General features: G+C 41.0%; 3 protein-coding genes and 1 long non-coding RNA gene across 11 annotated transcripts; 2 read left to right on the forward strand and 2 right to left on the reverse strand.

The window, feature by feature from the left end:
• Positions 1 to 5,730: 5,730 nt before the first annotated feature.
• Positions 5,731 to 41,197, reverse strand: PPM1A (protein phosphatase, Mg2+/Mn2+ dependent 1A). 5 transcript variants are annotated; one of them, XM_042048189.1, is made up of 7 exons: positions 40,955 to 41,197; positions 39,775 to 39,814; positions 25,518 to 26,369; positions 23,671 to 23,788; positions 18,584 to 18,692; positions 15,970 to 16,027; positions 13,573 to 13,711 (listed from the first exon to the last, which is right to left on the reverse strand). In XM_042048189.1, the coding sequence occupies exons 3-7, from the start codon at positions 26,349 to 26,351 to the stop codon at positions 13,664 to 13,666; spliced, it is 1,167 nt and encodes a 388-aa protein (XP_041904123.1). In that variant the 5' UTR covers positions 26,352 to 26,369; positions 39,775 to 39,814; positions 40,955 to 41,197; the 3' UTR covers positions 13,573 to 13,663. The 5 variants fall into 5 exon arrangements, with proteins under 5 accessions (XP_041904125.1, XP_041904123.1, XP_041904124.1 ...); XM_042048190.1 differs by having other exon boundaries at positions 39,775 to 39,817; XM_042048191.1 differs by lacking the exon at positions 39,775 to 39,814 and having other exon boundaries at positions 5,731 to 13,639.
• An 18,730-nt stretch (positions 41,198 to 59,927) lies between these two features.
• On the forward strand, positions 59,928 to 78,932 carry DHRS7 (dehydrogenase/reductase 7). The gene is made up of 7 exons (XM_042048201.1): positions 59,928 to 60,085; positions 64,786 to 64,938; positions 70,968 to 71,074; positions 71,412 to 71,651; positions 76,567 to 76,689; positions 78,124 to 78,339; positions 78,735 to 78,932. The coding sequence occupies exons 1-7, from the start codon at positions 59,950 to 59,952 to the stop codon at positions 78,768 to 78,770; spliced, it is 1,011 nt and encodes a 336-aa protein (XP_041904135.1). The 5' UTR covers positions 59,928 to 59,949; the 3' UTR covers positions 78,771 to 78,932.
• A 1,085-nt stretch (positions 78,933 to 80,017) lies between these two features.
• On the reverse strand, positions 80,018 to 95,885 carry PCNX4 (pecanex 4). 2 transcript variants are annotated; one of them, XM_042048198.1, is made up of 12 exons: positions 95,344 to 95,885; positions 92,779 to 92,833; positions 91,414 to 92,140; positions 89,607 to 89,786; positions 89,004 to 89,518; positions 88,038 to 88,138; positions 87,767 to 87,889; positions 87,182 to 87,545; positions 84,535 to 84,638; positions 83,074 to 84,107; positions 82,395 to 82,581; positions 80,018 to 82,046 (listed from the first exon to the last, which is right to left on the reverse strand). In XM_042048198.1, the coding sequence occupies exons 3-12, from the start codon at positions 92,100 to 92,102 to the stop codon at positions 81,795 to 81,797; spliced, it is 3,549 nt and encodes a 1,182-aa protein (XP_041904132.1). In that variant the 5' UTR covers positions 92,103 to 92,140; positions 92,779 to 92,833; positions 95,344 to 95,885; the 3' UTR covers positions 80,018 to 81,794. The 2 variants fall into 2 exon arrangements, with proteins under 2 accessions (XP_041904132.1, XP_041904133.1); XM_042048199.1 differs by lacking the exon at positions 92,779 to 92,833.
• Positions 95,886 to 100,180: 4,295 nt separating this feature from the next.
• LOC121674005 lies at positions 100,181 to 121,050 on the forward strand. Of its 3 annotated transcripts, XR_006019401.1 has the most exons (7): positions 100,181 to 100,363; positions 104,968 to 105,131; positions 106,915 to 107,022; positions 110,572 to 110,783; positions 115,205 to 115,315; positions 115,516 to 116,434; positions 118,012 to 121,050. It is a non-coding gene; the product is annotated as an uncharacterized LOC121674005 (long non-coding RNA). The 3 variants fall into 3 exon arrangements; XR_006019400.1 differs by having other exon boundaries at positions 115,516 to 121,050; XR_006019402.1 differs by lacking the exon at positions 110,572 to 110,783 and having other exon boundaries at positions 100,182 to 100,363; positions 115,516 to 121,050.
• The last annotated feature ends 23,129 nt before the right edge of the window (positions 121,051 to 144,179 follow it).

Below are 144,179 nucleotides of genomic sequence, written 5' to 3' on the forward strand. Positions count from 1 at the left end.
CAAGGATCTAGGCAAAGTGAAGCTGTATCTCTGTATCTTGCAATGAACTAAGGAGCATGACTCAAAATTTGTATTTTTTTTACATCTTAGAAACCCATGGCTTGTGGCTTCATAAATATTCTTTGTGAATGTGCTCCAGAACAGGTCCAAACATCAAGCAAAAGGCCCCACCAGGGCTGCACTTCAGGGCAATGACACCAAAGGTTGGGTGGTGGAAAGCCAAAAGCTGATGCTGCATGTACATTTCTAGGCATTAATTAAAAAATCAAATTAAATCACTGCCACCCCACCCCCTCCAGACGCGTGCTAGGGACAACAAAGCATGGCAGATCTACCTCAGGATGCTGGGAGAGAGGGGAAAAAGAATCAGGTCAAAGCACACAATATACAAATCCTTGGGATGCCGTAGGGCACAGTATGCAACGACCTCAGACTGTTTTGAAAATTGATTACAGAAGGCCTTCAGCTGAATGGAGTCAATGACCCTCTCCCTGCACAGCAACAGAAAACAGCCACATCTTCTCTGAGCTCATAGGGATGAGGGTTCCCAGCCTAAGATCCTCATGGTGGCAAGGAAAAGGGGACAAGGATGGGAACAACCCCTCGCAGCTACTCCTCCTCAGACCAGGAGAGGAAAACATGGCCTTTCTTTTCAAAAAGATTTGATTTCCACGAGATTAAAACAGAGGAATCCCAGTTTTTCTCCTTCCCTTTGGAAAAACATCACCAGCTGTGCTGGGGGTCAGGATGTAATAGACAAAGAACGTGTGTAATTCAGGAACTACAACTGCCTAATGAAATATATGTCAAAAGAGACAGCTGGCCTGGAGGCTTGGGCTGCCCTGTGCCTTTGTCTTAAGGTTTTCTCTGGTTAGAAGTACAGGGGAATTGGGACTGGTGAAATGGGGTGAGTTTTAGCTGGTATGTCCGGTTGCCAGCGTCTCCTTTTTTGCACTTACAGGATTTGTAACTCCTGCCCAGTTACAGCTGCTCTGCTCAGACAGTGAAAGCTGTGACCAACACACAGAGTGATGAGATTTGGTGCCAGAGAGCAGAACAGACACGGGAGAGAACAATTGAGTGGTTCTCTGGGGAGAATAGAATGAGAAGGAACTCTAAGACTCTTGATGCTCCCACCAGTCATAGAAAAATGAGTTTGATTTTGTTACTGGTGGGCAGATACTCTGCTTCTGATAATTGTTTCCATCACCCTCATTAGAGCAGGAGAACTGGTGAAGCTTTTGTTTCAGTGACATGCATTGAATCTGCTCTCTCCATCAGTGCTGCACCTCGAATCCTGGGGTCAATTTTGGGCCCCTCATGAAAAGGAGGACATTGAGGGGCTGGAGTTTGTCCAGGGAAGGGCAACAGAGCTGGGAAAGGGTCCAGAAGACAAATCTGATGAGAAGCAGCTGAGGGAGCTGGGGGGGCTCAGCCTGGAGAAAAGGAGGCTCAGGTGGGACCTTCTCACTCTCTACAATTCCCTGACAGAAGCGTGCAGCCAGGTGGGGGTCAGGCTCTGCTCCCAGGGAACAAGGGACAGGACAAGAGGAAATAGCCTCAAGTTGTGCCAGGTGACATTTAGATTGGGTTTTAGGGAAAAATTTCATTGAAAGGGTTGTCAAGCACTGGAACAGGCTGCCCAGGGAAGGGGTGGAGTCACCAACACCAGAGGTGTTTAAAAGATGTGTGAATGTGGCACCTGGGGACATTGGGTTAGTGGTGGGCTTGGCAGTGTTGGGTTAACAGCTGGACTGGATGATCTTAGAGATCTTTTCCAATGTAAATGATTCTATGATCCAATGAACTGGAAATCATGTTGGACACCATTACTTCCACAGGATTTGTAAATTGGAGTACAGGGATTACATCACCTAAAAACACACACTCTTCAAACACGGAGAACACGATACAGCAGCACCAGTTCACCAGACTAAGCACATTTTCCAGGAAATGGTTTAAAAAACTTTTGAAGTCAAGCAATACTGAAATAAAAAAAACCCAAAAAGGGTCAGAAGTAGCTCCATTAATTTTTTTTGTGTCAGCTAACACAGACTGTGCAACTGTGTCTTCTGTTGTTTCTCTTTCTTCTCTCAGAAAAAACCCCATAGCAGCGGCAGCAGCAGAGGAAATGAATTGTGAGCTCTGTGCCACACAAACATCTGAAGGGGCTTACTCCTGAGCACGCAAGGAGCTGCCTGGCTTCAGCTGGGACTGGATGTTCAGCACATGGTGCCGCGCTCTGCCAGCACGGGATCCACCCAGTGGAAATGGACACTGGAAATGGCATCTACACACAGCCAGATGGGCTGAGACAAGGTGCTCACACCACGGCGTGGGTTACCTGCCTGGAGGAAGAGTTTGGCTTTTTAGCAGTGCCCCAAGCCCTGGGAGAGGGTTCAGCCTGGAGAAAAGTAGGCTCAGGGGGGAACCTTATCACTCTCCACAGCTACCTGAGGGAGGGTGCAGCCATGTAGAATGATACTATTCCTAGTATGAGGAAACTTAGAAAATGCAGAGAAGAGGGAACACAATTCCCAACACTGAGGGGATTTTCAGACTTTTACTGAATAGTCTGGCAGCTTCAGGCCAAAAAGAGATGGACAAGGGAGAAAAGTCAAAGGGATCAGGTGCACGGGAGAGGTGGCAGAAGGAATGTGCTTCACTGCACGCACAGCAAGAGGCACCCGCAGGACAAGACCCAACTGATCCCTCGGTAAAGGGAATATAAAAATCAGGCTAAAGGCTACAGTCTATCAAGAAACCAGGTGGTAAGGTGAGTACAGCCCCTTATCAAGTGTTCATATGAAAGCTCTGTATTAGCTATTAGACAACAAAAGTTGGGCTGTGGCCTGGGGCAGGGTTATTCTGGAACTGAACTCATGCCCATGCTGAGGTTTTTGGGTGCAGGCAAACTGAGACCCTCAGCTTAACATCTGAAACAGGGCAAGGTTCAGCCCATCAGGCTGGCACCTATCAATGTTTCCTTACGGAACAATAAAGTTTTCATACTGAAATTCCTGTGACTGTAGAAGCATTAAGTTAATACATTTCTGCAATTAAATATTTACATTATTTTAATTCATGCCGCACATTTAATTGATATTATAATCACTAAAAGCCTTCCAAATCAGCCTTCTGCTTTGGTATTTTTTTCTCCCTGAAACTGATTCTTGACATCTCACAAGTCTCCAGTTCTTTACTGGGAGTTAACAACAACCAGCTGGGGGTGACTTCACTTGCCTTCCTATTCCAGTTGTATACATTCTGCTAAGACAGCTGTAGGTGAGCATTAAAATCCCCCAAATAAAACAAACTTAGTAACAACAGCAAATACAAAGATCCAAAACCACTCTGAAGTGCACACTTCCAGATACTTACAACATGGAGTAAAACATTCTCAGGATTAAGACTGATTTAAGTTGATGGTCTCACTTCACATTCTTCAGGTAACAGACTCCTACTGTACCCCTGACAGGGGTGATCATCAGAAGAATAAATTACTCTTCTAAAAGAATACTTCAAAAGGCTTCTGGCATTTTGGAAAAGGTAATTTGGATAAGCAGGAAATGCAGGGGAAAAAAAAAAAAAAACCAGCTCAAAAGACTTGGAGGACAGGCTTGTCCAAATATCCTATTCCTCTTGGCCCAGAGACTTCACAGGTTATTTTAAAACCAGATCAGAAAATTTTGTTTCCTTGAAAGCCTTTTTAAAAAATGTTTTATTACTTGTAATACACCCTGAACTATTTTGTTACCTTCTTATAGTGCATGGGAGAGGATTCAAATTTCAGAGAAAGGTGAGTGTTCTCACCAAGTTACACTTGGTGCTCATGAGCCAGCACAAACTCTGATGTTCTGTTCAGAGTAAGAGGGAAGAGCCATGATGCAGCTTCAGCAAGATGACAATTCCTAAAGAGAATCAGCAGGACACTGGGCAGTGTCACAAACACTTCTACTGCTAAGGAGCAGAGGTAAAGACAAGAAAACACAGAACTAAATGTATTAACTTCATATCTGCTCTACTGTACAAATAAACTCCCTGTTCCAAATGTCTGTTCAGCAAACCCTTAATTCTAGGCAAGTCTAAGTTGTAGGTCACAAAGTTTTCAGTCCTGTTTAATAGGATTAAAAACTTCTAGCAAGCATTTTCTTCAAGTAGAGCATGTACCCCAGAAAAGGCTGCTAATTGGGAAAAGAGAATAAATCGCTCCCACGGCTGTGGCTAAGTAGGACCTTTGAAAGCTGCAGATAATTTTAAGCTCTCCCACTTTCAGTAAAAACACTGGGAAGTTTGCACTAAAATTGGTATGTACAAATTAACTTAATCAATATAGGAATTCTCATTATATTGGTGAACTTCCAGCCCTGCAAGCTCACAAATGAGAGCCAAGCACCACGTCCACCCAAGTCCCAGAGCCTCTCCTGTGTATGTGTACTTGCAGGGATAATTGTCTTAGTTATTTCTATCACAGAATCATGAAGGTTGGAAAAGACCTCTGAGATCGAGTCAAACTTTCAGTAAAAGTAAAATCTTCTATTTTTTGCCAGATTTACCTCTGCTCCTTCAGAACTTACTAGAATAATCTCCTATATTCTTAAAAACTGCCAAAAACTAAAACTGAAATGAGTTAATTGATTTAACCAGGCTTCAGGGTTCTGCCTCTCTTAAATTAGCTCACATAAATGCAGCCTCATGAAATTCAGCCACAACCAACATCTGCAGCTGGCTTAATATTTCTATCTAAACAGCTCTGATGGCATTCAAATTCATTATTACATGTCAGGATTAAAAAAAACCCCATTTAAATAAACCAACAGTGCTATTCAGAGGTATATTATTCTTTTGCTTTGAGGAAAAATACACTGAAATGCATATTTCCAGTAGGATGGGATAAAACAGTCTGAGCTGGAGGACAAAGGGATATACTTTGTCTCCCATGTCTGCTCCATTAATGTGAACCAAGGCTAATAGTCAATCTTATAATAGCAATTCCATTTTTCAAATCCACAGATAATATTCTTTTATTTTGCTAGACAATTCAGTGGTTCTGAGTTCTAATCCTTAAAGGGATGGAGCTGAATCTTTTAAGTTCTTTTAAAAGACAAGTTTGCTCCAGGTCTCAGGTGACAGCAGAATCCCCTCCTGCCCCTTCCCCAGGTTTAATTTATTTAGTCCATGTCAGAATCCTTCCAGCTCTGTCTAGAAAGATTTCCACGGATGACAAATGCGAGCTGGTTACATACAGGCTTGTTTTTGCTTCAAATCATAAAGGCTAAAACCATATTTATTTTAGCCATTAGCATCCCTTAATTCTTAGATATTACATTACAAAGGCCTAGCTTTTATTTTACAGTACTGCATCTGAATCAGGGCAAAAGATACAAATGTATTTTGCTCCTGTGTGATGTGGTATTCCAGAAGTTGGGCATCCTAATCCATCCCTAGTTCTCTTGAAAGCCCCAGACCAGGCAGCCTCTGGGGAATGCTGGGGCTGGAGCCAAGCACATGCAGCTTTATCTTGGAATTTCAACATGAAAGGGAAAAACAGCAAAAAGGGGGGAGTTTTATAATTGTAACTAAAAGTAATCACGATAAGCCATCAGTATTTCATTTTAATCTAACTCCTTTGAGCCAGAAAATGGAAGGGGGCCTGGAAAGTTTGTAAAATCAGGGACAATAAAAGAGATGTGAGGATGGTTTGTGTAGAATCGCACTCAAATACACACACACGATGTAATTGCCTGTTTTATTTAGTGGAATCACTTTTGTAGATTAGAAATATTTCCAATTCCCGTTTACTCCAATGCAAGCCTCCACCATCGACAGGCGTAACGCAGTTTGTTCAACTGATTCCAAACAAACAAACAAAAAAAAAAACAAAAAGAAGAAAAAAAAAGAAAAAGGAAAAAAAAAAGTACAATCTCAAAAGTTAAGTTAGAAAGTTAATTTCACACATTTTCTTTGGGACCAGGAATCTGTACATAGTACAAAATATACATTTATTGAACTTTCTGTAAACACACAGTTTGAATTGTGTAAAACTGTAAATAGTGGGTGAACTACGTGGAGAATAATTTATTATATATTGTTATACATTCTACTTAAGGAAAATAGTTATGCTCTTGTATATTACTCTGTTAAATTTATAAATTCCATAATGAAGCTGTGTAATCTGCAAACATGCTTTTCAAGCTTAAATCTCTCCATTCGTAACACACATTTTATACAGGTCATCAATGAAAAAAGTTATACTTTCCACAAAATAGATATAAAGAGGTCATGAATTTTCTAAAAAGACAGGCACAGCATGTCACTACAAACGAGACTCTTATGGTACGGTGTGGAGTCAATTCTGTGAGAAGACAGGTGTAAACTCTCTAATTCAGCATGTTTGTACGTGGTCTTAGTAACAAGACAGATGCTAGAACCCAAAATCTCTGCTTATAAAGATTTATAAAATAGCCAGTCCTGGAAGTCAAACCTCCCACTTTTCAGATATCCAGCATTCCCTGGCTGGGAGAACCTCGGCTTTTGTCTCCTATCAACTCTTGGTCACGAGTAATTGAGTTTTCCAAGCAGTGAAATACCCAGCACCATTTGCCAAGAACATTTGCATAATTCAGCACTTACACCAAAGACTGGATTCCTGGCACCAAAGAGTTAGATCCCGTTAATAAATACAATTTAACTCTCGGTGCCCAAGGTCATCAGCAAGAACAGGCTGGGAAAACCCCAACCTCAATGCCCATGGGCTGCAGGGTGTTAACCTGTGGAATGTGGGGTAACAGCACCCCAGCACTGGGGACTCTGGTGTGCAGTGCCCAGTTTCCAATTTAAGAGGCAGATTTCCAAATTGCAGCAGACTTCTCAGTCTGGCATCAGTCAGCAAGAATAAAAAGTTCCCCTATAAATACTGTCAAAGATCCTTTCATAGGATGGTCCATAGAATGATCTGGGTTGGAAGAACCTTTAAGATCACCCAGTTCCAACCTTTCAGGAGTCCATTGCTGGACATGGATATAATTCTGTGTAAATTCAGGACATTTATTCCTACATTTTCAGGGTCTCATTGTTTTTCCATCCTGAGTATGTCATCTTGGATTTAAGTAATTTACAGCTAAAAGCACTGCATCAAAGATCAAACCTCTTAAACTGCTCTTCTGAGGTTTTAAAAGCAAAAAAATTCTCAGACACTTTTAAGAATTAAAAAATTATCTCAGATTAATCAAACATTTTGCTTTAACATTACAACCATCTTCCCTTTGGCTTTGAAAAGCTTTTTCAAAACCTAAACTGACTAAAGATTACATTTGTTTTTCATTCCAAGAGAAGTGGGACAGTTAAGGCTCCAGCAACATGTGCAAAATTTGTATGTTGTGAGCAAAAGCTCCATCACTGTCGGCAGGATGTAAAGTTAAGTTTGTGCCTGATTTTCTCAAGCCTATCTGACTCTAATTTTCCCCTGTAGTGTGAACAAAAATACTGTGATCCAACCTGAAATCCCAACAGTGAAAATATAATTGGCTACCCAGTATTGGCACTGCTCAGACTGGCTGGAATTCAGTAACACAGCAGAAATGAAACTCTGGACCTTGGTCTACAGGCATCAGTAGAATAAAAGTATTGAATGTTTTAGGACTTGCCAGTGTGTTTTCTCATTTTTCTTAAAGATATTTCTCAAAATAAATAACAATGGCAGCTCCTTCAACTCCAGAGGCCTCCTCACAATACACATGGGGAGTCCTGTCCACCTGTAAAAACCCCACACTCCCACCAAGCTCTTCAGAGCCAACACTTCAAGGAAGCAAAAAGGAATTTCAGCTTTGCCTCAATGTTATTGAGCAAGCTGAGCAGTGCAGATGTTGTGCTCCTAAAAGAAAATGGTACTGCCTGACACAGCACCCACCCTTCAGATAAACAGCTGCTAACACAGTAGTAAGGACCATTGGTTTTATTCTTCCCATTTTGGGGATAAAAAGAAAAAAGAAGAAGGCAGGTGCCTAGTGATATTTTAAAAACCATCTGGGCAGGAATCAGTTGAAGTTATGTTTAATAATCTGTCTATGCATAAACTACTCTAGAAATCTGACCTGTCATCCCACTTCTACTCAAGCTTTGACACTTTAAGATTTTCTTAATTCTATAAAAGGCATTTTTAAAGTTAAGCCCACTTTCCCAACTTTTGGGGAGCAAAAGTTAGGGGGTTTTGTGGCCGTTGCATTTAAAACAAGCCTCTCCCAAAACACTTTCCTAAGACATTGTTATCATTCCTGTTCCCTTAGCCTGGAAGCAAAGACTTTAGAAGAATGTGTACAAGAGATGGGCAAAAAAAGGATCTGTTTTACTGCTACTCAAAAGGAACATCAAACAAAAACACAGAGAAAATGAGGAATATGCACAAAGCCTAAGTAACTACAGGTCAGCAACTCTGACACAATCAGGAGATTAAAGCTCCAGATATTATTTTCACATATTAAGTAAATGGTAGAAATACTTGTCATTTTTCTGGAAACAAATTGTCAGTGGGAGACAATGTAAACTCAACTTTCAACATGTCTATTTTTTTTCTGCTTGAATGCATTTAGTGGTCCATGATACTAAAGAGAAGCTTCAAGTTTTCCTACAGCTTCCTGACCTCCTGTGAACATGTGCCACAGCCCAGGTGGCTGCTACCTCATTTACAAAGCAATGTTATTAGGCAAAATAAGGCCACAGAGTGCTTCAGATGTGCACACCTGAGTCTGCAGAGAACTGCAGACTGTGCAAGCACTCCACAGAAAAAGCTCACAGAAGACTGGATTCTCTGATCAGTATTTCAGACAGGTTAGTCAAAATTATTTAGTCACAGAGTGGTACTTTTAAATTCTGTTCCTTTTTTACAGCTTATAGCAGGAATCACATTCATTTTATGTGCTACAGCATGCTGGAAATTCTTATCTGGAGCCTCTTTTCACCACTTAAAGGGTTAAAAAACCTCTCCAGTTTGCACCCTGAACTGGTCTTTAAAGGCTCAGGTATGATCACCTCGGACACAGGTAGTAACAAGGAGCCACACTCATTACCTAGGAGACACTATTTTCACATCTGGTGAAGCCTGGCACCAAGTAACAATTCATGTTCTACACAAGAACATCAGGTACAGCTGTGTAGTTCTAGTTTTCCTGTTTCTGAACCTGTGCAAGGTACATCAGGTTTGTATCGAACACTGTATTTGCCAAAGGATGAGGAAAAGAGCACTGCTTTCCTAAAGGTTAGCCCCTTTCAGACACAGCCAAGTTTAAATATCAAGGAATTGAAACACACCAAGTCATTTGTGCACAAAAGCAGTTCAAGAAGGTGCAGGCAGAGGTGAAGGTGAACATCTTGGCATGATGAAATCCTGATGTACATTGAACTAAGGTAAACTGTAACAACCGTATCATTAACCTAATTGTGGCAGCTGTGCTGCCTCTCCCACAGGACAGAGCTACAAACCTCTAGAGAATGCAAACACAGAGGAAGGTTGTCAGCATGGAACTCACACACAAGATATTGAGACCAAAGTTTGATGATTCCAGTTTAAAGAAAAAGAATGTTTATCAAAGCAAAATATTTGTCTTAAGTACAGTGGGGAAAGATCTGCAGAGGCTTCGAAGCTCCCTACACAGGCCATCATTTATCTGGGTGTGGTTTCCCAAACTGCAGCAGGAGGGGTGGGGCAACCATTCCTTTGCTCTCAGTCCTGTCTCCCCACTCTCCATCTTTCCCTAGCACCAGCACCCCACAGCTGGATTATCAATTTACCCAGTTGAAGAGGACAGGTTTTTTCTTTCTCCTAACTGCACACTCACATAAGGACAAGCACTGGCACAAAAAAAGGCAGTAGGGGCAAACTTGGAGCAATGGTTTTGTCTTGGCATAAGTTGATCATGAAACCATATACTTTGTTCATGAACTACTAAAAATGGAATGCAATAGGAAGTCTATCCTATCCCAGTGTATAAAATTAAAGTGGGATTCTTACCAGGGAACCAACTGAAGTGAAAACTGATCCCTAATTTTGTTAAATCACCTTAAGCTTCCAACTCTTGAACTGAGCAAAATGGCTCAGACATTAACCTACATAGTGACAGCACCAGCTTTGCAATAAATAATGTAATGGACATTGAAGTCAGTTTGTTACAAGTAAATGTTGAAAAGATTAGCTTTGGCACCTGCAGGAACTCTCAAGGTAAGCACTACCATGACTCATCTGCTGCTCAGTATTCACCAAGGCACCTTGCTGACACAACCTACGGCTGCCGCAGTTCAGAGCAGTTTAATGACAAGCAGATGAAATTCCTCCCTCCAATTCTGACTCCAGCTCAAAGTTTCACTGAATGATGGCCGTGCCTCAACGTTGTGGTAGTGCTGCTCCTGGGCCAGCTGAGGGCAAGCCCAGCTGAAAGGCTCTGGCTCTGTTTCTGCCCCAGCGCGAGTACCGGGGACTCTATAGATACAATGGATTTACGAAGCCTTGCAAACCTAGGATCCTACTTGATGTCACTGCATTGAGTTCATCCAACACTGGTTTAAAGCACATTTTAGAAGCCTCTGTCTTGAACATATTTCAATGCTGAATTAGCGAGGATTATTTGGAACAGTTGTCTATAAAGCAGTTACAGGTATTCTCCCAGAACGATCAGCGAAACATTTAATCTGACTATAACAAAACTCACAGAAACTGTAGCCAGCGAAGCTGTTAAATGTAGAAGGAAAACAAAGTTGCATGGCATACAAAGCAAAGTAGCTTTACAAATGTCATTTCCTTTTAAAAACAAGCAAATCAGGACCATCCTATTTGAACATGTATTTAAAAATACATCTGTTAACATCACACAATTTTCATTTTTGTCACACAGGAATCTTTTTCCAAGAGGGAAATAAATAGCACACAATACTTCAAAATAAAAATTGCTGCCTTGCCCCTGAGGTGCTAATGTTTTTAGCATTTAAAAAAAAAAAGTTTCTGGTGCAAGAAGGAGATGCACAAAGGTGCAAAAGTGCCTTTTTCTTTTCAGAGCAGTGAAAAAAGTACAGCTTGCCTCTTTTCTAGGATGCTTTATATACTTAACTCATTTATTCTGTAATCAAAATCTGTATCTAAAATGGCAGTGTTTATGCATACATCATAATTCAGTGCTCTGAGCTCATCAAAACGCTGAACGTAGGCGGGAGAGAGAAAGGCCTGAAACGGGCTTTCTGCCACTACCCTCAAACCTACTCACATCGCCTGTAGCAACAGCAGAATTATTTTCTTTCTAACCTTCAGGAGACCTCGTCAGAAGAGGCTTCAAAAATCTCCTTTGTCACTGAGACAGTTTAAGTGATTATGGTTTGAAGTATGGCTTTTCACACCACAGTTTTGCTTCCGATTTTTAAAGTTTAAAACTCAAAGGTTCCACAGTCCAGTTCAAAGTTTTGCAGTTTCCAAAACTAAACTTTAGTATCTATGAAAAAAAGGACAGAACTTTATCTGCCTAGTCCTAAATTAAGTTTAGCTTTTCGCACTAATATGCCATGTATTATTAAATATGCTCGTTAATTAGGTGCCTGTGAAGCTATAACTTAACAGCATTATAGTTTTGCACTCTACAACAAAATTAGACATTTTAAGCATTTATTCATAGGTAGGTAAGGAACTGGTTCTTTAAGCAAAAATTGCTATAAATTTATAAATACAAATAGTGCTTATGTTTTCTTCATTCATGCTTGAACAGATTACAAACTGAATACAATGAAGTTACGTTTAAGCACCCCACATAGACAAGAGGGATAAAAGAAAAGTTTGCTGGTATATACTATACTTAGTTCCAAGACACTATAAGTTACTTTTTCACTGTTCAGTGTTCCCTAACTCTGCATTAGTTTTAAGGCTATATATACAAATATGTATATGTCAAAGTTAGGGAAAGACAAATATAGCAAAATGCATTGTACTACATTTTCCTATCAAAAAGTAATTATACACCAAGTTCTGATTCTGTTTAACTGCAGTAAATGTTACAATCTACTTGTTTTACTGATTTTCCTTTTGGGGAATCTGCCTACTAAATGAGTAAACTACATATTAAATACAATATTCTCAACCAAAAAGACAATACAAGGTGCACAAAACAGCAGTTTTGCAAACACGACTGACTTGAAAACTTAATTTTCGTATGCTCAATGGGAGAAAGCTAAGCTTAAATCAAATTAGTTTATTACCTTATAAAATTTTAAATTAGAATTTTAAACAACGAACAGTTAAATATTGTCAACATGCTATACCTCAAATCACAAGTACTGTTTAACCACTAGTCTTTCGTTCTAAGTAAGTGGGTCAATTAAAAACACACACCATAAAATGTTAAAGATTGTCAGGCTTTGACAAATGTATTTTTATCAAACAGTAGGCAAATTCAAACCAATGCACATCTTCAGTAGGGAAGGGGAAAAAAAAAACAAACAACACCAAAAAGCCTGAAAAAACCCACACTTGTAAAAAATAGGGTAACGGATTAATCCCACATCATCCTCTAGCATATGGCTATATCTTGGGCAATAATCAAAATCCTTCCCATTTTAAAAATGGGCTACCAATTAATAAAAATATTCTTCCACAAGTAAAATATCATTTACAATGGCACTGACATTTTAAAAGGCAGGAAAAAAGGAATTACACATGTATGGGTAAATGTCTTGTTTGTTAAATCAAGCTTTATTGATAAAATGGAATTCAGAGTATTTTTCTTGGAACAGCAGCAGACCCAGCCAATCAGGATTGTAAAAATGCTGCAGACTCCTACTTTATGTAGAAAGTTGCCTTCGTGCTCAGTGATTAGTAGTTTCAGGTAAGGGTTAATGAAAAAAGAGGTGCAAAGAACCAAGGCATTCTAATCCCAAGATTGGTACATGTATGAACAGGATACTACTAATAGGGCATGATTTAACTCCCACTGAACTCAAAATCACAAATCCCTTCAACTCAATGTGAGAGTAGGAGTGCATCCAAGAAAATGATATACGTTTGTTGAAGAATGTGCACTACTCCTAAGTTATTTTTCCATTGCCAAGCAAAATTCACACACTGTAATTTCTGGTAGGTTGCCCACGAGTTCAGCTTTCATATAAACCAAAAAGTTGTCTTTAACAGTTTTGTGCACCTCTTGAGCACCTAGCTGGCTAGGCTGCTGCTCCTTGCAATCCAAAACCACAACATGATTTTAAAAGGGATATATATTGTTGCATCACACAAGCCAAAACATTTCTTCTAACTTTTATAGTGATTTAAAGCAGTTTCATAATTAAATATGAGCATTTTGTACAAAGACAATTGCACTTTACAAAAACAAAATCATACAACATAAATTGCTGGAGTCTGATTTACAACATGAATTTATGGTTTGAAATCACGTTTACAGAAGTCTGTTTTACAAAAAAGATCAGTTCCTGGGCTAGATGTCGTACTGCTGTAGTCATTCTCACCAACACATCATATTCCCTTCTTTAATTAAGGTTGAGGATGGATGTTAAGAAGGGTCACTGAGGTTGGGCTGCACTTTCATTTGCAGGATGAAACGTGAACTCCACAGCTAGATGAGCAGTTTTACCACATATCATCAGTTGAGGCAGAATCCTTAAAGAAAAAAGAAGGAACCCTTTAAAGTCTGGAGTGCCCATCCTTGCAGCAGTTTCTGGATAATCCAGACTGAAAAGGGTAAAGACTTAAATCATTTCAGGAGTCTGTTTTCTCTCCCCTTTCAGACACAGCTTTTAAGAAGTATCTAAACCCCACATACTCTTAATTAATGAAACATTAGAACCAAGAAATTTCAAAATACGACCAAGAGTTTTATCAATCCTGAAAAATAATATCCTAGAAATGTTACTGAAAAGCATTTCCAGAGCCTTTCTAGCTATTTCCTTGAGTAGTTAGAAGCAATACAAAATGGATATACTCAGCTCACAGGTGCAAGAAAAGAGCAGGATGTGCTCATGCCATGTGTTATCACCATTATAATTTTTTGTGTTCTCAGCCCTCCCTCGCTGCATGGGAAGATACAGACATCAACTGACACCCTGTTATAACTCAGAGCTATTTTAACACTTTAAATTTAAGGTTACAGAAGCGTAGTTTAGGGAACTGAAGTAAGTCGTAATTTTGGATGGTGATAAAACCACAAGGGGGAAAAAAAATGTATATTACAAATATTGAAAGTAGAGACATGCTGTGCTCCAAATCCTAATTGTATGGCCACACTACTCTGCATTACAACCTATCCAATATCTGAGTGTCCCTAAAATTCATCCCATTTAGGCCCACAGGCAACAGCAGATTTTGTATAACTACCACAAGCCTGAAAAATATTTAACCAATTCCTGGTTTAACCTGTATTTAATTTTACCAAGTGGTTTTTTAATCCATTTGCCTTCATGTCAGGCCTGTTTCCTTTTCCTTTGCTTAGGCTGCTCTATACTCAGCTTTCTCTACTAGCCTCATCAGGCAGGCTCACAGGTTAACCACAAGCAAGTGAGGCCATGGCTCTGCAGCTGAAGCAACAGCTAAATCAGCAGCACAGGAATCAGAGCAAACTGCTCCTGTGCACCACCTTTAGTGGTTTCAGCATTACCTGCTCCCTTTCTCTAAGCAATTAAGGGCCAGGATGGGCTTTTACAACAGCACATCCTGGTGGTTCCACAGCTGCATCTCCCCATCATTACTGAGACTGCAGGAGGTAGAAATATTATTTCTCTTCAAAAGCACTGCCTTAGTGACTCTCTTGAGAGGAAAGAGGCTAATTAAGTCTCTAGCAATGCCATACATGATAATTTCTTAGCACTGAAGTTCTGCACCCTTCATTCAAACTTGCCCACAGAATCCGTAACAAACCAGAGAGGAACAGTTGGCACGGAGGTGTAGTAAAAAACCACAAACTGAAACTGCCCTTTGCAAAAGTACCACCTCCAGCTTTTCCTTCAAGACCAGAAGTAGCAAAGGAGAGCAATTATATGAAAGAGCAAAATGGTTGTTTCAAGAATGAAGAGTAAAAGCAGCATGAGTAAAAATGCGGGAGCTGCTTGCCAACTATTCCATATGCAAATTTCTGTATTCCAGTCGCCAACATGATTGCAAAGTTTGTGTACTGTACATTTGTAGAACAGCAACATACTACAGAATGTATTTTGGAGGTAAAGCATCCTCTTCCAGCCCCTATTTAGGAATTGTTACGCTAAAAATAGAATGAGGGCTGCCAAATAAACTAGTGCACAGTTGTAAAGCCAATGCACAATCTTTATGTCTGGCTGCATTTCAGCCATGTCACATCCAGGCAGGTAAGTAATTTCTGCTGATAGTTAAAGGATCAGTTTAACTGCTCTATGACATGCTGCACTTTCAGTGACAGAATGCTGTTTCTGGTGATCAAACTGCCACTGGAATCATGTTCACTGTTTGGTTGTTCTTCCCCCCATACTGACAGTGGATTTATTTGTCCTCTCTCATCACTGACATATCAGAACCCAAACTGTTCACTTGCTGTAAGATGCTTTATGTTTAAGAATAAAAGTGTTTACACTGTCCATTTGGTAAACTAATATATTCTTAACCCATCTCTTTAACCTTTAGATATCACATTTTTCCTCTTGATGTTTAGGAAAAAATGTCTCCTATAAAGGAGAAAACAACCCTGTGACACTTTCCACCATTTGGCAGCACTTGAAAACCCAAGCAGGATTGAAATAATGAAATTCCAGAGGACAAATTAATCAACCCTACTGGAGTTTTGAGATTATGATCAGCAGAAGGCAGCAGAAAACAATTACAAAACACAATCCAAAGAGCACAACAGTGTTATTCCTTTCTTGGGGGAAGGGGTTTTTTAACAAGAACTAGCAGTACCTTTCTTTAAAAACCAGATAAAATAATTGGGGTGGGAGGAAAGATAATGTAAGAGAAAGGATACTTACAGCATCATCATTCCTGTAGGGGTTCAGTCTGTTATACACGGCTTCAATCACACTCCGTCTAGAGCAAAAAAAGAAAAAAAAAACCACAAGACTTTAAGGCTGTGTTCTTCTTTTTTTTCCAAGTCAAATTCCTAATTTTAATTTAAAATGCAAACCTTAGAAGATTCCAAATTTACAGAACCATATTTACCAGAAGTTAGCACTAAGTGTTCTTAAACATTCCATATCCTTTAAAACCTTTAGGCCCAAGACAAACAAGGCTCAGTATCCCTCAGAGTTCAGCAAGAGAAGGGCACAACCTGACAGTCAGGTCTTCACTTGGAAAAAGGGCAGCAGAAAGCTCAGTGAACACTGAATGTCCTGGTCATTTGTGTGCCCAAAAAACACTGCAGTAGTGCCTTATGTATTATGGCACTTCCATAGGGGAACAGCGTTGTGTTATTCTCTGGACACACAAAAATTACATTCTGAAGTACATTTTTGTTAGTGTTACATCTTAAAATGGACTTTTCATGCACAAACATGAAAAAATTAGTTCTAGAACAGTACTCTTCTACAATGACATGTCCAATACTATCCTGCAATTTTTCTCAAAATAAAAATATTAAAATGCAAATTGCAGTTTTGTGTATTGTATCTTCAGACTGAGATAAATTTTGTCTGGTAAAAAAAAATCAAAATATTAATTCAAGCATTTTGACAGTTACCTCCTTTTAAAAAACCCCATGCTTAGCATATTTAAGACAGCTTGAAATTAACTTTCATCTCTGGGACTCTTGAATTTCCTAATACTGATAGAAAATTTATAAGAAATAGATTGATAAAATATTAATACAAAATTTGCAATCAACATGCAAATGACCAACATGATTTTTATTTAATTATTCTAACACAGAGTGAAAAAACTGAGAGTCAAAAAAACTTGAAAACTGATAATAAAAAAACCAAAAACCACAGCCCAATGTGAGGCTGAAGGAAGAAGCTGCCATTGCCTTTCCCAGTATACAAGGAAAAAACTTTGGAGGGAGAACAGGAAGGAAAGAGGGGAGTAAAAAAAACAGGAATTACAGACTGGACTTTAAATGCAACTTTCTTTCAGATCCCCTTCTGCAGAATCAAGTATGACAAAGTAGCAGACTGTGATACAAAACAAACTTCAAAGAACAACCTTTAAACCGCTGATGAATGCATGCAGAGCAATCACAAAGGAGTGCAAGAGAAGAAAAAAAGCAGATGACAAGCTTTGTAATCATCCTGCAACACTGAAAAGTCAGGAACTACCACATACAAAACATCATAGTGACTCTAGTGAATGATTATAGGGCATGAAAGAAGAGGATGGATTTAAAGCAATAAAATCAAGCAATTATACATAAAGTACATTGCATACATGGATTGGAAAGTTTCCCATATCTTTCAAGAAATAGGTTTCTTTGATTCTAAATACAGGCAAGTTTCTTGGAAAGCATTATTTTCCTTCCAAATTGGCAATAGTACTTTAAGTTATACTAACATCCAATTAAATCAGTATTACTCTAAGTCCCTATTCAAACTAGCATCACTAAGACACAAAATCCCACTGAAATCAGTCACTTCAGCATTTCTTCACAACCGTGATGATACTGCTAGCCAAAGGTGATTAAGAAAAATCAGTTTGTATGCTGCATTTCATGAGTAACTGACTCACTCATACTTCAACACTACAGCAACCCATCCTAAATAGATGCTATTGTACATTAAATTGCCATCTCTTCTTTTCCTAGTCAAACAGTTCCTATAGGAACAATACTGTCTTGTAGAAGCCATCTTTACAGTTATCACTTTATAATTTATTCAATTACATGCTTAAAGTCCAGATGTTTTGGTGTAAAATATAAAAATCATACTCTGAAAGGTTAAAAATACTCTGTATCATATGTGGCCAATCCATTTTAACATGGCATAGGCTCATGAAGAATCTTTTGAACCACAAAGGACTCAGTTTGGGGTGCAAAAAAGCTAAGCATGTTGCTTCCTCAAAGACTGAACATTTGAGAAACCACAGAGCATCACCACTGAACTGTTCAAGAACAAAGCCAGCTATATAAAGCTACAAAAACTTCCCACTTTTCTTTTTTGATAGACTTCTATCTCGCTTTCAGATTTGTCACAAGCAGAGAGAAACAAAAGCAAATTTTTAAGCAATTACAACATGGCTACAGACAAGAAAAGAAAGCTGCCAAGCAAAACATTTTCTGCGTATCACTTCTTGTGGAAGTGTATAACATATCCAAGTAATAAAGTCAGGGCATTATTTTCACATATTCAAATGTGAACATCCCCCCCGAAACCCCCAGTTAATTACAAAAAACAGACACTCAGGCCACCCTTAAAAACCCCTCATTCCTTCCCAAAACTACGGTTTGACATTTAATTTTCGCAGTGATTCATTGTCAACTCCATTCTTAGGCTTGTCCTTTTCATCCAAAACAACTGAGTAATAAAAATTGGAGAACAGATCATCACCTTTTGTCTTGTGCCCTTCCTCCCTCCCTGCCCCCCCACTTTTAAGAGTGGCCTTGCAGTTAAGATGCAGTTTAAATCAAACCCCACATGTACACTGATGTGAACTCACTTGCTTGCCAACTCCCCTCCCGGCGGGAGGTTTGGGATGCTCTCAGTTGCTAACGTACGCATCACGTGGACTAAGTCTGGCACTCCTTCACCCTGCTTCTTTATGATCTCTGGGAATCAGAAGTACTTTTTTTGTAAGTGCAGTCCAAATTTAAATCAAAAAGATTGAAACACTCAGTTTTATAAAAAAGGCAGCTTAACATTAAAAAAAAATTAAAATTAAAAGCAACAGACCGTACTCAACATGGTAATTGATAACTTTGGTTCCATAAGGAAAAACCTGTAACAGATTTGACACAGATTTACTGCTGTTAACACGCTGACTTGGTTTTAGAAATACACAGCTACCTAATAACAGTGGGAAAAGAAATCTTTAATAGCTTTCCTGCTATACATTAGATAGAAGATGTAATATCTTCCCAGTATATGCCCAAGGCACGGGACAGATACTAACATCAGCTTTATTGCTGCAACACATGATTAAATATTATTGTCATCACAGAAAACAAAATATTTTCAAGAAATAAAAGGTTCGACATGTCAAAAGTAATTCCCATGGCTGCATGTGTATTAACCAATACTTGTACCTCACTGCATTACAGCAACATGCAAATTTTAAGAACTATTACACATAAATTAAAAGCCAGGGACATCATCTAATTGACAGTTTCATCCTCAACTCAGGAGATATTTAAATACAGGGCAGAAACTTAAAGCTGATCCACTCCAGCTGCTGGGTGAAGAGAATCTGTGCTGTAGCCATAGCCACGTTTGTCAAGACATTAATTCTTTAACTTTATTCTTAGGCCGGGGTGGTTTGGGGTTTTTTTGTGTTTGCTTTTTTCACTTTTCTCCTCAAGTCAAAAGCACACAATTTTATTGGAATTCAAGACATTTCAGACCATACCGCCCCTGAAGAGTCACTCTTTAAATAGGGATTTTACCAAGTCTAAAGAACAAGAACATTTAAAAAACTGCATCTCATTGATTTCTCTGTAAACATGAGCTCTCAGAAATTACAAAACACATGAATTATTAAGACCTGGTGCAGTTCATCTTCAAATGAATACTGCAACATGCATACAATAATGTGTACATATGTGCACATCTATACAAGCATGTATGTACATGCACACTATTCTTCATGTAATAAAGCCTTTACACAGTTTGAAAGTAGTTGGAATTCATCAGTACCACTTTTGAAAAACACTCAAGTATTCAGATTTTGTCCTAAATTCCAGAAGAACATACCAAGTGTCCATTTTATAATTTGTGAGATAAGGCACATTGAAAGCTTTTTAAACCAACATGTATCCAGTCCTTTTTAGTTAAAAAAAAAACCCTAAAACCCCCTAAAAACCAACAATTGTGAATTATTTTTGTGTATGTAATGGTTTTTCAGGGCTGCGTGTGTTTACAAAAACCATCAGCTCTGTTTTGTAGTCAGGCTGTGTAAATTATTTGCAAGGTATAGTGGAAACACTGCCTAGTCCTCAATCAGCATCAAATTCTGCAGCACAAAGCTTTAAGCTGTTTACTTCAAAACCTAAATTTTAAATACACGACACCGCACACCAGAGACACCTCAAAAACTTGCCATTTCCTCAAAATCTACAGCCAAAGTTCATTTTACCATCTAACATTTAGCAAAGAAATAATCTATGAATCTTAAATCTGAATAAGAAGCCAAGATCTCAGATTTGGTTTGCCAAGTTCCTTTATTGTGCAATTTTGAACATCTAGAGTATGCTACATTATGCTAGTGCTAAAGTTCTGCTGTACAAAAATAAGGAATTTATAGTTGACCTATACTACACAGTTTCACAACCTGTAACTGCAGTACATTTAACATACAGTCTCCACTAAATGAATACATTTATATTTTGATAAAACTATAGATACAGACTGAATGAACACTGAAGACACAACAAATGGAGTCGGTCTGCTAGCTGTGTTTAATTTATTGGAATTATCTTGTTTCAATACACCTTCAACCCTCCCCCCAATCTTTAATTTACTTTTAAACCTTCTACACATTTTCATGGCATTAAGTATTGGAAAAATGTACTTACAACCCTAAAATAAAGGATTCAAAAATGGGAATTCCATACAAAGTTTAAGAAAAAGCCAGAACTTTGTTTTTGTGAAAATTAGGGAAGGAACATATAACAGCTAACTCAAAGTTATTTATCTCTACATCAGTATAAATATTGCAGGGATTAACTATTACGGAATGGTTCTATGTAAAAAAAAATGAGAACAGAAAAAAAAAGCTTAGACAAGTTTCTTTTTAGAGTCAACACATCAATAACACATATTAGTGCAAATAATAGCAACACATTTTGGAATGACTGATTACTTCTACCATGAAGTTCACATGATACTTTAGGAGTAACACTGATTTATTGCAAGTAATGGCACAAGGATGGTTCTCCACACTTGCTGCTTCTTCCATTATTTGTTGCAGCTATGAATCTGGACCACAAACACATCAGGGGAGTCTTAAGTGACATGATAAGTAGAAAAGTTTCTACATTTTTAAAATCCGAATCATCTCTCCTTTTTCAAGATGACCATCATTATTAAATCCTATTCAGTCTTATAATTTGCACTACCTTTTAACAGTATAAAGGTATATTCTGGGCCGAGGGGATAAAAATACAACCAGAAAAAAAAATGCACATTAGAAAGTATCGACTCTCATTACTTGTTGGACTTCACCAAGTACTGAAGTGCATAAAAATACATATGCATTTTGCCCAAGTTTCCATTTTAATGAGTTTTAAATTTAAATTGATATTACAGATTAGTAAGATCATTCTAAAAGTACTCTTTATATTTTTTTAGTTCCTTCAGCCAAAAATCAGGCTTTTAAAGTTAAGCACTGCCACTCTTATAGTATCCTAAGATAAGAGCAAGATTATTCACTGTAGTGTATGCTGATGCTGCAGCAGTCCTACTCTACTAGTCAATAAGGCATTAACCATTTACTTCAGAAACAATGCACTGGCACAGGAATTAAGTTAAATGTAACAAAGTTATCAATTCCTGTTCTTGAAATTCTGCTTTAGTTCAGGCCTTTCAACTTCCCTCATGTGTAAGTCCTAAAAGGCCAAATGCTGCAAACAGCTGATACAAATCACTGCTGGGTTGAGTAGTGTTTACTACATATTCATTAATTTAAATAATATTTTTGTGCAACAATAGACAAAAGATTGAGGATAACTCTAAAAATTAAGCAAAGACCCTTGAGGGAAAGTACAATATATTTCCTCAAGTTGTTCAGACATCATCCCATTAAATTAGTATTAAAGTGCTTTATAACTACATATGGAATCCTTCTGCCTCTATGCAATTATCACACTTTGCATTTATACAAATAGGAAATTGCAGGAATGAGCAAAGTACCAGCAGCCAAATTCCTTGTATGTACCATAATCACAAGCAGGTCCAGTGTTTAGGCTCTTCCTTTATAAAATTAAGCAGCTGTACAAAAATGCCAGCTTTCCTCCCTGTAATATTCCTGGGGTACAATGAGGCCAGCTGAACACACAGCCTTGGCTTCATCGTATTTTCATATTCTAGGTCACAGGTTTGTCTGAACTCAGACAAAATATCTAAGATAAGAAGGCAGTACTTGCCCAGATAAGGAGAGTTACCACGCTGTGAATCAATGTGTGAATGTACAGCACACTTGTTCTTCACCAAATCTGGGGGTGGGCACTCACACACCTGGTGCAAACCTGCTCCCCGCTCTGCACGGAGGGAGCCATCTGACACTTCCCTCCTGCAGTGCGACTGCACTAGGATATTCCTGCCACGCTGTCAGGGAGATTCACACCAGCACTGACTGTGCACCAACCTCTCCTCTCAGGCAAGTGTTGAGATTAAAACACAGAAATGTCTGCCTGGGCATTTGTTCAGGGGCAGAACAGATGCAGTTTGTCAAGACCTGGCGAACGAGGCCCTGGAAAAACGTGGTACTTTCTGAAAGAGCACCTATACAGGTTGTAAGTGCTTTAAAAACTGCACATGAATTTGTCTGAGCCCACAATTCCCCTGTAGGCAAGTTCTCTGTGAAATTTCTGGAGCTGCACTGTGTTACCTTCATGCAAGTTAAGGAAGAAAAAAGTGCATAATGTACTCCTCTGACTTACTAATCACTGCTACCATATTTGTGGAGAACTCTGCCTATCGTGCCCTGTGTGCTATTAAGGATTCTTGGAAGTATACACACACATAACTAGACTTGTAACATATAGGAGTCCACTTCAAAAATAGACTTAACCTATGCAAATAATGCATACAGCAGGTCTTAGATTTCAGAAACAAACTCCAAGCTGTAGTTGGTTTTAAATATCAAAAGGCACTATAAATTCAGTTTTAATCAGAAATTATTTGAATCAAATTGATTTGAAATATCCTTTTTATGTGATCCAAAAAGCCCCAGACTTCCAGTTTCAATTTAAAGTTTAAGAACTCCTGAAATACAAATTTAAAGAAAAATTTTTAAGTTACTATCAGAGTAAGAGATGAGTTCCCAGCTTTCGTTTGTCATGAATGCTTAAAGATTAGCTTTGACAAATTTCTGACATACTTTCAAATAAGTAAATATGTAAGCAGGTGCTTAAAGATTACAGTAATCAAGTTGTAATCCTACTATTACTGGATAATAAAATATTACAGCTAACTGATTTGTACTTAACTATAAGGAAAAATGGCACTCAAATTACCATCTTCACAGACACTTTGCAAGATATTCTGATTATTTCATTTAACTCCATGTGACAGGAACCAGGATTCACTGGTCTGAAGTTAGTGCTGTCAACAGACTCAGGAAGAACACTGAGCACAAATGAATCCTCTGCCATCCTGAATAATTTTCAAGGCTACAGGCTGCTGCACTTTCATAGCAGAACTTTTTCAGGACATATATGAGTGCCTTTTTCAGAGGTACACAGGATGGCCAATGGCACTTGAAGATCTATTAAAAAGCCTGTATGTGTTAAGGGTTTAGTTGTTGGAAGGGGAAAGGGGCCAGGGGTCTGTTTAGAAACAAAGTTACTTATTTTTTTTTAAATGATCCACCTTCTACTCTGCTTTCCAGGTACTTGTCCAACTCTGCCTCTCTTTTCACCGCCTCTGGTGATACCTTTGGTGCATTCGGAAAACAGATCAATATCACACTCATGTTGTCTCGACTTCCCTGGTGGAAAAGAAAAAATTATTTGAGAAATGTATATATACCAGGCTAAACACACATCAAAGCATTTTAAACACAGAAATTCACAAATCATATGGCATCAGAATCCAACTTTCACTATTATGGATTGATATTATCATTAGAACTAATCTCCCTGTACCCCTTACAGAATTCCAGGCCCATTCATTCAGTACAATTCTTAAGTCTCTGTTTTTTTCTCTTTTATGGTGTGAAGACTACATGGAGCCAGTCACAGACAGTCCATTGTCTTCTAAAAACTGACATTAGTAAAGAGTGATGTATAATTACAAAGTTATGTTCCATCTTGTTTTAAGCACCATCCAATCATTTTGGGAAAACAGCTGAATGGGTGAACAAAACCATCACTGCTTAAAAGCACTAAGCAGGAAGGTGCTGAATTCAGACAGTGCTTCCACCTAAAATCACAGCTATTAGTTTTTTTCTTCCCCTTTTCATTTAAAACAAGAAAAGTTACAAGTGAGAGAATTTGTTAGAAGACCAGTTGTAAAGTACCCAAGTCTATGCAAAAAATGTTAACATTTAAAACTCCAACTAAAGAGAACCCCAACACCTGAATATGTTAAAATACAAACACATTCTGCTTATGCAGAGTAACTGTTTGGTCTACTTTCAATACTCCTGTGCTTTGGCCTACAAACATGCATCCATAGGCTTAAATTTTAACACTAATTAAATCCACTGATGTCAGCGAGATCAAGAACAAACCAGTGGGCAAAACAAGAGTATATGTGTGTATGGGGAGGCGCTGACAGTTGGCTCCTGCAAAGCTTAAAGCATCCACAAGCCACTGTTCCTTTCCACGTATTTGTTTTTAGGATTATCCAACAAAGATAGTAAACAAAAATATAACCATTATCAATCTGCCAAGGTGATGGAAAGCAATTACAATTTTGCAGACGGGAAACAATGATCCTGTTAGCCATGTGGGAAGAGCAAGGATGTTGTCTTGTTTCTTTAGAAAAAAGTTGGCTTTTTTACACTATGACTTCCACTTTGCCTTTTCAAAATAAGTATCAAGCTATGAAACTCAGTAACTGCATCACATTGCAACTTATTATTACAAAGTAGAAGTTAATGCAGACAAAGTTACATAGTTTCGTTAAACCAAATAGCCTCATCTTCTTCTACTTAAGCTGGTTTCAGAGCTGTATCACACAATAGTGAATAAGAAATACAGTAATTAAACCAAAATAAAAACGTAGGAAGCCAGGTCTTCAAAATATGAAGTCAAGGTTCATTGATTCTACATTTATCTTGGTGTAAATGTGACAGTAATGTTACCACTATGTGCCCAAGAAAGCAGGGGAAGATTAGGAAGAGGAAATACTCTCTAGCCTGATTAAGTCTTAGGAGTTAAGGTTTTCTAAAGTATGTTATGAAACAGAAAAGGGTAGTTATTGTCTTTAGCTCGCCCAAAAATTCCCATCAGTTCTAGTTTTCCACTGATCACAATGTATCTGTACATGATTATAAACTCTTAATTAAGCAAACCACACAGATAAACATTGTTTCTGTTGTGTGTTTGTTCCCCCTCTATCACCACTTTTGTGGGAAACACGGTCATCACTGTCAAAGTCATGTTACCATAAACCATGGGATACTTAGAGACTGGAATCAAACTTATTATTAACGTGTTCATAAACTTCAAATAATGAAAACACAGTAAACTCCTTCTCTCAAGTCTGGCTACCTTGTACAAGCAGGTGTCAACTATCTCATTGCAAACTTTCTCAAGGTCATCAGTGACTTCAAGTCTGGATCTTACAAAGTCACACAGCTCTTCATTTCCCATAACATCCCAGATACCATCGCAAGCCAGGATGATGAACTGATCATCTTCTTCTGATCTCTCAATTTCATAAACTTCAGGCTCGGGTGAGACCAGCTGTTCTGTGGGACCTTTCCCATGGACACATTTGTAATCAAAGTCCCCAAGTGCCCTTGAAACAGCAAGGGAGCCATTCACACGCTGAATCATTACGGAGCCACCTGCATTCTGTATACGCTCCTTCTCCAGTGGATTACTTGGTTTGTGATCCTGTGTGAAGAAGTGAACCTTCCTGTTTCGACAGAGCAAACCTCTCGAGTCTCCACAGTTGATGAAGTACGTGTGTTGGGGAGAAATCATGACACCCACAGCTGTTGACCCACTTCTATCTGCGCCATGCTTCTTCTCGGAGATGACTCTCATGTGTTCATCAATTTGCAGAAAACCTGTTCTGATGCCGCTCTTTACACTTTCCACAGATGGTGGCCCATCTGGCCCTTTAAAATCCTGGTTGCTTGTGATGTGATCTAATAAATGCTCACAGCAGTACTTGGCAACCTGTGATCCAGCGTGCCCATCATAGACAGCAAAAAACGACCACCCATCAAGTCCATTTGGCAAACCAATCACAGCCGTGTGTGCATCCTCCATTTCCACGCGCCAGCCTTGCATACTGCTCAGACCGTAACGCAGCCCATTCCCCTGCCCCTGGGCATTATGCTTCTCCATCTTTGGCTTGTCTAAAAATGCTCCCATGATGATTTTCCTTCAGTTCTACAAAGGAAAAAAACAAAAGGGTTATTACGATATTTCTTAAACATCTCATTTAAAAATCCTGTATAATGGCACAAGTAATGTTAAGATGACCAAAATACACAGCTATAAAGCTGGTTTTTCTGTGTCTCCAGTCAAATTTGCATTGCTTTCATCTAATTTAAACAAGGACACTACTACTAGCTGAACTGCACTTTTCATATTTTTGTATTTTCAGCTGTTTTACTTGAAAAATTTATATTCATTGTCATTCATGGTTCTGACAAAAGCCTCTAATGGAACTATGTAGAAACCACTTTCAAAGAGGACTTGTTAACTGGCACACATCTGAATGGATCTTCCCTGCAACTACTGAGCCATGAAAGAGTTCAATGTTTCCAGGACAGTGGCATTCCCTAGATCCCTACCTGCTGGACACAATTTCTTGCTAACACTGCTTTTCTGGTAGTCAAGGGGAAATGAAAGCAAACTGATTAGGTTTTCTTTCAGGAAGGGAGTTTCAGGGTTTTTTGGGTTTGGTTGTTATTTGTTGTTTTTTTAAACAGATAAATTATCTGAATGACCAAGAGGATGCCAGAGTCTGCATAAAGGAAAAAACAACGCTGGATTAACTAGGAGCAGGACTGGAAAGGAACAGAGCAGCTGTCCCTTTAGGCAGCAGTAAGCCATTAGTTTGGCTCAGCCATCTTGTAAAAGCTCATCCTTAAATTTTCGGTTAAATTACACAGCAGCTTCTCAGATGTCTGTGCTGCAGATTTACTTAAAACCCTCATGTATTCATGCCTCACTAAAAGATAACTGCCCCTGACAAGTCTGAGGAAATCTGTTTGGAAATAAAATCACAGCATTGTAAATTCCTGTGTGAATTGAGATTAAAGCCAGACCCATACACTGCACACCTTCTCCTCCTTCATCTCCTCCTTGGGATGTGATGCAGCAAATATTCATGCTTAAGAGAATAAGAGTTATATTTGCAGGCAGTGTAAACTGACTGGTTTATCTTCATGGTTTTCACACCCTAACCATCCAACCCACCCTTCTAATCCACATCAGTTTATTTGTGCATTCATTATTAAAAAATCATACAAAATAGGTCACACATTTTACATACTTGCAAATTATGCCTTGAGAAGCATCAAAGAGTCTGCAAATCACTGTTATACAATACAAGGTAATGGAACAAAACTATGAGCTTTTCTATTTGAAGACTGTGGACAAAAACTAGCTGTGAAAAGCACCTCAGAAACGGACTTTACCTGAGGCCCCAACTAACAGCTGCACTAGCAGAAAAACAGTACATCAGGGGTTCTAGAAATGTTTAACGTGACCATGGAATGTATTTAACCAGTTTTCTAAGTGACAACATCACATTTTTACAACATGCTTTTATTGCAATACAGCATCAGCTGTTAGTGACAGCATATATCCAACAAGCTCGTCACACTGTCTCTTCCAGCCACTATCAACCTTTCTAAAACATCTGTGTTAGAATAAACAGTCAAGAAATGTTTATATTTGATCTCATCACAACAGCGATTCAAATGTGAGGCACGGGGACTGGTTATGCACTCCTTGGCTCATATGCTTTGTTAACAGAAACAAAACACATACTTCAGCTGTATGGGGATGGCAGCAGCAATTCACCTCTGCTTCCCCTCACCCCAAACCCAGCTCTGGAGCTCTGTCTCTTCTCAAGTGAACACAAAATATTGATGCCCAAGCAAGCTGTAACTAACCAACGAAACAGAGTGTGCACAGTGTGTGTCTTGTGTCCCAAACACATGTAGGAGGTTCACATTACTGAAGTTGCTAGGAAAAAAATATGACTTAAGACTTTTTTATTTTCACATGCCACTCTGATGAAGTCAGAGTGATCAAAATAATTACAGAATGCTGCTATAAATCATATGGGGAATTATTTTCCTGAATAATACTTTTTATTCATTCTATGATAGCAGCAGAGTTGAACACTGAATGTTCTTTTTGTTGAGGAGATTATTAAACAGAAGGCAGATATTCAACTTTTTCACCTTAATTTAGAGCTCAAAAAGCAGAAACTTCCCCAGCAAATATATTTTTGTGAGGTATTTGACATTATTGCTGTGTTTAAAACAAAACAGAAAAATATTAAGAACAGGATACAGTTACAGTGACCACAAACACTGTTGAAACATGAACTAAAAAGGGCCATTTTTCTTCTAATCTCTCACCTTACTATGTACACAACATTCAGAGTTGTGCTTTGTAAACTGTTCGTCCTGCTCAGTAGTTTATCATGTAAATTAGAAATACATACAGTTTGTGTGAAGTTCTAACAACTACAGAACTGCTAGCACACCTTCAAAGTTAATAAATCACTCTCCATTTAAATACCAAACTGCCTTATCCCTCTCCAGAAGGCAACCTGAAAGCTGGTGGTCTTTTAAGCTAAGATTTGTATGTGACATGTTGACTCAGGATTCTTCAGGGGTAAGAGTTGCCCACCGTGGATGTGAATACAGCTGGGCAGAAGGAAAACCACAATGTGGTCATGGAACAACTCCCTCAGAAATTGCCCACAGCCCACAGCATGAAGTGATCACCCTCTGAAAACTGCAATAACAGACTGCAGTTGTCCTCCTGCCACACTCCAGCTAACCAGACTTCCACCAAAACAGCAGTATAAACCTGTAGGAGAATAGGACCGGTTACAAAATCCTCACTTTATCTGCAAAAAAAGCATCGTTTACTTGTAGATAGGATGAATGTGCCAGACATTTAGGTTTTTCCAGAATTTCAATTCTCATTCAGAAAAACTTCAGTTAAAACTGACCAATCTCTGAATTCTGATGAATTGGAGACTACCTGCTACTTCTCCCCCCATACCCTTTGTCTTATATTACAATGTAAGATGTAACCGTAAGTATGTGTTCTATCACCAGCTGCTAAAACCAGGTGGGGCAGTGTTCTTTATCTCTTCCCTGACACATCCCTGATAACTCCCTCCGGAAGGGTATCTTCTGTTAATGGACCATCAAGCCTTACTGCATGACTCATAAAATTACATCATCCCATTGTGAGATGCTCTGCCCAGGGGGAGGAAACAAGCATTCTACCTGGATATAATCTGAGGTTTGGAACACCACAGTAAGCCCTTACCTACTGGATTCCCAGAGGACAAGAGCTACATAACCACCACTGGACCTTCAGAGGAACACCAGACCCTTCTACAGGGTCAGCTCTTTGACAGAACCATTTCTATCACTTCAAAGAGGGTGCAGCCACCCCTTAATGGGACTGTGACTGCCACCACCCTGCCCGGCAGGGTGTCAGGTCCTATCCTGACTCTGTCAGGTTAAGCCAGTGTTTCTGTATTATTGCCTTGTTATATATACTAGTAAAGAACTGCTATTCCTATTTCTTATATCTTTGTCTGAAAGCCCCTTAATTTCAAAATTATAATAATTTGGAGAGAAGGGGGTTACATTTTCCATTCCAAGGGAGGCTCCTGCCTTCCTTAGCGGACACTTGTCTTTCAAACCAAGACACCCTTATGTGTAGTTAAAACCTGAAGAATTTAAAGTCTTAGCTATTAATAAAAATATCTTGATTTTACAAGAAGGGATGGACACAAACAGAGAAATGCTGACATAAGAAAGCCAAGCCTCCTTCCTACTAAAAATACCTTTTAGACCTGTTTTTGAGTCCGTATCTACGGAATCATCTTCCACAGACCAGTGTCTACCTAAATTATGAGCACATTTGTCATTCTTTGATGAGGTGCTTTGTGCACTACAGTGATTGAGTTGGAATGACACCTTCGGTTAGCATATAACTCTGTATGCAAATCTGATTAACCTATAGCAGTGCAACTGCCCAAATTACAGCATGACTTCATTATGTAAAAACACAGACCCAGAACAGACTGCATGCAATGTGTGCAATACATAAAACAGATCCTGAACATGGCTTAACTCAGCCTCTCTTTATGTCTTTAGTAATCTTTCTTAACAGGAGACCTCATTTTATGACCTTTATTCTCCACATAATTTTACTATCTTAACCCAGTCACACATTTCTACAATCATCTCAGAAAACTGCAGTCTCAAGGCAGGAGACAGAACCAGTCCTCTGCTTTGAAAGCCTCAACTTTTGGGATGCTTCAGTGATGCACATATGTACTGAAGGAGACAGACATTCTCTCTCTTCCTATTAAAGGCAAAGTAAGAGAAAAGGCACTTCAATCATTAAATTTAGTGGCAAACATACACCATCCACTGTTTTTTTCTCTTAGAGAAGTACCATTCTGAACAGTACTGTAAGGGTGGTGCCTTGTAAAAAGATCAGAGGTACAACATTTTCTTCAGAAATGGTGACTCTCACACATCATCTGATGCTACAACTGCACAGCAATCAGCCAAGGAAACTTCAATTTTAATCTAAGATGATTCTTGGATCACCACTTCCGTATCAGTGACTTCCATTAGTTTTAGGTCCTAAAAGAGAAGAGCTTTCTGCAGCCAAAGTTCCTGGATTTTGGCTCTTAGAGAGGCATCTGAAGAAAACTAGATGTGAAAATGGACCCCTGTGAACAGAAATGAACATGCAGGGGATGCATCTCTGCATCTACAAGTGCATTTTAACCATGATTTCTGAAGCACTGATTTTGTGGAGGTCAAACTGAAGGACAGCCTCTCCAGCAAGTGCACAGAAAACTCAAGTTGTGGTTTGCAGATGGAAAAGTAAGAATACTGTACAGGGCCTAGAAAAATCAACACAAATAACAAGATCTTGGATAAAACACAAGAGTGCCAAAATTCAAAGGACTGCAGCATTAGAAACAAAACTGAAATAATGAATGGAGCATGCCAAAGAGTCAGTAGCTAAAGTCCTTGAAAGTAGATGCAACTGCAGAACAGAGTGGCAAAGAAAAGGAGGGTAATTAGTATACCAGGCCATGGACAACCATGGACAACCACAGATACATCACTGGAATGCATGAAATCTCTTTGCCCCTTCATTTGTTTCTCAAATTGTGCTATCCAGGCAGCACAACTGTAATGCTTTCTGCTATACAGGAAAATAAATTTTACTGTTTTGCTATTTGCTTGTTCATTTGCCACAAGGTTCAAGCGAAGATAAGCCCTAAATTGTTCACAAAGGACAGTTAATGCAATTCCACATAACCCTACAGAAATACAAATTCATTTTTCCAAGGAATTTGGACAAAGATCTGATCGTTTTGTCCAAGAAAACTAACCACCCCCATCTGAAACTTTCAGTTGAACAATATGTAAATTAATAATCCTTTTTAAACAATGTTCAAGTTGTATTCCTTCCACTAGGATAAGCTGCTTATATGAACAACACTGAAGTCACAGGCACTTGTTCTAACTAAGCTGAGAAATATTGCCACACTCCAATTTCCTAGAACAATTCTCTCAGTGACATTACACCCTGTGTGCTGTAATGAGGACCATACAGAAAGATTACAACCTTTACTTGAACTACAGGACACAAAGCAAGTCACCAAATTATACAGACTGCTACTGACTAGAAAAAGGGCATTTATTCACTTCAACTCCAGCCCGATCCGCAGTACTTTTCCCTCTGCCTTAAGCAGGCTGGATGAAGTAGCCAGACAGCATGTAATTGTGCAAACGTGGAAACATTTTCAGAAGTTACAGCCTGCTGAATGAAAAACTGACAGTACATACTGGATGTCCCAAATCAATTAATTTCAACAAACAACATGTCAGAGAACATCCCAGGGATCGGAAGAATGACTAAAATAAAACAGAACACGCAGATGAGGAGACACAATTACACCACAGTCATGGGCTGAATGAAGTCATGAAAAAGCCTCCTGCCAGTGAAACGATTTAAAAACTATTGGAGGCTATATGATTGAGTTCTGGCACTCACGGTTTGAAACATCAATAAAACACTAAAAAATTACAGTTGATGTTTCTGGATATGTACTTTCAGACACAGGAATACATGGCCTGTATTTATGAAAAAGAACTATTTATGAAAAAGAAGTAAAAGAAATAAAATACAGAAGTGGGACTATTTCAATAAACAGACTAACACACCATTTCCCCACCAGAACATTTGCTTCTTGAGGATGCAGCTGTAGTCTGTGTTACATTTCAGTAGACAACTGCAAAAGGAAGATCATAAGAAACTACCCATAGGGGTAAGAAAATTTCTAATAACATTAAGAACTTTTGGTTTAGGAGAGATGTAGCAGGTATGGCTTGTGGCAGACAAAAAAACCTCAGAAAACAAAAAACCCAGAGGAAGCAAGTTAATAACTCTGTGTGTATGAGGGAAAGTATGAACTGTTCCAAACTTCCTCAACTTACCCTCCCTCTCTCCCACTAATTAATATGCAACAGTGATGGCTATTACAACTTCACAGCACAGGAGAAAATACTAAATCACTGCACCTCTGATACAAACACCTATGAGCTCTGACCTCTTAGTAGCTGGTCCACAGGCACTGCCATTTCACTGATCTAAGTTGTTTGGAGAGTTGTTTTTTTTTTTTAAACATAACTTCTACTTAAAATCCCTTCTCCCTGCTAGGAGCTGACAGCCTTTCCAAATGCCTCCCTGCACTAAGCAGCAAAATATTTTATCCCACGCGATGTGTATAGCAGGCAGGTAGGATTTAGGAGAGGATTATTAAAGCCTTCTGGAATACAGAAGGTAACCATTTCTAAGTTAACACCCTCCCTCCAACAACATGTTTCAGCTTCTTCTTAAAACATTATTTTCTGCTCCTACCTACCTTTCCTGCAGACAACTAAACCTGTTCCAAGGTTAAATGAGAAGCTTCTCAGTATGAGTGTATTTTGGCTGAGGTTCAAGCTCTCTCCAGCAGAGACATGTGTAATCTGATTTTTGCAAAAGGAAGCCCTGGACACTGAAAAAGATAATTCACCTGGAACAAACTGTTCCTTCAGAAGTTTGAAAGATGGTGATGTAGCTTCAAGAATTCTTTATGGGGTTAATTTTGCAATATGGTCTGTTATGGAAGAAACTAAGTTCTTTCCAGAATCACCAAGACTGCTGCTGGGAATGAAAAATCACTACACTGATTCTGAGAGGAGATACAACTTGCATCCACAAGTGACAGTCACTCATCAGGATCCTAACATGACTGGCACCCTCAGAACATGATTAAGCGAGTTTTTATTGGCCAAGACAGAATTCTTGCTTCTTTCTAAATATCTGTACTACAAATTAGAAGTGGGAAAGCGTAAGAGAAAAAAACACAGCAGCATCAAAATATGAGCAGCCCAATCGCTATGAAAAACTATGTAGACAACCAAAATGGCACTAACAAGAACTATGAAAATCAATGAGATAGCTCTGCATAAATTCATGTGCTGCTGTCTGAACAGTGTGAGAATGAAAACACCAAGGTCCTTGCTTGAAAGCATTAATAAGCAGAAAACATGCCCATGCTGGTGCTAAGTTCAGAATAACTTTCTGATTATACTTCATTTTCCAAAACTTTCTTACTTAGAAGTGTTGGAATATAAACAAAAGACACCCATTTTAGACACAAAGCTTAGACAACTGCTTTGTTAACAGCGCAGAAATTCCTGCGGGCTCCAGCCAAAATTCAGAGCCCCCTTGAAGCAACTGTAAAAAAGAACCGGAAGATCCAAGGAAGCTGCAGTCTGTGTAGACAGAATTTTGGAGAAAGAAAGGCCTTGCTTCAGTTTATATATCAATGACATGCAGTAAGATTCAATTTTTTTAAAAGAGCAAGGCAAGCAAGTGAATTTAAGGATTCCAAGCAAGCTGCTCATGACAGGAGTACACCCTGCTACACAGCCATTCCAACAGAACTACATACAGCAATACGTTCACCACAAAGAAAACAAGGGTGGAAAGGAAACAGAAAGAGACAACCCAGAAGAATGGAATTATAGTAAGTCATAAAAGTTGAATTACAATTTTTTCCAGTATTTGTAATACCATGAGTGCTCTGCCACTGCCATTTCTCATCATAATAGATCACTACCCCACTTCTAAACATTGTGGACCTAACTGAAAACTCCTACTTGAGTACGAGCCACTTACAGTGCAAGAATTGAACAAATCTGAACAGATTAAATATTTCAAATAATAGCTAAAACCTCCCTTTTCTCTAAATTTCTTCTTTTTTTTCTCTCTCATCTACAGCTTGAAGCCTCAATATCTTCGTACACTGTCAGTTTTACCAGCCAAACAATACCTAGCACAAAAAAAGATTCACAGAAGAATGTTTTCTTTAAAGGAAGGCTCACATCATTCCACTGCCATTTCTGCGTCAAAGGAAAAAACCAAACAAAAAGCATTTACTTTATCTATCAAGTTCAACTAAACATATTCAGAAAAATCAAGACAGAATTGGAGTCCTGGGCCATCCTGCCCCCATCCAAAAGAGTGAAGATATGGGGTAAAGAGCCTCTAGACTAGAATGGCTTTTGTCCAGGATTGTTCTGCTTGTTCAAATGCAACTGGAGCGAAGTCAAGCTACTGCTGCAATTTGTCAGTGTTTTAGCTAAGTGTTAAAATAAACCAAGAAAAAGATGCTCCATGGAAAAAGGTCCTGATGGGATTATTCACTGAGATTTCAAAAACAAAGGGAGGCTCGAATAAGAATAATTTAAAAAACAACAAAGCAGCAAATGCATTAACTGAACTACTCCTGAAATATGGGGAAAAAATTACATTCACACAGTTCAGGAAACTGCCACTTTTTTTACAGTTGATATTGTTTGTTGCCTGTGGTAATGTGTACAAATTCTTACAGAACCCCACCATCCCTCTGTTGTATTGTTTCACTGATAACTTCACCGCAAACATCTTAAAAATTTAGTTAATATGGTCCTATACAATTCAAGAAAACTGAACACATGGAATCATCCCTCTATCTGATCTTCAATTTTTCCTCTTTGTACTTCTAGTTGCTCACCAACCTATTATTTAAAGCTTTCAAACTTCAGATCTTCCTAACTTCTACAAGAAGCATCAGCCAACTGTTTATGGTTTGTCTTATGAGCAATTTATTTTATCAATATGGCAGAATGACACCCAAGTGAAAATAAAGTTTATACAGATAGAGCTTGGGAGTAAAATAAAAATAAACTATTTAGAGAAAACACAACCGGTATGTGTGTGCCCAGTAATTAGAAGATGATGTTTGCATGAAGGCCCCAAAACTTCCTGTTTAGTCAAGCACTCAATATTATGAAATAATACACAAGTAATTTCCCAGACCCTTCACTTTACATGAAAACATTTGTGGGGTTCTAATCTCAGCAACATTAACGCTATTCTGGTGAGGATATAGGAAAAGTAGCATACAGGATAGACTTGAAACCTGATGACTACACCTGGGAATAAAATGGCAATAAAATAGGAAATGTTCTGAAGTTACAGCTATAACCTGGCTTTGCTTGCAAGGAAATGACATCAAAACTATGTCAGAAGCACATTAAGACCTGGAAGTCAAATCCTCAATGCTTAGGAAAAGCTGGAGTTTGTTCATTTGTATACACACAGAGATTTTATTTACAAAACTATTTTGCCCTCACGTCCCCAGCATTCCTATCTCATTAGAAGATCAAGGACAGAGGATGACTGCTGCAATAAAGCAGATTTTTTGCCCAAGACTACATAAAAATACAAAAAAGAAACCAATGGAAAAAACAACCCTATTGTTTTTAGCCTTTTATGCAGACAGAAACTTTCAGGACAGAAGGCTTTCCTCTGAGGGGCACACTGATTGCCAAGTTCGCTTCTATCACTACCAGCAGAGAGGTGATTTGCCCATGATAAACAAGGCAGTAAAGGTGCTCCCCTCAGTCCAAACCAGAGTTCATGACAGCTCTAAACATTCTGGTCACTCAATGAGGACATTGTTGAATTCACCTATTCTTCAAAAATCAAAGCAGTGCTAATGCCAGCATTTCCTAAGCTTATGGGGCCTTGATCTGCAGCCTCAGAATGGCTCATTACAGTGTGGCAGCAGTTGATTTTTAACAAGGGTCTGTCCAAATACTTACTGTAATTGACTGAGGGAACCAGAAAATTATTTACTGACAGCAACTGATTTTTCTTCATTAAATTTTCCTACAATTTAATGCTAGCTGCTTAACCGCCCATATTTTTCCACATTCTGTAGTCCTTTCCAAAGACTGGGTTTTACTTAACAGCTGGAGAATTCCTTAAACTCATCTCCAAACACAAAGAGCTCAGGCACAGTTTACACAGTTCTCGTGGCTACTGCATTTTAGTTATTTCTATGTAAAAATACCACAGAACTTAATGGACGAATAGCTATGATATACCGTCAAGAAGCATACAGGCTACCATTTGAATTTCAGATCACAAGGACAGTTGGCAGTAAAAATGAACTGCACACACAGATACATAAAATCCTTCAAGTTACAGCTGAGACCCAAACATGAGAGCACATTTCATCCTCTAGGTCACAATCCAGCAAGGCACTTAAGCATGAGAGCAACATCACACATCTGAGTAGTCCCACATAATTCAGCACACGGTGTATCACCATAAGCACATTGAAGTGCTTTGCTTTACTTAAACTGCAGCTATCAAAATACAAGCCATGTTACACTTGTGTTTGTTTGGTTTGCAAATTATTATCTTGGAAGACTTTAGAGACCTTTTTATCTACTAAAATATTCTTACTTTAAATGAGAACTAATCTGTTAGCAACGAGGAGGCAAATGTACTTTTCCCTCTCTGTGTAAACTGCTTTTCTCTACATTTCAATATTGAAACATGGTTAGCCAGTTTTGCTTTTTCCTTTGTAGCACTCTTAGATGCTCTTTTGGTATACATAGATATATACTGCTATAAAGTTTACACTCTAAACAGTAGAAGTGTACTTCATTGGAACTGTCAGTGAAAGAAGTTTTTGTTCTGTTGTTTTAGTCACATATAAACACCTTTTGAGAAGAGCTGTTAAAAAAATCTGAGCGACTGTTTCATATAGTTATAAATACACTTTGTTCTGTAGAGTCCAATAGGCAGCTGAAATAGCCATTAGTGAATTGTACTGGTATTTGTGTTTAAACACAAACCAAATAAATAAGAAAACAGATAACAACTTGACAGAAATCTGTAACTTAGTTTGTGGTTTAACACAGAGCAGAGTTAGCAGACAACTACAGAAAAGCAGACCTTGCAGCAGTGGTTTAACACCAGTAACACACAGTGGTTACCGCCTCTACCCAGGAACAAAAATCAGCCTATTCGCTCCCATGGAATCACACTTGCTTACTCCTCCTGCCCTGATTACAATTCCCTTGGTCTAAACATTCCTCCCAGTCTTAAGAGTCAAGTGATTTACTCTAGAAATACTAAATCTTAATAAATGCTAAATTGTTCCTTCACAGACAGAGAGCAACATAAAGAAGCTACGAGTAGAAAGCATTATCTCCACCACGATCTGCACCACATCATGGCTCAAATACATGAATCCTCCTTAAAAAACATTTTTTAGCTCTGGTGAATGGAATGTACATAAAATGCCATAAAATGTACATCTATGCACATTCCCTGGATCTTCTAAATATCCTAACAACACTGTCATTTTTTCAGGATTTACATACTGTATACACAGACTTGATACTTTGCATTTGTCATTCATTCAACGAAGAGGATTGTAGCTAAGCATGTGTAAATGTTACAGAAGTTTATTCCTTATCCTAGTATTCTAAACTGAAATTTGGATCATGTGATTAAAACTACAGAGACCAGTAAGAGTTCGGCAACCAAGTATTATCCAAAAAGAGATAAATTTCTAAAAGAACAAATGAGATTACAAGTTGTGTCATTTGGAAAGAAACAGATGATACAATTTTTCTAAAAAAAGTAAAAAGTATGATTTATGAGAAAAGAGGAGCAAAAATTACAAAGGTCCACATGCAATAATAAGAACAAATGCATTTTGGCTCAGGTTTAGCTATGATAAACCACTAATGTCTTAACTTCAAACATTACTCAAGTCTTTAAAATGTCTCCGGTTAGCACAGGCAAAATGAAAACAGTTATTTTACAGTACTTTCCATTCTAAAACTTGTTTATTTATTAGCATAGCCTGCATCATTCCATCACTTAATTGCAATGCTGTTCTGCCTAGCCAATTACATAAGTATTTTGTACATCAGAATAGACCTGGAACATGTGAAAATTAAGCCTATAGAAATGCCAATATTTTAGCAAGAAATATGCTATTCTTAAATTACTTATATTTAGGTCATTTTGTGAAAGCAGCTGCTTTATATTCCCTAGTTCCACTAAAAAGGAAAAGTGCAATAAGATCTCTTATTGACAGCTGCATTCAAAAACATACCAGTTACATAAGTTTGCAAATTATACTGTGCCAGAGTTAAATATCTAAGCATTTTAACGACAGTTCTCAAAATGCAATCTCAGCAAGAATGACTCAACTCCACCGCATAAGTTGCACTCCAGATAAGAAGCAACCAGCTCGATTTTATAGGAAAAAAAAAAAAACTTTTTAGTATTCTGTTTTAATTCAAATTGCTCTGAGTTCTGCTTGTTTGGACCTGCAAGCTTCACCAGTCATTTGGCACTTCCATCTCCCTTCGCTTTCAACAAAAGTATCCCAAGCATACCTATAGACAGTTAAGGAAATACTTGGAAAACAAGTATAGTTTTGTACTGTACTTCGACAGGAGAGATTGACCTGACAATCATCAAGCAGAGGACTAAACTGTAAACCAGAGCTAGGCCTTGCCTGTATATGACAAAAACACGGCTATGCTGGAAGAGAGTGAGAGGACAGACAAACTCTCCCCACGGTTATCTGAGGAGTTTATCAGAGAGCTCTGTGAGGAAAACATTAATAACTGGCATGATGCATCAGCAACTCTTCTAGCCCAGTCTCATATACAAAAGGGAGACCCAGCAAGGCCTGGGAGTGAGAACTTTAGGAGCAGCTAATGCTGGTGCACTGATCCAAGCTGCAGTCCTTTAACACCTTCCCTTTGAATGCTACTGTGATTGGATAGGTAAACTGTAAAACTTACCTGGCTCACGTTTTCTCTGATGTTATTCATAGAAGAAACCATGAATAGCACCAGAAGGGAAGCTATCAGAGAAGAAATGTGGCTAGAAATTGCAAAATTCTTGGTCATTTGGCAACTCATTTAGGGTGCTGAGTAACAGTAGCCATCCAGCCTTAATTCCACCAGTACTTCACAAAACCTGCTTCAGCCACCTAATCACTGAAACAGCTCAGGAAAGTGCTACAAGGGCTCATATTTGGAAATTTCCTAGAATCACAAGAGTTAGAACTTCTACTTTATAAATTGATTCAGCTCACTTGATGCTAAATATCACAATCTAAACAAAACATATCACCTACCTTCTTTCCAGCTACTGCTCTCGTGATCTAAAACTGTCTCCTGCTTAAAAAAAATAAAAATAAAAAATTCCTTTGGATGACATACCTTAAGGACCTTAAATCTTAAAGTTACCACAGAGACCACCCCAATGAACAGCACTTTCCCGTTTGACAGAAGATACAGCTCAAAAAAATTTAGTTCTTCCCAAGTGCTGCTGTAAACTTAAACATTAGTTCTGTAACCACAAAATTTTGCCATCCACATGGCAACATTAAGGAATATTTTAATCGTACCAAATAAATACAAATACGTATCGAACAGATGTCTGCAAAATCAATTCTCCTGAAACGGTCAACCTCCAGCCTGTCTTAACGTTGTATCACAACTACTAGAATACAATCTAATGTAACAAAAAGGTTAGACGTACGCTCAGAACCTCCGGCATTTCACACGCAAGCCCAATTACCCAGCACATCACCGCACAACTTTCTCACCGAAACCAGCATTTTCTTCCACGGACTTTTACCACGCACTCTGTGACAGATCACAGATCGTCAGAGCAACCTTTGCTCAAGACATTGTTTTCAAAGGCACCGAAATCTCTCTCAAACTTTAAACGCCCGAAAGGCGTTGGTGAGGGAAAGCCGCCCGCTGCATCACAATGTCACTATTTGGGGAGCGCTTGATGCTCCGACCCTCGCCAGGGTGGGGTGCTTTATAAATAGATGCGTGTTGTTTTGTTGTTTTTTTTTTTTTCCCAGTCAGTGCCGTGCCCCGAGCGTTTGGGTGGCGATGGGAGAGCAGGCTGTTTATAGCCTTTATTAAATGAACTCTGGGCGAGGAAAGGAGGGGGCAGGGAGAAAGGGAAAGCTGCTGCTCCTACCTGAGCCAGGCCCAGACCCCGCCGCTCACCCTCCTCCCGCCGTGCCCGGGGGGCTGCGGGGACACCTCCACCCTCAGCAGGCGCCTGCAATGCAGGGGCTGCGCAGGGGGCTCCCGGCAGCGGCATCCCAGCGGGATCGCACCCCCCTTCCCCATCCATCTCCCTCCCTCCGGCCGCCCGACCCGCTCCCAGCCGTGCCGCCGAGCTCCCGCGCTCTCCGCCGCCCCCGGTTGTTTACAGGCCCCGGGGCCCCGCAGCGCCCCGGCCCCGCCGCCCCCTCACCCCGCCCCGGCCCCGCACTGCGCAGCGCCACTTACCCCCCCGGCCGCGGCGTCGGTGCCGGCTGTGCGGGCAGGGCCGCGCTCCCGGCGGTGCGCGGGGGAGAAGGGAAAGGAGGGGGGGACGAGGAGGAGGAGGAGGAGAAGGAGGGGGGCACCCGGCTGGCGGCCTCGCCTCAGCTCATTCACAGGGCGGCTCTGTGCCCAGGGGGAGCCCAGCGCTCATCTCGCCCCCGCCGCCGCCGGCGGCCCCCCCCGTCCCCGTCCCCCGCCCGAGCTGCTCCGCGCCCACCCGCGCAGCGCCGCGCGGAGCGCCGGCCGCGGACGGACGGACGGACGGGCGGACACACGGACACACTCGCACTGCGCTGCCGCCGCCGCCCCTCTGCGCAGGCGCGCACGCCGCAGGGGAGGGGAGGTGGGAGCGCGCGCGCGTCCCCGTGCCCTTTCCCTCCTCACCGTCTCCCTCTCCCGTTAAAAAAAAAAAAAAAAAAAATTAAAACACCAGAAAAAGCGACAAATGGAGCTTTTCAGGGGAAAAAAGAAAGAGTAAAAAAAAAAAAAAAAAGCGGAAAACAAAAAAAACAACAGCACCCCAGCAGGATACCCGGATGTCGGACGGAGCGGGGCCGTTACGGGTATTACATCACCCTCCGCCCCGGGTCCCGCGCCGCGCCGCGCGTGCGCCGGGCCCGCGGGAGCGGCGCGCGGGGCGGTGACGTCACTGGCTCCGCCCCTGTCCCGGAGGGGGAGAGGCTGGCGCGAGAGCTGGGGGCGCGTGTTCCCCATCCCGATCCAAATCCTGAGCCCACTCTCGATCCCGATCCCGATCCCGATCCCGATCCCGGTCCTGTTCCGATTCCAGTCCGGATCCCGGGCCCGGTCTCGGTCCCGGTGCGGTGGCGTCAGCAGCTCAACCCACCTGAGGATGATGGAGCGCACAGTGGGTCCCGAGGTGCTGGCTCGTCTCCCTGAATCACAGAATCATTTAGGTTGGAAAAGATGTCTGGGATCATCGGGTCCAACCTATGACCCAACACCACCGTGTCAACCAGACCATGGCGCTGAGTGCCATGTCCAGTCATTCCCTAAACACCTCCAGGGACGGTGACTCCCATCACCTCCCTGGGCAGCCCGTTCCAATGTCTGATCACCCTTTCTGTGAAGAAATTCCTCCTGATGTCCAACCTGAACATCCCCTGAACGTCACAGTTTATGACTATGTCCTCTAGCCCTGAGGGACTCTTACTCGCCTGAATCAGAGCCCCGCAGGATTTCCCGTTGGAAGCACAACCGCTGGCAAAATCAGCAGCGGATTACCAGTAATGAACGCGTAATGGGTTTAATAATCCCACGGGTTTCAGCCCCCTTTGATGAAGGCTGGCCTGTGAACAAAAGACATGGGAGTGTGTTCATGGAGCAACTCCCCCACCAGTCTGCAGGGAACAAACTGAGACGAGAAGCTTTTAGACAAACCTCTCTTTTGTCTCAAGGAGGGGAGGAGAGTGCTCAAGGAGGCTGCGATGGGAGAGGGGTGGTTCTGGGAGGAATGGCTAATTCCAGCAAGCCAGGGTTAAACCTCGTGGCTGGGGATTTCTCAGGCAGAGTGGGTGCTGGGAGGAGTGCTTCAAGGGGAGGATTAGGAATGCACGGTAGCTCTGAGGATTCGAAGAAGGAATTGAATACAGAGGAAGAGATGCTGAGGAGGACTGGGAAAGGTGAAGTGGCTGTGTAGCAAGGTTGTCTAGATGGTTTCCATCTTCAACAACAATCACAGCAAGCAGCCATATGTTAATGGCTTTAAACGGAGAGAATTTTACTTCAGAAATTATGAAGAAATTCTTTACTGTGAGGGTGGTGAGGCCCTGGCACAGGTTTCCCAGAGCAGCTGTGGATGCCCCATCCCTGAAAGTGCCCCAGACCAGACTGGATGAAGCTTTGAGTAACCCGGTCTAGTGGAAGGTGTCCCTGCCCATGGCAGGAGGTTGGAACTGGGTGGTCTTTAAGGTCCTTTCCAAACCAAAGCATTCCGTAAACGGAGTGTTCGGAGAGCCCTCCAATGGCTGGTTATGGTTGACAACTATCAGTGCAGTTTGTCAGCAAAGGAGGGCAGAAAATCCTATCTGGAGAGAGCTATAAGAACTCTGAAAAATACAATGAAACCTCATCGCTGTATGGCTTTCCTGTGACAGATAAACTGACCGTGTTTTGGTACGATGGCAGAATCTCCACTTCCCATTGCTGTCTTCGGCTGGATGGAATGTTTGGACCCGATCTCCCTGTATTCCCCCTAATTGTGATCGTTACCACGATACTGAGCACTACTCAGTTGTGCTCAATGTTCTGTTAACTCAACAAATCAATGTTAGAAATTTCGGGCCTTTGTAGTCAAATGCAGTAAAATTTGTTGGTGGAAACAGACCCTAACCCTTCCCTTCCCAAGATTACACAGAATTGTTCCTGCAGGCATGTGCCATGTTTCTTTAACCTCTCCTCTTTAATTTTTCACTCCCCTTTTCCACTTTAATAAAGCTCTCCTAGCACTTAGAATTATGTACAATAATGGATTTCATTTAGATTCCATGTTACCTATATCTGTGTTTTGAGTGAGGCTTTTTTAAATAAAAGTGAATGAAAACATGGCCCTGTATCTTTTTGGTGACGCCCTCATTTTAAGCTGCAAGAATGTCATGTCAGCAGAGAGTTTGCTGCTCTCATTTGCTATTTATACATTTTTCAGGGGAAATTGGACTAAGTCAAATTACTACAATATTTTCTTAAAGCATTAACTTTTATTTAGTTCCCTAGATTTGCTTGGCCTATTGCACTGACAATGGTAATCAATATTTACAAGAAATTCAAGCATCACTTTTGATTATGATAAAACAGCTAAGTATATCATATCCCTCTACTAAATGTATTTGTAGTTGATGAAACTACATCTCCCAGTGTACAACTCTTTATTTTCTCTTCAGCTGTACATCAAATTGTGATACAGATGGCTGGGACCTGTAGTCACCACACTCATTAGCGCCACAGTAACAAGAACCGTTGTGAAACTCAACTCCGTATCATAAATCATTAATGAGTTATTGAGAAGGATCATATTTCACTGTTTGGAACAAGAAAATTCTTTTGGCATTATAGTCATATTTAAAATGATGTGCTGCTTCTCAACCTGTTCTTAGAAAATATTATTTCTGGACAATTTTAATTCTGTTTCCTGTTACAGCTTTTTAGAAGTCTTTAGATGGATGGTAATTGCCAAGAGCTTTCTGCCACCGATGCACACTCAGTTATTGCAGGCAGGAGGATGACTTTGTCCAGTCTATTCATTAAAACTCAATTTAGAAAATTCCACGCTTAGCCCGATGAAGCTGTTCCCAATGACAACATTTCCCATAAAAAGAGAAAATGGGACCACAGTTGCAATGGGGATCACATGGCAATTTAACTGCACTTTGGAATCAGCTTCCATCGTAATGGCCATATTCTGTACGAGCCTGCTGTAATCTCTGCACACTGTATTGCCCAACACCCCTTTTAACTCTTTCTGGTTTAATAGCAGTGCTTAAACTTCTTTTACTCTAAGGTATATCATGAAGTATCAGAGTTTTGTCTGTGTATTCCTCAAACAGGGAAATTTTAGTACCAATATCACAGGATCACAGAACAGTCAGGTTGGAAGAACCTCTGGAGATCACCCGGTCCAATCCCCTGCCAAGGCAGGAGGGCCACCTGGAGCAGTGACAGAGGAATGGGCCCAGGTGGGTTTGGAGTGTCTCCAGAGAGGGAGAATTCACAACTTTCCTGGGCAGCTTGTTCCAGTCTTCTGCCACTGTCAATGTAAGGAGTTCTTCCTCATGTTGAAGCGAGTCTTGTTGTGTTTTAGTTCATAGTCACTGCTCCTCGTCCTGTCTCTGGGCACCACCAAAAAGAATCTGGTAATGTCCTCTTCACACCCACCTTTGAAACATTTATATGCATTGATGAGATCCCCTCTCAGTCTTCTCCAGCCTAAACAGGCCCAGCTCCCTCATCATGCCTCATAAGAGGGATGCTCCAGACTCCTGATCATCCAGCCTCCGCTGGACCCTCTCCAGTAGCTCTTTGTCTTTCTTGAACTGTGGAGACCAGAACTGAACACAGCACCCCAGAGGTGGCCTCATTAGGGAAGAGTAGAGGTGGAGGATCACTGTTGTAACTGTGAACTCTTGTATTGCACCATTTAGATTTTTTTGACTTCTAAGACAAAAGACCTGAACTTCTGTCATCTGAAAGCTTGGTTTCAGCTTCCCTTATTTACTGTCCCTGTTTCTTCTCTCTTATATGGTCTTCCATGAATATCTGATGTAGGTGGGAAATAATACATTCGAAGTTACACTGCAGCCTAAAAAATTAGTAAACGGCTGGGTTTTGTTTTGTTTGGAAAAGGATTTGTATCACCTGGTAATACACATCTAAATACTGGATGTATAGATTGTTGTCTGGGCTGCCTTGGTTTGGTGGAAGGAGACAGGTGGTCATTACTGTCATGCTTTCACTGGTGTCTGGAGCAGGTTGGGTGAGTTCTTTGAAGGTGACTTTTTTTCTCTTCTGTAGTGTCTGTGAATTCAGAAGAAGCTCAGATGACAACTTAGACGATATTCCTAATTTTTATATAGCTAAAATTAATTAATTACCTTACACATTAGAGAGGCTTAGAGGCTATCTATAGAAATCTTTGTATTAATGATATATGTGACCTGTAATAGCGTGATCTTGCCATAACTTCATGTTTGGCTTGGGAAGTACTGATGCCCTGCCCCATCCCTTCTCCAGGGGGCTGCACCTATTTTTGGAATCTCAAAGCCAGATGGATAATTACGCTGCAGGCTTTCTGCCTTCCTGGTGCTATTCCTGCAACACCCTGGTGTGATGACACCTGTAGGGATCTGCTCGGGCAGCTGTGCCGTTGGGAGCTCCATAAAATGCCAGAACTGTAGTGATGATTAATAATCACATGATGTTTAAATCATCAAAAGTACACACCTAGGGTGTATCCTGCATCCAAACTGAATTTATCTGAAGGATGTCACAAAGATTTTGGTCATCACATGCAAACATCCTGCATTCTTGAAATGCAGCAGTTTTGACATAATTCCCTTTCTGCTGGACTTTTGAAATGTGCTTCGCAAACTGCCATACTTTGTTGCCTCTGAGACCAGATCCATGCTCTCCTGATCGCTTTAAAAAACAACAGTGATGATCTCATTTAAAAACCAAATGCTGGTAATTTTCAAACTACAAAATTAGGTACAAAATCATTAGGGCATCACAATGTGGTTTTCTTATTTTAGCTGTAAGAGAAAGCAAGTGATGCTCAGTCATGAGTTTTATTTTTCCAGGGAGAATTTGCTGATGGAAGTAACCTATAATTCAAGAAAACCAGCAGAAGCAAAGTACAGCAAAGACCAAAATATCAACAGAAGCAGAATAGTTTTAAGCTGAAAATTAATATAAAACATATTAAAAATAGAAACATAATAACAATACAAAGCTTGTAAAATAAGCTCAATAAAAATATGAAACATAATAAATATAGACATAATACAAAATAAAGCATATAAAATGCAAGCATATAAAATAAATATTATAAATTAATATCAGATAAAAAGGAGAATAAAGGTAATATATTTACCATTAATGGAGGTTAGTATATAAAAGAGTATTAATATTCTAGAATATTGGGGAGGGGTCATCCCTCCATTTTTCTCTTCTTTGTATATGAAATATGGGAAAAGCATGGCATCTCCCAACTTCTTCAAAAGCCCAAAGATGACAAAAATCCAGGCAACTCAGGAAGAGAAATGCAGTTTATTGAGGTTTTCAGAGCTCATCTGCAAAGCACCTGCATTTCACATGGTTCCTTCTATCTGTAACAAAATGTCACCGAAGACCCGGTGGCCAGGAAAATTTGCTTTTCATGTGAAATGGGGAAATTAAAAAAGAACGTCAGTATAGTCTACAGGCATTTTAAAGAAAATGAAAAATGAGGGGAAAAAGGACAAACAGTGATTTTTTTTCCCCCCCTCTCCCTTTAGAATCTCTGCTGCCTTGGTAGCTGAAATGGAAAAGTCTTGCTAGAGTCTGGGTGTCCTGAACTTGTTATGGAAAAAGGGACAAAACAACCATGTTTGATGTCTGAAGAAGTGCTGGCACAGCTTGCCTGGCTATGCCAATTCATTTTGGCCCCTGTCCCTGAGCTCTCCACCAGTTTCACGGCAGCACAATGCATATGGTCTCTTTGGGACCATCTGTGCTTCTCTGCACCACAGAAACCATCAATCAGCTTAAAGGCACATTGGGAGACAACATAAGTTGATTTGAAGTATTTTAAAGGCTGGGGCAGATTAATACTCAACAGGACTCCAACAGGGATACCTCCTCAGTTCTTTCCAGCGTGGAGGGATACACTTCATTTAATCATCATCACTGAACACCAAGAAATGCCTGTGTCTTGGTATTCAATTTCTCAAAGTCTGATTCTCTTGACAAGATCTTTTCCTAAAAGACAAGCTGCGAAGTAGAGAACACCCAGAACATTTTACCAGGCAGGCGTTCACCCATTCCGTTCATTTCATCTTCTCTTTTCAAAATGTGAAGGCACGTGGAAGTCGCTGTTTTTGTTTGCTCTTGGTCCGTGCAGGGAGGCCTCGCTGTGTCCTCACCGCAGTCGGTGACAAAGCTGCCACTGACCTCAGCGTCTCAGGATCAATCCCTCAGTCATTAGCACGTTTTAAAAACTGCTCTTACCCAGCCGATTGTAATGGGCCTGCCCACAGCCGTCGGTTGTTTAACCTAAAAATTAGCTTAGCAATCACAGCTGAAATTACATGTCAGACTGTCAATGCATAAGAATACTTCATCCTGAGTCATCAAGAGTCTTATGATGATCTTAAGGGGTTTATAATTATGAACATCCAGGCAACAGACTCTGAAATTTGATAAAGACTGGAATTTCCAGATGTGAGGGAGATTAGTTCGGATGAGAGGATAAGATTTATATTCTGTAAACTCCCTTTTTTTTTTCTTTTGTCTTACCAGTCCTTTTCTTCTTTCAATAGTTGCACGTAGTCATCTTCTTTGTACAACCTAACACAACTTACGCTTTGCTACATTCATTCATAGAAATGTGTTTAAACAGTTGTCTCTTTTAACAAGCTGTTAGCTGGGACACAGCTGAGCAGATGGATTTTTTTGTGTCAATTAAACAGTTAAATTAAGCTAAAAGCAACATATCAGAATCAAATAGCCAAGGCATGGAGATATTTGAAACCTAAACATTACTCAGTATTTCGCAAAATAGGTTTTCCACAGCACCAAGGATTCTGGAGAGTCCTGGATTTAAAAGATAATCCTGGTGTGGAGTTGGATTTTGGCCACCTGTGTCTTTTTTTATTTGACAGTATAACCAAAGTTTAATTTTAGTTTCATTACATAGGTGCTGATGGGGTATGACTAAGAAGTAAAGACATTGTTTCATGTTTGTTAGCATAAGGGACATGGTAAAAATGGATATGAGATCATGAGTTCCATGTGTTGTCTTTCTTAGGAAAGTGAAACAAGCAGTAATTTGGATTTTTAGCACTTTTATGATCTCTCATCCTGCAATGACGGTGTTCTGTTTCTTTGGGGATGGTGCGAAACCAAAGATTAGCAAAGCAACAAGGGCCATTATGAAAAGAAACTGCTTGTTGTGCAGTTCAAGCCCAGAGTCTGAGGAGAGGAAGCCTATCAGGAAAGGAAAATCTCATACTGCAGGTCACATTAGCATATGTTCTTTTGGAGAACATTTAAGGGAGAGTAACGCGGTGCAGCTTCATATCAGAGGATGACTCAAAACATGGATGCTGCTTGGAGATAATCCAAGTCTCCACCCTAACCAGAAAGGTATCCTTCCTTCTCAGGAAATTTCAGTTAATCCAAGAGATTAGGAGGACAGCTACTTCTTGAGGGATTGTGAATGTGATTTCTTTTAAGGATTTTAAATATGTTTGTTTCCTTGTTTGTTTTCTTTCTTTGTAGTATATAACTCCTATACCTATTAAGATAAATCTGTGTTTCCCTTCTCTTTGCGTGTATGAAAGAATTCACTATATTTTTACAAATTAATGGAATTTTTTGCATTTTTTAACCTTCATAGGAAACATCAAAATAATTGGCTAGTACTTGACATTTATTGTCACGTAATTACTCCCTTGTGTTGTTTTACTCTGTTTCATGTTGAAGATAAATAATAGGATCCCTTGTAAGAGACAAGATAAGAGAGAAAAAGCTTGTTTTACAAAGAAAAATGATGAGGTGAAAAAGAGAAGGCAGTGGCCATGTTAATTCACAGCAGCCTGCTGAAAACAAGATTGGAACCATTAGCTCACTCTACAGAGGTCACAGGATTGCCATTCTATGACATAAATTTCAGTTATTATAGACAGTGTCTCAACGCGAAAGCAGCAGTTGCCCTGAGCTGAACCCACGTTAGACAAGAGGCTCATCACCAATAACACTTGGCAAATGGGAATTTTCCTGCAAGTGCAAACTGAAAAGTGGAGCTACACACCCCCAGAGCACTGAGCAAAACCCTGCTCTGCTGGGTGAATCTCTGAGCAGGATTTGTGACTACTCCAAAGAGAGCAGTTCTCATCTAACTGCAGAGACAACCTATTGAGAAACTCACAGTTAAGAAAAAGCAACTCCTAGTGTCGCCTACAAAAATAAAGTTTAGTATGTTTTCTGAACACGAATCCTAAAAGCATTGAAGTTGATCCAGTGCCTTTCAAGTTAAGCTCAAGATTCCCACTGACTTCAGTGAGTCTGGATTGGGTTTAAATTTCTTATTTGCTCGGGGAAGCATTAGAACTGTCAAAGTAACTTTCATCAGGTTAAGCTGGATTAATGATACAGTAGTCATTTACCATAAAATCATGGTATAATTTTGGTTGGAAGGGACTTCTGGAGGTCAACCAGTTCAATTCCTGGCTCAAAGCAGGTCCAATGAGGAGTTGCTTAGGTTTTTGTCCAGGTGAGCCATAGAATCATGGAGTATCCTGAATTGGAAGGATCATGGGGTCCAGCTCCTGGCCCTGCACAGAACACCCCCAGGAACCCCACTCTGTGCCTGAGAGCATTGCTCAAACACTCCTTGAGCTCTGTCAGGCTTGGTGCTGTGATCACTGCCCTGGGGAGCCTGTTCCAGTGCCAACCACCCGCTGGGTGAAGAAACCTTTTCCTAACATCCAACCTAAATATCTTTGAGAATGGAGATCCCACCTGTCTGGGCACTTGTTCTTGTGTTTCCCATCAGAATTTCCTGTGTTATAATTTGTGTTGTCTCTTACCACTATGTCTCTCTGAAAAGAGTCTGTGATTGAAGGCAGAAATAAAACCTTCCCTTATCCTTCTCCCCTTACAGCTGAGCAAAGACAATTCTCTAAGTCTCTCTCCACCTTGGTTGGCCTCCACTGCACTTTCTCCAGTGTGTTCAGGAATTTATTTACCCCGGGCAGGTAACAGGAGGCTGCTTACAGAGCTTTGATTTAAATACCTGTGGCCAGTAACTTGCCTGTTGCTGTGACATGTGAAATGCTTTTTAACATCATTAAAAATCCCACCCATGCAAAATAAATCATTCTTGTCCTTTGTGACTCTCCTGAACCTCTCTGGGTTGACAACTGTGCTACCACACATTTCTGTCTGGTCCTGGGCAGGAAACATTTTTAGGTGTTGGTATTAGTTAGAACAGTCTCAGACCTTCTTTTGCTTTGTTTTGGATACCAGAAAGGAACTGGTGGAATACCAGGTACTTCCCTTCTCCCAATGCCAGCATGTCCTGTCCTTCACCTGATTAAGAAAGCACTGTGCTTTAATTCACTTCTCTGACACCCAGGGATTTTCCCAGGTTATTAGATCTCTGTTTTACAATATTGCTGGAATGGGTGCTAATATTTAGCCACTGTACCTCCTTACCTGTTTATCTCCTTCAAATATGTGCTGTCTGAGCAGGACTACTGCCTCTGGCTTTTGTTAGCTGAGATACACAGAAAAACCCCATCCCCAGCAGCCTATGCTTCTCGAGCTCCTTACATAATATCTTCATTAAAATGCCAATCACAGGATGCTGCTAAGAGCCAGATCAGGCTGGGATCAGCTTTTTAGGCTATGTTCACTTTTGGACTTTTTGCCTGAGAAATTCCACAGGTTCACATGCTTGGTTATGCAATTATTTTCTTGAATTCAGTTTTTAAAAAACTTCCCCCATGCTGAGTTCACAGCCCCAAAGCTGATCTTCCTTGTGATTTATATTCTGATAGTAAAAAGTTAGGAAAGAGAAGTCTGGATTTTTCTCTTAAGAAGGTTTGTTGCTAATGAAAAATCCCTGGTATTTTGTGTTTTGCTTTGGGAAGACCAGCAGAGGGGGCCTAAACCAGAGAGCAAACCCTGTCCCAGATTTGGAATTGGGAATATTATCAGTCTAAAAAACCCAAAACAGGCCCACTTTATTTTAGTTCTCTATTAAAACCAAAGAGGAATACACTGATGAAAAGGAAGGGAAAGTAGCTGTCCTAGGAAAACTGCACTATTAAGAGGCTGTCCAAAAAGTAGTACTAATTATTAAGGGGGAAAAAAAATGGCAATTAGTATATGACTCTGTCATTGGCTAACAGCCTCTAAAAGATGGTTCCCTGAAGTAACTTTTCATGACTTTTGGAAGACATTCCCTCCACAAGCTACTCCTTAAGTTACCTCTGTGTCAGGAGATGGAGGAAGAAAAATTCAGTGCAGGATTTAGAGCAGGCTCCCAACTCAGGTTCCCTGGCCGCCCCCACGGTGGAATTTTTTTCTGCTGACTACAGCAGGTGCTCAGGGAGGCAAAACTCTGCAGAATCAGCCTTCTGGAAATACTCCTTTTCCTCCTCCTGCTCCTCACAGTGTTCAGTGTTACAGGAGAGAAAGTTTTCCCTGTTTCTGTGAGTAGTCCTTTCAGTTCTAGTGCACTGAGACAGCTCACATGGAAAGAAACCCTTCCAGACTCATCACAGCAGATTTAAATGGAATAAATATTGCACGTATATACATGTATAGAGAGGGATATATACAGATACAAAATTCCAGATGTGGAAAGGGAATGCAGATCTTTCCATTTAATTTGGTGACCTTGGATAAACCGCCCCAAAATGATAGACACAGAACAGGGATCTAAGAATCAGAAATGTAAATAACAATGATATTGTCTGCCTCTTCACCATGAGAAGATGGTTTGTTCTGAAGCAAGAAAGCAGAAATCTGTTTCTTTAAAGCAAAACAGAATCAAGAATTTCTGTCTTGACTTCTAATGTTTCATTTGAATAATCATAAAGAATAACATAGTAATGTTACACAAACAAAATGCCATTTTCATCAAATGGGATTTTCTTCAATTCACCTGAACATGTTCTGTATTTCTGTTACTTAAATAAACACCGGTGATTTAGTCACACCCCAAGGTAAACTAAAAAAAGTATGTTATGAAAAGGAAATGGATAATATGGAACAAGGACTCTGGGTTCCATCACTGTCCCATCATAATAAACAAATCTTATCTTCATATAGATGGCCCATCTCCTGCAGAAAAGGCTGGAGTTTTTCTGGATTTCTCTTTCTATTATTTCTCTGAGTAAAAGTGCTTTTAATGTCAATAAACAGGGAAAGAAGTCAAAATAGAGTGGTCTGGAGGAATGTGCAGGTCTCAGGCAGACCTGACTTTAGTTCACCCTTATGTGAAGGATACATCTGGATTACTTAAGTCACAATAAAATACCCAGTTAGGTTGGGGAGGGAAACTTGATGTGCAGGAGTTCTTTGTCTGGAGGCAAATGTTGTCCTTTAAAAGTAATGTGCCTCTTTTAAACAAATACTGTTAATGCAGGTGTCAGTGAATGCTCACAGAGCACTTTTCAAACAAAACCCAAAGCCAAGCAGTTTATAATCAAATTGAAAAGTCATGGACATGAAATTGGGAAGAAGGGCAGGGTCAAGTGCAGCTGCAGGTGGCTGGGATCACTGCAGAGTTTTAGTGCTTCAAACACAAGTGTCACACCAGGTACAAGGTAGAAAATGGCTCTTGCTTCTTATATTGAGGAAATCCTGCCCAGGGTAGGCCACAAAATTCACTGACTGACAACCAGGAATCATCTACTTCTGTGCCTGAAGATGCTCCTATTTTTGTCCTGGATGTCTAAATAGGTATTGTCTTACCCTTGTGTATTTTACATTGCTATTCTGTATTTTTCTGTGATGCTCTGTTGCTAAAAGATGTTTTTCTACATATTTTTCTATTTCTTTTTTCTGAGGGAGCAAATAGCGGCATGTAAGGAGGGGAGAGGAGGAGAGAATGATTTACTCACAGTTACACTTAGCTTAACTAAACAGTTGCAAAGACTTGTGTAATCACCTTTGCTCCATTTTTGCTACTAAGTAAAGCAATCTTTGAGCTTTCTAGTACTGAGACAAACTGGACTGACTTGGCTTCTGTGTGTAGCTGATGTCCCTCAGACATACCCCATATTCCTTGGGACAGTGTTTGTGTGCAAAGCCATACCAGGAACCTCAGTAACAGATTGAAAGTATGGATGATCCAAGGCCAGTGTACAGCTCCACACACTGGCCCTGTTTGACTGACTGGTACAGATGCAGCTTACTCTGGCAAAAAAGTGCAATTTCTCTGGTTTACCATCTATTGCTTGGGTTGTATTAATTTATAAAACAGTGGCAGACAGCTGTATTTACTGTTTTGCAAATGGATAGAAGACACAGTATTTCAACTTGTCCTAATTGTTCAGCCTGGAGAAGGGAAGGCTTCGGGGAGTCCTTAGAGCACCTTCCAGTGCCTAAAAGGGCTCCAAAAGAACTGCAGAGGGACTTTGGACAAGAACCCAGAGCGACAGTTTATGGAGGAATGGCTTTAAGCTGACAGAGGTTAGGTTAGACTTTGGGAAGAAATTCTTCCTTAAGAGGGTGGTGAGACACTGGCACAGGCTGCCCACAGAAGCTGCGGCTGTCCCATGACTGGCAGTGTTCCAGGTCAGACTGGATGGGGCTTGGAGCAACCTGGGATAGTGGAAGGTGGCCCTGTCCTTGGCAGCAGGGTTGGAACAAGGTGATCTTTAAGGTCCCTTTCAACCCAAACCGTTCTATGATTCTATGATAATTAGAACTAGACTTTGAGTTTTAAATTGATGGGAGTTCACACACAAAAGTTTAACTAAACAAAGTGAAATGAAATGGATGCAAGTCATTAGCAAAATTAAGGAATGATTTGAAAGAAGAAAAGATGGGAGTTACTTTCTTTGAGTCTCTAAATTGCCTGAGAAAGGCAGCAGGCAGAAGGGGCTATGTGTGAAAAAACATGAAGGTGGAACAACATGCTAAAAGCTGAAATGAGAGGCAATTAGGGAAGATAGGAATGCAGAGGCTTAAATGCTGAAAACCTCAGGGACTTGAACTCAAGAAGGTAACTTGGATGCTGAAAACAGAGGAGCTTCTGCTGTTTACAAGCAACAGGAAAAATTTCATTGACATAGTGTCAGCAGAATTGTACCTCGAATCAGCATCAGATCACAATGATTGCCACACTTAAAGGGCTCAAATGGATGTTTCTTACCTAGGATACAGTTTTAGGTTTTCAGTAAATGCTATTACAAAAGAGATGACACCTTCTGAAATAGTAATTTACGGTTAAACGAGGTATAAAATAAAACCAATAGGAGGAAGGTATATATCTATTGTTTGATCAGACAGATGTATGTAAGAAGCATTTTTGGCACTCTGTTACATTTACATGGGACTGTCTTTTCCTGGATGTGTATTTGTTTGTCTCCTCTTCAGGCAACACTAAACCACACAGCACAGGGAACATTCTGAAGCAGATAGGAGGAAGGCATGGCCTTACATTCATTTTATGACAGATTCTCCCTGAAGTTTTGCCTTCCTAAACAAAGCAAAGAGCTTTTCTCCTTACAAAGTATTCTGTTTTGCTCATGGTGAAAGAGAAAATAGAGGAAAAGGATGCTGTACTTACTGCTGTTCATTTTAGTGTTATTGTACCCTCATAAATAATTGAGTGAAGTAATAGTGGTTTTCAAATCTATGTTTTACGCAGACACTGAAATAATCTCAGATAATTGCACTGGAGCTTTATTCACTCTAATGTGGATCAAAGAAATTGCATCACAGCACTGTGGAAAATACTCACACCCATCTTGTCAGAGTATTATTAGCAGGGCTGGCAGCAAGTCGTGTGAGGCCCACCTTGTGAACATTCCAAGAGGAAGCACTTCACCCATAAATCTGTGAAAATGTACTGTGAAAATTTTTTAGAATCACAGAATCATTTGGGTTGAAAGGGACATGAATGACCATCCAGTTCCAACCCCCTGCCATGGGCAGGGATGCCTTCCACCGGACCAGGTTGCTCCAAGCCCCATCCAACCTGGCCTGGAACACTTCCAGGGATGGGGCATCCACAGTTTCTCTGGGCAACATCACCATCCTCAGAAGGAAGAATTTATTTTTAATATCTAATCTAACCCTGCCCTCTTTCACTTTAAAACTGTTGTGCCTTGTCCTGTCACTGCATGTTTGCTAACCTGAATTCATGTTTCTTATAAGCCCCTTTATATATTAAAAGGACACAACAAGGTCTCCATGGAGCCTTCTCTTCTCCTGGCTGAACAATTGCAACTCTCTCAGCCTTTTGTCATAGGAGAGGAGCCCCAACCCTCTGACCATTTTCATGGTCCTCCTCTGAACTGCTCCAACAGGTCCACACTGTTTTTGTCACAGGAATCCAAAACTGGACACAGACCTTCAGTTGAGGTCTCACCAGTGCAGAGTAGAGGGGGAAAATGTGGGCTGAAAGATCAAATTGCTGGCTCATGTCTAATTTTTCACCCTTCAGTATCCTCAAGTCTTTCTCCACAAGACAGCTCTCAGTCCTTCCATCCCGCAGTTCCTCTTCTGCACAAGGTCTCCTCAATACTGCACAGCTGAAGAAAACCAAAAATATATAGAAGAAGCAATCCAACCAAATTTCTGCCATGTTGCTTTAGAGATGGAAGGCAGCTTATCTTGTTTTTATTTACACTGTGTCAATATAATTTGTGCAACTCTTGAGAATAAGGCTCGTTATCATATTATGTGCTGAGTTTAATCGACCTGTTATCTGCTGCCACTGAGACAGCATGGGAACCTCAGCAAGGCTCACAGAGGGTGTGGAGCAAGATTCTGACCTCCCGCATTAGTAACTGCTTGTCATTTTTTTTTCAGAGCCTTGTACTCCAGATTTACCTTGGCTCTTGCACTTCCCAGCGGCAGTTAAGTGCTCTGTGCAGGTATCAGAATGTGTTTGCTGAACTCCAAAGTGCCATCTGCACAGGGCAAAGTGCAGCAGAGCTGTCATTCATGCTGCTGATGTTCAGGCTGACTTTGGTTGACTTTTAAAAGCTGTTAGCAGTGGCCTCTTCAGAAAGTGAAAATTAGCTTTTCATGTGGAAACTAAGTTCAGACATTATAAAGAGAAATTTTTTTTTGGTCTTCCTTGGAAACTAAGATATTGGTCAAATTCAAGGGCTCCATTATGATGTAATCCTTTCAGAAATCTTAGAATCATTAAGGTTGGAAAAGACCTCCAAAATCATTGAGTCCAACTTTTGACCAAACACCACCTTGCCAACTAAACCATGGCACTGAGTGACACATCCCATTGTTTCTAGAACACTTCTAGGGATGGTGACTCCACCACTGCCCTGGGCAGTCTGTTCCAATCCTTACCCATGGTTTCAGTGAAGAAACTTTTCCTGACGTGTGACCTCATTCCAAGGCACAACTTGAGGTTGTTTCCTCTTGTCCCATACCTTGTTCCCTCAGAGAAGAGCCCAAACCCCACCTGGCTCCATCCTCCTGTCTGGAAGTTGTAGAGAACAAGAAGGTCTCCCCTGAGCCTCCTTTTCTCCAGGCTGAACAACCTCAGCTCCTCCAGCTGCTCCTCATATGACCCTCCAAACCCTTCCCCAGCTCCGCTGCCCTTCTCTGGGGGCTCCAGCACCTCAATATCTTTCTTGTACTGAGGGCCCAAAACTGGACACAGGATTCCAAGGTGTGGCCTCACCAGTGCTGAGTAGAGAGGGACAATCACTTCCCTAATCCTGCTGGCCACACTATTTTTGATGGATGCCATTGGCCTTCTTGGCCAGATGTTTCACTTCACTTTGGTGCTCTGTCAAACATCTCTTTCCTAAGTACTTGCAGGCTCTGAGGCAGCTCTGTTACCCTCAGCTCTCAAAGTTGCACTTCCAGCGAGGAATGTCAGAGCACTCCTGGCCATAAAGGTTAGACTGGAAGTGGCAGCTTTGGACTCCCATCAATGTCTTGCCAGTCTCTTTGGGGTTAAGAAGAAATTTCAGTCTGGCATGGTTTAGATCGGCCATGTGTAAAAGCTGTGGCCTGTGGTAGCTTCACTGCTGGTGGAGATCTCAAAATAAGTATTTTGAATTGACTTGAACAGGTAATTCCTTAAGTATACTTACCTATCATAAAGAGAATACTAATGAGGTGAGCATATTTACTTTCTATAAGTTGTAAAACAGCAAGAATGGGCATTACCTTGTAAAGGACACTGTAAGTTTTCCGAGTACTCTCCTTCCCAAGCTCAGGTTGAGACTGAGCAGGAACGTCATGCCTGTCTCAGGGACAGGACATAAAATCCCTACCGATAGAGACTGTGCAAGTGTACAAATTCACAAAACCTCTATAACTTTACCTTTTTTTTTAACAGGAGAAATATATTTTACTCAGTTTTGTTGTAAAAGAAGAGTTGAAGCACAGAGTTAACAGGATAAATTCTCACCACTAACCAATCACAAGGTGCTGGAACCTTGTGAGCTTCTCCTACTCATCTTTTCTATGCTCAGCCCCAGCTGCTGCATCCCTGTGTCTTTGGGGATAGCTGGGAAAACCCAGACTGGGAATATATTGTGCAGCTGCAGTGTACATCCTTTTCCAACTTTATGCTGCCTATTTGGGTGTGTTGCGGCGCAAAGCTCCAGGATTGTGTGTGCACCCCCTGCATTTAGCAGAAGGAGGAAACGAGACCCAGAAAACACTTTAAGTTACTTGCTATTTATTTATATTATTTCTATTTTCTATGACATTAAGGTTCCATTACACTGTCCATTGCACTAACACAAGATAAATAGTTCTCAACTCAGTAAAACAGGAGAAAACAGAGGAATATAAAAATAGCTGTTACCTATAGCTGTGTAACTGTGAACAATCATAGTTCTGTGATTTCCTTCATAACCTTCAGAGGCCTGTTTCTATTATGAACCACCACAACCATTGAATTTACAATTATTAGTTTGGACATGGTTGATGACTGGGGCTATTTACAGAAGCAAAGTATGTTTTATATGGTATATTTTTATTTTCTGTCACCTTTCTCTTGTCGTGTGGATTAGGTTTGGACTGATTTGCTGAAAAATCAATAAGAACCTAAGGGTTCAAAGGTAGACCATGGCTGTGTTTTGCCTCAAAAAGCTGTAATGCAAATTTTATGGTAATTCAGGAGGTGATTCATGAATTCTTTGCGCACTGGTGGAGCTGGAACAGACCGAGCAGCTGCATGTGGTAAAGAGCCATCTTGCGCTACACCTTCTGGCAGATCAGGGGCTTGAGCCTGTGAGATTTTGGGAACAGGATGTATGTCCTGTCCCACATAAGCCCTGCATGCATTTGTGTCATATCTGATTAGGAGCTAGGAATTATTGTGGGTTTCCCTTTTCATAGAATCATAGAACAGTGTGGGTTGGAACGGACCTCAAAGACCATCTTGTTCCATCCCTGCTGCCAAGGACAGGGACACTTTCTGCTATCCCAGGTTGCTCCAAGCCCCATCCAAGCTGGCCTGGAACACTGCCAGGGATGGGGCAGCCACAGCTTCTGTGGGCAGCGTGGGCCAGGGCCTCACCACCCTAACAGGAAAGAATTTCATCCTAACATCTGATCTAAACCTACCCTCCTTTAGCTTAAGGCCATTTCCTCGTCCTATCATTGCATGTCCTTGAAAAAAGTCCCTCTCTAGCCTCCTATTTTATGGGAGTACCTCCTCTCGTGAAATACTTTGGTACATCAAAGCAGTAAGAACAGTTTTTCACCCCTGCACATAAGCACTAATAAATCCATGGTGAAGAGCTGTAGATGAGTGATGTGATGACCAGAAATGCTGCAGTCCCCAGTATTTTTAGCACTTGTCGGTATCCACCAACACAAATTTTGGAGCCCAAGGTCTGAAACGTTGGCCAGACTGAGTGCATGTGAGAAATGGGTTTGCATTCACAGGTGGGAAAGCAGGAGGTATGTCCATTCCCGCACGAACCTGGCCGGGAAAGGATGCGACCTCTCACAGGAGCCAGGGGCGGCTGCAGCTGGGCTGAAGCCCTCGGAGAGCTTCAGAAGGCAAAGGAATCGCCGGTGTCTCGAAGAGACAGCCACGAGGCTCTCCAGGAAACCAGGCACTGGCTTTTGTTCTCTGAGCAGCGTTCGATCTCTGCACACCGAAGCCGAGCCCTGGACACCGCCTCGCTGCCCGGGACGTGCGGTGGGCAGCGCTCTTTGCAGCGAGGAAAGGCCGCGCAGCCCTGGCTGCCCTGGGGGCACGGCGAGGAGAGGAAACAAAGGGCTCCGCTCCCAGAAACCGACCTTCACCCCCCGGCCGCACGCCCGGCCTCTGCCCCACAGACCCCGCGCTTATCGCCGCAGCCTTGGCCGCCGCGGGGCCGGGCGGGGAGCGCCTCCCGCTGCGGGGGGAGCGCGGCCGAGCGGAGCGGAGCGGACGGGGAAGGGAGGGGACGGGGGTGGAAGGCAGGCGGGAGGCGGGGAGGAGGCCGGCGCTGGCTGCGGGCAGCGGGGGCGGCTCCCGATAAAGGGGTGCCGTGCGGGTGGGCGGCGGCGGCGCGGCGGCGATGGCGTGGGGGTGCGCGCTGTGCCTGGTGCTGGCGGGAGGGGCCCTCCTGGCGCTGCTGGTGCAGCTGCTGCGCTGGCTCAGGGCCGACGGGGACCTCACGCTGCTCTGGGCCGAGAGGTGGGGGAAGAAGCCAGGTAATGCCGCCCGCCAGCAGCCCCGGCAAGGGACCGCGGTGGCGCCGGGGGCGGGCGCGGGGCGCCCCGCAAGCGGGGTGGCGAGGAGCATAGAGGTGCTGGTGGCACCAGCTGTGCCGTGGGGTTATCCATAAAAATACCCCAAAAGTGTAATTTACCTGCCTTTTACCTGGATAAGGCGCGTGGTGCCCCTCGTGCCGGCAAAGCAGCTCCCAAAAAGCCGCACCCGTGAATTCCCGCGAGTCTGTGCCGAGGGCTGGCTTGTTTGGCCCAAAACTGTTTGTTTTGCAGAGTTTCTGGGCAGGTTCCCGGTCCTGGCAGGGCCCCGCGGAACAGCTGAGGCTGCGGCGAGCACTGGGCACAGGGACAGTGTGGAAAGACATCTCGGAAAGGGACGAGGGTGCGTGGCCCGTGTGGCCGGGACGAGTGGCTTTGTAGCCTAAATGTTTAGCTTCTGGTCCAGCCTGTTCTGACATCTTCAAGCGGATCTTGTGTTCACAGGGGTGTCGAAAGTGTTTACGGTGAAGTAAACATGATTGTTAATGCTGGGGCTAACTGGGTTTCCTCTTCCGTGAATTGTACCCTGAACGGCGCCAGCGACCAGCCCGGGCACGCGATGCTGTCCCGTGTACACTGCATCTCTGTAAGGTGCTGCCTTTGTCACCTGGGGGGACAAAAGCTCAATAAAATGCTGTTAGACAGGCACTTTCAGTTCTTGTTCGTGTTGAACTTTCTATTCTGACTTCAATTCTCCCTATTTCTGGACAAAGATCTTTAGAAATCTAGGTTTTGTTTGCTTAATAGAGGTTTTTGGGCAGAAAAGGCACAAATTTGTGAATATCCACCTGCTGTGGGGATTCGTGGCTGCTGTGAGCTGCTGGTGCTTGAGGTGGAAGTGGAGAGTGGGGACAGAAGCTGATTGGAAAAAAGGTGGGATGAGAGACAGTGTAAGATGTCCCATGTGGGAATTGAAACAGGCTGCTGGGTTGAGATAGGGATAAGGGTCTGCATCGCATGAAGGTGGATTGGGAATGGTGCAGTGACGGTTTGAGCCTGGGACCATGATTCCTTAGGGGATAGTGGCACAGGTGAAGTTTGGCATTAGGAGCAGCTTGGGAGAAGAGTAGGACAAACCTGAGACATCCTTTTCTCTTGCTCTCAGTAGAAGCTTCCTGCAAATGTGCATGCTTTTCTGTTCTCTATAGATGGATTAGCACAAGTAATAAAGCTCTAAAAATTACTAAATTTAGATCAGCGCAAACAATCTCCTGTAACTCTTTGAGTACTCAGCCCAAAGTTTTGTATGAACTTGGTTGGAGTTCCCTTGCTGTAAGAAAAACTGCAAAGTCTCCATGTGTGGACTTTGTAAAGAACATGGAAAGAATCAGGGCAGAGAAATGAGATAAATCTTGAGTAGTCCAAATAGAAATGGAGTTTTATCCTGAGGCATCTGTGTGCAATACACATCAAGATGTAGGAGCTCTCTTGGGTAGACAAAGTGTTATTCGAATGTAGCCTTCAGAATTATTGAAGGCCTGGAAACCCTTTAAGTAGTCTCTAAAAATTCCCATGTAAAGACCAATGTAGTAGTTTTGTGAAGGAATTGCTTTAATGTGTAATACAAGAAGAATCAGGCAGAAATTTGTCAGCATAAGAGGTAGGCTTTGTTTTGGCCACGTCCCCTTGCCCCCTAGCCTCTGTGCTTGTAATTAAGTAAAACACATAGCTGAAATGGTACCATTCAGCAAATCAGGAAGAAAAAGGGAAGGGACAAACACTAGAAATGATGTTTCATTTAATATATTTTCCCTTTTCCTTCTCTCCATATTGTGCATGTAATGTAGGGTGCCTAAGAAAATAAAGTGTGGATTCCTTGATTTTTAACTAAAGCTGTTATTAGAGCTATCACTCTTGCAGTCATTATATTGTGTTATCACTTCTACAACATTATTATGGGTGTTGAAGTTTTTGGAGATTAAGGTATTTAGCAGAAAGTGGACTGATCTCCAGTGTTTCTTGTGCTATAAACTATAATTCCAAAGAAAGGCCTTAATGTAGGCAAGAGTGGTTCTAATTCAGTGATTCAATTCTATAGGGAAAATTGACTTTTGGAATTATTCATTGGCAGGTGCTGGATTGCTTCCCATCCTCTGAATATGTGTGTCGTCAGGAGGGAAAGGTTTTTGGGTGTTGGATGCCTTTCCTTCCATGTTGTGTTTCATTGGGTGGATAGAAGTCACCCTAAACACTGGTTGCTTTTCACAGGCAGCTTAATCAAGCTAAGAGGGAACCTTCCATGTATGAAAACCCTGCTCATAAATTTAGGAATAATGGTATGATTCTTTAGGGCTCTGGAGTGGATGTTCTGTTTTAAACTTCCGCACTTGAAATATTTTTCCTGAAAGAAATGGCAACCTTGTGCTGTAAGAGCTATAAAATGTTGGGAAAATAGATAGCTCCAAATAGAGCTACAAACCAACTTTTTGGATTACTTGCAGTGCTACTCAGTTCAGCCTCTCATTTGTTATGCCTTGTAGCACAGTAGTTAATGGTTAGTAATAGAATAATCTGCTTTTATTTTTTAATTTGGCACGGTTAATTTTTAAACTTATTTCCAGCAACAACAGGACATTTATTCTGGAGCAAAGCTGATGGTTTGGTACTTGTTCTACACCAGCATTTGAGGTTTCCCATTATGTTAACTCTCAGTAGCTCAGTGCTTGGTAATGATCAGCTCTGGGGAATCGGTGGGAAAACTTTCCTTATCTCAGTTAATTATTCTGTTCACAGAACAAGATCCTGAATAACTGCTGTGAAGCTGCCCAAGACAGGTTGGGAACAGGGAAACTAAGTGGTAGGAGGAAGCGGATTTGTTTTCAGTAGCAAGAGGAATGAGTGTGGTAAGCAGGGTTGAAATTACGTCCATGTGTTGTTTTGTTCACGTAGTGTTTGTCTGCTTGGGTTTTCTGCAGGAAAAAAATGTGATAGGAGAGGCAAACTCCCATGTTTCTTGTGATTAATTCAATAAATTTGGAATATACTGGAATAAAACTGTAGGAAAAGAGTGTGAATAAGCTTTATAGACAGCAGCCATTTGTTCTAATGATGAACACAGTGGATATTCCTACACCATCAGGAACATCTCTTTCCACCTCCCCAGTTCATAACCTTAGAATACATCTCTCCTTTGGGAAGTGACTCCTGCTGCTGTAAGTGTTTTTAGAAACAAAACATTCCAAACAATCCCAAACCACAAAAGCTTGACTTTAGGAGGGATTTTTCTTTGGCTGAAATGCAGTCAGCTTAAGAAAAGACAAATAATAATCACTGCCAGCCCCACAAAGTCAAGCTGAGCTCTGATAGTCAGTCTTGAGTGCTCGCTGCTTTTGTCTGAAGGTAAAGGGTTTTGGTGCTGGTCTCTTTGTGGGGTTTGTGTCATTAAGACTCCAAAAGCAGAAATTTGAAACACAGTGTAGAGAGAACCAGGAACTGATCACTGAAGAGAGCAGGAAGTAAAAGCAGCACCAGCCACAGTGGAAAAGGAGCACTTTCGCTAAATGAAATGAGCGGTTAAGTTTCAGTGAGCTGAAAAATGCTGTTCTGACCCTTTCCAGAAGGGAACTGGCTTTAAGTCTCAGGAACTGCATTTGGCTCTGCTATTTGAGTTATGCCATGAAATCTTTCTTGGTTGGCTAGATGTTGGAATGCACAAACTTGAGAAACAGAGGGAAGAGCTCCTGTCAGCAGTGCTCTGAGTCAGATTTTCCCCAAGACTGATACTCACTATGGCTGATCTTGAGGAACAGTGACACGTGTCAGGCAATGATTCCTTCTGGGAAGTGCTCTGATATTTGTGATCCTTCCTCCCTTAATCATGTTCTTGAATTAATTGAGTGATATTCCAGCCATCTGTGGGATTTGGTGATTTTGGACATATGTCTGGAAAACTAAGGCCTTTCCCGGTGCCCAGGTGTACCACGGAGTGGGAATGATTGTAGACAAGTGGGAACAGGCATATCAGCAGAGGAGTAAAAGGAGCAAGATGCTCTTATTTTTACTACAGGTTAAAAAAGCGTGTCAGGGCAGGAGCTGTGAGAACACGGGGAGTGCCCACATGAACTTGCACCCTGGGAACTCTGTGTACTGTGCCTTGGCCAGTGCAGGAGCTAACCTGCATCAGATACAAAACAAAGTGCCTGAACACCCATTGGGGTTTTTGTGATTAGCTGTCTTTGTTCAGAGAATTTTACTCTGGCAGCGACTACTCTGGAACATTTTTTGGGATGAAAACATTATTTGGAAAGATTTGCTTAGGCTTTTGTTTGTATTTGCAATGTAGTAACGGTTTCCTGTCAATTCCAAGAATTCTCTTCTCTCTTTTCCTCTGAAGCTGTTTTTGATGAGGTTAGTGGAATTGTTATGAGTGAATGGCCTGCGGAAATGCAATCAGATTTCTTCCATCAGGTAAATAACCTGTGTTTATTCAGATTAGCCTTGGAACAAAGTTCAAATGGCAACAGGACAACTATGAACAATTTCACAACTGCATGTGACTAAAAAATAAAGAAGTCAGGATTTTGTAATACCCCCCAAAATGAGCATATTTCTTAAAAACAGCACCAGATTACACCCCTGCAGTGAGTTAGATGCTTATCCTAGCATTGGCAATGTGTGAACTGCTGTCTTGATTCTTTTGATAGAACATGAACTGCGTGGCAAGGTTGTCTGGGTGACAGGAGCCTCAAGTGGCATCGGAGAAGAATTGGCTTACCAGCTGGCAAAGCTGGGAGCCTTGCTTGCCATCTCTGCCAGAAGGGAGGATGAACTGCAGAGAGTGAAAAAGAAATGCCTTCGTAAGTACAACTTAGCACTTCATGCAAGCAATCCCACCCTTGCTGGGCTGGAATTGCCACAGGAACACTAACCCACATATCACAACAATAAATTTAATGATGAAAGTCAACTTCATAGAGAGCTGGTATCTTCTTTTTGTGAGTGAGGAGCCTTTGTATAGATGTGCATTTCAACTGCCTACATGTCGCTGTTACCTAAAAATCTCATTATCACTTGCATGTGCTCTTGTAAGGTACTAGATTAAGAAATGGAAAAAATGCTGTGGGGAATGGAGGAAACAATCTCAGGGGTATCATCCTGTAAAGAACCAAACCATGTAGCTGCTTGCTACTAAGAAATATTCTTTCTTCAGGTTTGTGCACATTACAGGCAGAGAGACAACTGACTTTGCTCTTTGGAAAATGAACTATTACTGCAGGCCTGGGCCCTAGGGTATATCACCGTGTCCCGCAGCCATAGGGAGGAGGAGGAGAGAAGATCCAGCAGGCAGGAATTGTGCAGCAAGATTGATTTATTTAGTTATTTTACCAACTCTTTTATAGACTTTTTTCTTCATAGTCTAATAGGACAAAGGACCAGCCACCCCTTGGGGGGAATTGGCTAAAATCCTAAAACATCCATTGTCAAAATATTTTTCTACTATACCATAAACAAGACTTTCCAAGGTTGCAGGTGTTGGCTTGGTTGTTTACATAACTCTGCTACCTCTTCTGTGAGAGAGAAAAATCTCTCATGTACTTAGAAAATAGCAAGAAAATCCTTGCTAGCAGCATTTTTGGATCTACAATGAACTAATAAAAATGTTCAGAAAAAGTTGTTCTAAGAATGCGTAAGGAAGAGGATCTCCTGTAATCAAGAGGAAAAAATATGAAGCAAAATATTTAACTATTTCAGTTATCTTCCAGTTAGCTTTCATATGCCCGATGAGCCAGTAGTCTGGCTTCATTCCTCCTGTTTCTCTTTTTCTCTCATGTTTTCTGGCTTGGCAGCAAGAAGAACAGGCAGTTAATTCACACTGGTAAGTAGAAGGTTTGAACATTATTAACATTATGCATTTTTTTCAGACTATTTATCCTCTATAGCTCAGGATGGAGTATTTTATGTGGAATGTATTATCACACTGACAGGTCAGTCTTAGAAATGTTGACAGAATGTCCACAGTCTATTTGGAAGGTGTGCTAGGGAATAATCAGATGTTTTTCTTGGATTAGCACCCGAACATGCCTAGAAAGCTGGAAGTTGCAGCAGCCTACTCAGAAAATCTTTCAAGAAACTTTCAAAAATGCACCACTCCTTAGTTTTATTGTCTGAGGGCTCAAAAAAGCTGTCACTTAAACAGTTTAATATTTGAAAAGAAGTGAGGGGCATGTGATGACAGTGTGGTTAAAGTGGCAATCGTGACAAAACCCCAGTGCTGTGTGACGCAATGGTCAGCACAAGTCTGCGACACCGTTTTGCGTCTGTGGCTGTTTGTTGTGATTGCAAAACTCCTAACACGAGACAGGCTGGCAGCAGCTGCAGTCCTGGACAGGCACTTTCAGGAAATACTTGTGTGATGTGCTAAGGAATATGCAGAAATACTATTTCAAGTGATGGGACCGAGAGCACGGATTTATCTGAGATGATTTCTGCCTCTGCCAATTTTCAGTGACCCTGTGAATGTCTGAGCTGTGCCATACACAAGCTTGAAAGTCTTAGGTAGTCCTGTGCTTTGCAAAATTTACTGCTGAACTTTAACCAATGGTCTGATTAGTAGGAATACTGGAAACTCTTCAGTAACACAGAAACAAAACTAGGGCATGAAGTGACAGGACAAGGGGAAATGGCTTCAAACTGACAGAAACCAGGTTTGGATTAGATATTTGGAAGAAATCCTTGCTTTTGAGGCTGGTGATGCCCTGGGACAGGTTGCCCAGAGAAGCTGTGGCTTCCCCATCCCTGGAAGTGTCCAACGCCAGGCTGGATGAGGCTTTGAGCAACCTGGGATAGTGGAAGGTGTCCCTGCTCATGGCAGAGGGCTTTAGAACAAGGTGATATTTAGGGTTCCTTCCAACCTAAACCATTCTGTGATTCTATGATAGTTCATGTTTTCCACAGCCAGCTTTTGAGCAGTGGAAGGTAGTAATTGGACCCACTTCCACTCTTATCCTTTGCGTCTCAAGGCTGTGTAAATCTGTCTTCCACTCTTTTCCTTGACTGTTATGTGTGCCAGCCACCCTAACCAACTTAGTGGCCCTTTGCTACACTATCTCCAGTTCATCAGTATTTGTTTTGAGCTACAGGGTCCAAAATTAGACACAGTGCTCTAGGTGCAGTCTTAGAATGCTGTGCAGAAGCTCTTAAAAATCACTTTCCCTCAGTCTGCTTTTACTAGTGCAGCCCATTAGCATTTGTCATTGCCAGAGCCAGTTGCTGGCTTGCACTCAGCTTGCTGCTGTCCTTCCATCAGGACCCCAGGTCTTGTTTGGAGAGCTGATCCCTGACCTTTTGAGTGTTGGCCTGCAGTACTGCAGAGCATCGTCCTGTCCCAGGTGTGAAAATCTGCATTTTAATTTATTGAGCTTAATGAGCTTTGTCAGAATATTCTTAAAGCTTGTTAAGGGGCCTCTGCATGGCAGGCCTTCCCTCCAGCAGCTGCTCCTCTGAACTTGATGTTAAACCAAAATTTTGTGAAAACCTGTGGGTTTTTTCCCCATCATCTGGTTCACTAATGAATATATTCAAACATATTGATCATGGAGGGATACCACAGCTGATCACAAAAAGCAATTGAGTTGGTCAGGCAGTATATGGCCATGCTAAATCCATGATGGCTTTTCCCACACTCCTTGTCCTTCACCTACTTGGAAATTGCTTTCAGGAGGAATTGCCACATAATTTTCCCAAGGACTGAAGTTAGGCTGTATGACGTTTGTTTTTTTCCTGTCCCTGGGGAGCTACTCCACTTAGAAGAACATTCCAAAAAGGAGTGACATTGGTCAGCTCTTGTAAATCATGGATGCATATATTGTCCTGCTTGTATGTGCATTTTGTCCCTGATTTGTCTGACTCTAGGCAGTGTTTCCTTCCCCAGAGTGTAGCCTCAGGAGTGTGGGAGACTTGAGAGGAGATCTTGCCAGAGAAGACTGAAGCAAAGAAGTCAATAAGTACCTCACGTTTTCCTGTGCATTTCATCAGTTCCTCCTCACCATCCCCATCCAGCAGTGAGCTCACCCTGTCTTTGGTCTCCCTTTTGCTGCTGCTGTACCTGTGGAGCCTTTGCTGCCTTTCACATTCCTCAAGTCCAATGGAAATTTCAGTTTCAACTCCACCTGGGTGTTGATCTTCCTGATTCCATCCCTGCATGCTTGTCCAGTGGGTCCACGTGCTTCCTGGATGGCCTGTCCCTGTTTCCACCTGCATGCTTTGCCTTTGCAGCTGAGTTCAAGACTGTCCTGTAAGGTTTGAGTAATGTGGGGTAGATGAAGTGTGAGCTGCAATGAGCAACATCAGTATGAATTTGGCTGATTTATGGGGCATAACTGGAGCTCATAGACTGCACCATGCCTGCTGTAGAGGTTGAACGCAGCAGCAACTGAGCTGTGTGTCAGAAACAAGCACATATATCTTGTCCAAAGTTTAGTGACACCACCCTGTGGTACAGGTTTGTGCATTCTACACTGCTTAAAAGCTGAGGGGGAGAAAGAGAGAGAGGGAAAGGACTGTAAGAGCCATGGTAATACCTGTTGAGTCATGCATATGCCAACTCAACACTTCATTGCACTTGGGCAGGAGGGAGAGAAAACAACTTGTATAACTCACACAGCTCCTGCAAGAGGCTCCTCTATTTTCCCCAACCACTCTTTCCCTTTCTTTTGTCAGAATGCTGGAGGCTGTTTTCTCTCAAAATCCCTAAAAAGGAAAAAAAAAAAGGAGTGGGAGGGGATGTTTCTCGGTTTGGCAAAGGTCAAATATGATTTAATTATGGATAGGCCAAATGAGTGACAGGCAATCTATAAGTTCAAGAATTATACAGTAATTGAGGTTGAAATGGACCCCAAGAGGTCATGTTGATCAGCCTCTGCTGAAAGCTCAACCTCTGTTGAAGGGCATTTATACAAGGGAGAAATAAAAGGCAGAAGAGGAAATGCTGAAGAGCTGGAAAATACTTCTGAGATACAGTGTTTATGATGTTATGAGAAACTGCTACCTTGGATCAACATGTATTGGAAAGAGTTACTGATCTGAAACCTGAGCAATGAACTTTAAACTAAGGTCTCCCACTTGGGACTAAGTGTTTTTTCTGGATATCCAGAAATTGTTCCCTTTAAAACATCACTTTGGTAGCAGGCAAAAGGGGCAGTGGAATATTAGGGTTTATTAGTAAAAGCAATGAGGAACACCATTCTGGCAGTGTATAAATTGGGACATATACGTGCCTTCTACAGTGGGCACAGTGCTGGTCATCAGCCAGGAAAACAATGGGCTAGTGAATGGGAGAAGGAGTTTAGAAAAGGGTAACAGGAATGCTTGATTTTTTGTAAAAGCTGTCTGTGAGGAGTGCCTGAAGTAAGGATCCCTTAGCCTAGAAAAGAACTAAGGAAGCTGCTAGAGATGTGTGGTTTGAATGCTTTGGGGGGTGGAAATCAAACTGGGCAACAGACTGCTCCAAAACAAGGTTTCTGGTTTGAAATTTCCTGATGTCAGAAGTTTCTTACATCTTATAAAAGAGCACTTCCTTCCTTACCCGCAGTCTGTGTCTCTTTCTCTGCTCTTTGCTTTCTCCTCTGTGTATCTTTCATGGCTGGGCTGACCATGTGGTCTTGTTAATCCATGGCAGAAACATCCACACCCCAACAGGTTTCAGCTGTGCAAATCTGCTTCAAGCAGCAGAGGTAGAGGTGTGGCCCTGAGAGGGCAGCTTAAACTACATTTTACTGCTGTATTTCTGGAAGAAATGGAGGAGAAATGCACATGGAGGGGTTGGAGGGAGCAATAAATGGAAATACTACTAACTTAAAACCAGACAGATGGGTTTATTTTAACCAGTATCTTAAATACTAATGACCTTTGAACAGAGGCAACTCATGGGTTTAAGTAACTTCTATATTTCTACATCACTGTTAAGACAAAGTTCAACTTCCCCTGTATTTGCAAGAAGTAGTAATTAAAAAATCAAAGCCTAAGGCTCTCTGAAGAGGGCAGCTGCTTAAAGGGGAGCAACTGCACTTAGATATGGATAGGAATCGATTTAGGAAAAAAAAATAGCACCAACACACTAATATAAATAATGTAAAAATTCTTGTTAGATGTAGTTAAAAAAAAAGCTTGAAATGATGAAGATTTTGTTTTTGTGAGTCATCTGCCCCAAAACGCCAGGGTAACAAATCACTGCTCAAGAAATGCCTTCTATGGAAAAGGTCAGTTGTTCTGAAGAGACAGTGGGGGAAAAACACAACAAAAAGGCTGGAACTTGATGGCAGCTGACTTTTATTTCAGGGGATGGATACATTAAAAGCTGTCAGTTAAACAAAAGCCTTCTACCTCCTCCAAAAAAGCCCCCAATAATTCAGCTTCTATAGACTTTGCCTCATAGCTATTCAGGTATGTATGTTGTGTTTTGGGCTTGAATGTGTGAGTCCTGTTGTCAGGAATAAACAGGCTTGACCTGTTGACATCCAAGCAAAGTGTCAGGGCTCCTGATGTGCTTCTGAATCCCTCTGTGAAAAGTTTGTTGGATTTTACTCCCAACTATTACAATTTATTTGGAGAAGTGAAACTTCTGTATTGTGCTACCAAGCCTGTTTAATGAAGTCAAGCTTTTCACATACAAAAACCAATGATGAGAAAAACACTTGGTAGGAACAGATTAAAAATAGATTCTACGTGGGGATCAAAAATGGAAACAAAGCAAGCATTTTATTTCCAATTTGATGTTATGGTTTCTTGGTGTCTGTGAAAATGTGGTGTTTAAAAGCATGTTATGTTGCCCACAGTTGTTATGTTGGGAAACTTACTGGCTCCCATTCCCTTCATGGTTGTCTTTCAGAGATTAGCAGCCTGACTGAAAATGATATCCTTGTTCTGCGTCTCGACTTGACTGACAGATCCTCTCACGAAGCTGCAACCAACAGTGTGCTCAAGCATTTTGGCAAGGTAAGATGTGCTTCTGGGTTAAACTACTTTGTCTCCTAGACCTCCATTTATGCTCATATTTCACTTTTATTTTACTGTGTGATAAATTCAGCAGTGTCTATATTTTTATTCAGTTTCAGTCTTAAACTCGCCAAAAAGTACCTGAATTTTTGTCCCTTCTGCTGCTTGCTTCTGGATTTCAGCAAAACCCAAATAATCGCTGCCAAATGATTATAAAAGTGCCAAATAATCATTTCCAAGGGCTAAACACTCACTTGGTGTCACTGGATTGCCTGAGGAACCACAAATACTAAAGGAAATTGTGTTTATATTAATTTATCTCTGTATCTTTCCTGAGATTGATGTTTTGGTCAACAATGGTGGGCGCTCCCAACGCTCCTTGTTCGTGGATACAAACCTGGATGTCTACAATGCCATCATTGAACTCAACTACCTGGGCACCATCTCTCTGACAAAGTATGTCCTGAATCACATGATCCAGAGGAAGAAAGGGAAGATTGTCACTGTGAGCAGTGTGATGGGCATTATGGGAGCTCCTCTTGCCACCGGCTACTGTGCCAGCAAGCACGCTCTGCAGGTGAGTTACAGTCTGGAAGTTAATTAAGCTAATTAAGTGGACCAGTACCAGGGCTGTAGCAGAGGGCCTTGTTCTGTGCAGAAAACACAAGTCTCACCTGAAATTTCACACAGTGCATGCGACATCCTCAGGTATTGGAAGTCCTTTAAGATTAATTTGCTCTGAAATGTGAAATAACTCAGCTCCCACAGTAGATGTATCTGCCTGACTGGAATTCAAGTGCCAGCTTAGCTGGTTCTAACCACTACATGGTTAAATTCCAGTGTGAAACACAAAACCTCAGCCTCTGGCCTTCAGATGAGGGAACACCTCTATGAGAGGATTATTCTGTTGCATATAGAGCCCTAATGGTCTTAATTCGTTTAGGGAGAAAGAGTCACTGGTGAGAGTTTTAAGACTTGAGGAAATCTTTTAGGACAGTGAAGTGAGAACAGTGAGTGGAAAAGCAGAGTACTCAGAGAAATGAGAATTCCTGATCCATCTGGGAACAGCTGAACGACTCTTCCCAACAGTTCTGTGTCTTTCTGTGGTGTGAAGAACTGGCAGCTCCCAGTGCTGTAGGAAGTTATCTTCTGCCTGACACTTAGCATTTAATATTGCCTGGAAAAACTTTTTGAAAGTGGTGTCACTTGAGTAGAAAAACATAAAAGAGGAGCTCAGAAAAGTTTCTGCCTGTATCATTGAGGAATCACTTGTTTGACTAGTGAATTTGTTCAGACATATTTGTCTTTCACCACTGCTTGGCCTCCTGCTAATGTACATTTTGATCTCAGTAAAACAAACTTCAGCTGTGCTCAGTGATGGTTTAAAAACTGGCAACTTCTTACTCCCTGCTGCATTTCAGCACATGAACATAGCAAACAGCTGCTTAAGCCGAGGGATCAGTATCTTTTCGACAATTTGACCGCCGACAACAAAAATGTAACCAAAAATGTAATCAGTGGCTGACATTGCAAAGCCTCTTGAAAAGATGAAGATGTAGAAGATGGTGACAGGTCTCTGCTAACAACATTTTTCAGTTACTGATGGGGAGAGATCTGCTGCTCTTCATTGCAGTGAATGCTGGAATTGCCCATTACAGGCCAGCTTTTGGGTTAAGCCTGGTAGATTTAAATTAGAAGAATGCAATGAGCAGAAGCCTGACTTCCCTTCATGCTCATTTATTTATTAAATGTTCTTTCGGTTGAATTATCTTTGGGTGTGGTGCAGTTGGGCCAAGCATGGCTAATTAATTGCAGAGCACAAGGAATTCACATGTTGCTTTAAAAATAACTCAGAATTCTGAACCTCATGTTAAGACTGAGAGGACAGACAAAGTTTTGAAGACATGGTTTACTAAAATTAATTAAAATAAGCTGACTGAACTGCTTCTATCTTTATTAGCTTTTACCTCTGCTCAATAACCAGGCCAGACTCCAAACCTGCTTCCTTGTTTCTTTCGCAGTAATTCTACAAACACTAATTGCAGGTGTTGAAACACAACTTGCAATACAGATTTTGGAAATACTCTGCCTGGAGTCTTTTATTGGTCAGGACTTACAGCTAGATAAGGGCACGAAGCCCCCAAAAACTAGGAAAAACTTTTTTGAAATAACAAACTTCCAGTGCATTTCAGATAAAGGAATTAGGTAGGAATGGCAGCCCTCCTCAGACAGCCCTGTAACCCATTTCTGATGCTGACCAAGAAGAAATGGAGACTGGAAGAAGGGAGGGGAAAAATAAGCCAAAGCATAAAGTGATGCTTTCCCAGAATATATCCACCTGTATTCTAAGATCTTCCTGAAGGTTGTGTTTAAGCCACCAGTTATTAAACATGGGAGCCCATCTGACATAGATTCATCTGTCATGTTTTTTGGCTTGTTCTGTTGCTTTTTTTAATTCATGCCTTGGAGTCTATATCACAACTGACACCCTTAATGCTGCAATCTTAATTACACCTTTTTTTGAAAAAAGTCCTTCCTTTTGCTTGTGGTTTTTTTTTCATTTTTTTTATGTTATTTTTTAATTCCTTTAAATGGCAGTTGTAGGAGGAAGGAAGGAATTCTGCCTAGAATTAGAATCTGTTCTTGAAACAATCATGCTTTGATTCATGCCAACTGGAATTCTTCATAACAATGTTCTACTGATGAAATTACCCTTTATTTCAGTGCTGGGAGTGCTGTAAGAGCATGAGTCAAGTCCATGGGAGCTTGCATCTGCCTGGTGCATTTTCTCTCCTGGAGGGATGATGCTCGTGGAGATCATGTGCCATTCACCCAGTTGGAATTCATCTAATTGGTGCCATGGGGAGTGGATCAGAAATGGTGGCCTTCAAAATGTTCCTTCATCAGGAACTTGTCTGAGAAGCACAGGGACTGCACTGAGCAGCAACAGCTCCTCTCTTTGTTCGCTGTCTGGTCATGAGTGGAATTCCTAAGTACTTCTGTCAGGGTAGCAGTTATTTCAGCCTTGCCTTCTTCAGCATCTTCTAGGATTTGTCACTAAGCTAGAAAGACCCAGAGATGGCTGAAAGAAGTTCCTGTGCCACACATTCTGTGTCTGAATGCCAGAGCTGCCTTCAGTCTGGGCTTGGTGGAAACACTTGGGTTCTCCCTCTTGCACTGGAGTTCCTTTACTGCTCCCAAATCTGGGCTTGTCCCTGTCTGAATTTCAAGAAGAGAGAGCACTTATTTTTCTTTCTGAGGAATTTAAAGCTTCTCTTCTGGGAGGAAGTAGACGAATTTCATGCCAGCTGTCTTTGAATATCAAGGATAAGTGCTGGAATTAGAAAACATGTACATACTGTACACAGAGCCTCCGGAGGGGACTGAGTCTTTGTAAGATTCTGGTTTTCAAGAGGCTCTTGTCCGTGTGCATCAGCCAGGATTTCAGCTGACTGAGTGTCCTGGCCCTCCTGTGTTGCTGGTGAAGTCTGTGCCTCTTCTCTGGTGGAAAACCTTGGAGCTGCAGCATGAGGCAAGGATGTGGGGCAGCAGAATGGCTGCAGAGCAGGAACAGGAGCTCGCTGGCATCTCTGGCTGCTCGCATTTCATGCTTACAGGCTGTGCAGCCTTTAATGAAATCACCCTGACTTCGACAGTGCCCACAGAGCTGGCTGCTGCTGTGTGCCTCCGTGTGGCTGCTCAGGTGCCCAGTTTTTGGTACAGCCTGGATCCCAGGAGCATCTCACCATCTGAGCAGTGTAGGAGCTTTGTCACAAGTGACCAAGCCATGGTCTGGCTTCCCTTCTACCACAGCATTCCCAGACACACTCCCTTCCACCTCCTTGACTCCTGGAAGTGCATCTTGAGTGTGTTCCCTTCAGGCAAAATGGGAGCCAGTTCTGTTCCTCACCTCAAATGGACAGGGAGTGGTGGGGGAGTGTGGTCTAAGTGTCTTGTATGTGTTACTTTATCCTCAGCTGGACTGACAGCACGGCCTTTGTGACAGGACTGCACAACTTGGGGGTTTTGGGGCTTTTCTGCAAGAAGTGGGCTCAGGGAAGGAAGGGGTGAGGAAAGTGCAGGTTGGGATATAGCATTAGCCTGGAGTGGTGGATAGAATACAGCCCTTTTGGTGCCCACAGGGGTGGAGGAGCCAGGGGAGGGCCTGCTTTTTAATCCAAAACAACTGGAAGGCCAGCAGATTCCCATCTGTCCAGGAGCAGATTTCTGGGCACGTAAGTGTGTCTAATGTTAGAATTTAGTCCTCTCCAGATTTGCTCACATGCTGTGAAGATCCAGCCGCAGATCTGGAGCCAGCAGGTACTCATGCCTTTAAATTCCTGCTCAGTGTTTTTAGGGAACTGATCTGCAAAGCCTGTAGGCAATCTATGAACTGAAATTAGCCACCAGCAACTGGGCAGTTGGAGCCCATGTTCTTGGTCAGAGTGTGCTGCTCCTTGCTGAGCTTTGGTGGCTTGTCCCAGGTGATGGTTCTGTGTCACCACAGGCCCATATCTGACTGGTTTTAGCCTGTATTGCAGCTCAGGGAAGAGCTCTGGGTCAGCCAGCCCTCCTCCCAAGCTGGATGGGAGTAAACTGATAAAATTTTACGACAGTGGGAGAAGTTTATCAGCCTGTGCTCACTCTGTGTCTCCGTTGTGACACAAAATTACATGTTGGAATAGATACAGGGAACTGTTGGTAGCCAGGTCTGAGATAAGACATGATGGGATGTTGGCTAAATCATCTTGCACAATGCTTGAGCAGCAGCTTTGGTGGAATGCAGCCTCCTGAACTGGCCATGTTTCCCATAATAGTTGCTGTCTAAACGTGAATTGCTACAGAGATTCGGAAAACCTTGTATCCTCTTAGCTTAAAGAAAAGAAGTGCTTGCAATTTTTGTAATTTTAGTTTAACTTGGATACACTGGTAGCATATTCCTGAGCTGAAATTAGATTTTTTATCAATGTGGATGCCAGTTTCAAACTCTGCAGTAGATTCAGTGCTGCAGATTAAGCCCCTGAAGTGTCAGGGTGCATTTTTGACTTTGCTATGCTGAAAATTTTCCTCCTTTTCTTCCTCACTTACTTCATAGACACTGTGTAAACTCTTTAATCTCACCCCAAATGTCAATTCACCTGCAAAAGGGTGATTTCCATGATATTGCAATTCTTAGGATTGGTGGCATTTCTACTGCCAAACAGCAAGGCCTGGCCTCAGTACAGGGACAGCAGAATGTGGCTGTAGTTTAGAGAAATTGTGTGTTTGGTAAGATGAGGATAGATTCCTCACTGCTTTATATATCAATGTCTGTAACTGCAGGTAAAATGCTAAATTAGCCATTGATTGTGAAAAGTCACAGAAAGTAGTAGGAACTGCTTTTAGTGAAATGCTGTTTTCTTTGTAGCATAAATTTTTATGAAAAGGTGTCATCAGTTAAACCTTGCAGAAAACATGGCAGAGGAAGATTTCACTATATTCTTGTCTTCTAGGGATTCTTTAATTCTCTGCGGACCGAGCTGACTGACTACCCTGAGATAAGCATTATCCAAATCTGCCCAGGGCCTGTACAGTCCCAGATTATCCAAAATGTCTTTACTGAGAATCTTGCAAAGGTAAGGACTCGGTTCTGTTGTGACAAACCCAACTTTTGCTGCGGGTCAGTGATCCTTTTGTGGGGTACTTTTGTCTGGTTTTGTCCTCCTAGCAAACACTAACCTCATCTTCTTACCAAGAAGTCCTTTGAGTGGTGCAGAACTGTCTATAGTCTTGTCATTCTTTGTGGTATCAAGTCTCTGTCAAATGAAAATTGAGTTTGATAATGGTTATGCCTTCTCTCTTCTAACACATACAACCCAAATCTAGTAAAATATATTGTACAGCCACTGTGCTGCAGTTTTGGGGGGAAAGCCAGGATTTTCTGGATACAGTTCAGCCTAGGAGTGCTGTCCTTGCTGCACAGGTAGGGTTTTGTTTGCCCTGGTCACGCTGTGCCCTGGTGGGTGACGCTGCTGCTGGCACAGCCCCGGCTCAGCTGACACGAGCTGTGCATTCCTTTCCTGTTAGGGATTGTTCCAGGAGGAAAAGCAAAACCTTCCAACAGCACAATGGCTTTTAGTAAAGGCTGTCTGACAAAGCAGCTGGCAAAAATTGCTACTGTGATACATCAGACTGTAATCTGCCCTAAATTTAATTGATTTGAAGCTTGGGATAACCCACCAGTGACAGGGAGGGGATCTCTCGTTACCGAATCGTGTTCTGGAATGATTTTTGTGTTGCAAAACTTCTGACTGGCATGTAAGAAAAGATGTTCTTTTTGAACAATGGTGAAAGCTTGCAAAACATATTCCTCAGATTTTGGTGTGGCAGAAGACCAGGGAGGAGGAGTAAATCTAGACCAGAACTGCTTTTCCCTGTGAAACAGAAGGACAGATTGCTAGAGCAGCCTGTTGTTACTGGAGTGAAATGTGCACTAGTCCACAGGGCTGTGGTTTATGTTAACTAAATGATACACGGGGACAAGACCTCGGGTTGATGTCCCTACTCCAAAGCAGCTAGGTGCTTTTCTCTTGGTTGAGATGAAGAGAACTGGCAGGAATGTTTAAGTTAATGGGGAATGTGACCTCATCTACTAACTTGGTTACTTGAGTAACTTTTAGGGTAGAATGGGGCAGGCACAGCTGGGAACTGGGGAGTTCCCATTCCTCAGAGCTGCGGATAGGGGAACTTGTTCAATAAACACCATCAAGTGGAAGCCCTGCTAAAGCAGGACAGAGCCTGGAGATCCATTTTCTTTTAAACCTTTGACCCATCAATAGAGGCATTAATTAAAAGTGTGCTTTATTTGAGCCAAAGGAAGATGGGAAGTGTTCCCACACTGAAAACCAGAGGATAGTGAGGGATGGGTTCCTCTGCCCCAGTCTCTGGGTGAGTTCTGCTTGTGGGAAAACAGGGAGGAGTGTGTCTGTCACATAGAGCTTGGCCCTTTTCCTCCCTCTGTCACTCCCAGGATCCAGTTCTAACCCCTCCCTGCTCTGTTCCCCCCTCAGTCCCTCGAGAACAGCGGGGACCAGTCCCACAAGATGCCCACGGATCGCTGTGCCCGGCTCACCCTGGTGAGCGTGGCCAACGACGTGAAGGAGGCCTGGATCAGCGACCACCCCTACCTGGCCGTGTGCTACCTGTGGCAGTACGCGCCCACCTGGGCCTGGTGGCTCATGAACAGGATGGGCAAGAGGAGGATACAGAACTTCAAGAGTGGAATTGTGAGTGTACAGCATGTCCCTGTCTCCTCTGCTTGCTTGTTTCGCTCTGCTGACTCTCCTGCTGTGGGAATGTTGGGACTGCATTGCTCCTCACTCACACTTAGAGCCCTGATATGCAGGGCAGCTTTCTGTTCCTGAAGTGCTCCCTGGTAGATGCTATTTATTCTCACTGTGTTTTTGCTGAATTTGGTACAAAACCTCACCCTGTTAAAGTACTGCAAGAGCAGGAAATGCAAAAATAAGTGCGGCACATGCAGCTTAAAACTTTGTGCTTTCACACTGTAACTGCCCACTGTCACAAGCTGTTTCAAAATAAAAACAACACTGTGAGTGAAAGACTTAACACAGCAGGAAGCTGGGTGGGGAAATTCTGATTTAATGTCTTCTCCCTCCAGGATGCTGATGCCTCTTATTCAAGAAAGAAGAAGTAAGGACGAGCATGTACAAAAATCCTGCTGTTCTTGTGCTAAGGCTGAGAAACTTTTCATATTGCATGACTGCAAACAACAGCTTTTTTTTGGTTTTCTTATGTCTTTGTCATCCTGTAACTTGACAGATCGATGAAGCTGATGATACACTTGATTGACATGAAACAGGTGTGTTTAGAAAGAGATTTTTATTTAAACTCCCATAGGCTGAAGTTTTAAGCTTACAAGGACTAAGACCCATGAGAGGCTGGGCTGCTCTGATGCTTGTTTGTCTGCTGCTCTGACACAGGCAAATACCTGGTAAGCAGCCTAAAATTAGAGACCCCAGGATCCTGTTTCCCTCACTTTCATTCCTAATTCATGTTGATTAAAAAAATCCCCACAAGTAGAAAGGTGTGGTATAGAGGGTAAGAGTGTCTGGTCTGTGCTTGGGATTTGTCCCTTTAGCAAAATGTGTGTTTAGGGCTAAATCCCTTCATTTTTGACACAACATCAGGACTCACGCTCAGGACCCTTCCCCAGCTCCACTGCACTTTCACTTCCCTGTGTGTGATGAACATCACAATCTAAAGCAAGGAGGTGTTGGGAAGAACTAAATTAAGCTCTGCAGACACCTGGCTGGAAAACAGAGCAGTTCAGGAGGCCCATGGGATAACAATGGGGTGGCCTGTCCTAAGCTTAGTCCCTTTGCCGAGTGCAGTACCAGGATGCCATCAGTAATCCAAACAGCAGCCTCTGAACACAGACAAGGCCAGGGTTGAAGGTGCTCTGATTCCTGAATTCCAGATAAATCAAAGAAATGCTCCAAACCAAACAGGCCATAGTTCAAGAGCACACAAACCAACAGCTGAACAGGGGCACGTGGCTGTACTTGTGGGACAGAACAAGAAGCTTTGGCCCCCGTTTCTGCCAAAACCAGACTGCAGACAGGTTTAAGGTGACTGTACCATGAATCAGGGTCTCAGGGCTGCAAACATCCTGGGATGTGCCAAGGGGCTCCGTGAGCCCGGAGTGGGTGTGGGACATGCTGCCTGTGACAGCAGGGGACAGGATGTGGCAGGGCAGCACAGCCCAGCTCCACATTCCTGTTCTCCAGCAGGAACTCTGCCCGTTGCTAATTGTGCTCCTCCATCTGGTGCCAATCAGGAACTCTGCTGGAACACTGGGCCCGGTTATCAGCAGTTCTCCTCAAGGCCAGGGACCAGATGGAGAGAACCTGGAGAAAGGAAAGGAAAAGGATCACAGCTCTCTGCAGTTTTTTCTCAACTGGTTTATTCAGTTTACAAAAGACAAAGGATGAGGGCAGAAATTACAGCCATCTTTGAATAAGGAGTGCTGCAAAAAAAGAAAATTAAATTTTCTGTGACCATATGGAAGACAAGTAGTAAGAGGTTTACAATGAGGAAGGGAGGGTTAATTAGATTTATGAAATAACTCCAACTTTCCAGCTGCTGCAAGAGCAGCACAGAACTGGAGTGAACTGCTTGAGGAGTTCATGACACTCTTGGCATTGGAAGTTTTAGATCAGAGTAAACACTTGCCAGTGTAGCTCCTTCTGAGAGGGAGCTGAAATAGATGCTCTCCATAAGCCCCTTCTGCGTCACTTCCATGGCTCTGTATCTCCAGCTGCAGCTCAGGGCCCAGCATGGCACCAGCCCGCTTTGAATTTCCACTACACCACTTGCATAGTTTTTAAAAATCATTTCTGGCCACTATCAAAAGGAACAGCCAGCAGCCAAGTCCATGATTCTGTGACAAATTTTATCTAAGACAAAAGGTCTTAAAGGTGAGAAGTCATAAACATGCTCCTGATCAGACAAGGCATGGTGTTCTAAGCCAATACTACTTCAGTTATGGGGCAGGTCTGATTTAAATTGATTCTATAGGATTAGGAAATAGAATTACCTACTCCCTGCACAGCATTTGCCTACAGTGTAACCACTGACCTGCTGAGAACACACATTTATGTGCTAGGACTGGTGGTAGTGAACAGGATAAATGAGCCACAGGAAACTGGGCCTGGACCTGTTTTCAAGGTGACCTGTAACACTACAAACCAGCTGCCCAAGTCTGTTCAGCCCGTAGTGAGGTTAAAAAAAATTAATTATTTCTGGCACAGACAGCTGGATTTCCACCCAACCCCCCATCAAGCTCTCACTGCATTTGTGGAAGACTGGTTAGTGAGGGAGACAGAGGTTGCAAGTAACAACATATATAAATATATTATATATATCATATATATGGATACTGGAAGGAGATGAAATCATAGCATTTGCTCTTAAAATTTCCTCTGTCCCCTAATTATACACGTTTACTTCTTTCATCAGTAAAGTCACCCAGGTTATCAGTGTGTCAGAGCACACAGTGGTTTCCATAAATTCTTTTTACCAGAACAAGTACTTTGGTAAAAATTGTCCCTTAGAATTTACTTTAGTTAAAGCATGGCTGATAACTTACTATACTAAAGGAAGATCAGTGAAAGTCATATAACAAATGCTAGAACTGAACTCAGTCCAATACAAAATGGCCAGAATAAAAATATCCATGTAAATAGTCCAATGTACACTTTGGTTGTTGCCAACTCTGGGGTTGACAATACTACAAGCAGCTGTAACCTGACTGGCAGTGCAAGTCACCTGTCCAAGAAAAAAAAAAAAAAGTAAAAATAAATCAGAATGCACGAAAAATAGTTAATGATCAGAATTATGTTAGCGATCAGAATTACGGTAATGATCACAATTATGGTGCTCTTCTCTAAACTGGAGAAGAGGATTTCAGCATCTGGCTCATCAGCCACACAGGCAATGGTGTCTCGTGTTCCAGCAGCAAGAAACCAGTTCCCAGCTTCCTGCCTGCTGAAGGTTCTGGCCAGAACCATCTCTGTGCCAAGGACGTGCGCTGGCCTGGCACCACCACCCTGAGAGTAACACCTGATCTGTAGCGCATGAGGGGAGCACGGACATTTGATTCCCAACATGCAGACGAAAAAGACAAAACAGTAACAGTCATAATGACAAAAAGGACAGTCTAGAAGAGAGGCAGCTGCAGGAGCTGCGAGGAGTACACGGGGTAGCCCAGGGGCGGGTCGGCCGCCTGCACGGTCAGGTTGCGCAGCAGGGCCGGGTGTGCCTGGATGCTGTAGCGCTCCTCGTCATCGTTGGTGGCATAGAGCAGCTCCCAGGACAGGTTGGCCCACTGGCCTCGGACGGCTTCGGCATTGAGCTTTCCCACTTGGACTAACAGCTCCTGCAGAGTGAGGACTCGCCCTGTGTAAATTCCCTATGAGAACAAACAAGATGTCCGGTACATTCTCTGAGAAGACACACGAGCATTTTGGTTACAAAGCACTGAGTGAAGCTTTGGGGGTACACTCTATGAACACTTTAAACACAGCAAAGTGTATAAACCAGTCCCCTCAGTTCAATCCTTCCACTGGAATATAATCAGGAAATATTGCTGCATCTGAAGAACAGTGCAGTGGGGTTTTCAACAACAGTGGTGCCAGTTCCTCTTTAGTACAAACCAACCTTGCAGAGCCTTCATGTTTTAGAATACGATTACAAGGGGGGAAAAAAAAGAACAGTGAAAAAGAAACCCAAACTTTGACCTAGTAATTTTTCTCCTTACCATGCTTGGGTCATGTCCCAGTGAGAACAGGTATGGCTTTTCCTGCAGAACTGCTTGCTGCCACTCCAGGTCTGACACCAGCCCAATGTACCAATCGCTTTCGTATTCTTCCAGGTAATTCACCAGCTCTTTAAAGTTCTCTACTGGGCCCAGGCTGGCTTTGTCCAGCATAAGTTTGAAGGTGTATCTGAAAGGTGCAGAACGTCACACAGTCAGTTGTGCAGCAAAGACAGGAGGGAGAAAGGCTCTTCAGGCCACAGAGAGTCTCCACCAAACACTTGTCAGCCACTGCTTGTCAGCTGAGTCACTGCCAGTTGGTCTGGGTGTGCTTTTAGCTCACCCACATGTAGAACACATCAGCTTAAACATCTCTCATTCACCTCCCACACTTCCCCACTGCCTGATAATGGATAGTGCCAAATACCTAAATTCAGCACAACTGTCTAGATCTGGGGACAATGAAAGAAGGTTGTTTTTCCCCACTGAACAGAGCAGATTGGAGGCAGCTGCTGTGGGAAGAAAGAAGAAAACACACAGGCTTCACTGCCTGGAGGCAAGGGCAATATTTATGTAGGAAAAACCCACAAATATATTTAAACTGTATAGATTTAACAAAACATTACTGAAGTGACACTTCTCTATATAATTTTTCTAATCTCAGGAAATGGTTTTCTTTTACCTGAACGCTTTTAATGCCAGCTGGAAGAGCTCTGGTTTGCCTGTTAGCCAGTCCAAGCCAGCAGACCAGGGAATGCCACCAGTGTACGCCCTGAACACGTGGCTTGGGGCAGGCACGGCGTTATCCAGGCCAAACAGACCAAAGCAACACGACAGCACCCCGTGGATGTACAGGTCCTTCAAAGCTTTATCTTGCATAAGGTCTGTGAGTAAACTGGAAGGCTTCTCTTTCAGATAAAAAAAGTCCAGTTGGCTCAAAACAAAGTGGTACCATTCCTCTGGAAACCTCTGCCTCATTTCACTGACTTTGGAAGAAGGCACTGGCGCTGTTCTCCATTCCTCAGGGATGCTCAGCAGCTCTGAGTAAGAGCAACTAAATTCTATGTGAGGTAAAACTTCTGGCTGTTTCCCTTTGTCCACAGCAGGCAGCCCAAGCACCACAGCCCTGTTTAATTTATCTTCTGGTGACATTTCTTGTAGGAAATCTTGGCTTTGTGTTTCTACAGACCCTGGAATAGACAGGTGCACTTTTGATGTCAGTCCCAACTGCCCGGGTTCTTTTCTGTCTCTAGTTCTGCTACTGGGTTCAAAATCAAAAATGTCACTATCATCAGTCCAGTCCTCCACTGTATCAACACTAAAGCTGTCTTCTTCCCTCAGAGCCCTGGATCCTTTTACTGCACCAGTATGATGTTCCAGAAATGATCCTTGTTTGTTCTTGTTGGCACTGCCTGGGCTTTCCCATGTCTTTGATTTTTTATAACAATACTGGACAAGCATCCATACAAGCACTTTAACGAAATCATCTTTCAGGTGCTTTAAATTCTCATGGGAATCAATTATTCCAGATAACACATTCCTGGCGTCGGAATACAGCCGCACAGGAACAACAGTACAGGGAGTCAGGATGTGTCCAAAATGGGGATTGGGAGACAGAATCCTTGTGTGCTCCTGATGTTCAAAGGCCATTTCAAAAATTTCATCCACTCTGTGAGCTTCAGCAGCATGGCAGGATGTTTCCTGCAGCTCTAGCCCCTAAAGCACACATGAAAACAGCTTCCTGTTAGTCATCACCAGGACATGCTAGCTGTTTGCTTGCAGCAGAATTTTTCTGAACAAAATGATTGTCAGTATTTCCACACCTGACCCTACAAATCTAACTAGAGATAACAGCAATAACAAAGTATTCACTGCAATATTAGACACAAATCAATGTCTTAAATAAATCTTTGCCTGATGCAGATCTTATTAGCCAGCTTATTAAAGATATTGTGTCACAAGCTAAATGACAAAAAATTTCACATCTGCTGCATGTGTCAATTGCAAGACTAATTAGTATAACACTCATCTTAGAAAATTTACTGTAACATCAGGTAAATCAGTTACACTGCTGAAATGTTACACAGCAAAACCTTTGCACAATTTCCAAACATCAGCATCTCAGTGCTCAGCATGCAGTTACCTTAATGTTAACACCACAGTACGTGAAGCCTTTTTCCAGCACCAATATCCACATCAGCCTGTCCTGAAAGCGACACAAGTAATGTGATCCAGGCAGAGAGAGACCTAGACAAGAAAAAAAACCAAACAAAAACTACATATTACCTTTTCTACATGCCAACATAAGAATTCAACTGCAAACTCAAAATATTTCTGCATCAACATCACAATCATTTAGCTAAGTAGCACCTTAGAATCTTGAAGAAACTGGCTGCGAAGCTGGATCTTGAAATTGCAGTGTTAGCTTTGAAAAAGCTGTGGAAAATTGGGAAACCTCACACAACTGCAGGACTACTTTATTCACTCCGGACCAGGGTTAAACAACTCCACCCTCAATTCCCTTTGCAGAGATGACTTTCATGATTAAAGATAATTTTTGGCTGCATTTCCAACCACACAGTTCCCACTGATGTTCTCTGGAGACCTCAAATCCTTCTGACTGAGAATGCCTTAAAGAATGATGATATAGCACAAGAGTTTCCTAATGGGCCAATTTGCTGTGGAATAGGAAGTTTATTTGTTATCAGAGAAATAAAAATATAACTGAACTGGAATTTGAAAATCAGGTCCTGGACAACATCAAATTAGTACTCAAAAAAACCCCAAACAGGTACTTTTCCTCTTTTTTACCTATTTCACAAAAAGAGCAATGCCAAATTTCCTAAGAACTAGTGGTCATAGTGTATTTGAACTACAGCCTAATGTCAATCCTCCTACCATAATGGTTCTGTTCTTAAGCATATTTGCTGCCAGTTTATGACCAGCTTCTACTGTCACTCACGTCTGGTGACCACTCACACTCACTTACTTAATTTTAGTTTTAAAATGTTGTAAGATGAAATCAGTGAAACCAACCATTAAGCTGTAGTTAAAATTTAAGTAACCTTTTCTATCCCACTGAGCTAATTAAGTGCATTTTCTTGTTAACATTTTGCAAAGTTTTTAATTCCTTTCTTGCTAGCTGTTAAAGCTACTAAAACTCCTTTACACAGAAAAAATGATGGGTTTAAATTAGTGACACACAAAGTGGTACCGCTTCCTTTTGAACTCAACTGAGAACACCACAGTTTTTCTTGCTTGAAGACATTCATTCACAGATTTTCACATTAAAGAAGAGACTTTTTACCCCTCAAGACTAGTGTTTTAAATTATTTATTCTGAGGCATATATGCCACCACAGTCATGATGGGAATGGGGAAAAAAATCCTATTAAAATATGTATAGGTATAAAATAGATAGACATGAGAAATATATAACATATATATATGATAGCTATATATTATAATAATGTAATAAATACATCTACTGCACATATAAAACATAGATGGACTAATGCAGCAGACAAACTGAAGTATCCTTCTTTAGAGAAAAAAGACTTCCCAGTTTTATTTAGTACCTCCCTCTAACCAGTGATGAAAGTGCAGCAAATGTTTCCTAGTAAAGCACCTGGATATATTCTTCAGAAAAGCATGATTAAGGTTAACTTCCACTGCCTTCTAATATTAGGCCATTTTTTCTAGCCATAAGCCATTTTCTAAGAGGCTTATGTAAATATTTGCCTCTTGTCTAAGGGCTACAATCTTTTGATTATTTAGGTTACACAAAGGCTGTTTCTCAAGAAAATGACCTTGCAATTTTAAAACAGTTACTCTCTCTCCAGCTGGGAAAAAGACTGGGCATTTCTTCACCTCTGTCTCTGTAATTCTATGAAAACCCCATCACAATGCCTTTCACAGGCTGTAAACCCACAAGTGCTGCTACAGTCCTACCCCAACTGCCTGCATAAGATACGATATTAAGTCTTATCAACGGGTTCTGCTCCCAGCTGTTTACTGGTAGCTATGCTACATCATGTATTTCACAAACATCCAGTCAATATTCACCACAGCCAATTAACACAGCCAAATTAGCATAAGTCACCTTCTGGATGCTGAGTAATGGGTTTGATGCAGAGACAGACAGACCTAGACAGCCAGTCTGACACACACCCTTCTCTATGCTGTCTGGCTAAAGAACTCGATTTACTGCCTTCAGTTAGGTGGGATGAATGTATTCCATCCTTTTTGTTCAGTGCAGAAAGATTAGGATTGATACTGTTTCATCACCATTTAGTCTCTCCTTAAAGGAACAAACCAGAGTTATTTTTTTACAGGATTGTAACAAGTAGAGATCAGAGAACCCTTATGGTTGGAAAAGACCTCCCAGATTATCAAGCCCAGCCTTTGACTGAATACCACCATGTCCATGAAACCGTATCACAAACTGCTACATCTACTTGTTTCTTGAATGCTCCCAGGGATAGTGACTCCACCACTTCCCAGGGGAGCCTGCTCCAATGCTTAACCAACCCTCTGTTCCATGAAGAAATATTTCCCAATATCCAACCTGAACCTCCCCTGCTGCAACTTGTGGCCGTTCCCTCTTGCCCTATAGTTGGTTGTACAAGAAGTATAAAAGTAACCACTTTTTCCTCAACTGAGCAATCCCTGAATATCAGATTTAACCCACACTGTGAAACACCGTTTCCAACTACAGATTCTCCTGCTCTCCAGCTAAACCATGTTTCCTGAAATACTCAGCTACCTAATTCCAGCGCTGCCTGTACCTACCCAGGCCGCCCGCCGCCAGCGCGGACTGCAGCGCTCCGGCCAGGCTGGGCACGAGCTGCCGGTAGTAGACGGTGTCGGAGCACACGCAGGCGGTGCCGCCCACGGGGCCGGGCCAGCTCCGCAGCGGCCTGGGGAAGCCCACCAGGAACACGGGCAGCGTGAAGAGCGGCAGCAGGGGCGAGGAAAGCAGCGCGGAGACGGCGACCAGGCCCAGCAGGACGGGGAAGAAGGCGACGTTGAGCGCGATCAGGGTGGCGCTTGATTTGCGGCGCTGCTTCTTCTCTGTCCACGACGTCAGGAGGATGGCGATGGCAAAGTGCAGCTTGGAGATGAACTGGAACAGCCGATCCCGCAGGAGGCCAACCTGCAGGAGACAGGCAGGAAGCGCGCTGTATGCGGCATATTCAGCACAGCTACAGTAACTTTAACAAAATTACATTGCTTGGTGGTAGAAAATATCTTAGTACCCAGTTTTTAGCTTCTATCTGCTGGGTCCTGGGCTCTGTAATTCTCCAATAGGAGAGGGCAAGGAAACACAGACTTCAGGTAACAACTATCTGCTTAATTTTACATTATGACCATTACCAGCAAGAGTTTGATTCCTGTATCAAGGCTCCTGTTCCACCAGAGGTCTGGATTAAACACCAACATTTGTGCTGCTGACACAACCACCATGTCTAGTAAGGCATTTTCTGTATTCTGCCAGACCTAAAATAGAGATATGTTAGAAGTACCTTAAAAAATATATCTATTTATCTCTTCTTTCATGACCTAGAATATTTCTTCTAGGTTGCCTTGGTACTCAAGTCATGTAGAAGAGCACTTCTAAGGCTAACATATTTAAAATTCAAATTACCATCCTAAATATCCTTGTGAATCCAATGGAAACAGACACGGAATGCAGACTTTGTAGTGAATGGTCAAGTGACAGGAACGCTATCATAGCGAACGGAGATACTGCAATTGAAATAAAAGAATCATTGACCTCCTTCCAAAAACATAACGAAAGTCTACAGAGGTAAGCAGTCGTATTGCAGGATGGAAATCCTAGCATAAAAAGAGAAACCTTCAACATCACAAACTCCTCTTTGTATTACACTCCCAGGATATTGAACAATTTATTTGCACTAATGGCCCAGGACAACAAATATTTACATCAATGCTTAGTTCTTACTTGCTATTAGTTCTTTTGTCCTTTAATTGTTTCTCCAAGAGAATACTCAAAAAAAATAAACATGGAATAGCAGTCATCAATCTACTTTCCCAAACTGATGCTTCTTTACAAAATTAAATAATTTAAATCAATTTTTTATTCCCTTGAAGTAGATGCATTCGTCTCTAACCTACCAGAAAGGAGGCTGTTCCCTGTTGGGGTTCTAGGAGCTCTCCTGGTTTTTTTTTTCAAACCAAGACACTCCCTTTCCTAGCAAGCTGTAAGAACCAAATATTTAGTCAGCTTGAACACTTTCAACTCATTTTGTTTCCAAGTATCTTCAAAAAGATCTATAAGAGACACCTTTTCAAAAGTGGGTACTGCAGTTGTAACTAAAACCCTTTAAAACGCCCTGCTTTCTCAGCTGGGCTTTTAAAAGGCTCAATTTTTTAGGTTCACCCCTAAAAAAGAAATAAATAAAATCACTTTCAAATATTCTGGACCAGTAACTTTGACCTCAATGCACAATTTAAGAAGACATCAACAAATATTTCCAGCCATTTGGTTTCCCTTGGTTCATTCACAGAATCTTGCACACACAGTAATTCTAGAGTTTCAATCTCCCTACAAGCATCATCTAACAAACAACAGACAGTGGTGTATTCCTACCTAGTGTTAGTAAAATCCTCCTGACAACACCAACTTTCATTAGCCTTCTTTGCTTCTCCATGAACACAGCCACAGTCCTGACATCCTTTGGGTAAAAGGGGTTTCGGAAGATTCCAAACAAGTACACTCTCTGAATCTCTCTAAGAATCCACATAATTACAAGCAATAGGATCAGAATGTAACTTGCTATGGCCTGGGGACTGGCTTGGGAAAATGATGAGGAGCCTGCAAATTGATGCAGCAGGCTGGCTTCTGTGAGAGCAAATGTCAACACAGTCACATAGAAAATAAATTCCTTCCACCCAAATTGTATTCTAAGACCTCTGTGCATATTTTTAGATTTGCTGGAGGCTAAATGGCTGATCATGGTGTGTTTGAAGGCAAACCCAATCTCGCTTAGGTTAAGACTCAGTATGAACCCAAATCCAGTCATGAAGAGGATCACACCGAGGGGGCTGGGAATGAAATACGATGCTATTGCTGTTCCAGCAGAAATGAGAAACATTACTAACAACCTGTGAAGGAGAAAATAAAGATGATTTGCTTGAAAAGAAAAAGGTTATAAACAGTATTGATATATTTTACAATTGTATAAACATTTACTTTGTGTTACTTGACATAGGTGAACCTCCTAGTCCAAACTCCAACAGTTGTTCCATTCCCCAGAGAAAAAGTGCATCAAGTGGGGGCAGAATTCCCATTGCCCACAGGAATGGCAGAAAAAGAAACAGGATGTGCAAGATCTGGTTTGTCTGTTCTAGAATGGGTGCGTTGAGAGCAAACCTGGATAAAAGAAGAAATGGATTTGACTTCTGTGAAGGGAAAAATAACTTCCATTTGGGAAGACTTTCTGTTTAATTACTACAGCAAATCCCAAAGTAAAACCATTACACATTCAACCTACAAAACCTAATGAGTATCTTTTAAAAGGAAAAATAAGGACATACATCTATGCTTAGGGCAGTAACACATTAATTAGAACACCACAACACAGACTAACTTTTCATGTAAAAGGTTTGAAGCCTTCAGATGAATACAGTGATGCAATTATCCCGATTATTTTTGTTACTGTTGTGATAATACACTGAAGAAATACTTGTGCAAAAAAGAAAGGTCCAAAGGCTCCAAGGCCTTAACTGTTAAACAAAAATTGCAAAGTATTTTTTTTTCAGAAACACAAAAGCAAAATTTTCTGCAATTTCAAGGCCCAAGATTTAAGCTTTAACACTGGAAGAACTGGCATGTTGCCTGTACACCTACAAATACTACTGTATATTCCTAAAGAGGGTTTATTTTTTATGTAAAAGTGTCAAAATCTTCCTGCAAAACCACAAAGATCAGTATTAGAAATGCGCATAAATTCTAACCCATATGTAGTTCACCAGTTAGACTGACAAGATATTTGGTTTCTCTCTACTTTTTAATAAGTAAGCAAGCCTCAGAGGAATTTTATCAGGAATTTAGACAATGTCTTAATTTTCTCCTCAGGAAATTAAATAGAAGAATTTGGAGTCCAAGATCCACATGTATAATACTCATACCTTACCTGATGCAGCTATTAGGGTAAATCACTAACAAAGACACCTCCCAGTGCAAAACTAGCAAAATCAAACATGCTTTTTTAAAATGTATCTGAAGTACCCCAACCATAAAACATGTACATGTGACAAAGTGATATAAGTATCACCTGACAGGGAGAAAGAGTGCAGAGAGTAAATCTAAAAGCATCTTGTTTTAAGAGCCTGGTATTACAAATACTTTAGCTAAGACACTTATCTAAAAAACAGAAATGTGACTCTCCTAATTTGTAGACTGACACAGCTCTTTTGTATTGCAAAAGCATTTAAAAATCCAAGTTCAAAATCCATATAACAAAGCCACAGCAATATTCACATTTGCTTACCCATTCATTAAAACCAAATTCAGAGGTGGTGTTTTTTTGTTTTGTCTGTTGTATAAAAGCCTCTGCTATCACTTTACAGAGCTTACATTAGAAAGTATTCCAGGATGAAATCTCAACATAAATCCAGTAATCCTGAAGCTTGCAGTGTTTAGATCTATGATTCCACGTCAGGAACATGTGTTTTCAAAACACATCCTTTAAAAGGACATAAATGCAAATGCTCCAATACAAAACTACGAAAAATGACATGGTAGAAAACAGGTAAAACTATCTCTTACTTACAAACTGCTCTTCCTACTTTACGTGGAAGGCTATAAAAATTTAAGAACCTTTTATGCACAACATAGAACCTCAGTTTTTACCATATATGCATCAATCTTCTTTCTTTGAAGTTACTACAGTTGATTAAAATCTCAAATTTTCCTGGGAAGACCAATTTAACCTTTCCCATCAAAAATACACAGAATAACCATCACTTTAAGTAGCAAAACGCATTATTATGTTTACCTGTGTGCAAGATCCACTGCAATAAAGACAAAAATGTAGAAAGGTCTCATCAGAGCAGTGATTTCATAAGTATCCAGTGCCTGGAAAGTGGCTGTTTCGGTAGCTGTGTTTATGATTAACGAATACTCTCCTATACATATGGTCACCCATCCAAACACAAAGATCACAACAGTTCCTCCAATGTTGCTATATAACAAGGTTATTCTGTTTGGCAGCAAATACCAGGTTCCCAGCCCACACAACACCCCTGCCAGAAGGGAATGGAATACAGTGTTGATTATATACTTCTTGCCAGGAATAATAAATTTTACTGTCTCTGAACCTACACAGCTGGAAAATTCAAACTCATCTTCATCTGTCAGGGTATTCTGAATTTGCATTCTTTCTACAGTCACTGTTTTCTGCTTTGCATAGAGGTTTGTCATCTGAAGAGCAAGTGCAGTAACAAACATGAGTCCTCCCGACAGCGCTGCGGTGCAGTAGTCCTTCATCACTCCCAGCTGGTACAAGAGTGTTCCCACTCCTCCCCAAACCCATGGTGTCAGGAAAAGGATGATCTGGTTCACATAGATGTAAGGAGGGGCACAGTAGCCTAATTTGAACCGGGGACCTCCCAGCACAGTCTGAGGGAAGCGCTTCAAGAAGAACTCCTGTTTGTAGTCATTGAGCAGGGGTACATCTGGCCCCATCCTCGTGGCTCAGGATTGCTGCCTGGGGATCATCTTTCCTGTGAGAGAACAGAAAGGAATATACAGACACATTACTGATTCTGGAACTCAGAACCAAGGGAATTCTTGTCTCTTCTTTTTATGTACCAAGTTACAGTGGAATTCTGACATGTTCTAGAATTTCCTAGAATACAACTACTTAGCAAAGATCTATTTTAAAATGTGAACACATTCTTTCATCTGAAGGTTGCAAATAAAAATATATAACCTGTTCTTGGGAGATGATAAAACCAACTCATCTCCAGAGCAGAACACCTTCCTAAAACTGACATTTTCCCCACCTGATCTGATTCCAATCACACCTTGCCACAGACCTCCCATTCCAAATAATCCTGTTAAGGATCTCTGTATACAAACAGAAGGGTCAGTGATTTCAGTGAACAGCCACCCAAGTGCAAGGACACAGGCACACAGGGGTCCCTGTAAAAAATCAAAGCTTTATGGAATAAAGCTTTTTCTACATAAATATGTTAAAGAATATAAGTAGAAGAACTACAAATTGTTTCCCACATTGGTACTGCCCTTCCTACACAGCCCAGTTGCAGGACAGGATCTCACTGTAATGAGCACTACAATAAAATAAACAGTTCACTTTTTGCTTCTTAAAACTTATAAAATAAAAAAATAAACACAATACTTGTGAGTTGTCACAGAAGCAGCACATACATTCTTCTTTATGCCAATAGAGAAAGCTGAAAGAAAAGGAAAAAAGATACCTGTAGACATTTACAATAACCCATCAAATAGAAATAGGTGCAAATACTCATTTAGAGAGGATCAGGCAATGTAGAAACAATGAATGTAAGGTGGCAACTATGATATTCAAATATAATTCTATGCTACTAATCATGAAAGCAAGAATCTATGAGTGACAGGTAGAAATACTCAAGCTAAGAAACAGGGTGAAAAAACCAGCACAAAAAAAGTAGTGCCAAACCATGTCATTAATAATAATTCTAAAAAAGAGATGGTGTGCCTTAGGAGATGTGCAAGGACTGAAATTCTGACTTTCTTCCACTGAACCTGCAGGATCTGATGAACACCTATTGCCATCGCTGCTGAGACATTAAAAATTAAACACTTGGCTGCCACAGTCCTCAAACTACTGTGGATCCCTTTCTCCTACAATACCAAACATTTCTGAGCCCTTCTGAGAACCATTCACCCCTTTTATTTAAACAGGTATCAGTCACTTGACTGTAGGTAGATGTTGGTCATTAGAGAATGAAGTTGGAAACAGTGCAAATGAGATTTTTTGCATTATCACCACTGAAAAATTGCATTCTGCATCCGCTAAGTCAACACATTCCACCATGGAAAGCAGGCCCCCACAGGCTCTGTAACGACTCTTTATGTAGGCTGTGGATTTTAATTTTTTTTGATAAAATATTGAAAACACAGGTTTTTTGGTCATGCTATTTCAAGCTGCTGAAAGTTTCTTAAAAGTAAGGAGAAGGCAGCAGTCAGTCCTACTGGAACTAATGGAAAAGACACATGTTGACAATGGAGAGGGGAATTCATCCCAGTCAGCTCAGGAATTTAAAAATGTAACAATGACACACCCAAGTAAAACCAAATTTCAAATGTAATTAAAAAGTATCACAATTCAGTCAATCTTCTTTAGAAAAATAAGCACTGTTTAGAGGGTACATGGGTGTGGAGCTTAAGTTGCTGGGATAGTTACATGCAGTAGAAGATCCACAGGCATTGAAATCATAGAAGCTGAATTTAAAAAAAACCACATAGAACCAATAGGTGCACAGTTTTCCTTGAAAAACAGTTTTTGGGCAGCTGTGTTTTTCTCCTCTGAGAAGGGCTATTTTTGTTTCAAGTTCCAGTCTGCATTTGTGTTTGTCAGTTTATATTGCTAACCAAATGTTAACAAAACATTCCTCTTACAGTTTCTGTGTAAACAATAGGCATCTTTGTGTGAGACACAAGAATCTACGCACATAAACAATATAGTTCCACTTGGCTCCGCTCCAAAACGAGCCATAAAAAGAGGTGAATTTATTCATAAACGAAAATCCCAAGGCTGAAGCTCACTAACTATGGAAACTCTTCCCTCTGCTACGCTCCTGGCTTCCAAATAGTCAGGTAGCACATCAGGACTTCAAAGAGGGACTCGTACATGTTGTATTCCTGTGCAAAGCCCTAGCAACAAGGCTCCACACATTTGTGAGTGTTTATAGGACCTGGCTTCAATACACATTCCTGACATACAGGCCTGGCCCCACTTTGACAACTTGCCTGGATACCCAAACAACCCCGAGCACAACAGTCTGTCATCACCAGAGGGGATCCGTGCCACTTGGACACTATCACAGCAAGGATGGAAAAAGGGCTTAAACACCATAAAGTCACTTCACAAGTTTTCGCTGCAATAACTTCTTTATGCGCTTATTATGAAGGGAAACAAAGCAAACCTTGCCACAAATTCAGGCAGGAATTCACAGGAGAGCACGAATTTTTGTCTAAATGAACACCATCCTTCATGTGGGCTGATGTTAGATTAGCTCAGTTTGGTTTGCTTTTCTATTTGGCAGATCACAGAGTATGTGTACAGCTTTCTGCCACCGAAGCAGCTGAAACACATAGGGCTCAAAAATTCTTACCTCGGTGGTCTTACAGGTGTTTTCACGTGAGGATAAGTAAGGGTTACACAGCTTGTAACCTTGCTAGCACAGGCTGGAGGAACAGGTGGGAGGTGGAGGCTGTGGCATCCCCTGTCCCACCAAATCCAGATGCACCCCGTGCCCACCTGTGTGCCCGGACACCTGATTAAAGATTCCCTGGATGAACATCCATGGCTAAAGACCCCACAGTGCTGCAGGCCAGATTCCAGCCAGGAGCCAGGCAAAGCAGGCTGGGGGCCACTGCTCAGCAGCGCTGATGCCATTCCCCAGGGAGACCAGCGACACAGCATTTTGGCACAACACACCCCATCCAGTTAGGGGATGAGCACCCCGGGATCACCTTCGGGAAGGGTCGCAGGCCGCCTCCTCCCGAGGCAGCTCTGCCCCTGACTCGCCTGAGCCACCACGCTTCCCACCCACCCACCTACCTCCCCTCACCTCTTCTGCAGGCACTGAATAAAAACACCCAACACCAAGCGACTACAAAAAACACCTCTGCAGTCTCCGCAGGGGAAGGGCCAGGGGGCAACCCCCCGGCAAGGAGCCTCGTTGGGGAGGGCACCTACCTGTGGCCCGGGCTCGGAGCGGGGAAGGGGCCGGCAGAGCACACGGCCGAGCCGCCGGTGGGAGAAAGCGGAGGAGGAGGATGGCGCACCGCTCCCGTTCTCCGCCCGCCCCTTTTTCCCGCCCCTCAGCCACGGCCGCCATTTTGCCCGCCTGCGGCAGGCGGCGGGAGGCTCTGCCTGCGGGAAATGGCTCCGGCGCGCTCCGCGCTCGGGCTGCTCCCGGCGCCTCCTCGGCGGGTCGGTACCGGAGCGCTGAGGGGCCGTGGCGCTCCCGCTCCCTCACGGCGGGCAGGGCCCCGCCGCCCCGCAGCATCCCAGAGTCCATCCGGGTGGAAAAGACCTCTGGCATCGCCGAGCCCAACCCATGACCGAACACCGCCGTGCCAGCAGGACCATGGCACTGAGCGCCACAGCCGGTCTTTGCTTCAGCACCTCCAGGGACCGTGACTCCACCGCTTCCGTGGGCAGCCAATTCCAGTGTCTAATCACCCTTCCCTAATGTCCAGCTGCCTCCCCTGGTACATCTTAAGACTGTCCTCTTATCCTGTCCCTTGCTCCCTGGAAGCAGAGCCCGGCCCCCATCTGGCTTCAACCTCCTGTCAGGGAGTTGTAGAGAGCAAGAAGGTCCGCAGCATTCTGACATAATACCAAAGTACTCCCTAAGAGTTCCCTGAATCTTGAATATTAATGGCTTTTATGTGCTGTCTAATTCAAGACACGAACACTGGTTTTAGCCTCAGGTAAAACCAAATACATTCTGTTTTCTTTGAATAAAGTTGAACATTCAGTGGGAAATTGAAATATAAATCCGAAGAGTGCAATACTACTTACCACTTCAAATTACACCCATTAAACATTGAGAATGTTTAACAGATTCAGCACACATAGTATAATTTATATCTAATAATACTAAAATGTATAATTCAGTGTATTAACACCAGGGCACGCATGTCTACCTTAATACCTGTTAGAACAATCACCATGTAAATAATTAGAAACAGTTATATCCATTTTAATCTGAATAACTAATTTAACACACAAGCATGTGCTTGGAGTTTTAGATAGACAAAGGTTTCACTGTAAGCAGTTCTCACCAGAAGCATCATAACCTTTTCACAGGTCTGTTAATCTTTATTCTTCAGAGATAATAAAAAGGCAGTTAGATTGGGGAATCCAGTGTAAAACCTTGGAAGCACCACCAAAGGAAAATGCTCATATATCTTTACTAAATTTCTTTTAAATGTAGTTCAGTGGCACAGATGATTCCAGCCTCTTGGAAGATAAATGCTGGTATTTAAGAAAAAAAAAAAAAGGTTTTTTTCAGTATCCTTGATCTAATATTTTTTCGCCTGGCTTTCAAATGTATCTGTTGCAATCCTATTAAAATTATTTATGTCTTGTAGGTATTCCAAGGTAAATAGCATCTCTGTGCAATTCCCTAAAGGTTGGTAGCAAGTATTTACTTTTTGGTTGTCAAGTTTCATCCTGTCCCAGTCTCCCAATTCAGTTACAACTTTGTAAAGATGATGATTCTCTTCCGGAATATTTAAATCATAAATAACAACAGCGAGGTGAGGGAAGCAGACACTGGATTTATTTCTTTGCAAGCTCTGCCACTTGTGTTCCAAAACTCAGAGGAAACGTCTTCAAAACTCAGAGAAATCATTTCCTGTATTTTCACTCTTGCTCAAAAGAATAAATCAGAATTTCAGTCAGTGAAAACTCCAAGCTACTGGTGAAGGGAGCATAGTAATTTATTTCTCTTAAGAGTTCTAAGAATTTTCTTGGTCATATAAAATAAGATAAAATCTGCTAACAGAGTAAACTGTTCCAGGTAAATTCTGCTGACCTCCAGCTGTCTTTTTCTGATTATCACACAATATATAGCTGGAAACGTGAGCTATCTCATTGAATTTAACAGGACTCTGGATCCTGTTAAAATTACAATACACATAAACTATTTCCAGATTTGGGACTTAGGTTTTGGCTTGCTTATTTTTAGCTTATGAAAAGTCTGTTAGTCCTGACTCCCTGAATAATAGTATGAATATTTCCATATTTTTAACATTTACTTTGTTTAAAGTGATGCAGGTGCAAATATTCTTCTTACTGACCTTTCTTCTCTGTGAAGATGAACCAAAAAAGTGATTTCTGTTTGGAAATGCATCTTTGTGTGCAGCTATAAGGGTGGGAGAAACAGATGCTTTCTTGCAGTTATTGATTATTAAGAAAGAGAGAGCTCATAGGAAATTATTTTTTTTTAAGAGATTTAGTTCTAGATTAAAAAAAAAAAAGTTTCGTCTCAAATTAGACTATGGAATTGTTTATTCTCTTTTTCCTGATGCCCAAGTAATTATTCTTTTATTGCAATCCACAGGCTGGCATTCCCAAAGGGAAAGATGTCAGAGTGAAATCTGACTCCTTGTTTTACTCAATCTATTTGTCCTGCATCCTACAGGGGACTCGTCCTGTGTCTGTCTGTGTAGGTTTCTGGGAACCATGTGTGCTGGATGTGTGTTATCCATGACTGTTTTCCTATGGCTCCCTTGGAAGTAATGCCTTTTGACAACGTGGCCGTAGGCTGGCGGAAAAACACACGGAGGAGCTCACTTCTTTCTGGGTGACTTTATCCCTTTAAAATAAACTTTAGGAAAAGGTACTCCATTCCTACATGTGGAAGATGCGAATGTTTTCCCGAAGGGAAAGGATTTTGGTGACATTCCTGAGCAACCATTAAGAATTCAAGGGTAACATCCATGTAATGAGTTTTAGCAACTTGAAGTATCAGCTCCCATTCAGGTGCCCTTCCTGTGTGGCAGCTAAACATACGCTGCAAGTAATTTCAGTATTCCTACCTGGCTATTTTTTACAACATTAAAACATGAAAGTATTTCTCATCAATTTAAGTTTGTGTATAACGTGGTTTGGATTTTATGAGAGCTATATTCTTCAGATGAGGGATAAAACACTGAGTTTGCACATTTCCGTTTAATTTGTGTAGGATATTCTTAAAATTGGGAGCTTTGGGCTGAATTGTATTTTTGTTGTTTAACATAGTAATGTTTTCCTTCTTTTCCCTTTGCATTTCAAGCTGAAAACATCTTGATTATGGACGCAATTCTAGTTAAATATTCTATGTTTTGGGAAAGACTCACTTCTCTTGGAAGTCTCTTTCAATTGCTGTGTTTTGAGAATCTGTCACTGATCTGAGGAGAAAGGGACAGAGAGAGAATTACAAATAGCAAATTTGTGTACTGCTGGAATTGTAAGTGACAACCCAGGATTGACTGTGGGATATTCTGCATCTTTAGTTTGACAGGGTGCAACAGTCCTGTGGCCATGCAGCCTTCGCAGTTGTCATTTATACCCCAGTCTGTGGCCACTCGGATGTTGTGGATATAAACAGAGACAGATCATGTGGGAGACTCTCCGCTCCAATGACACACAACCTCTTACAGCTGGAGCTAGAGGACACTTCGTAGCTTCCAGTGGAGTAGGAATGTTTGTATCACCTACGAGGCAGCGTGTCCTGTGTCCTTGAGCACTTCACCCAATTAAAAATGGTCAAATACACACTTGCTACTTGTCAAAAGTTGGCTCAGGTCACCACTGTCCGGCATCCAGCTTCTCAAAGACTTAAAAAAATACTCTTGACCAAGAAAATTCAGAGATGAGAGTGCAACATTTGGGCTTTGTGCGATATTGGGAATGAAGTAGGTGTCTCTGGAGGGAGTTGGATGCTCATTAATTGGAGAGCTTCCACGTTGGTCATTAGGAAACATCTCTCCAGAAGCAGATCTGAGCTGCTGGTTTGTGATTGTGCAAAAAGTGCCTTGATCCACTCAGAACTGGGGTGTCCCTGGCTGGGCTGGTACCTGCTTAAGGAGGAATAAAAGCAGTGGTCTGGTGTCAGGAACTGCCTTGTTGAGGGGGGCTAGGGGCCCACCCCAAGAGGAAGGAGGTCAAGGACCTTCTTAGCTCAATGTGCCACTCCTAAAAGATGTTCTTACCATGAGACTATGGACATGAGGCTACAGAAGAGCCGCTACCAGCTATTCTAGTGAAATCCAACTGGAGAAGGAGCCTGATCCTATCACTCAATCACATTTCCCTTGTGTGCCCAACTTAACGTATTAATTAGTCCTTACCTATTGTTTCTAATTGTGTCTTCAAAAAAGCAGGCCAGGGAGGGAAGATCTCAGTGTAAAGACTCTCCTGTGAAATTCCCACAATATCGAGGAGTTCAGCCATGATTCCTTGGTGTACACCAGAATCACCTCTTGCCCCTACAGCACTACAGACTATTAGATTCCACATGGAGAAGGGATTCCCTGCCAGCCACCCAAATACTCCTCAGGAGCAAAGCTGGACCTTCACAGCTCTTTTGGGTGGCAATATTGAATTGTATCTTAGACAGCAATGTTTTGGGTAAACTGGTTGCTATTGTCAGGAGCCATGGGCACACCTCTGAGCCAGGTCTGTCCTAAGCAGTAAAACAGTATATAGAGAGAAAGAAATGGTAAAGTCCTGTGCTGTGCTGTTGTGCAGCACACTGCAATACTGTTAATTAATCTTGGTTAGTTTGATGTCCAGTTTTTCTGACATGGGTTTTGATCTAATCTTGCAGAATTCTAAAACTCTGCCTTTTTTCTTTTTATGTGCAAGTACATTTAGAAGAGATTTTCATAATTTCTTTGTGTCCAGCTTCTCTAATAAGGTTGGACAGATTCTCACAGTTTCTTTTGCTAATATGATTCCTGGCAAATAGAGCAGAAGGTTCAGGAGAACAAAAGAAGTGATCTAATTTTAGTAATGGTGCAGACTGAGTCTGTCATTTTTCTCTCTCTTTTATCCTGCTACCCTTTCTGAATGTCAGAACCTCTCCTAGCACTGCCTCTTTTCAGTTTGAATTGAATTCTTGTTCCTCGTCAAGGACTGGGCATGATGAGTTTTTAGATACTCCTCTGAACAGACACTGAGTATTTGAGAAGCTGATCAGTGAAATTCTGACTTGTCACAGGTAATTTGCTAAGAATGAACCACTTCCACTGAAGCTTTTTTGCAGATTAGAAACTCTCATATCTGAAATTTCACTTAATATGTATGTCATATTTCTATTCTCCATTTTAGATCTTAAATTGAAGTGTGAGTCTATTGCAGTGTAAAGACAGTAAAGGAATTTGGTTTCTGAAAGACAAAGAAGGTTGCATTTAGTGCAATAGATCTGCTCAGTTTGTGAGGTGCTCAGACCTTGATCCAGTGAAGGTCTTTAGCTTGTGCATAGTTCAAGTGTGAGAATTTCCATAGAAGCCTTAACATAAAACGTATTCTGTCAAAGGCAATGGAAATACAAGCATGTTTTAAATAAATATATGCTTACAAACTTTGCTAGATTTGGATCTTGCAGAATTGTTCTTGTGAACAGTAATTATACTTGTCTTAGTCAGCCTTTATGCTTGTGCTCCTGTTTTGGATGTGAGAAATAAACAGGCTGTGTATGCAATTGGGAGGATGGCAATTATAGACATCTGATGTGCAGAACTGGACAAGAAAGCAAAGAGTAAAGAATAACATGGTTTGAAGTGAAAATTGCTTAAGCTGTAACAAAATGCAGAGGACGTCCTTTGTTGGATGTTTATTGATTGTGCTACAAAAACACCAGTGTGATTAGGAATAAATTATAGTTCAACATTTGGAGACATAGTACATAACAAAATGAAAAATAAAGCCAGCCTAAAGATTAATTTTGTTCCTGAGCAGGTCTATGTAATTAACCATGGCAAACATGATTAAAAATGTGCAATCATTTTTCAAAATAAATAATTCCTCAGCATCTAGCTCCAGTTTGTTTCATTTCATGTCATCTATATAGAAGGGGGCAGACAAGCATTGCAACTGAATCTGTGAAACATACAGCCTTATGATGCTTGATGTAACAGACCACACTGCTAGATCTAAAAAGGGGATTTGGAATACACTGGATGTACTTTAAAATAGTATTTTCATCTGCCTTTGCAGATGAAATAATTACGTATACCTTCTTCCCTAACTTACATGATGGACTTAAAAACTAGGCTGAACGATTTTGAGATGTGAGGAATGTTGCTTCTCAGTTTGTGTCTTTCGGAATTATGTTTACATTGCTTTTTCTGAAATCATCAGGCCTGAAAAAAAAAAGAAAGCTTAAATTTATTCCAGGAACTGGACCTTAAAAGAGCCCTCTGCCAAAAGGGCAAAGCTGGCAATGAAATCTCCCTTATCACAATCAAACAGCTCATCATGTAACCAGGAAATGAAAGGGAAGGACCATTCTTTCTCCGTTCCTGTTTTCCATCCATGAAGAAGCATGAAGTTCCACCAAGAAGCTCAGCTGCCAGCCTGCTCCTTCAGCAGTGCTCAATCTTGCTTATCCCTTACCTCTTCCTGCTCTGGTGCCTGGCTGTTATTCCCACTCCACCTACAGCCATAGAATAGGACAGTATTTCTGCTGAAATGAATGTTCATGAAATACTTCTCCAGGGGCTGGGTGGAAGACTAGAAATGAACAGGGGGATCTGGGGGCTGCTGACAGTTTTTCCCAGAGTATGAGAAGGCCAGCTCTTCCAGGCCTCTCTGTTGGATGCTCTGGAACCATCTCCGTAGTTCCTTCCTATATCTGCCACTTGTTTGCCACAAGGTGATTTTCTGGCTGGGCTAAGGCATCCGTACCCTTTTTGGTGCAGCAGATCTGGTGGCACAGGCTCAATCCCCATTTCAGCCGGCCCCTCCCACTGCTATCACATGCAGCTCTTATCAGGGTGCTACTACTGTGGCTAACGAAGTCGAGATTTCTCGAGGCACATCAAGAAATCTGGCACCCAGCCCTCGGCTAGAGCTCAGATTCTGCAACAATAATGTTTATGTTGGCAGGCCATCGAACAGAAACTTGCGTCCTCTCCAGCTGACTGGTGTGATTCTAGCAATTAATTCAGCTTTTCCAGTCGCAGAAGTTTGTTGATACAGCTTGTGGCTCTTCCTGTGTCCAAACACATCAGTAACTTGGAAAAAAAACTGGCTCGGCAGTCACAGAATCACAGAAGTGTTGAGGTTGGAAGGGACCTTTGGAGGTTGTCTAGTCAAGCCCTGCTTGCAGCAGAATCAACGTACATCAGGTTTCTCAGGGCTGTGTCCTCTCAGATTTTGAGTATCTCCAAGGATGGAGACTCCACAACAACTCTGGGCAACCTTTTCAAGTGTTTGATTTCCTTCCCAGTATAAACTTCTCATATTTAAATGGAGTTTCCTCTATTGCAATGCATGTCCATTGCATTGCTTGTCCTCTCACTGGGTACCACAGAGAAGAGTTGGTCTCTGTGTTCTAATTCCTTCCCACCATGGGTTTATATACATTGATATAATTCTCTGACCTTCCCCAGACTGAACAGTCCCAGCTCCTTCAGTCTTCAGATTCTTTTTGGTGGTGCCCAGCAACAGGACAAGGAGCAATGTCCATAAACTAAAACATAAGAAGTTTAACCTCAACATGAGGAAGAACTTCTTACATTGATGGTGGCAGAACACTGGAACAAGCTGCCCAGGAAGGTCATGGATTCTCCCTCTCTGGAGATATTCCCAACCCACCTGGACACCTTCCTGTGTCACCCGCTCCAGGTGGCCCTGCCTTAGCAGTGGGGTTGGGCTTGATGATTTTCAGAGGTCCCTTCAACCTGAGTTATTCTGTGGTTCTGTGACTTTGCAATTCTCTGACTTGACGTTGAGGAGGTTGCTGTTTGCCATTTGGAAGTGTTTATAAATAAATGCTTGGGATAGAGCTGGAGGGATGGAAATTGAAGTATCTGAGGTTCCCACAAAACCCACACATCATTTTTTAACTCATGGCCCTCACACCTGTAAGACTTAATCATCATCCTGAGCTCTAGTGGCCGTCAGAAGTCTGAAAAGAGGACAAAACCAATCGATATGAGGAGTACCTGTGTAAATCTATACAGAAACAAGAAACTGCAGTTATTTAATTCTCTGTGTTGTAATGTGAGTCCTAAAATGTTGTATTTGTAGCACTTCTGTTTAAATGACAGCAGTGCTGCCCCAAAATAAACATCTGTAAATGGAATCCTCTTGGTCATGAATGAACCACTTGTTTTCTGTACTTTTATATGACTGAAATTCGTGGTTTCCTTTGTATACTGGGGTTTTTTTCTGCATGGCTGTTCTTTCGAACAACAAGACCTCCCCATCTCTGCCCTCAGCTTACCAATGGTGAGAATGTAGAGCGTCCATCTGGTTTCCTGAGTACAGAGGATACAGCAAAATGCTGGTTGTGAAATGTCACTGACTGGAATTGCTATAAGATTGCCAAATGTCCTGAATATGTCCAATTTGTTCTTTGCCTTTATCATGTTGCACGCTATTTTGGGGTAGAAGGACCTAAAGCCTAATAGAACTGAATTCCTGTTTTTTTCCTTTGCTTTTGCCTTTCACGTGGGACAGTCATTGATTCACAACATGGATTTACAGCCATTAGTGAAATTTGATACTTTGTGCTATATCTTGAATCCAGACTTTCCCGTCTATATTGGATGGCTCAGACAATGCACTGAAGACATTGAGAGCACAATCCTGGTTTCTGGAAAGTCAGTATGGAAGATACCTTTGTGCTGCCTGTATTTTCAAGCATTTGGAGATCAGGAAAATCCAGGCCTGTTCTTTCATCCACACTGAGGAATTTAAGCACATTCAGAACTCTCTAGCTACCTTTCTTTACCCAAACTCGCTGAGTAATTTTTAACATTAACATAGTTTACTTTTTTTGTTTTACTTCTCCAGTTTGAAATGTCTTTGTTTTCTTTCAGGTTTTATACTGCAAAGTTATCAATAGCACCAAAAATTAGATTTGTCAAGAAAATGTGCAACTAGAATAACACCATTATAAAGGCGATGTAGCAGGGAAAAGAAGTAGAAATGTTGCTAAATTAATTTCTGATTTTTACAATTAATCTGCTCACTCCTAATTTGACTGTTGGAGCAGGTTGGGGTAGAGGGTCTTCATGGCATGGTATTATGGATCATTTTGTGTTCATGGAGATTAGGGCAGCAGATTTTAACCCCTCAACTCCATTCCTTGTGTGGATGGATGTAGCCCAGTGCTTTGCCTGGGGCTGCCTTGCTCTCTGCATTCCCAGCAGGTGAAGTGCCCTGTGCTTCCTCTTCAGAATGCTTCAGTTTGGAGGGTGGAAAAATGGCTTTGAGTTTAAGATACTGGACTGAGATGCATCCAGGCTAAAATAGTAAAAAATTGTTTTCTTTAAACAAATGTGATTTCTTGTGACCTTCAGTAAATCTGCTAACTTTAGCTTTCCCCCTGCAAATCAGGTACTGTCTGACTAAGCTGGTTGGATACCGGGTGGTAGGAGGGAAAACATAATTATTTATGAAAAAAACCCAAATCCTGCTTCATGGACAGAGCTCATCCCTTATAAGTAGGTCAGAGTTGTTTTGGAAAGCATGGCTACAGTCACACAGCATGTAATAGGCCCTGTTAACGTTTCACACTTCCTCCCTCCCCTTTTAAAACTTCCATTTTGGAGTCAGATGAGTCACTACAATATGTTTTTTTCCCCTCTGCAGTTCGTACATTGTCCCGGCATCTTGGCAGCAGCGCTGGGAAGCTGCGCTGGTGAATCCAGGTCCCCCGGTCTCCGAAGGAAGCACCCCTGAACGGGTCCCTGGGATTAGGCAGGAAGCAGAGGTTTTAATGAAGTAGACTCCATTCTTCCAAGGGGTGAAGGGAGGTAAGGGAAGCTCCTGTTGCTTATGTGATTATTGCTAATTACTGTAATTGAACATCCTCATGACAGGAATATTTGGTGCCTGAGGTAAAGCTTGTTTGCTTCCATTCCTTTTTTTCAACTGGCTCGTGGTGCCCTCTCGAGGTTGGAGAGCAACCCTTTTTATTCCCTTTTTTACGGCAGCTGCAACACGAACTAGAAACACAGACCCTGGTGAGGAAGCTGAAAAATTGCTGTCCGCTGTGGAAAAAAAAAATAAAGTTGCTATAAATCCATGCAAAATCAGTGGAGGTTTTTATTGCCATCTATAAAAGCATACCAGTCTCTTTGTTTCCATCTTTTCCATGAGATCAAGCACTTGAAAGGACACAGAAAGAACAGGGGATGCTCCTTTGCAGTGCCCCGAGGCCACAAAGGTGCATTTCCCTGGAGCATGAGCCAGCAGATCATACAAGGTTAAAGACTATTTCCATGAAGGAAGGGAGCATATTTCCCACGACGTGCTCTTGTGCCCTTGAGGCAAAGCACAAAATGCATCAGGAAATGCTGACGTGTTTGGATATTAATGTGGATTAGGAAACTTGATACATGAGGAAAGCTGACCTTAGGGCTCAAGTCAAACAGAGGGAATTCTTCTTGTGAGGGAGGTCTGTGGATGAGGTGCTGGTCCCTCCTGGCCGGAGGAACCCAAATGTGGGTGTCATCACCACATCACTGTGAAGGACTGCAAACTGTTGATTTCTTTTTAAATGTGACTATTAGATGTGTGGTCTTGAAATACATCTTTCCAGGTGGCAGGAGATTGCCCTTCCAAAAATGCTTCATCTTAAATTCCTCAAGGAGAAAGGACTGGTGATACACTGGGTCTTGAAAAGGCAGTGAATTAATTAGCTTCGGCCTGGGCTGGGATAGAATTGATGCTGAATGTTTGGGGCAAGGACATCCAGTTTGAGAGATGAGCAAACTATGGTGCTGATTTATTTAAAATACTCTTTTTCTAAGCATCTCTGCTATTCATAGATAACTTTTGATGGGGATAAATGTAAACAAATGCTGAACAATGTGCTGGATCTGAAGGCATAAATCCTCTCCACAGAGCTGCAAATTGAAGACTCAAGGCTGTGGTTGTGTTGAAAAGGGACGTTTGGGCTCAACAAGGAGTAAGATGTTAATAAAACCTTTGTTCACTGTTACAATAGGGAACAGCTAAGTGTGGTTTGGGGTTTCTGCCAAGTTAACCCTGACTTACTCCCATTGCCTCAAATACCACTAAGAAACCTCTTAACATCTTATTAAAGAACAAAAACCAGTCAATACTCTTCATTTTAAATATGGTATTTAAAGAAAAAGCTTTCATTTTTAAAACATCATTTATTTCCTTTCTCTGTTGCTAGACTAGGGGCTTTGAAGAAATTTCACATTTTATGTGGCATTTATTTTCTTGTTGCAGAGAAAAAAAAATTAACTTAAACGGTCTGAAACTAGCACAGTCTTTAATATTAATGGAGTTTTATTTTCTTTAAGGTGAAATTTCAAGTGCTCTGAGTCAGCCCAAATACATGCTAACCTGGCTTGTTTTATTATTTCCTTCCCTGTGGTCTGTTGGGCTCTGTCCATCTGTGGTTTCTCCCCCTGTTGTTGTCAGCTCCTTGAGGCAGGAACCATGAGCAGCACATTCAGACCCAGGGCTGGAGAGAATTGCTGTGGCAATTGGAATAATAACAACAAAAAGCCACGGAAAAATAAGACAATGTTAAATAATTATTTCCACTTTTTATTTCTCCAGCAAAGAAGGGCAAAAGGGAGCTGGCTTCTGTCTGCAGTCCTGCCTTTCATTTGCAACTGTGTGTTAAGGAATCAGAGGCCTTTCAAAACATGGTTTTGTAAACTTTGGGTGAGTATGAGGTGGAGGGAGGTGTTGGTTTAGGGGCATCTCCACGAGGACCTGATGGTGGTATGATGACATTATAGTATTATCTTGACAAAAGGGAAGAAGTGAAGGAGAGAGGTGTCAGGTGTGCCTGGGTACCCTCTATCAGGTCAGGATGTCTGAAGCATCAGGGTCACACAGGTCCCGTGGTGTGTAAAATCAGGCTGGCAGAATATGTTGGAGTGACAATCACATTCCCTCCTGCTCTCATACTTTCCTCTGCTCTCCTCTGTGCTGCCCCATCATCTAAGGAAAGGTGGCATCTTTATTCTGGTAGAATTAACTAATCAAACTATGCTGTTGGTGATTTCAATTATGAATGTTCCCTCCCATTCCTAAAATGTTTTCACTTGTTTTCTTGGCAGGACCTTGAGGATCTCTCCTGAGATGCTCACATAGATATGCACAGAATGAATAGTTTATCTCCACCTCCTGCTGACTTCCATGAATAATTTGATGTAAAAAGCTAAGTTGGACTTCTGCTGTGTCGGATAACTTGGGAATACCAGCTTCTAATATTCCAGCCACAGATAGAAACAGTTTTAGAGGACAAAGTGGCCTCTCTGGATTCCACTTATTTCAAATACCTGACCTTTCCCTCCTTCCCTAACCAGGCTCCTTTGGGCTTCCCAAAAAATGAGGGAGGCTCTAGGGGCTTCCAGCTGACAGAACATCCCTTGTGAATGAAAGCTCTTTATGTAGACAGAGAAGACATAGTGGGACATACAACCATGATTTTTACAGTTTCTTGTTTGCCTCCCCAGCTGTATACCAGAAAATCCTGTAGTCACTCCTGAAGTTCAGCAGCTCATTTTATGGAGTGCATTTTGCTGCCCAGCCTCACTGAAGGCAAACAGAATTGCTTATCTGAGTAATGTCACACGTGTGCCTAAATGATTGCAAGAGATTGAAAGGAACTGGGAGTAGAAATAATAGCACTACTTCATCTCTCACAGAGCACCGCCAACAAAATAATGAAGCCATGTGAATAAAGAACCAACATAATAATCAAGCTCTAACCATTTTTGGAAAATTAGCACTTCTTCCATAACAGTCATGGCTGCTGGGAAAATGGTGCAAAATATTAACTGTCAGGTTAAGCACACCTTAATCAACATGTGCCAAGTCCAACTGATGTGTCCTCAAACCTGTTACTTAAGTACTTGTCAAGGCCCATTAAATACACAAAATTTTAAAGCCTAATAGCATAAAACACATAAATAACATAAAAGAGCCGTAATGGTTGAATGGGTGGGTGTTTAGCCCTTCTTGATTTAAAACAGGGAAGTGAAAAATGTTGGGGCCCTTGAAGGTGATTTTGAAGACGAGAAAGTGACTGTGCTACACAAACAGCAATCAGAGACAATTAAGAGAGCTGGGACAAGTGCCTCATTCTCCCTGCAGACTGCATGGGAAATTGCACTTTACATTTCAGTCTCATTGCATTTTCAAATAGGGCCCCCAGCTATGTAATTTTTCAAGTCCAACTCAAATCAAAAGATATTGGTTAAAATCTTCCTATTACTCCAGAAGTGAAAGGAATGATTGTCTATGCTGATGAGCCTGGAAGATTGTCTTGGAAAGAATTTGACAGTTTTGTCTCCTGGTCTCATTATAATGTTATTACTGCCCCTGAAGAAGGCTGACAGAGGCTGAATGCCAGCATGAGCACGAGGGTAGTTGAGGATGGCTCTGTGCTCCTGCAGATTTTGTGTTGTTTCTCTGCAGAAACAGCAGAGGAACTGCTCTATGCTGTGCATGTGTTTTCTCTTAAAGCTTAGTCTGATGAGGAATCTCAGCAAGACCCTATGTTAACAATAGAACAGAACACACTAGCAAGCTCAAAAAAACCCTCATAAAAATGGAAAGAATTAAAATAGGGAAATTTGGAAATAGTTATCCATGTCTAGTTATAACCCTGTCCATATACAGAAAGCACAACCCACCAGCGATACTTTTAAAAGAGCTTTCTGTTAAGCATGGGAAGTGTTCCAGTATATGATTCAGAAATTTCCTGAAGTTCTGAGGTGGTCCCACTTTTTGCAGCCTTCTCCCGATAGATGGGAATACAATGAGCTTGCAGAGCTGTTGTAGCTGTTTTGGTTTGCCACAAAAGTGATGGTACCTGGGAATGAGCCCTGCCCTTGTCCCTGGCTCCTTAGGGGGACCCAGTGCTGGCCCAGCTGCTGCTGCTGCTCAGGCACAGGTTGGAGTGCAGAGGGAAGCAGGAGGACCCCACATCTGTCTGACTGCCCTGGTGGTGCCCAACAAACCTTCCCTTAACCAGCCCTGACGCCTCTGCTCGCTGTCATGGAAGCTGTGAAATTGAGGAGCTCTGGTGCAACCATAGAAGTGGTGCAAGCTTTGGCTTAGAAAAATTTTCCCATGGATGTATCTGTGTCAATCTCATCTTACTGTTTTCTTTGCACAGGGCACTATTTTCTCTTAAAGATTTTAACTTAAGCTCCAAATAAGATGCTCCCCTTCCCCTGTTCCCCTCTGGTGTCAAAGGGATGAAGGCAGAGACTCTGGGTTGAGATAACAATTTACTGAAAACTTACAGCAATGGGATGAGAAACAAACAGTAACAGCAACAATATTTAAAAAACAGTGTGTACGAAAGGGTGATTTACACGCAAAGGGTGCTCCATTACCTCAGTGCAATTCCACGTGCCACTGAGACAAAGACAAAATAGCAGATGTTTCCACAGCCCAGGAGTTCCTTCAACACAGGGAGCTTTCTCCAGGCCTGTGATTTAAACTTTTATGTTTCACTATATAGCAATTGTCTGAGAGATAAATTACAGTTACAGTGACAATCTGGCTCTTGCTGTCCTCAATCCAGAACATAAACTACTCAGATCTCAGAAAAAAAAAGCAATGCTTTGTTGCCTTGTGATGGTTGTAGAGCAAATAAGCCCACTGAAATTAAGAGGAATTTATAAAGGAAATAGCCTGCTTCTGAACCAGGGATTTTAGAAGTAATTATGAATTCTGATGGCCCCAAGAGGAAGCCTTTCACAGTGTGGGGTCAGAAAGAACCTCCAGCAAGATCATTTGCATATGGAACTATGCAAAAGAAAGAAAAATACTGCAAAAGCATGTTCTCTGCACCCAGAACTTTATCCCAGTCCCCAGAACTGCAATGGATAATGTCTCTAGTAGAAATTAATTTATTTTGCTGGGACTTCCTTGGAGCACAGTACTGCTCAAATGATGTTTGCAAATTTGGGTCCTGACCTGCTTGTTTTAAACCAGCTTTAGCAAAATTACATTTAGGGCAAGTTCTTGTCACAATAACACCAAGGGGAGTTTTGTGATTGAGTTTTCGTGCTATACAACAGTTACGTTTTTTTACACATTCATGGACCTCAAGTATATAGCTCCTAGGTGGAAGAAATGCATTTATGTACATAAAAAATGATGTATATAAGAATACAATGCTGATTATTTTATTTTCACTGGTAGCTGTATGGCTCCACATCAATATCGCTCTGTTGTTTTCTGAAACAGAGCCGAAAGGCCAACAGGAGCGATACACCAACCTGAGATAGCACTCTAGCAAGGAAGGCAATGCTGTCACTGCAGAGGGACTTGGAACAGAAGAAGCGACACTTGCAGTTACTGAGGCTGTCAGTCCAAATCCGTGTTGTTTTGGTACCCTGGATAAAGATCCAGCCAACTTAAGAGCTGGCGACACGCCACGCAGACAGATGGACACAGTGGTGAGCAACAGAGACTGTGCCGGAGCATGAAGTGGGGGTTCTGAAGGCAGCATTCCTAGCTGGGAGACTCCAAACAGCTGGCCAGCCTGAATTTTTTAAAAACAATTCATGTTTTAGGAAATGCTGCAGTTTGTTTTGTTCTAGATGATGTTACACACTGAACAAACCGGAGATAGAGAGAGGTATTGTTATTTAATGTTCGTAATATGGCCTGAGCTGCACAAAGAGAAGGAAGTGAAAAGGGGGCATTCCCTCTGAGCCCTGGAGAGAGTGAGGATGAGAAATGAGAATAGAATTTCCCTGTGTGTTTCTGTGGCAGGGCAAAACAGATCCCACACAATTCTAGGCAGAGCAGCGGAGGGAGTGTCAAAGCTGCATGTTGGTAGTGGGGAGGAGAAATCTCAGCTTGGATTCAGAAGCTGGAATTCATCATAAACTCCCACTTCAGCCTTCCTCTCCCAAGAAGATCAGTGTCCAGTTAGAGGCCCAAGGGGACAATTCTTTTCTTGGGGAAAGGGTAGACATAGGATAACTTGAATTTTTATTACAAACTGAAAGCCAAAGGTGAAAATCAGATACCAGTGCATTTCTTTTTTTTTTAATAATATAGTTTAAAGGAGCTAATCTGAATTAAAATATCTAGGTTTAAGCAGTTTATATCCTTGCACTACAAACGTTAAACAGTTAAATTAAATTATTCAAGTGTAACTAAAAATTGGGTTGCTCTATTGGAATTTGAATGGATGGTCCTCACATGCATCAGCATCCCTTTGTCTTACAATATTTCATCCTTTCTGTTTGCAAAAGGGGAAGAGTTTTCCCAGGCAGATACTTTATCTGGACTGCACCATATTATGTTTTCAAACAATCAGTCCAAACTGCAGGTCAAACACCTCTTCTATTCCATTTTCTGTAACTGAGTCCTTCTTTATTTCAAATTCCTGGGTTGCCTCATGTCTTTTTGCCAGTGTGATGCATATTGGGCAATCGGGTCATTCCAGGTTGCTCTTGTTTGTGTTACTCTTGTGAACTCAGTTTAAGTTTAATCCTGAGAATCACAGACATAAAAGGCCAACACCAAAAAAAAAAAAAAAAAAGAAAAAGAAAAAGAAAAAGATGATGCATCCAATGCAGTCAATATCATGTCCAGTCACAGAGTTAGAAGGGGACAGGATGAGTGAAGAGACTGATGAAGGGCAAAAGCTTCTAGTTTTTGGAATTGGTTTAGGTTTGATAAATTAGAAGACTATTATGAAGTAAGAGCACTGATTTATTGCTGGGTTCATCTCTTTGGGGCAACCCTTCTAGAGCCATCTCAGGACATTCCTCCGTATTCCCTGGCCACTATAGTTCCCCCATAAAGGTAACATGCACAAAGGCTAGGTGGTGGTGTTGTATTCAGGATGTTTGGATCACCAGAGGCCCAAGACCACAGCTATCAGCAGAGACATTATCTAACTGTTGGCCTTATCTTGGCTGCAAAGATCAAGCACAGACCATTGTGCACCACCAGCAGAGACGACAAAGCCACCACCATGACCCCAGCTCTAAGTCGATGTTACAAAGGAGTGGATCAGGATTTAAGTCCACCTCGGTTTTTTTAAGGTCACTGATTCTCTTTAAAGAAACAAAATAACACACAGACTTGTGTGCACACAAACACACACACTTAATAATTAAAAGAATTAACACAGGAATTAGATTGTGTTGCAAACCAAGAGACTGTTGTTAAGTGGAAATTTGCCATATGCTCTCCAACACTAGACACAAAGAAGAACCATTTTACCACTTAAACCTCTTTTTTGCTGTAGAATTGGAATGCCCAGTGCTGTCAATTGGCTCGTTTAAAGAGCATTAATATTTGTTGTGGGGTCTGTATATCAAGGATATCAAGGTTACTTAGAAGAAGTTTTTGGGAACTCTTTCTCTCAGGCTGCTGAGCTTTTATTTTGAGGAGAAAGTAACATAAATAATAAAACACAGAGGTGCCAGTGGGCTTAGTGTAAAGAAGACTTGGAGGTTTATATTTCTTTCCCTTTTTTTTTTTAAACAGTCCAATTATGTACCACGTAGCAGCAACTGGGCTAACACCAGCCATATGATGGAATAGCTTGTAATCTGGTTGTGGGTCTAATTCCATGAGACAGACTCCAAGTAGATGAGTTTTAAATCTCCTTAGAATTAAGAAGGGTTTGGCAACCAAATTAATTGTTTTGGAAAAATCCTGCTTTATGGATCATGAAGAGGATAAAAAAGGAAAAAACATGTCATCTGTAGTGGTTAGTCAGATGTTCTTTTGGAGTTACAACGATTTCCTCTCTAATTCCTCTTCTTGTTGACATTCCCGTTAAAAGAATAATGAGCACGATGTTCGTTGCCTTAGCGCTGCTCATCCCTGTGTACATTACGAAATCTTTGCATTAAGCCACCCAAATGGATTGACTCATACCGTGAGGCAGAGACTGAAAAAACAACTGCACTCAGCTGTGAGCACGCATAAAAGGCGCGTATAAACTGATACAAGCGGCGATAATCGCCGGGACCCTGTACAGGAGTTTGTTTCAAAGCAGTGCTGGTGGGGCCCAGGCAGCTGGGAGAGTGCCTCGCTCTGCTTTAGCAGGGCTGAATTATTTTAAGTCTTTGGCTTGTTAATATTGATGCAGCTACCCTTTTACCTGGGAGGTTGTGATGCTTTGGAAAAATGTGTTCTATGCATTATTAACGCCATGTTTAAATAATGAGAGACAATTAAACGATCGCTGGGTGATAGTTTCCCAGGTGTATTCCTGTTTTATATATTTTGTTGATCTATACTGTATTCTCACAGAGGCTGTGTTAATTACCCCGTGCTTTTACAGTATTTTGGTAAAAGTAGGTGTGCAAATAAAGGTATTATTATTTCACAGATGGCATAAAAGCAGCTTCATTAAGGAGCTTGGTACTGATAGTCCTTTAATACGGAAAGCCAGGAGATGATTCTTCACATGGTACATTAAACAGTGAAATATGCCAATTTTGACTTGATTTCTATGCTGCTAAACTACCCCACATTCATTTGCTTCAGCTTTAAGCCCTTCCATTCTCGTATTCTCTAGCCCTGGTTACAGAATTGCAGCTTGCTTTTCACCTATCTCCTAACAGTTTAAACGTGGATGTCTGGGTCCAGCCCATTGTTCCAATTGTATATAGTTTAAAAAGCTCTGCAGTATTTTACTCTTTCCATTATATCTTGGCTTCCCTGAGTGCTCTGCTCGCTGCATTTTGCTTGTACTGGCTCTGTTTTCTAAACCCATTTATGGCTTTTTTTTCTGTACACACTTGTTCATTGGGGAGCTTAAATTGACTTCTCTCCATTCTGTTTCCTTAACTAAAAACGCACCATTAAGGTTGATTGAAGTCTTTTGAAAACACTTCATAAAAAATGAAAGGCCACAAGAAATTAGGCTACCAGTGTTTGCAAATACCTGTTTCCAGCCAAATTGGTGGGAAGGAATAAGAACTGAAATTTAAAAATGCTACTGATATGTATTTGGCTGCTGGTTATTTTTATAAGAATTAAAAAAGTGTGTGTAAAACATTTTGAGTAATAAAATACTGAGACTTTAACAAAATGTGCCAGAGAGTCGCTTGTTGTTGCAGAAAGCCTTTTCCCCAAAAAAACATCAGGCACAATTCTGAGGACAGAAAATGACAGAATGAGCAGAGGTATCTGGATCAGTTGTTTTCATGATTTTCTGTTTTAAGAAACATCTTTTAATTGTTTCTCTTCAGAGAGTACTGAAAACTCTTTAAGAGTAACATTTGAACCATGGAATAATATATCTATCAGGAATAGGAGGAGTTATTAATAAATTGCTTTATAAATGGGGAAAAAAGTTTAATTAAATCAGTGAAACTTTGAGTGCCTTTCAGAACAAAAACATCTGTGCAGAGGTTGAGGATATTAAGTATGTTTTACATTATGTACACGTATCCTTAATGAACAAAGCAGCCTCATTTCACAAATCCCCCACCAGGAATCAGGGAAGTCATTCTGAGCAGCGTGCTGAATTGTCAAGGAAACTTTTATGGACATATGGAAATGCATCTGCTTTAAAAAGAGAAATATCAAGAGGGATTTGCACAAAGTTAAAAGCAAAGCAAGTGCTTTAGAATCAAAAGTGATTACATTGAAAATGGCAGCTTGCTTGTCAGAGCAGCTGAAACGGCTCCTCACCAAACAAAATACTAATCATTCCAGCTGTTTCCAGGCTCTCCTAATACTGCTGCTTATCGTTAAAAAAGATGTACTTTATAGAAATGTGGAAAGCTCTGAAAGAAAAATCATTTGATTTTGGTTTATTTTTAGATTTTTTTTCAGACAGCTGCCAAACATTTTATTTACAAGACGTATTGCTTCTATGGCTTTTTCTCTTTTTCAGAAATATAAATATTCATTCTGACAGTCATCTCACTAAGTGGAGACATCTAAAATGCAGAAGACTTTCAGTATAAGACTTACGTTGCAGAATAGGAGCAAAAATCTGCATAGGGTGAGTTTTACAGTTTTAATAGAGTTTTGGTTTTTTTAAAAACAACCTTAATATGGAAAAAACCCACACCTTTTGAGCCCCAAAATCAAACTCAGGTTTGAATTCAGGATCAAACAAAGTCATAAATTACAGCTGTTCCCAGACTTTGCCCTTAATAATATGATGAATTTAAGACTTTTTTTCCTTTTTGTTTTATAAAGGCAATGGAATCAACCTGCCAGGCCTTGGCTGCAGTGGTGTTTGAAGGTGTACGTGAGCACAGACTGCAGACTGCATCCCATGCTTTAAGAATTCTCCCCTTAATGGAGGAAGAGAGCAGTGAGATCAACAAGCAAAGTAGCTGAGTACAAGGAGGTCATGCAGCAGCGCTGAGTTCTGCTGCAAAGCTACAAGGAAACCCTGTCAGCTTCCATCCCATTAAACGAGCCAGGAGCTATGTGTTGGACTCACTGGGACTACCAGCAAACCCCTCCCAAGCTGTCTGCTGGCTCTTGCTCACATCCTCTATCAATTATTCAGTTCCTTTTATGCAAATAATGTTTCATGGAAGCAATAGAGATTCATAATGGGGAGAAGAGTAACATCCATTTAGGAGAATTAAATGGTAGATGAAAAGCGTGACACTTTGCAGGCAAAAGCTATTGAAGTGGTGCAGTACCAGGACTCTTCAAATGCATGCACAGACGGGGAGAGTCAAAGTTTTGGTTGCTTTTTTTTGACAATCAGCTCTATAGAAGATTAAGTAAGGTGGGAATAGACACACACTGCAGCATCCCCAGTTCTGCCCAGGGGACAGAGAAATGAGGCCTCTGTAGCAGACCTGTCGGTGCTCTGCAGCAGACCTGTTGGTGCTCTGCAGGCTCTAAGCTCTCATTTTGTGTCTTACAGAGGATCTGTGCAGCAAGCCAGGATGCCAGTGTGTCTGTACTACAGAGAGGCTTCACTGCTCTTTAGAGTCAGGAGTCACAGAAACCAAGGGCCTTTCCTGCATTCTTTTATCAGGCAAAACATTGGTTTCAAAGCATAGATGGGATCAAAACTCTGCTGTAGCCCCATTACACTTCACAGGGCCAAACTCAGTCCTACTTCCTTCTGAGATTCTTCCCACAGAAGAGATTGGTGAGTAAATGCAGACAATCCTGGGTGCATCCAGCCAAAGAACCGACCGTGCCTCTGTTGCAAGCCTTTAAATCCTTGTCTGGGATTTTACTTGAAGGTTTATCCCTTGTCTTGTCAGTCAGCTCATGGTGGTTTTCCTGCTGAACTGTCTGTGGGCTGTTTGGCCACTTATGTCTGGGTCTGCACTGTCAAGTTTGGAAGTGGTGGTACCCCACTAATGCTGCCACACTACAAAGGCTGTGGTGGAGCTGCCTCTCCTGAACACAAACAGATCAGTGGTGGTGAGAACACATCTGTCATCCTGGGTGCTCCAACATCAGTTAAAGAATCTTACAATAATGTTGAATTTTGTACCAAAAAACCAGTGTTTGATAAGGCAGAAGCACAGAAATAGGACCATAGCCTCAAGGCTTCTGTCGGTGTCCTGTTGCCCTTTGCTGCACTGCTACTCTTTGTGTGCAGGGAGTGTGAATCAAAAGCAAACAAAATGTTATTAAAACACAGAATCATAGAACCATTTAGGTTGAAAAGACCTTTAAGACCATCAAGTCCAGCCATTAACCCAGCTCTGTCAAGTCCACCATGTCCCTTCTTTCAATCTTTCAGCTTAATTTGGGAGACAACAGCCAACTGCTAAGAAAGTTCTCACATCTTCTGAATTTCCTGGAACACACATGCAAGATCCAGTGTTGTATCTGTGTCTTCTAGATATAAAGACATCTCTTCTAAAAGCTTTGTAATGCAAGCGCCCTGTATATTTATGGTGTTTCAGCATTTAACTATCTTTAATGACACTGTTTTTCAAAATGGAAATTTTTTGCTAAACCGGGAGAGACAGAAAGTGTGTTTTAATGGAGTGCAGTTAGCCTCCAAAAGCGAGAGGCTTCCATTATAAAATTCTGCACTTAAAGGAGCCCTGGCTATAGGCAGAGATGGAAAATTGAAAGAGTATTATGCATGATAGATAAGTTCAAGAGAATTAAAGCATAGATAAATTCAGAGAACCAAAAAGAAGCCAAGCTTCTTTACAGGAGGTACAGGTGTATTTCTGATTTCATGTTTACCACACTGTGCTTTTGCAGCCCAAGGAGATGGAAGCTCTTCCCCTGTAAGAGGCAGTGCTCTCCCTCTCAGGAGGAGGCAGCAGGCCATTGAAACTCCGTGACCTCGGGAAACTTTGGCTGCCTTAAGGCACAGGATAATTCTACTCAAGATGATACAAGGGTCTTTCTGTAGGGTTCAGAATTACACACAGAGCACAACAGCAAAACGCCACTCTGAGAAATCTCTGCACAGAACTGAACTCACTCAGCCCTTTCCTCTCCCCTTATCCTGCTTAAGGCTGATTGTTAAGTCCTGCCTTAAAATCCAGTTGTTACCTGTGTGGGGCTGGAAGTGCCCTTGACAGAGATCAGTAACACAAAGCCACGGGTAGCAAATGCTGCACGAGCAGTTCTACTCTTCTTTTTCCTCCACACAGTATTTTTGAACCTGTTCACTCATAAGGGACTGTATTCTGTTGTTTTTTGTTGTTCCTCTGCTTACTTCAGTTACATTTGTGTTTCTCTCTCCTTCAGGCTCCCTTTAGAGGCACAAACTGTGTTCCCACCCTTCTGGCTCAGAGAACACCTGAAAACTGCTGCCAGGTGAGAGCCAGGCAGTGACCTGTGTGATTCAAGTTTTCTGTACCCAAACCAACCCAAAATTTCAAGAATGGGACCTAAATCTTTGATTTATCCCAGTGCAAATCTGTCACAACGCAGCTGAAGTGTGTCAGCGCTTGTTCCCCAGTGCACTCCGAGCATGTATTGGTATCCCCGATGTGGAAATTCAGCGGTACAACAAAGACACCTCGTGGCTGCCCTGCAAACCACACACAGACAAAGGGCTCGCCAGCCAGGAGGGGGATGTCTGCTCTGGTGGCAATTTTCACACTTACCCCGACGGCTACTTAAAAGTATAGTTAATACCAACCCCTCTTTCATATCAACTCGGAGAAACAAAAAATGATACTAATCAGTTGAATACATTATATTAATAGTGAAGAATAAATAATGTACTTAATAGAAATGTGATGTTCGATTCTGAATTAAGCATAGGAACTCAAATTATTAGGTAAAAAAATAACCCTTAAAAATTCTATTCGATAATTTAATTTGATCTGATATGTGAAGTGAATGCTGTGAAAAATTCATCAAGTCTAGAAGTAAGCTCCTGTATTATAGTTCTCTAAAGTCTTCTAAGAACTTTAATTTCATAGTGACATGGTAAATTATCAACATTTGCTTTTAAACTACTTACAATTCTGTTAAAATTCAGCAGGTACATGTTTATAGTTTTTTATACCAGTATCTATTTAAAACCCCTATATAATCCTATATGCGGTACCCCAAACACTTTTTTTTTAAAAAATATAATATGAAAAGTGAAACTTATTTTTTTTAAATAGATAGAATAATAAAGTCCATAATTACATTCAGATGTAGTTTCATTGTTACCCCTGGCATCAGTTCTCACAAACAGATTTGTGAGTAAAGCTCTACAGACACAGTAAGCCCATTTATTTTAACAAAGTGGCAAGTTTGTCTGATTAAACTATTTCTGAACAGCAAAACAAAATCTTGCACAGTGAGTGTACCAGCATAAAACCTTGAGCTAATGTGTACTGATGTTTTATTTCCTTCCTCATCTTTGCATGAAAGTTCATTGTATCATAACCAGTTCAGTAAAAAAGAAGAATAATTAAGTCAGATCATGAAGCTCTTGGAAAGTAGGCCAACCACTAGGTAGTAAATTTGGAGAGATCAGATTCTACCCTCCATTTTTTCTGGTTCAAATCTGAAGAAATCATATTAAATCAGACTTACTATAAACTAAATTCTGAGATTTTATTGATTTTTTCTACCAGGGTGAGTGAAAACAAACCAAAGGCATCTCTGAGTCCCACGGGCATTCTGCATATGTGGAAATGGTTGCTTCACTGAATTAAATAATTTCTTTACATAATTGATATTTCATATTCATTATACATTCACGATCACTGTATTAAAATGAAAGTACAAGTGCCCAAACGCTCCCTTTGGTAACACCACTTAAGTCTGTGGAAAAATGCTCAGAATAATATTTTTCCCCTAGAATTTCTCTTCTTTTTGCAGTTCTTTTGACCCTTAGGTTTGATTTAGCTGGGGAGGCTAGAAACAACTCCACATTAGACCACAGAAACTTTGTTTTAAAAATATCTATTAATTTAGAGGAGTAATAATTACAATAATACATATTTAATACATTAGTAACATGACATTCAGTCCTACCAGGTGCCCCCATGACAAGAACTTTGTTATGTTCCCTTCATGGATGAAAGCAGGAATTTGTTAATTAACTTGGAGTTTTACTGCTAATACAGACAAGCCAAGGTTTCACCTTCTACTTCAGTACATCCCTCTACAAGGATCATTAGAACTTTATTTGTTTTAGAAAGAAGAGTCTATTTACAAAGAAGATGAGCACTGAATTTGCTTCCCTAAAACAGGTGATTCAGGAAAAAAAAGCAGAGGAATGTGCCATTAGCGGCTCATGAGCATCCTGTTGCATCTTTTAGCTCCAACTTAACTTGTTGGTTTCTCTGGTTAATACGAAAGCTTTTAGCCCTGTTCCACTTGTGATACCATGAAACCAGCACTGTACTAGGGCACACCTGTCCTAGAAGTGCACCTGAAGGACCCCCTGAGATAATAACACATTATCTCATTATCCCTCTCCAGGCAGCTGGTGGATGGAGTGAACTCCAAACCTACTGCCTGGTGCCATCAAAGGATAAAATCCCAACAGTCTTAAAACACAGGTGTTTCCATTTGAGTCCAAATTATCCTTTTAAAATCCTCTTCTATTTTTTGCTAGAATATCCTCTCTGCTGAAATATAATTTACAAACTAAATATTTAAAACCAGACAAAATGAAGTCTGGAAGTTCTTAATATTCAGAAATGCAGACAAATGTGATGTTCCCTTTTAAGTTGGGGACTGTAGAGGAGACTCCAGTTGTAAAACAAAGTTTTTTTGCTTATTAAGCAAGGATCCAGACTCCTTCTGTTGTACATTAAACAGTGCATGCCTCTGTATATTAAAGAGCTCATTACCATCTCTCTAATAGAATGGGAAAATTCAAGCATTTGTTACTTTTTGAAGTACAGTGAGGTGAAACTGTCTTTTAAGAGCTTTGCTTTCCTATGTGGGTTGTTTCTTTTGATCACAGCAAAGGAGAATACACACTTTAAACTGTCAAGGGAAATCTATGTGTTATACATAGAATTCACTTGCATTAATTATCTTGCTGTAAATTTAAGTTGCTAATTAAAAGTCATGCACAAGTGTTATGATTAATTAGGTGACACACAAAGTGAGGACAAAAATTCAGTAAATGACACCAAAGAATAAGGGAAAAATGCATGGGTTCATATGGTTTTTGGGGATGGAATGCAACTATAATTTTATCTTAAATGATTACTTTTGTCTTCCTGCTTTGATGCATCAGTGAATCTTCCTTGAAATTCAAAAAATAAGTGCTGATTAAAGACAGATCCAGCAAACAGAAACAATGAAGAGTGTTGATCAACAGCATTCTTGTTTCATTTTTATTTAAGGGTTGCATGAAGGATTTCTCACTTTTAATAAATTTTAAATAGGAATTAATAAGGAAATATCAGTAACAATTGTAAAATACTAAAAGATGCTACAAATACCATGTCAGTTAAAAAATTTAGGGGAGATAACGCTTCAAACAGATCTAGCCACAGTAAGGTAAGATTTGGGCTGTCAAGACACCTGAATAGCTTCATCTCTGACTAAAAAGATGTCATGAGGGGAAAGATTTAAAAAAAGGTCTCAATTGCCCTAAAACATCACTTCATCTGGTGTGGGATGTAATTTGTGTTGCTTATTCAAAAGCAAGCATTTTGTTGTGGTTTTTTTACTGTCTAGGTGCCTTTGTGGTGTTCTTCTAATTTTAGCATGTTGGATTTAATAAAAACCAAAATTAAATTGGAAACACCCAGACACTAAACATGGAGCTGTAAAGTTACAACAGGCTGAGAGATAAGGGAAGAGATCAAAGAGCACATGTGGCATGTGAGGAAATGCAAACAAAACTCCTGGTAGAGGATGCTTGCTGCAGCAGCTCATCTGCATGACTGAAAAATACACGGTCTCCACCTGTTGGTTTTTTTTTTTTTAAGTGTGTGAGGATCAATTTATGACATAGGGAAAACTTCATACATGCTGCTTTAGGCCAGAAAAGCCCATGTTTTAAATACCTGAGAGAAGTACCTGTAACAGGATCCTGTGCAGGGAAGGTGGAATGCAGCCCCGTGAAGAGGCCAGCTGAGGTCAAGGTCGGGGGGAATTTAGCTCTGTATAAATCAGTCATGCTGAGTAATGTCACTTCCTCTGGCCCCTGCTTTCTCATCTGCCACATCTGAGTCAGCATGGCCCTTCTTTGTTTAAATGAGGTTTATTTAAAGTGTTTGCCCTCCAGAGGTTTGGTGGTATCAGTCATGTTCCTGTGGAAACTACTCCCATCACCACTGTGCTTATGTAAAACCAGCTGAAGATGGTTATGGAGAAACATCTTTAGTAACAAGCTCTTAATTAGCACTTTTTCATTAGCAAACATAGCATAGAATTTTTAAACATTTTTCTAGCAAAGAAAAATCACAGCTTATACTGTGGTGTGTAAATACAGTAATATATGAAGTATACCTAAGAAAAATGTTTGTTTGGGACTAACATTACATGAAAAGCAACTTTTCAGACTGATTGCAGACTGATGCAGAAGGAATCATCTCACTGGGTTACACATCTGATTTTGAGGAAATCTCTTTAGGTAATAAATATTAATAATCAAGGTGGAAGTGTAAAAGTCTGAGTTCCAGGTTTGTTCATGTCTCTGTTGTGGAGAAACATTTGATATGATAAGTGTTCGTGTAACATTCAATCACGTGCTGGTTCCAGCCTCTGGCTGTCAGTAATAGAAAGATACTGCTGTTTGTATCACAGTTATTATTCATTATATTGTTTATTATAATATTTATAATATTAAAATGTTAATGATAAGTATTTAACCACAGTAACAGCCATACCCTTGCATTTCTGCTTCCACACTTAATACCTTTAATTGCTAAGCAAAACTAGATTTCATGCAGCAGAAAACAAACAAACAAAAAAGCAAAGTCTTGAGTTAGGGTTTGAAAAGGATTAAGCCTGGATTTGGGAGGTGCCAGCTTATTTCAGTTCAACAGCTGGCTCCATTTTATAGTACAGTCATTGTTCTAATTGCAAAACTTTGAATTGTTGTCTAAATGCTTTCTTAGTTGTATCGCAAGTTTTATCAGAAGAAAGAGAGTAAACACATTTTTGGTGGATCTGGAAAATGAGATAAAGAAAATAGAGGAAGGAAAATAATGTTTGAAGAGAAGTGTTTTCACTGCACCCCATCCCAAAAAACCCCAAAGTGGAAGGAAACCAGGTTGTATGCCCAGATTTTCTGTGTGGCCCTGGTGCAGTTGGCTGGTTCAAGCTGCAGCACTGTGATGCACCAAATGGTTTAGAAGATTAGTTGCTGCTCCTTTGGCTTGCCCAAGAGCTCTTTCCACATGGATGCTTCATAGATTATTTGTTGTAATTCCCAGGTTCTTAGACTTATCTGTAACACAAAGTGCACATGGATATTACCCCTGCATGGCCTCCCCAGTTGCCAGTCACCAACTACTGCACTCATTCTTCTTTACTTCTTAATTTTTCCTCATCAGAACAATGTTATATCATTTCTTTTCAGTTCCTAGATCATTAAAACTTTAATTTACAGTCTGAAATTGGTTAATAAATTAAAAGGAAAAAAAAAATCAAAAAAACCACAAAGCTTTTGAAAGCACTGAAAGGTTAATTCTTCTATCAGTGGTTCAGACTGAATCTGAAGATCCATCCAAGGGTGAAGAACTGAGAAAGATATCTATTTCTCCAGAAAACACATTCTCCAGCTCAGGCAAGGTTGTGTAAAAGTTACAGATTTGCAAAATACCCAGGAAAGATTAAACTGTACTTGTTAAAAATGCTCTATATGACCATGCAGTACGTAGCAGGAAGGAGTATAGCTGTGTTAAGTATTCAGAATATTACAGAATCCTAAAATGGTTTGGGTTGGAAGGAACCTTAAAGATTACCTCATTCCAACCTTCTGCCATGGTAGGGACACCTTCCACTATCCCAGGTTGCTCCAAGCCCTGTCCAACCTGGCCTGGAAAACTTCCAGGGATGGGAATGGGTAATGAAGAAGTATAACATGAAGGAGTGTAACTGTGTTAAATATCCAGGAATCTGTAATCCTGTTTATTTATGTTTGCTTTCATTTGAGTTATTGAGAAGATGCTCTTGATGTTCATGACCAAGTATAAGATCAGAGCCAAATAAGTGGTAAATGTTTTCATTCAGGTTCCCATTTGTTGTTCTGAGAGGATGATGTCTTGGAAAGTTTGTTGGCATTCCAGGAAATCCAGAGTCCCCTGGTGAATTTGCAACTGGAAAATGTTTCATAAGAAAAGAAAAAACTCCCCCAAACAATAAAGATTCTGTATCACAGTCTTTATGATAGAAATATATTTTTGGTTTTGCAGTAATATAAACAATAAAGAACAACTTCTTGTGAGTAAAGAACTGTAAATTATCTCAAATTCAGCAGTGAAAACATTAAAAGAGATTTAATCAATAGCATGAAACAAGAAAGTATTATTATGTACAGAGTGTTCTGGTGTCTACCTACACCAGTACTAAATAAAGTGCCAGCCTACTTTCTGCTGGGAAAATCTCTTTTGAAGCTTAAGATCAAAAGTACTTTTTAAGCTTAAGCAGCACCATACGGTTTCAATTCTTGCTTTCGAACAAGCACTTTAAAAAGCACAACTAAAATGCAACTGACAAACTTGAAAAATCTTTTGTGTTGTTCCACTCGGATGATCTAATAAGAAAATGGCTCAGTTCTGTTGGAGCTAATGAGGTATAACATCTTCACTGAACCTGAATATAAACCAGATCTTTCTCTGAAGATACAGTCTGAACATGCTTCTATTGCTTTCCTCATTCATTCTGCCATGTTTTTATTTAAGTGATGTCCAATGAATAAAAGCATGGGTCAGTTTTGAAATAGAACATTTACACGTGAAACGACTCATTCCAAAAGTGCTTTGAACTCTGTATACAAGCATTGTGGCTTCAAGTGGGAAAATGTGTTTCACTAACTTTTGAAGGCCCTGAGTCTGCAAAGAGAGATGTTAATGCAGCCAGACAGAGGTTGGTGCTAAAACACATTTTCGACAGATGAAGTTCTGAGACAGAACCTGCATGTACGTGGATTTTAACCTCCCTGGTTTCAGCAGTGACCTACTATCAACGTGAAGATTGAGGTTTGGCAAAGCAGTGAAATTGTATCAAATCACAGCATTTGTTCTGGTAGGACCTAGAAGGTAATACCCTGCTAAAGGGCTTTATTTATACAGTAAAGTATTTATGCCAAGAAATTTACACAAGGATGCAATAAAGACATAGGTGTGGGAAGCAAAGGAGTGGGATTTAGTGCATCAAGCAGCATTTGCAGCTCAGCAGTGGTTTAATGTGGTTGAGCGTGGTGACAGCAGCCTGACAGTAAAAAACTTGAAATAATTGGAGTAGAATATCCTTGTGCTGTACGTGTCCACTGGTAGAGCCTCTTATCATAGAACCATGGAAGCCAAGAATGGTTTGGGTTGAAAGCGACCTTAAAGACCATCTTGTTCCAACCCCCTGCCCTGGGGGTTGGCCTTCCACTATCCCAGGTTGCTCCAAGCCCCATCCAACCTGGCCTGGAACACTGCCAGGGATGGGGCAGCCACAGCTTCACTGGGCACCCTGTGCCAGGGCCTCACCACTCTCACAGTCAAGAATTCCTTCCTCATACCCAATCTAAACCTGCTCTCTTTCAGCTTGTATTTATATCTATAGATACAGATATATCAGCTTCATCAATAAAGCAAAGAGGTGTGAGGAAAAGCTGAACAGGTTGATGAGGATGTGAAAATAAAACTGATTGTACTGATGCTTCTCATCATCCTTAATACTTGTGTTTCAGATGCGTGAAAGAACTGTTTCTGTGCTTCATAAATGCAAAATTGAGACAAAAGGAGAGAATTGGCTTGCAGAGCACAAAGGGGCACCAGACCCTAGATCTCCTCGTTACTCTGTGGATCCTTCTGCGTAAACCAATGTTAAAATGACTACTGCAGGCTTTTGAGCTGGGAGGAAGGAATTCTGTTCATCAAACAAATCTCCAGAGAAGTTTCATGCTGTGATACAAAAAAATACAGGTCTGCTGTGGGACAATGAACTGTTTCAGTGAGCAGGGTCTTAGTGATAAACGGGGCTACAGAGACAATGACCCTTCTGTTCACAGGAGACACGTGCTGGGCTGGCCTCCTCTCTGACTCCCTGCTGTTGCTGTTATTCTTGTGTTTAGGAAACCTAGCAGTGAATCCTACTAAAAATCCCTGTTCCAGTGAATTTATACTGTAAAAGGAGATGAGGCACACCCAATGAGTACAGACAGACTGACAGACGGGTGAGCACAAGGAGATAATGAGCAATGAAATTGGTCACTGTGACAGTGATCACAGCAGATGCCCAACTGTTGGGAAGCTTTCCTTTGAGGTTCACAATCAGTGAGAATTTCAGGGCAAGGTCTGGAGGAGAACAACAAGGTCCAGGCAACCCCTTCCGACCAAAAGGAGCAGCAAAGGTTGAAATATGGCAAAAAAGGGATGTTGATGACCAGTAGCAGTGGTCAGCTTATGGGACACAATTGCATCTCAAGGCATGAGGTAGGACACAAGCTCACTCTCAACAAGAAGGATGGGGAAAGGCAGGACTGAAGCACAATAACGGAGAGAAGTACTTTGATGAGGAGGACCGGTGAGAGCTGACACAAACCAACAGGCTTGTGTCAAAGCAATAAATGAAGACTATTATCTGTGTTAAAGTACTCCCGGTGAAAAAAAAAAGGGACAAGATAATATCTTTCAAGACAAGGCAATATGTTCTTGTGTTATCAAACTAAAGTTGAAAATAATTATGTGGGTGACTGTCATCAAGAAGATAAACTGGAGTCCCAGTTAATGAGAAAAGATGGACAGGGAAGATTTAAGGGTGAGTATTGTACCTTGAAATTACAGTTTCAAACATTCACACACAATTGCTGTTGAACTGCATTATGTAGTAACATTATGAGGCAAGACAGTAAGTTTCCTCTGAAACTTCTAGGAAAAAAATATCAGATACAGATACCCTGTGCAAGTGTGGGTACTTCTGCTCCTTCTGTTCTTGTTCCATGTGGATATGGTTGCAGGACACTCATGGTTTAACCCCAACCAGAAACTAAATATCACCTGCTGCTGCTCACCTCCCTACTCCATTCCCCTGAGAAATAGGGAAAAAAGGTAAAACCTGTGTGTTGAGATAAGAACACTTTATTAATTGAAATTTTAAAACAATATTATGATAATATAGTTATAATAATTATAATGACAAGGGAGACAACAAAAAGAGACCAAAAATGAAACCTCAAAAATGAACCTATATCTTTTATTTTTTCTGACTTTACAAACCCTGAGGTTTATATAGAAAGTCTATCTAGAAGGGGGAAAAAAATCTGTTCTAATGCTGTGATAACTGCATTAGGCACCCATTATAGATTGCATGAATATTGTCCTTAGTATCTGAATGACATTTATTTTACTTGTTCAAGGGGCTGGTAGGCAGCTCCCATCCTTTCTTCTGCATTTGCTGGCTGTCAAAACACAAGCAATGATCAATAGTTCTACCAAAGCAAAAGCCACTCATAAGCTTTCTGAATTGCTTGTGTGTTGTTTTGGACCACTTCAGTGACAGTGGAGGACAATGTGTTTGATTTCATCTGCCATGTCTACTTAAAATAAAATATCTTCCTAAATAAAATCTGGGCATCTTGAGAAACAAGGCTTAGGTCAATTGTTATGATTGGTATTGCTTACATATGTAATTATGAAGAGTACATATGGATGACTGCAATTTGATTAATCACTGGCACAGATTTCTTAGGAATTATGTCTGTATATTATAAAATAGATGTGTTGAAAAATTACACAAACCTGTTACGTGGAGGTGTAAATATTACATATATGCACTCCCAGTCTGTGGAAGATAGGTTAAATCTGCATCTAGACCATGAAAATCAAACAAATAAACCCACTCCTCTGTTCATGGAAGTCTGGGGACATGCAAAGAAAACAGCTGTAAACTGCTTCTTAATTTAGTAAAATACTTATAGAATCATAGAATAGTTTGGGTTGGAAGGGACTATATGGTGACTTCTGTGTGTATTGTCACAACAGTTAAATGACAGTAGGGCAAAATAAATCAATATGCACTGTTCCACTCATCTGCTCGTGAAAGCTTCCTTTCTGCAATATCTGACCTGTAACTAGGCAGCATGAGCTAACAGATTAATTAGAAAGAGAAAGGAAAACAAGTTCTCATTTTACCTTTGCCTCTTCCTTATGACCCAGCTAATGAAACAATGGGCTTGGGTAAACCAAATTTCCACAAAACCAGTAAATATTGGTGATTGCTGAGCAGGTAGAGGACATGAGATGATAATATTCATACATCACACTCAAAACAATATCCAAAGGGTACATTAATAGGCGGTGTTAATTTGTGTTAAGATGTGCAAATATGTACTGTGAACACTTCACTACACAGGCTTATCTCAAAAAGGCTGCAAAAATTAAGGGCTAATTCAATTTCTGGAGAAAGTGTCAAGAGCATCTGGGGAGTGTTTAACACATTTTTTTGTCCCTGGAGTACCTCATAATTGAGAAAGAAGACAACAGTCGTTAAGAGGAGAGTATCCACTTCTTGGGAAATTGAAAGCAGATAGAATAAATGGAAAAATAAAGAAATGGACAGTAAGAAATAAAAAAAAAAAAAGATGGAAAGAGCAAACACAGAAAAGAGGAAGAGGAGAGGGAGAGACAATTTGAGTGTATATCTATAACAAAAGTAATCTTGAACATATTTCTGTACTGTTACTGACTGAAGATGGTAGAAGCATCAATAAATCTGCAATGAAGTGTAGGTGTTTACTAAATACTATTGTGCTGCCTTTGTGGGGAAAAAAATGTCAATGTTGTACATGTCATACAGTAATAATGAAATAATTTCCATGTCAGTATTGACTTAAATGTTGTTAATTAGCAGCTAAAAAGCTGTTTTAATCAGTGACTCTGAGTAAATCACATTTGCAGAGGCTGGCTGAGAAACATCATGGAATATTTATGTTGACTTACAAAAAATTTGGGAACATCAGCCAGGTTTCAGTGACATTTAAGAAAGGTACATTTTTCTCATTATTTAAGAAAGTAAAGGAGAGGAAGTTGGAAGGTGTTAGAGTGAAAAAAATATTTTCCATCAACAAGAGGGCTGAACAATTTCAGTAACAATTGTTACTGAACAATTATTTAAACGCCAGTCTGTGTAAGGAATGTTCATTTCCCCTGAGGGAACAGACTCACAAAATGAGTACAGAAATTTGTGATTTTGTGATGAATGCCCAGACAGCCCATATCCATGTGTGCTTCTGCCAATGTCCCTTTTCCCCAGAAAATCTGAAAACAAATTCATGTTTTTCCCACCTTCCAGCTGCTGAGCATATGAAAAGAATGAAGGCAAGAAGAGCTGGGTGAAGACTTGAGAAGGATGCACACAACCACTGGGTTCTGCAGGGTTCTCTGAAGCTCTGCCTCTCTTACTTCTGTAAAACTTGACCAATACACAGAGTGAATTCATAGTATGGAGGGAATTCTGCATGGTGACTTTGTGAGACTTGTCTGAGTTGATGAAGCTGAGTTTGATGATGGATGTTGCCTTATACGTGCAGAAATGAGTAAATGAACCCTGACAGGTCCCGGAAGTTTCAGCCCTGAAAAAGTGCATGGATGAGAAATGCAAACTGAAAGGTGATTTGAAAATGCTTTTTAGGACACAGGCAGATTTAACATTGATGGCAAAAAGAAGATGAAGGGAGTATGGCCATCTCCTTCAGAGGATGACGAAAAGAATTTCACTCATGGAATGAGCAAAGGGAAGGAGGGTTAATGGCAGGATGAAGGATTGCTCAGACTACACACAGTGCTGCAGAAGAACTTGGGATGAATATAAAAAACCCCCTTCTTTATGCTCATAAAAGGTGCAGTAATCTGAACTGACTGAACTCATTGATTCTAACAAGGGGTTGTGACTGCCATCAGAACATTATACTGTGTAAGACAGCTGAATTTTCACAGGTCAGGCTCAAGGGACTGAAATACTACCTCAATATATGTCTCACCACTGAATATATATTTCTAAAATTTTGTTGTATGATGTGGTACCAATTTAAGAAGGAAAACAAAATATCCATGGTCAATCTGGTTGGAGATACATGGCCACAATCTCCCAGATCAAACAGCAGAGGGGCAGGTGGTTCCCTTGCTCAGAATGAAATCCTCTGTAGAAAGGTGAAAAATTTCAATGTCTGCCTGGCCCCCCTAGGCAAAGAAGGGTCCAAAATACAGATGATGGCAGCCTGGTATAGTTGGCTGGATGAAGAAATGGCCTAACAAGTTGTTCACAAAGAACTTAGCTAAGAAAAGACAACAAGGTGATGTCCTGCATGCCATGTGTGTGCAAAACAAACAAACAAAACCACCAATGGGTTTCTTCAAGCTCAGAAGAGGTAAAAAAAGGGAGATCCAAAGCTGCTGACACTGAAGGCACCTCCTTCCTCCTCCCTGGAGTACAGGAGAGATAAAAGTATCTTTTAAAAGCTGATGGCACTTGCTTCTTTTGGCATGTCCTTGCTGTCCATAGTCACAAGGCCACCTCTGAGTACAGCTGCCCCCTCTTTGCTACGTGATTTGGGAGCCTTTGTCCAGGCAGTATTGATTCAATCTGACTGTAGCTCAGCCATAATCCATGTAAAAAGGAAACACAGTTAATCAAACAGAGTGTTCCTCTGCTAACACATTAGCAAAACTGCCAGTTACACTTTCCTGATTTGGGAATTTGATCTTTAGAGAGATGATTGGCTAGTTTAAGAAAGTTTGGTGCAATTCACTGATTTTGGGTCAGATTACTGCAACAGTACCGTAAAATGGAAAGAGTGGCTGCAATCAGCTTGGTGATGAGTGATTGCTGTTGTTACAAGGCCCACAAACAACAGGGTATTGAAGGAGATTAAAGACTATTTTCAATCAAAGGAAATTTGTTTATCATTAGTATTATTACAAAAAAATAGATGACTGTGTTATGAATCCCCCTTGGCACTAGGGAGGAAGATTAAACCACAGAAAGACATGAGATTGTGGTTCTGTAAATTCACACTGTGGACATTTCTAAACTGGTCTGCAAACACCACATCCACAGCTCTGAATTAAGCCAAAAAGGACAAATATAAGCAGAAACAGGTAAATGTTGATACCAGTCCTGGGTTGCAGTGTATTCTATTACCATCCTCATGAGCTGTTGAAATCAGGTGGGGCAGTGTTTCCTTGCCTCCTCCCCCCAGACTATCTTGCTGTTCATGGCCCATCATTGTCCTGCCGCCTGACTCAGAGATAACTCCCTCCGGACTATCTTCTGTTAATGAGCCTAATCAACACTTGGCCTCATGACTCATTACCCCATTGTGAGATGCTCCACCCAGAGGGAGGAACCAAGCATCCCATCGTGGATATAATCTGGGGCTCTGAACACCAGACCCAACCCTTCCCACTGGATTTCCAGAGGACAGGAGCTACACAGCCACCGTTGGACTTCCTGAGGAAGAGCAGACCCCTTTACTACAGGATCACTGCTTCAGAGGACTGCAGCCACCATTCTACCAGACTGCTACCACCACCCTGCCTAACAGGGCCTCAGGTTGTACCTTGACTCTGTCAGTTTGAACCAGTGTTTTCTTTTACTTTTTTTTCCTTTTCTTTAATTTCCATTAAATTGTTATTCTGACTTGGTGCCTCCCATTGGTTTGTTTTCAAACTAGTACAATACCACGTGTGTATTTTGCCATCTTGGTTGTGAAATGAATTTCTTAGACAGGATCTGACTTTGGACACCTGGCCTCAAGCTTCCTGCAAAGGTAAGACAGCTGAGGATCCTGTCTATAATCAGTTTGTATGACTGGGACTCCCCTTTTCCCATACTACTGTATGTTAGTAATCACTCTTAAACAGAGAAAGATCACAGAGTCAGCAATTAAAAAAAAATTCAGATTGTATTGTTGGGGCCCAAATAATCCAGCGTTATATCTTGGTTGTCTGCAGGACAATCACTTTACTAATCAGTACCATTAGGCTGGCTTTGGTGATGACTAAAGAACATTTTTTGGCTGTATTATTTTCCAAAGTATTTATCATACCCTTTATGAATCCCTTCTCTCTGATGTCACAAAACATACATGACATATGCTAAAGCATTAATTTTCCTGGCAATTTTTCTAAACATGAATCCCCTAATGCACACAGAATGAAATGTTACAGTTAGCAGCAGAAATGTGTTTTCCTCTAGCTATTCTATATTCTAATAGAAAATTGAACTGACAGAGCAGCTTTTAACCTTTTATACTGGGCAGATTAACATGATTTCAGCTGATGGATCAGAACAGGTTAGGATGACCTTGGATCTTCCTCCACTGAGTCTTGTGGCTTTTTCCTAGGTCACTTTCCTGAGGAAACAAGCTAATGTTTATAATAATAATGGGATTATGCTATCTGTATATCCATCTGCTGGCCTTACTGCTAATTTTTAAACCTATTGATGAGTTTTGGACCAATTTGTCAGACCAGCATTTCTTGACTTCCTACAAATTCTGTGAAAATGAGCAGCTGAATTAGAGTTATAAACTGATGATCCCAGTGAAGGAACAGCTGCAATATTGGCTCAGCTAAAATGCCTGGCACTGGAGGATCCAGGACAGACCTGTTGTGATTAATCTGAGAAACCCTGAGAATTCACGCCTGATTAAGCACTGGGTAACCCAAAGACAAGGCTGTCTCCTAAACCAAACCAATTTTCCATAGTCCTGCTGCTCATCACTGACTACTTAATTAGTTTATAATTTTAGGTGGTCTTTCAAGGTGAGAGGTGATGCTCAGGTGGTTATTCTCAGTGTTTGCTGGTTTGAAATTAGATGTACTGGGTCTCTCTGTGAAATCTGCTTTTTGTATTGATATTCAGTAGAACTCTGAAATTTTAATCCTGCCTGATCACAAGAAATGGATTGGTGTGGAGGGTTCAATATGCACATGGCAAAGCTCGTTTGGCTTTAGACACGAAATATGCCTAAGCCTCTAAATTTTAGGGCAGGGTATTTTTAGGGTCAGTATTAGAAAGCTGTGTTGCTATATATGTGGTAGAGAATTTATGTTTATAGAATTTGCCAGGAGAATTAATGTTTCAACATTATACTTCTGTGACATTAGAAAAAAATTGGTTTCAGAATTGGCAGAATAAATAAACTAAGGATAGCTACTGAATATTCTAATGAATAATTCTCAGGGCCAATTTCTGCAGATTGGGGGAGAATGCAAAGGAGCTGGCTGCAATCTCCTGAGTCACTCTGATTCTGTCATTATCTTTGCCACCAGTGTCCTTACTCTTTAAAAAACTGCTCAATATTTTTGAGGCTTCACTGACACTCTCCTTTGAAATACTTCCAGAGCATTTAGAATTCCTGGAATCCTTAAATGAAGCAAGTAGATTAAGCACTTGATCTTGGCTTTAAAAGAACAAGCAAGTGTGTCTCAGAAGCATCCATCATACAGTCTTGGTGCTCTAAAAAGGAAACTTTTCATGTGCTGAAAGCAGGCACAAGCAAAATGTCACCAGAGTGACCCAGAAACTTGATCTAAAAAAATGTGAAGGCTGTTCACTAAACACTTCATCAATACACGCTCATTTACATTAAAAAAATCTTCATCCTCCTAAATTTACAGATTAAAGCAAATATTCATGAGCCCTACTGGGTCAGGCCATGGTCCTTTTATTCTATTACAGCAGAAGTGAATAAAAAACAGGAAAAATGATAGCAGTGGGAATTAGACAGTTGTTAGAAACACAGATGAAAATTTGATGGCTAATAGAGATCACAGTCAGGACCGAAGGAAGTTCAAGCAATGCTCTAGGGTTGATCCTGTCTAAGGATCTAAAAATGGTCAATCAGAGCACAGAAGGGAATGATAGCTCCAATGAATGTTTTTCTACACCTTTGGGAAGAACCATCACGAGATCCTTATAATTTGCATGGGTAAGAGAAAATAGTTTGTATTTCATTCCTAACTAAAAAGAATCTAAACTTGGAACTACTCATGCTAATATTTTTCAAGCAGGGATGTTAATGAATCAGTTGAAGAACTTTCAGTTCATTTTATACAAATGGTAGTAAGCTTGGGAACTTCTAGAAGGTTATGAACAATATGAAGTGACAATAATATTGAGGATAAATGTCTTTAAACTGAAAGATAGTAGGCTTAGATTAGAAATGAGGGAAAAACTCTTGACTGTGAGGGTGGGCAGGCCCTGGCACAGGTTGCCCAGGGAAGCTGTGGCTGCCCCATCCCTGGCAGTGTTCTAGGCCAGGTTGGATGGGGCTTGGAACAACCTGGGATAGTGGAAGGTGTCCCTGCCCTTGGCAGCAGGGTTGGAACAAGATCTTTAGGGTTCCTTCCAACACAAAATATTCTATGATTCTCTGATTTTCCTCTCCATTGTTTCTATTTGTCAAACATAGTTACTCTTGCGTTCTGGCTTCAGCAGAATTTGAACATGACTGTTTCCAAAATCACACTAGAATAAAAATTTTGGTACTAGCCAAGATCTTTGTAGGATCAATGTTTAATAATTAATTTCTGACCTACTGCCAGAGGCAAGGACAAAGCTTCTATATTCACAAACCCAGAAAATGAAATTTTCTTTATAAAAACAGGTGCAGAACTTTTCCTGAAGATTTCCTTTTCAATAGCACCTGGTATAAGTTGCCACAAAACAGAACATTAACCCTCATTCATCTTTGATCCTGCAATGTATTGTGATGCTTCTGTGACTTCTTCAGAAGAAATCAGGACTCGATCCAGGTCAGTGAGAGCCTTGAACTGCCCAGTGACACTCAGCTGAAGTGAGGCTGGCTTGAAGATAGAATATTTAAAAATTGCTAATATAGCTTAAATACAAGAAAGAGACTTGCATTTCCTTTTTGTTTGGTGTACTGGCACCTCATCAGTGACAAGAGCCAAAGCTTTGCTATGATTCCAGCAGAGCCACTGTGTCATCCCTGCCTATGTTCTTTGATCAAAACAAGTGCGACAAGGTACCTTTGGGTCGGTTTTGATTGTCCCCATTTTCTGTGACATTGATGGTGGTAAACTGCTCTGGAATCACAGGGGCTAACTCAGAAGTTCACTCATCTTACAAAGCTCACTAATATATAAGGTGTATTAGTATCTGTTTTTATAATCTAGGAATTTCATTTATGATCTAGAAATATTACCAACAAACACCCAAAGAAAGCATCATAGGACACAGGAGAAATACTTAAAAGATTTACATGTGACACTGAAGCCTCAAGACATCACCACAAACCTGTCCTATGAATATAGAATATGTTGGACTGCCCACTAATTCAAAATATAATACATGAAATACACTCCTCTCATATAATGACAAAAATGTCTTTGTGAATGAAATACAGATATATTTTAACAACCAAATAAGCCAAATGCAATCATAGAATCATGGAGGTTTTTGGGTTGGAAGGGACCTTAAAGATCATGTGGTTCCAATCCCCCAGTCACTTATGAGGTTTAGTGATGTATAATACTCAAGGTTGTTGACACATAGAGCTGGTGGCAAAGGACACAGCAAAATTAGAAGTTTATTATGATAAATACCTAAGGAATAACAACAAAGAACCAGAGGCTGGAACTCGTAGCTCTTATTATTTTGTTTATATCTTAGCATGTATTGAAGAGATTCACCAGAGCTTAATTGACAGGACAAATAAACAAGGCAGCATCTTTTTGGATGCTTCCTGGGTGCCCCAAAGGAGTTCTGTTTCCTCTGTTGGCTTGTTGTTCAAATAATTTCAGCATTCTTCTGTTCAAATGGTACTCTGTTGGCCTGACTTTGACTAGTACAAAATATTAAATTTAGTGTTAAGTGATCATTAAAAAAACCCCCAACTTTAAAGAGTCTCTCAATGCCTCAAATTTTTGATGTTTAAATCTGCCAATTCTGACATAGCCCTTTAAATAATGCTAAAATGCACTAATTCAAAGGGAAGAAAGCACAGAGAGAAAGATTTGTTCCAGAAGCTGGTTGGGCAACAGGGATGAATGAGAGCCAGTAAAAGAGCTGAGTATTGGCTCTGTCACCAAAGCCGCAGCCAGCACAGCTGTGCTGCTGTGGGCACATCCAGGCAGGAACAGGGACTAACAGTGTGCACACACCTTCCCAGGGCTGGGAATGTCTCTTCCCAGGGCTGGGAATGCCTCTGCTCCCACCCCTTCTTCAGGGCAGCTGAGACAGCAGAATTAACAGCAGGGCTTAGTTTTGATATCTGGCACAGGCCGCCAATATGTTTAATTCCTAAGGGAAGCAAAAAAAGAAAGGCATTATGCCTCAGAGATGTCTCTGTGCAAAAATGCTGTATTTTATTCACTTGTTAGGCTGGGACTGCAAAAAGAAGGGAAGGCCCAGTGAGAACAAAATGCCGTAACACAACCACGAAAGGTCTCTTACATTGCAAGAGCCTCAGAAATAACAAGGTGGAGGACCAGATTTGAAGCTTTTACAACCATTTGAAACCCTGCTGCCTGCCTTGTGCCATGGGTTGTGTGTGATGTTAAGACTGACTATGTTAGTAGTGTGTTTTTGTAAAATGTGTTTATCCTCCCTGGGCTTTTTTTAGCTGTTCCATCTCAGGTTGAAGAGGTACACTTTGTTTAAGCCTCTGATGCCCTCAAAAGTGATCACATGGTTGTGATTCACATAAAAATATTTGGTTAAAATAATCAGACACATTTAATCTTGAAGTAGACTTGGCTGGATCCAGAGCCTAGGACACCCCTTGTTTGGTATTGGGCCTGTTGAGGGAGGCCCAGTGTGCTCCAGGAATATTTCTTTATTTGTTAAAATGAAATGACCATCATGAAGGTCAGATGGATGATGAAGTGATACCACAGTGATTCTGTGATTCAAATTAAAGGTAATATAAACAGGCACCAAAGCTTTTGGCTACTACTGATACCCAGCATTCACAATCCAAGTTCTGTTTCCCGTCTGCATCCTGGCCCAGTCCTATCCTGTGGGCTCACCTCACAAAGCAAGGATATTTGTGCTACTGAATGTTCCTTATGAAGGAATTGGAGCTTAATTTATCACCAGGTCATAAATATTATTTAAGGAAGCAAATCCATTATAGCTCATTAAGCTTTAGAGGTGTTTTTAAGTCTAGAGATGTCCTGCACTGTGCTCAGGCTGTTGCTACTCAGACTCAGAACCCAGGCCAAAAGTAGATCAGAAATTACAATTTTGCCAGACATGCAGCCAAATTATCTAATAATTCTCTCCACAACTACCTTTAAAATGAGAAAACTTCAACTGATTAAGTGCAAATAAAATATTGTCCTACTGCTAAACCATAAAAAGACTATAAAATGGGAATGCAAACTGAGTGAAATGGTGAAAACTCAACAAAGGCTACAGTGACTCTTTCTCAGTTACTCAAAGACTATTTATTCTCTAACTTCTCCCTGAAGTAAAAGTGAGCTGGGTAAGATGGGGAGTCAGAGAGAAGGGAATAGATGCTGCTGACACAAAGGAACTGACAACTCTTCCATTATGAAAGAGCAGCAAGGGAAGAGTGGAGCCAAGCAGAGACAGGCAACAGATCCTTAGGAAAAGAGGGAGGAGAATTGCTACTATCTTGCTGTAAACACAGAATCACTGGAAAGGTGGCACCTTGGTAAAATAGGAAGAGAATTGTTATTCACCTCTTTCTCCTCTTCCTTAAAATTGCCTCTGGAATTTCTGGGTTTTTCTTCCCCAGGCTGTATTCTGGTGACATCAGATTTCACAAAAAAGAAAATATTTTCTGGAACAACTGGCATAATGACATGAAGTCATGTATTTCATAAAATTCAAAGGACAGGCTGATAGTTTAGGTTGTGTCCTATTCTCAGATACATTCCTTTTAAACTATTTTTCTTTGAAATTTCATGCCCTTTACACAATAGGAAATGAAATTAGGATTCAGCCCAATAATTGTAATTCACATTGTAATTCACAGTTATGTTAAATAAATGTAAGTAGCATCAGAATCAAGCCCAAATGGAAACATTAATTTTTGACTTTCGTGTTTGGTTTAGGTCATGGGCCAAGCTGAATAACAAAGTAATGATTACGTAATACATTCACTGTACTGAAAATCTGACAAAAAAATCTCACTGGTACCTGACTAAATATTGGCCTTAAACACTGTAAATATTGTGGGCTTTTTTCATTTCAGCAGTCTGAGGCCTGACCTTTACTGTCAGTTCCATGTTCAAAACATCATCATCATGTTACAAATCATAAGACAGAATAAATCTTTCTGTGTTTTTCTTTTCTTCTTCCACAGTTCTATTGAACATAGATGCTGTTTTTGAGCTATATAAAATAAAAGACATTTGAAATATCCAAAATTTGTGATTTTTAATTAAATTATACATGTAATACTGAGTGTAAGATGAGAGGAGTTCGATTAGGAAATGAATAGCAATGAAGTCAGGAAATCAGCTTTCTATAACACTGATCTTCTAGAAACTGGGTTTAATTTCTCGTAATCAAAGTGTACCAAATACAAGTGTAAGACACTAAAATCCAGCAGTGTATTCTGGCAGGACCAGCTCTTGGTCAAACACAAGCCTCTCACAATGCCAGTGGCTGAAGTCACAATTCCCCTGTCCCAAGGAATTGTGAATTCCCCTATCCCACATTTCCAAAGTGGATGGAACAGGGTAAATACACTCATGTTTTTTAACTAAGTCTCGTAATTTCAGAACGTTGAGTCGAAGGTATCTTTTTCCATGAAGATCCATCAGCTTAATTCCTTTCCACCATGAGAGTTCTTTGCCATACAGTCTCACACAGCCTGATAGAGGAGTTCAACTTGGCTCTCTAATACCCTGTGCAGAATAAACAACTGTCAGATTCCAGCATGAAGATCTCAGCCTGTCAAAGTCTGGCTTAGATCCGGAGAGCATGGACAGCTCTCCTGCAGTGCTTCTCTTCCTGCACTGTCCAAAACGACTCCATACTCTGGTGTGATCACCTTCCAAATTAGCTTTCAGTTCCTCCCTTTGAGAAGCCAGAAACAATCCCAGTTCCTTTATAGAGAGAGGTTGCTCCCTGTTAGCACTGAAAAGCTTGGAGGGTGTATCAGAGCGAGCAGGTTAAAGTAATTACTGGAGTTCACTCAGCTTTCTTGCAAAAAGCAGGGTAAAGCAGAATCTATCACTAGAGGATAAATATGACAGTGATTTAATCTGGTTACTTATAACTCTATCTCTCACTCTTATTTGCTAAAAACCTGTGGTTTTTTAAAGGTGAAGATTTCCTCTGTGATATTTGCATCTTGCCCTTTGCAACACTCACCCAACCCTAGAGTATGAGCAGTAGGTGTGAATCTGCTTTTAGTGTAGACTCGTGGCTAAATAGCAGCGTGGCCCCTCTCACATCCACTCTGTCAACTAAACAGGCACAAACCTTTTGGAGAAGACACAGAGGAATCTTCTTGCCTGTTACTGTCTTGGAAAAAATGCACTTCAGCTGAGCAGAGAATATGTTCTGAGGAATGAAAACTCTGACACAGCCCAGAGTCAAAGATGAGTTTAGATTACAAATGTTAATTTAACCTTAACTTTATGCTAACAAGTGCATACAAATGCACACCATTGCCAGAAGCAAACGCATCACTTTCTTGGCATTTCCATGGCCTGAATACTGAATCAGCTCCTGGGTAGTTGGCTTGATGAATGGGATTCATTGCACAAGCTGGAGAACTGTGGCCAAGGGAAACTTTTGCAATTATCACTTTCCCTAAGTGAGGGAGGAAAGACACTTAATGGTTCTAATTCTAGCTTGGGGGTGCAGACAGGATAACACAGCAGTGATGTCAAAGTAATAGCAGTCAGGCTGCATCTTGGTCTGGCAAATGAATATTCTAATATGTAGTACATATTAATGAAAGCAAGTATTTTATCTATGTTATGATTCTGGGTTTATTGTTTTATTAATTTAAAAATATACTTTGGCAAAAAAAGAAAAGGCACCATTCCACTGTGAAATCTGACATTTGTAGCTGGCTAATATTTAAAACCTGTGAAATTCGAAGTACAAGTGATTTCATAAGGAGTGGAACCTGTGAGGCCAGGTAGCCTTTGGATTTGTGTCATAAATACTTCATTACCTTTAAGACTTCCTTACTTTTTCTAATTTGGTTGAAATCTGACCAATCCTAAGCCACTGCAGTGACAGAGTCACACAACTAACTGGTGTCATGAAAAGATCAGACACATCTAGTTATTTCTCACTCTTCAAACTCCAGTCTGTGAATTATTCCCAGTATCCAAAGCCCTTTGTGGCGCTTCCTAATATGCCAAAATGCCACTGGGAGAGAATTCAGCAGTACTTCAGAGCTTCTTTCAAGGCTGCATGTGCCACCTCATGGCCATCCACAGTATCTACAAACTGTGCTGTCTGTAGCAGCAATTATTCCAGCCATACAGCACATATTTTGCAAGATCTCTCCCAAACTTTGAATTACCGTGCTTGAAGGACTTCTCAGGATCCCTGCTGGTTTTGCCTTCTGCCTTAGCTTCTTGTTTTAGAAACTCTGTTACAGAGAAAACCTTTTTTTTTTTCTGTCAGACTCCTGCATGATTAAAGCAAGGGCCAGGTATCTTTATCTGACGGAGACCATCCCTTAAACATTTAAGCAAATTTAGGCAGCATGAAAATATAACTATAAAATAACATAAAATACAACATAAAATGTATGATAAGGGATGGCAGGCAGGGAAAACAAAGAATAATGAATAAGAGAATGGTTTGTGGTGTCATTATTCCAACAGAACAAGAGACAGGTACCAGAAAATCAGAGCATTAGCTCTGTGGGACAGGATTTTTCCGCCTGTATGCTCATTTAGCATTTAACACCTGTGTAGCACTGGTAGGAAGGACACAGTAATAGCAAAATGATGTTGTGTTCAAATGAATACAAATGAAATTTGTAAAAAAAAAAGGTTCACGAAACAACTGAGCCAATGTGTTCCACGGGCAGTGAATACAGGTGCTGCAAATGTTACTCTGGGGCCTTCCAAACTAGTCCTGCACCAGTCCCCACGAACTCTAGTGGGGGGCACTGGTGGGAAGTGGGTGTGAAGAGACAATCTGCAACAAAAAGAGAAAGGGCAAGGTAGGGAAAAGAAGATAATGAGGAGAAAAAGGCAAGAATAGACATTCTGACCATTTCATGTTTACACATAGCACAGCATTTACTAAGTACAACAGACTGTGATTAACACAAATTCCATAATACTGTTTTTCACTGTCATCATGAGATCACTCGTAAGACTTTTTTTTTCTTTTGCCTCTTTATAGTCAGTAAGAGGAGTCTCCATGTTCAGTATTACCCAAAAAAAAAAAAAAAAAAAAAAAAAAAATCCCCAAAACAAAGCCCAACCAAGCTATTTTCCTCAGGACACCTTCCACTAGGCCAGGTTGCTCCAAGCCCCATCCAACATGGCCTGGAACACTGCCAGGGATGGAGAACTCACAGCTTCTCTGGGCAACCTGTGCCAGGGCCTCACCACTCCAAATCCCCGGGCAAACAAAAGGAAAACCCCTAAAAAGATCCTGCAACATAATTATGCCACTAACTGAAATAGTGCATCTCAGAATGGGAATGCTCTGAATCCCAGGGAATTTGTTTTGATCTTGGCAGCTGAAATGTTCTGAGCTCAGAACCGGCTGTCCCTCAGGGAGATACAATTTTGCTTTCGAGATTGAAAAGGTCTTTTTGCTCCCCTCAAGCTCTCAGCTTATGTAAATAAACTTTCACATTCTTACAGTAAATGCACTTTAAAAAGATGAGAAGCACCATCTTTACTAAAATCATAACAACATAGTCACAAATATCAAATATGCAAAGAAAGAAATGGATTCGCCAGTTCTGTCTCAGAGGTACAAGTGGGCAACTGGGTGTCCTCGGAGCACTGGTGACACAGCTCTGTGAGCTGCTTATGACAAAGATCTTGGCTCCATCACAATCTCAAACTGATTCTTGTAAGACAGTGAAATAAATGAGTGCAATCACGAAAATTTCAAAGTTGAGACTTAACCGGAAAATGTTGGGACTTACCTGCATGGATAAAATCCACCTTGTGACTGTCCTGACACGCACGTGCTGTCCTGTGAGACAATGAAATACAATACCTGGATGGGATTTGATTTATTTCTGAAGTCCAAGAGCCATAGAAACACCAACCACAGGGACTTCAGGGGGCTTCAAGCCACCTCTATCTGGGTAAAACGTCTTAATAATCTTCAATTACTTGCTGCTTTGCAAAATGTTTGTGTTCTTGTGAAGTTAAGCAGGTCATTGCTACATTAAGTACCTCATACAACTTAGGCAGTTACTCTGCTACACTGAAAACTTCTTTTACAGAAATACCTGAAACTTCTCCTTGAATTTCAGGCTCAGAATTTCATTGGGCACTCTAAATATGCATTTTATTTTCATTCCCATGATACTCTTTGAAGTCCCAGATAGAGAATCATGATTGAATGATACAAAATGAACTCAACCCATGTGCAGAAATGCATACAGAGAAGTAGTTAATAGTACTTTTTCTTGTTTTGCACTGTTTTTTTTTTCAATTCTTTCTGCATGATTTTCTTCTTTTTCCTACTCAGAAAAAAGAATTACAAGCATTACCTCTAGCCTGTTTCATTTCATTATAACTTTGCTCTCTCGAGTGGAGCCAAATAATTTTACTTTTTTTTATTCAAGGGCTGCATTCCAAGTTAAGCACCAAATACCAATATCTAATCACATTGTGCTCCTTTCCTCCTTTTGCAATGTCATATTTTCAATCTGTTCAAATCCTTCTAAACCAGTCTTGGTTTGCAAATACCTACAATACTTTCTACAGTCAAACTTAAGAAAAAACTCCCATACTTCCATCTGGTACTATAAGATTCCTTAAAGAATTTGTGGTAATCAGTCACCTTAAAAAGAGAACCATTCTAGAAAAACAGCAGGTTCCCCAGCTTTTCAATCAATGTAAAGTTTTCTTTAAAAAGAATGAGCTATAAAAGCTAAAATAATTACTGCAACTATTAAAAATGTTCTTTCTCAAAAATAACTGTGTGCTAAGATTACTCATCCAAAACCCTTTGGTTTGGCTTTCATCCCTACAAGGCTGATTTATTAATTTCTCCTTGCCAGAACAAAAAGATCCTTGGCTCTAGAGAGTAGCATTAAAAGCAAGCAGAATTCTATTTATAAACAACCTCAAATGCAAGATGTAAATACAGGAGTACCTGCAGCTCGAACAAACATCCCTGAACAGGGAAAGAAGGCACACCTGAGGTGGACAAGCTTGGAGTATTCAAGCAGAAAACAGTCCTTGAAATACTGCCAGTCTAAATTTGAATCTCCCCTCAACCGAGCGTCAAGGTTGCTCATACAAAGGTTATGTAAGTGGCTTCCAATGCTTCTCTACAGGAAAGGATGTGTAGGAACTTAGAATAATCAAATTGCTGTTGTTATGAAGCAATTGGATAGCTTGCTTGTTCTTTTATATTTCCTGTCTAAAATCAAGGTCTTCATGTATAGAAAGAGAAGAAAAAAGCAACAAAAATCAGTCGTTGTGGGCTCAAATCTTTAGCTTCCACCAAGAGAAGAAGAGGAGGGGGAGTGTTTCCTTTCTTGTCAGCTGTCTCTAAATGGAGCCTGTGAAGCACTGATGCTTCAAAATACTCCAGATCCTTGTAATAAATTTGTCTTGTTAAAAATTATTTACTTGGAATCATAAGAAACAGCTTCTAGTCGGAAGTATATGGATTATTTAATGTCTTCTTCAAAGTGAGTGTTTCCCACTGTTTCCAATTATGCCAGCAAGAATGGTACTACCAAAACAAAGCTTTTCTTCATTTCTTCTTTGGAATATTTTAAAATTCTGCCTGTAACAACTGAAAAAAAAAAAAAAAAGGACAAATTGACATAATTTTGATTTTTTGTAAACAACAGGTTTAGCGAAATGAGTGATTATTGAGAGGCTTGCTTGTTGTCTGGATTTTTTTGTTGTTTTTTTGTAAGTCTGAAAGTGATAGATGATCCCGCTGTAACTGGTTATAGTGATCCCAAAATGTGGATACACTGATCTTATACTGATCCACAACCCTGAGCTTCATTTTGAAGAAAGAGCTTCCGAGCCTTGCTGGCATCCAACCCTGTATCTGTGGCATCACTGACACCCTCCACATGCCCCATTAGTGAAGGATTCTCTGTGTATAGACTTCGTGCTGGCCATCGATTTTAGATGAATTTGACTTGC

The sequence above is a fragment of the Corvus kubaryi genome, unplaced genomic scaffold (genome assembly GCF_017639235.1).
Source record: "Corvus kubaryi isolate FWS band 111438036 unplaced genomic scaffold, C.kubaryi_AGA036_p1.0 66, whole genome shotgun sequence".
NCBI lineage: Eukaryota > Metazoa > Chordata > Aves > Passeriformes > Corvidae > Corvus > Corvus kubaryi.

Bases quoted from the DNA above. Each gene is read 5' to 3' on its own strand.
- PPM1A (XM_042048188.1), bottom strand. From the start codon at position 26,351: ATGGGAGCATTTTTAGACAAGCCAAAGATGGAGAAGCATAATGCCCAG. The intron at 16,028-18,583 runs GTGAGTTCACAT...TTTTTGCTCTAG, and splicing joins GGAGGGGAGTTGGCAAGCAA to ACGGAGTGTGATTGAAGCCG. The intron at 13,712-15,969 runs GTAAGTATCCTT...TACCCTTTTCAG, and splicing joins CCTACAGGAATGATGATGCT to TCTGGATTATCCAGAAACTG.
- DHRS7 (XM_042048201.1), top strand. From the start codon at position 59,950: ATGGCGTGGGGGTGCGCGCTGTGCCTGGTGCTGGCGGGAGGGGCCCTC. The intron at 76,690-78,123 runs GTAAGGACTCGG...TTCCCCCCTCAG, and splicing joins TTACTGAGAATCTTGCAAAG to TCCCTCGAGAACAGCGGGGA. The intron at 78,340-78,734 runs GTGAGTGTACAG...TTCTCCCTCCAG, and splicing joins AGAACTTCAAGAGTGGAATT to GATGCTGATGCCTCTTATTC.
- PCNX4 (XM_042048199.1), bottom strand. From the start codon at position 92,102: ATGGGGCCAGATGTACCCCTGCTCAATGACTACAAACAGGAGTTCTTC. The intron at 89,787-91,413 runs GTAAACATAATA...TCTTTTATCCAG, and splicing joins GCAGTGGATCTTGCACACAG to GTTTGCTCTCAACGCACCCA. The intron at 84,108-84,534 runs GTAACTGCATGC...TGTGTGCTTTAG, and splicing joins ACTGTGGTGTTAACATTAAG to GGGCTAGAGCTGCAGGAAAC.